Source organism: Diabrotica undecimpunctata, chromosome 7 (assembly GCF_040954645.1).
Source record: "Diabrotica undecimpunctata isolate CICGRU chromosome 7, icDiaUnde3, whole genome shotgun sequence".
In the NCBI taxonomy this organism is placed as follows: Eukaryota; Metazoa; Arthropoda; class Insecta; order Coleoptera; family Chrysomelidae; genus Diabrotica; species Diabrotica undecimpunctata.
In genome coordinates this window covers 110235729-110349210 of record NC_092809.1, presented here as the reverse complement: position 1 = coordinate 110349210, position 113482 = coordinate 110235729, and the positions used below count along the sequence as shown (strand labels likewise).

Genomic DNA, 113482 nt, shown 5'->3' with positions numbered 1-113482 from the left:
AAGCCTGATCCTATTCAATGTTTTTCAACCCCTTAATTGCACTTAGGACCTTCGTAAGTCGCTTAGAAAATCGGTATAATATAATAAAACAGTTCACAAATTTCATTAAAATCGATTTAATAGACTTCGCATACTAATTTTGAAATCTAACTAAAAAAATTAAATTAATAAAAATCTTGTACAACAAAAACTGACGCCGCGTAGCAAGCAATTTAATCAAACCCAGCCTGGGAGACATGTTCACCCCTAAGAATTACGTCCGGGTGTAACATTTCGTTGGAGCGAGGTGTATTAACTCGAGTAAAAACAGGAGTCACTCCACCGCGCTCCAATGCTCCAGACCATCCCTTTCCCCCTATAGCACTCTGATGCGCGATAGGGGCACAACTACCAGCCAAATGCTCTTCATGTGGGAGTCCTGGGTAATAGAACTCCAACATGGTTTTCTAACCGAAATCAAACTCAGAATAGCGCATTGTCGCTATGTTCCTGCTATCTTACTGTAGCTTATCCGCGAACTAAAAATTGCTTACTTGGGCCTCAAGTCTCCACTCTGAGCTTGGCTTAGTTCGGCGACTTGGTGCTCAAGGGGTTGGGCCATACGTGCCCGGGTTTTTGGGTTTTTTTGTTAGTTTTTTTTTTTGGCTTATGCCGGCTTTTATTAGTGTTTTTTAATTTTTTTGGTGGCCAAGGCCGTTTTTTGTATATTAGTATTATTACGAACTATCTTCTTTGTGCGTTGTAGTTGTTGTTTTTTGTAGTGTTTTCTCTGTGGTCTCTGATGTGTTTGTTGGTTTTCTCTCTAGTCGTTTGATTTTATTCTACTATTCGTTATTTGGGTATTTTTGGGTACGACGCTTCCATCTGTGGAAAGCGTCGTACCTCATGATCTCTCGCAATATGTGACTTGGACGGTTCTCGATCTCCGCGAACTTTGTCCTTGTTTTTTCCTTCATTATATCGGTCACTCTAATTTGTTGTAATTCTCTGAAGATGAATCTTTCTGCGACGTATCTCGGTACGTTGACTGCTTCTCTTAGGCTGCTGTTATGTGCCGCTTGCATTTTCTTTTTTTGTTGTGTTACATATGTGTCCCCATGCGAGAGATGCATATGTTAGTATAGGAAAAATTATACTATTTATTAATCTTATTTTAGTTTTCATTCTAAGTTTGCTTATCCTATCCGAACTCTGAAATTACGATTACTCAAGTACGACGAGATTAGTCTTGTCATTGCCCTGCTGTAGCCGTATCTTCTAATTTTGTAGATCAGTCCTTTTAAAGCTTTGCTTACATCTAAGAAGGCCGCTTCTGTGTATTGTTTATCATTAATTCCAGCTGCTATATACTCGGTTAATCTGAATACTTGTAGCTCACTGGAGTGTTCTAATATGAAACCGAATTGGGCTTCGGGTATTGTATCTAATCTGTCTGTTTCAGTTTGGAGTCTGCTAAGTATTACTCTCTCTACAATCTTGCTGATTGCAGGTAGCAAGCTTATTGGCCTGTAGTTTTGCGGGAATGTGCTATCTTTTTCGGGCTTTGGTAACATTATGACGACATGGTCATCTTTACATCTGTTTAGGAATTTCTTGAATCTTAGCATCGCATTAATTATATTTGTTAAATATACTATGGCTCCCGCTGGTAAGTATTTTAGAGCCCTGTGCGTTATTTGATCTGGACCAGGTGCCTTTTTCGGCGAGCTGTTTTTAATTAGCTCATTTAACTCCTCCGGTGATGTGGGAGGGATGATTTCGTTTGGATTTTCGTGTCTTTCTCTTTGTCTTTCGACTTCTTCTATGAAGTTGATGTCCTCGTCTGGGTGGTAATTTAATGTACACTCTCTCGAGAGAGTACTCCTCATTACCTCTGCTTTGTCCACAGTAGTGTAAACTATTCCGTTTTCTCCATGTAATGGATAGATTGGTTTTTAGTCATTTCTCAGTATTCTCTGAAGAATCCAAATATTTTGCATATTTGGTCCTTGTTCCTCCATGTCTCTTATGTGGTTTTCCCAGCTTTCACTACGGTGTTGTTGTAGTGCTGTTTTGACCTCTCTGTTTAACCTATTTGCTCTCTTTTTGTCTGCCTGGTTCCTTGTCCTTCTTGCTGTCAGCTTTGCTCTCTAACGCCGCGTTGTACTTCTTCTTCACGTGCCATCTCCGCGACGAAGGTTGGCAATCATCATGGCTATTCTGATCTTAGATGCTGCTGCTCTGAATAGTTCAATTGATGTGCATCCGTACCATTCCCTCAAGTTACGCAACCATGAGATTCTTCTTCTTCCTACACTTCTCTTGCCCTGGATTTTCCCTTGTATAATCAATTGAAGTAGGTTGTATCTCTCATTACGCATAACATGCCCCAGGTATTGCAGCTTTCGTGTCTTGATGGTTTCCAATACTTCCATTCTTTTGTTGATTTTTCTCATGACTTCGTTGTTTGTTACATGCTACATGCTGCGTTGGACTACGGAGGCCGTATTTATATTTTCTACTCGCCTTTCCTCCACTGGTTTCGGCGTAAGGGGGCGTAGTCGTTTGTAGCTTTTCGTTTTTCGTAATTTGCGGAATGGGTGTTTGTGGATTTTAATATTGATATCCATCTTTCACGGCCATCATCTAACTTGTTAAACTGTTTGTTCGGGCTGTTAGGCCGTTGTCTTCTGAGATTAGGTTTAAAAATCGGATTATTGTTAGAAGATAATTGTGTAGAAAAACATGTCATATTTTGTAGTTCAGCTCAGAACAAAAAATAAATACTTACTACGTCTTTATCACTATGATATTCAAGTTTTTATAGTTAAGTTAATTACGTGCAAGTACGAACGAGAAAAATCAAGGATATTTAAAAATGGATCCATTTTCATTCTATCACAGTAAATATTGTTGATTTAATCTGCCAAGAAAACTGGAATTTCATACAGAGTACAAGAATTAGACTTCACAGATATTTTAAATCTAAAAGGTCTAGAAGCAAATATATCGGAATCACAGTTCGGATTCCGAAGCGCATTGGGCACAAGAGAGGCGATCTTCAGTCTGCAAGTTTTAATTCCAAGATGCAGAGATATGCACAAGGACGTCCACTTGTGCTTCATCGACTTCTCCAAGGCGTTTGACAAGGTCAAACATGATAAACTCATGGAAATGCTCAGGAAGATGCATATTGATGGCAAGGATCTGCGCGTAATAACCAGTCTCTATTGGAACCAAAGTGCTGAGATAAAGATGGGCAACTTACACAGTGGGAAGATAGATATTAAAAAGGGTGTACGACAGGGATGCGTCCTCTGGCCGCTCCTGTTCAATATATACTCTGAACAAATCTTCAGAGAAGCACTGGGAGAAGTTTCGGAGGGTATCAAAGTAAACGGAGAGGTAATAAATAATATTAGATATGCTGACGACACAGTTATTATCGCAAATGACTGCAACGACCTTTAAAGACTTATGCAAAGCATACACACAGCAAGTCAAGAATATGTTTTAGAACTCAATACAACCAAAACTAAATGCATGCTCATCGGCAGAACACAACAACCTCCGATGCAATTGACATTAAACAACCGAAAAATAGAACAAGTGGAGACATACACACACCTTGGAACCACAGTCAACACAAAATGGGACCAATCAACAGAAATAAGATCACGAATTGAAAAAGCGCGAAACGCGTTCAACAATATGAAAAAGTGGTTCACAAGCAAAATCTCAATGGAACTAAAATTTAGACTGGTCAAGTGTTATGTCTTCCCGGTCTTTTTCTATGGAGCAGAGGCATGGACCACAACGGAAGCAACCCTGAAGAAACTAGAATCCTTTGAGCTGTGGATATATCGCCGTATCTTCGGATATCCTGGATAGACCACATCACTAACGTGGAAGTAATGCAGAGAATAGGCAAAAGCAAAGAAATAATCTTCACCGTAAAGAAACGGAAGCTTGAGTACTTCGGACATGTCATGAGGCATACTAAGTACCGGCTGCCACAGTTAATAGTCCAAGGAAGAATCGACAGTAGGAGGGGACCGGGAAGAAGACGACACTCATGGATGCATAACCTGCGACAATGGTTCGGACTAACATCGACCGAACTGTTCAGAGGTGCCGTAAACAAAGTCAAAATAGCCTTGTTAATAGCTAACGTCCGAAACGGATAGGGCAAAGGAAGAAAAAGGTCTAGTAACACAATTTGGTAAAAGCTTTACAGTAAATACTGGTGGTGATCGTGTTATATGGAATTATATACAAAAAAATTATATGCTAGCTACTTTTCCATACCGAAATAACTATAGTAACTCCTATGCTAAGGAAGCGACGACGACGATAATCACCCTGAGCTTAAAGAACAGTGAGACCAATTAATTTTTTTTTGTGAAATATTTTTGTTTTCCCCTGATTTTCTTAAGTATATTTTTTTATTTGCTTTTTCATTTAAAATTTTCATGTACTTGAAAATAAACGTTCATTTCAAATTTATTGCCATTTATTTCTTTCATTGACAAAACATGTACAAATATACCATTAGATCTTTTATGTCTGATTAGGCTTGTGGTCCTATAGTCTTCACAAACTTTTTCTCCTGGCTTTTTGGGCAATGGTATGAACTCTACTGGATTTGAGCCACTCTACTGGTATTTTTCCTGCCTTGTATATTTCATTAAATAATTCAGTTAATATTTTTATTTGTTCTACATCTAATAGCTTTAGCAGTTCTACAGGAATTTCATCAGGTCCCGGTGCCTTTTCATCCTTCATTTGTCTGACCTCTGCCGTTATTTCTTCTAGTAGAATTTCGGTCCCTGAATTTTCTTCAATGGTGGGTTTTTGTATTGTTCTAAGGTCGTGGAAAAGTTTCTCCAAGTATTCTTCCCATACTTTCTTTTTATCTTCTTTGGTTATGGCAAAATTGCCTTCATAATCTGTTATTTTTCTGCTGTTGCGTTTTCGAAACTTTCCAGCTAGTTCCTTCACCTTTCTCTATTTTTTGACATTATTCTATCTTTTGTTTCTCTAGAGTTTTCTAACACTTACTCCTAATTAATTACTGGAACGTTTCACAAAACTATTATCAAAAAAATAATAGGATTTTAAATTTTGTAATAATTGCTCATGAAACTCTAACAGTTCTTCAATATACAGGTGTATTAACATTAAAAATCGGAGAAAATTATTTTGACTGAATTTTCATTTCAAATACTCTTCAATATTTAGCCTGCATTTTCCAACATTAACATAATTTGGAATGTTCCAATAATAAATACGGGCGACGATATACTTGCAAAATTTACTACTGAAATATCTAGTGATGAGAATTAATTACCATAATGCCTTCGACGTTAGGTCGAAAATGATGGAAAATATTGTTCGTAACAGTGTAGCTGAACTTAAAAGTTTCAAAGGAAAAATAGAGTTTTACCATTAAAGCAAGCATCGGTCTCCAAAATAGGTTATTAGATAAGCAAATTATTATTGATTTAGAACCAATTTTCCAAAGAATGACTGGTGCCATGCATGATAAGCAAGGTGGCCTTGAAGACTTCTTAACATATAAACTTACATCATAATATCCTCTTTCAATGTATGAATATGATCTGTTTGGAAAATCGGACAATTCAAAAGTGTACGACAATTTTTAAACATTAACACAGATTCCTTCTACTGTCAACTGCGTGCATGTCGTTGATGGAGGATTCCCCTTTATAAAGTAGTTTGACCACAGAAACAAACTTTTGATATAATCTTCTTTCTTATTTTTTTTCTCTCCCCTGACTTTTACCCTATCAGGGTGTTGGATTTGGGCTAGCTATTTTAATTTTCATTTACCCATATCTTCCATTTTTTTTATTTCCTGCCATTATTTTTAATATATATGTTACACTTGAAATTTCCGCGGAAGTTATATGTGCTTTCTGTGGTTTCTTATTTCTGTGGTGAATAACTTTGGTTTTGACAAAAACCATGATTTTGACGACGTTTCGGCAAGGTCGCACTTGCCATTGTCAAGACAGGTAGTAGCGCTTCTTGCTGTGCTTAAAGTTAACTGAGTCTCCTGGTCGATGCGTTTACTTCGTAAGTAGGCAAGGTCTTACTATAACCCCTTCCATGTCGTTAGAAGCCTTTGAGCATCATCTCGTTGGTTTAGTCTGTTGGGATTTTTTTTCTTTTTCTATTGATTCTCTGATTTCGCGTTTTATTGACTGGCCAGTTGGTTGTTAAAATCGATGCCAATAAAACACAAACACACACACACACACACACATTTCGCGTTTTCTTTTAATTTCAATGTTAGCTAGCATCGTAGTTTTGTTCAGGTTTACTGTATGTCCTGTGTTTGATACCTTGGGCAAGGAACGACGTTATTTCCCTCCTTTCGATGGCATTTCGATGTTTTTCTCGTCTAACATTGATTCTTCGGTTGGTCTGTCCAATGTACGATTTGTCACAGTCTCCACAATCTCGTATAGTCTTTGATTTTCTAACGATATTCTTGTTTTGGCGGATGGTAAAATGATTGAGATTTTTCTGTCGGTATTAAATATCGCTTCTTTTGCTGTGGCTTTTGCAATCGGTTTTTCTTCTTCTTTTGGATCCTTTATTCTTTGTTAAGCATTATGAGCATTTTCAATGGTATATGTTGGAAAGCCGTTTTTTCTTAGCGCTGTTTTCACAGTATGCATTTCTTTATTTTTACGTTCTTCGTCTGTCAATCTTTCGGATCGTGTCATCACGGTTTTAATAACTGAATGTAATTGTGCATGATGGTGATATGAATCGACATGTAGGTATCTATCTGTATAAATGGGTTTTCGGTATACTGTGTGTCCTACGTGCCCGTTTTCCTTCTTTATTATTAACACATCTAAAAATGGTAGTTGTTTGTTTTCTCCCAGTTCCATAGTAAAATGGATTTTATGGTGTATATTATTGATGTTTTAAATATATATATATATATATATATATATATATATATATAATGTATATATATATATAATGTTGTATAATAAATAAAAAGTAAATAAAAAGGTGTGTTTATTTATTTTTATTCTATATCATAAGAGATTTTTTTCACTTTTTAATGAACAGGCGGCGTTGCAACAGTCATCCTGGAATAAAACAAAGATAATTTTAGTATCCAATAGAACACATAATTAAAATTAATGTTATTAATGTTATTTCAGAACAATTCGATGCTACCAGAATTAATGTTTCTACAAAAATTATTCTACTTCAGCAGTTTCTTTCAAGGTTATGAACTTCTGTTGGTAAAACTTCCATGTCTTAGACCAACCTTAGATTTCAGTATCTACAAAATCAATCAAGCAAGGTTTTTCGACTTTTATATTATGGTTGGTATGGCACAAAAAATGCATGGTTAAAGACGTAACAGCCCTAAATCGCTTCTCAACTGGTAGCGACCATAGACTAGTCCGAGCCAAGCTGATCATTGATAGTAGATTTGAAACAAGAAAGAAAATGGAAAATAATCAGAAATTAGACATGGAAAACTAAAACAAGGAAAACAGACGTACGAAGAGAGAATAAAGGAAATATTTTTGACCAAGGAAGATATAAAACACAAACATATCGATGAAATAAACATGATATTAACTGAAACTCTAATGAAAGTGGGTAAAGAAATAGCACAGACAACAACAAAAAAAAAAGTTTCATATCCCAGGAAACAAAGATTCTTATGAACACAAGAAGAACATTACTAGAACAAGGGGACAGAAATAAAATGGAATACAAAGAAATAAACAGAACTATTAGAAAAAATATCACGGAGTGTAAACGGAGAGTACAAGAAGAAAAGATAGAGAAAACAATTTAAAAAAATAGAAACATGAAGTGCTTAAAGCAGAACCTGGAAAACATACAAATTAATAGCATAAAGAACAAAGAAGAAGTGGAGACCAACAATATAAAAGAAATTTTACAGATAACGCACAAATATTATACAAATCTCTATAAAACAGAATAAAAACCAACCCAAGAAATCCGTAATTAGTTACAACTGAAAATAAAGAAAGGTAACTCTGACCTACAACCAGAAATTAGTAAAAATGATATAAAAAGGCACTCAAAGAAATAAAGAATAACAAATATTCTGGGAAAGATGGAATGACTGTGGAAATGCTAAATAATGAGGGGAAAACTACAGTGGAAGTCCTTTATGTACTAATGAATAAAATATTGAACACAAAACAAATACCCACCACATGGAATGAGGCAATAACACTATTACTATTTAAGAAAGGCGATAGAAAAGATCTGAAAAACTATAGGCCCATAACGCTACTGAATGTAATGTACAAACTGTTAACTAAACTACTAACAAACAGACTAACAACTAAGTTAGATAATTACTAGTCAAGAGAGCAAGCCGGTTTTAGAAAAGGATTCAGTACAAGCGACCATCTGCTTACGATAAAAATATTAATTGAACATGCCAACGAATCCCAATGTATATGGCATTTGTATGTAGACGTTGAAAAGGCATTCGATAAGATGGAACATTGGGCAGTAAAGAAGTCTTTACAAAATGGGAGAATAGACTATAGATATACGGACTTTATTTCCAATATATATGATCAAGCAACAACATCCATCAAAATAGTTGAACAAACGGAGCACATTAAGATACGGCAAGGTGTCAGACAGGGTGACACTATATCAGCCAAACTATTCAATCAAGCTTTGGAAGACGTTATGAGGAATTTACAATGGGAAAAACGGGGTATTAACATAAATGGCCAATACTTGAATTACTTAAGATATGCAGACGACATTGTATTAATAACAGATAAAAGGAGAGAATTACAAACTTTGATGGATGAATTAAATAGCGAATCAACAAAAACAGGTCTACAAATGAAATATAATAAAACGAAAATTATGACCAACCAACCAAAAAAATTAATAATTACAATTGCACAAACAATATTTAAAAACAAGTGTCTTCAACCAATGTATACTTCCTGTTCTCACCTACGCTTTTCAAACTTGGACGTTTACAAAGGAAAACATGGACAAAAAAAGACTGAAAGGCAAATGCTGGACATCCGGCTATCAGACAAGAAAGGAAATACTTCAATCCGAAACAAAACAAAAGTGACCGATGTATTAACGCAGATAGCAAAACTTAAGTGGAAGTTGAAGCCCTTGATGTCCAAAATTGGACATCAAGGGCTGTATAGATAGATAGACTAGACCTAATGGTAAAGTCCTTTTTTATTTTAATTTTTAAATCACATTCCTATCTAATTGTTGTATTGAAATACTTTTTCTTACCTAATATTACCTTGCACTTCAATTTGTTTTTCGAGTTTATTTTTTAAGATTTGCAACAATTTCTGGTCCGTTTTGGTCCAAATAACTTCACAGATGAAATAGTAGGGAGTCCAGCAGAAGCCGTCGTACCATTTTAATTGTTTATTTTCTACGCGCACAAGAATACACTGTTCTTCTTTTACAACGTTGTTTGGTTCATCTTTTTGCCAGTTGAAATATTGAAGTGATTTTCCGCTGGTTAAAGAAATCCAAAGTTTGTTGTCAGGTATTCTTGTGAAAGAAGTTAAGAAAAACTCATTAGGAGGACCTAAAATAAAAAAATAGATATTTAAATATATATATATATATATATATATATATATATATATATAGACTGCAATGCAGCCTATGACTGTCTAAATACACGAGAAATGTTCAAAGCAATAAAAGAGCAAAGAGTGCCAAATACTAAAATATTGATTTTTTCCTACTTTTCTTGCTTATAACTTTAAAATATTCATTTTGGAGCAAAGTCGTAATGAAATTAAATAGCGTCAATTAAATTGTCTATAAGATAGGGCTAGCTAATAATGTTTTAATTAATTACCTTTGCTGCAAAATAGAAATCTATTATTCAACGGTTTTCAACATGACTCATTGCACTAACGACCTTCATAATTCGTCTGGAAAATTTTGATAACGTAAAAATGGTGGGCTGTTTTATTATAGAATAATAAAACAGCCCACCAAATTTTATTAAAATTTCGCATTTCGGATTCAATAGATTTCGCGTAATGATTTTGCAATCTAATTTTTTTTTCAAAAATTGAATTAGTTTAAAATCGGACCAAATAGAAGTTTGCCAATTTTTTTACTTTTAAAAACGCACTTATCTAATTATTGAATTAAAATCTGATTATTTGGACAGCCTCAGGAACGTTTTAAAATTATAAACAATTGTTTGGCTTATAAACAAATAAAATATTCCTGTGACTATTAGTTTAAATTAAATTCAGAAAACTACGTTAAAGTAAGACGTTTCTTATAAAAGAAAAAAGTTGAATTAGGAGCAGTGGTTCCGGAGATACAACCGGTCAAACTTGACTTTCTCGCGAAAATTTTTCTTAGCTTCAAGATATTTATAACATATTTTATTAATAAAAACCATCGCTATTGAGCATGAAAAATGCCAAAAAAATTAGGTTGAAGGAAATTGAATTTCAAATGTCAAAATGGGTATACGAAAAAAAAAATATTTTCTCGGCTTTCAATAAAGCAATTTTTTTCATTTTTTTTTATTCTGATATAAATCAAATAGAGCCGTATAAAAAACGCATTAACAAATGACAGACAAGCTCCAGTTTTCTTAAAAATAAATTTATTTATTTATACTCCAGTCGTCAGAGACGAAAATGCCACTGAACCTCTAACAATCATAGGAACAAGCTGAATTCTTCTGAGAATGTTAATGTCGGAAGCAGCTGAAAAGTGTATAGAAAGAGAGCATATAAAAAGACGACAAGACTGGTTCAATGAAAAATGTTGGAATGCGTTGGCAAGAAGAACAGAGCAAAACTACAAAGAGATAAAGAAAATACCCAAAATGCGATCGAAAACTATGTGGCAAGAAGAAGGAAAGTGAAAAGAATTTGCAGAAAAAAGAAAAGAGAACAGCTAGAAAAGCAATTAAAAACATAGAAAAAGCCTAAATAAACAAAGAGGTAAGGAATTTCTACCGAGATGTTAAGAAATCCAGAGAAACTACAAAATATAATCCACAGTATTACAGAACAAAGAAGGCTTACTTCTAGGAAAACGACAAAAAAATTAAACAGATGGGCGGAATATTTCGAAGATATATTAAATACAGGCCAACAAGAGGAACTTAAGGGAAATGGGAATTGGCAAGATGAAGATGGGACGTGCGAGGAACCAACTTTAAATTAACTCAAAGAAATAATAAGAGACCTAAAAAATAACAAAAAAGCAGGAGAAAGTGGTATCAACGTTGAGATTTTTAAGGGGTCGAAAGATTTAAGGAAAGGATATTTCACTTGACACTAATATTTTGCCAAAAGAACGAAATGAAAAAACAAGGAGACAAAACGGAGTGCGAAAACTATAGAGGTATAGCACTATTAGAAGTAGTCTATAAAATACTTGCAAAAATTATTAGGAAAAAATTAATAAAATATGACAACAAAGTGGAGAATACCAGGGAGGTTTTAGACCAGGAAGAACAACTAATGATCAAATAAGTATGTTAAAATTAATACAAAATAATAGCTATGAACAAAACTTAAGATTACATATGCTATTTATCGATTTTAAACAAGTATATGACTCCCTTAATCGAATGATGCTATATGAGGCCATGAGAACATTTGAAATACCAGAAAAGATTATAAGGCTAGTGATAATGACGCTTAGGAACACGATAAATAGGGTAACAATGAAAGGAAACTTAAGGCAGTTTACAGTAAAAAGGGGTTTAAAACAACGGGATTCGCTATCAACGAATTTATTCAACCTAGTGTTAAAACAAATCGTAAGAAGATCAAATATGAGCACAAACAGGACTATTTTCAATAGCAGTAAACAGTACATAGCGTACGTAGATGATGTGGTGATACTAGCGAGAACTAAAAAACATTTACAAAAAGTTTTCCAGAAATTTGAAGAAGAAGCGAAAAGACACGGATTAATAATAAACCAAACAGAAACGCAATATATGAAAACTAGAGGGGACATAAAAAATAATAAGAAATATATCAAAATGAAAAGAGCAGAGACTGTCTATAGTTTTGAAAAAGTGTCAGAATTTGAATACTTAGGAGTAACCATAACGAACACGGGAAAAGAAGAAAAAGAGATTAATGAAGGGAAGCAGAGCAAAATGGTCACTAAATTCATTACAGAAAGCAAAAAATGTGTCAAGAACAGCTAAACTGCGAGTCTGCGATACAGTAATCAGACCCACAATGATGTATGTCAGTGAAACGTGGATTATGAACCAGCAGGAACAAAATAAAGTAGAGATCTGGGAAAGAAAGGTGCTCAGAGCAAAATCTTTGAAGGAATAAAGATGGCTGAGAATATTTGGAGAAGACGAACAAATAAAGAAATAATAAGGATGTATGAAAAACCAGCAATTACGGCAAAAATACGAGCCTTCAGAGCTAGAAGGCTTGATCACATTATACCAATGCCAGATAATCGAAATGTTAAGAAAATACTGAAGGAGGGAGAAATTGGGGAATGAAAGAATAGGACGTCCAAAGAAGAAATGGGTGGAAGCAGGAAAGCAAAACTTTTCAGAAATACCGAGCGAAGACCGAAAAAATGGAGGGAAATAACCAAGTTTTTAGAAGCCAGGGACCTAGTGCGTGCTATATATATATATATATATATATATATATATATATATATATATATATATATATATATATATATATATATATATATATATATATATATATATAAATATGAAAAAAAGTTCCCACCGCTTCGCCTCAATAATTAAGTACTTTTTGTGTTGTTCAAACTTCATAATTAATAGTAAATACAGGTTTCACTAAAAGATTTTAGATAAAACTAAATACCTGCTTCAAGTAGTTTTTCTTCCAAAAAGTTGTTCTCTTCTTGTGTTTCTATATTCAACAAATTCATGTCGTGGTATCTACAGAATTGTTCGGCATGCAATACGTTGCCCTGTAATGTAAAATGCTTTTATAAAATAAATTTTTATGAACAAACTTCAAATAAGTTCTACATGGTAGTCCAGTCGGGTTAGGCGAAAAAATGGCCCAACCTTGCATGGCGAACTGCCCCAAATTTATTTGTTTATTTTTAAATGAAAAAGCAGAATCATTTTTGTTTAAGATCAGTTCAAAGCTCCAGTACCAGGTTTTAAACAACAGTTCTACTTTGACATTTTTTGGCAAAGTAAACTTTATGAGGTTTAGCTCAATTACATAAGCTTTTATAACGTGAATTAACCTGTTTAATATTTAGCAGTTAATAATATATTATATTCATACTAATTATAATATTCATTACATTAGTTAACTGAGTCAAATAACAACACTAAGAGCTTTTAGAGGGCGCATGAAATTAACAGTTTCCAAGAATGGAAATATTACATATTACAAGTTGACAAACTTGTTACGGTTAGGAAACGACCGGCCATAGCAAAAACCTGCACGTCAAATTAGGAGTATCCATATATTCCGGTATGACTACAACAACAATGGCTAGTAATTGGTAATTATAAAAAATAATCTTCTCCCAGAAACTAAAAGCAATAATATCACGAACGAAGTCAAAGTATTGATAACCAAGACAACCGATTCTGGTAGATCAATTATACGAAATGAACCAACTACGAGTTACAGTATGATCAAATTACAGAATTCACATGTAGAGTAAGAAATTAAGGCATCCTGCCAGTCTATTTGCTTTTTGTACTTGATCTCTCACTTCTGTGTCCAGGTCTCCATAGCTGAACAGTGTAATTCCCAGGTATTTTATTTTCATTACTTGTTCAATACTGATGCCATCAATTTCTATTTTACATCTGGTTGGCTCTTTGCTGACTACTATTGTTTTAGTTTTCTGAGATGAGATTATCATATTAAATTCTTTTACTCTTATGTTAAATCTGTGGACCAGTCTTTGCAGACTATCTTCATCTTGGGCTATCAATATTGCGTCGTCGGCATAACAGAGTATTTTTATTTCTTTGTTTACCATTCTGTATTCTCTTTCTTTGTTAACGCTTTTGATGATTTCATCCATAATTCAATTAAAGAGCATGGGGCTCAATGAGTCCCATTGTCTTATTCCGCTGCCTAGTTCTATAGGTTCTGTAAGTTGTCCATCTATTCTGACTTCCATTTTAGCGTTTTGGTAGATTTTTTCGATAGTTTTTATAATATTTAGGGGAACTTCTCTATTGTACAGAAGATAAATTACATCTTTAAGTCTTACTCTGTCAAATGCAAGCAGAATTGCTTATAAAGAGAAAGAAAAAGAAGATTAAGATTATGCAAAAAGTACTACACGCAAAGTCCAGATATAGCAAACAATTTATGGGAGATATTCCAGCATACCATGTCACCTAGGGATAGACAATACGAACAATGTCCACACAGAGCTCAATGCTCATTTAATACCATAGATATCTGGAATAAGTGAGTTTTCTTAATAGATTATGGTAATAAAAATGTATGCAGTCGTATTTTAATTACCTTAATATAAAATGTATTTATGTTACTAGTTTTTTCGATGGTATTATAATTTGAATTTTATAATTGAAACATATGATACTTACTTTAAAAATATTACCGATGTAATAGCTTTTGTTTCCTCTGTGATATAAATTTAATGTTGGTATTAATCCAAATAATTCTAAAAACAAAGGTAGATTACGATGAGTGCTAAAATTAAATCTGCTGAATTCAAGAAATATTCTAATTATTTCCTAGGTTAACCTTTATTTTACTTTTATTTTAATCTAAATAAATCATAAAGAACGTCTATATTTTATCGAATGATACGACAATTAATTTGAAGCTATCAGGCTACCAGCAGTTTTAGTTACAGCTGAATCAGACAGCAAACACTACACGATAATTTATTCGAAACGATATTTTAATCGAATCGAGACATTCAGTCACACGGTACATGCATTTTCAAACTAAACATCAGCCCAGAGTACTAGCTGGTTTGTTACAACGATAAATAATAGATGTCAATACGCTTGTTACGATGTGTTGGTAAAGACAAACAAGAAGGTATTAGGAACATCATATTGTAAGGCGCAAAGATATAATTTGAAAGCTTTCCAGAAACTTATGCGTCAGCTAAAAACGAATAAACTAAAATTACTTTGGGACATCAATTCCAACGTTTGATGAACTGTTAGAAGTTTCATTTTTTAGTTTGAGAAGAACCATTGTCTATATTAGCTGTTTACCCAATTATTTTTTCCTCCTTAGAAGTTAAATTTGAGCCAGCTGTTATTTAACCAGTTTTCTTTGTATTAGTAATGGGTTTCTACATTAACACAAGAGCCAGTTATGATGATGTAGTAGTTTCAAGTTTGAAGCAATACGCCAACATAAAGATGAAACTATCGGCCAAAATAAATTGAAAGTAATTTCTACTCCACTAATGTGTATCAGTTGATGTTAGAAAATTGATAGAAAAAAATTATGATTTAAACTGGAAAAGTAATAAAGAATGCTATTTTAAACACGTTTTAGAACGAGACAACTTTGGAAAACATCCACCTGCAGACAAGTTCATAAATAATTAGTTTACTTTTAACAGCAATACTAATGAAATAAACAGGTTCACCTGTTTTCCTGTTTATCGACACGATATGAATAAATACAGGGTGTCTCAGAGTAGATTTTAGTATTTAAACTTACCTTACACCGACCCTGTTCGAAATTCCATGGAAACGATGCATCAGCCCTGTAGCCGACACGTGCAGATTTCAGTTACCATGGAACAGTGGACGGAGATGCAGCGTGCTTACATGGATAAAGAAATTTAGAGAAGAAGGAGACAAATGTGAAACATCCAGGCAAACCAAAAACTATTCGAACTCCTGTCAATATTGAAAGAGTTCGACGTGCTGTGAATGGTAATCCTCGGCGTTCACTTCGCAAACATGCACAAGCGCTAAATTTGTCTCGTGCTAGTATCCAGCGTATTTTAAAGCAGGATTTAAGTTTTCACAGTTATTTTTTTGAAGATGCTAGGGGACGCACGCTAACTGTTATTAGTGCAAGATACACTACCATGTTGCGGAATTGGCTACGTCCAGAATTGAATAATTTTCCAGGGTATAATCCAGGCAATACATGGTTCCAGCAAGACGGTGCTACACCACACACAGAGAACATTTCAATAAACGCTCTAACAGAAATGTTTCCAGGCACACTGATTTCACAAAATGGTGATATTCGTTTTCCCCCAAGATCTACTGACCTTACCCCTTTAGATTTTTTTCTGTGGGGGTATTTAAAGAACATCGTCTACGCTAACCCACCAGCCACCATCGAAGAGCTGAAGCAAAATATTCGCAACGCTATTAACAACATTCCAGTGGATATGTGTGAGCGCACCTTTCTCAATTTGCGCTCCAGATTGCAAGAGTGCTACGAACGAGATGGTCAACATCCAACCGACGTGTTATTTAAGAAATAAAATCCGCATGTTCTGTGTGTCTATTTTCCTAATAAATGTTTTTCTAACAGGTTCTGAAACCGAGTTTTATTGATTTAAAAACTAAAATCTACTCTGAGACACCCTGTATAAATAGTCACAAAAATGAATTGACATATGAATCAGTTTTATTTAAATAAACAATTAAAGACCTGAAATGCTAATCGATCTAAGTGCCATATTTACCAATTTCATTTTATTCCTGCAAAATGATCTATGTCTTGACGCCAATGCACTGCTGAAAGCATCTAAGTGCCTAACCCCCTCCAAACGGTTTAAATAAATTCCAATGGAATGCGCTGTGCGCGAGTCCCAGAGCAATGGAAGTGCTAGTTGATCTATGTGCCAGATGTCAACCAACCATTTTGTTGATGTACATCAGTGCGTTTCTCCACGGTTAGTAATAGTTTAAAAGATGTATATTTCTACAAATATTAATACTAGTAGAACCTTTTGTAATGAAACTGAAATTAGTAGGAACTTCAGGAAGAAACAGAAAACCGCCAGATTAAGTGGTAAATCCTATCTTACTCCAAACAAAAAGAAATAAATCCCAGCAAAGCCACTGCCGTGTGAAGAGGTTAGTATAATATTTATTGACAAAATTTTGTAATTTAGGTCATTCTGCTATTTATGTACATCTGTGATTGTTGATGACAAGTTTATTTATCTTAACAGTTTCCTATTAGAATTTAATGAATAGGTTTTGGTTACCGGTATCGCCATTCGATCCACATTTTTCACATTACCATACAAAACATAAACCCTAACTCATTTCTTTTTTTTTTTTTCAGGAACTTTGCAAATGTAAAAACAGATGCAATGAAGTTTCATTTGAAATGAAGAGGAAACTGTTTAAGTCCTACCAGCAACTTGGATTGAATGACCAAGGTTTGATAGACATTCTTCATATTACCAAACGGCGACACGGTTCTTACGATGAGCCAGAGAGCAGCCGAAGGCAAAACATTCTAAGTTAAAAGGGTACGTGATATGGAAGGGAAGTTCCTTAAGGTATGTAAAAAAACTTTTTTAAATATTTTTGGAGTTTCACCTCAAAAAATCTCACTTATTGTGAAGAAGAAAAAAAGTGGTGACGTGGTTTTGAAAGATAATCGTGGTGGCCCCACTACATTTAAATTAACGGACCATGACAGGAAACAGATTAAAAACCACATTAATTCTTTGCCCCGAGAAGAGGGTCACTACGGCCGTTTAAAGTCGCAAAAGGAGTACTTAAGCTCCGAATTGAACATGACTAAGCTTTTCGCTGCTTTTAAATAGAAATATCCAGATAGTGTTGTAAGTGCCAAATTCTATCGAAAAGTATTTTTAAAAGACTTCCCAAATTTATCGTTCTCAAGACCAAGGGTGGACACTTATAAAAAGTGCGACTATCTTCATATTCAGACCAAAACAGAGATGTCGCTGTAGAAAATAAGACCGAGCACAATGCCTAATAGTGGAGTGTGTTGTGTGGTGATTAACCTTCAAAAGGTATTTCCTCTTCCGAAACTTACACATAGCGATATGGATTATTTAAGGCAATTATGTGGCTACAATTTTAATATTCATATTACCGATACCAATGATGGTATTATGAGTGTATGGCATGGGGGCCAATCAGGGAGAGAAGGGAGTTAGATGGCTTCCTGTATATTGCAAGCCTTAAATACAGGTATGCTGCCGGCTTACAAAAAAAAAACTTGTTGTATGGAGTGACACCTGCGGTGTTCAAGTCAAAAACCGTATGTTGGTTTTCTTGTACATTTACATAGTATTTTTGGGCCTACTTGAGTCTGTAGAGCATAAGTTCTTGGTACCTGGTCACAGCTTTTCTGCAGCAGACCGGGACTTCACAGTTATAGAAAAAAGATCTAAGGTAGCAAAAATGCAAACTGTTAAACATGTGAAAAACGTAATTAGATCAGTCAGACCATCAAGATAATTCCGAGTGCTAAGCATGGATAGATTTTTTAATTTTGACGAAGCATCTGCAATGTGTATCAACACTAAATATTTAATGATAATCAAAGTGTCGTATTTCAAGATTGATAAAAATGAACCTAGCTACGTACTTACCAAAAAAAACTTCAGCGAACTGTATGGGTTTGACAAAAAATGCTACGTCCTCAAGAAAAATATTTCTATTGAATAGATAGCCTCCATGGACTACTCTACCAACAAAATTTCTAGCAGAAAACATATAAAAAGACTTAGGAAGCATGTTAGGTTTCATTGATGAAGATAACAGATTTCTACTATGAAATGCTCTGTGATGGCACTTAGATCTTTAGAAAGTAAAATATAGCAATGGACTTAGATCTCTTAGAAGTGAAACCTATCAATGGATCTGTTTGAAAAAGTATATGGTTAACATGCGTTTTCTCTGTTTCGTTTTTGTAAACCTGTACAAAAATTACAAAACCATCTATTTACATTAACTTGTTCGATTAAAACCACTTTTTGTAAATAAGATTGTATTCTTTTGAAAACTGTACAGTTTTTTTACTTTTCCCAATAATTTTACTTTTAACACTTAGATCTATTAGCTTTTCAGCTCTTCCATTGTACTTAGAGTTTTCGAGTAGACCACATAAGGTTTATAATAAACAATTTTACCATTATAAAATGAATCAAATAAGAAAACTTGAGGATCTTAGTAGTAAAGCACTTGAATCCGTAAAAACAAACCAAGATTGGATAAAAACTTTTGACATTGTTAATCCTAATGATATTTTAGAATTTCTGTTTCTTAAAAAAATAGCATAAAGAAGTTTATTTTTAGAGACAATAAAATTTTAAAAATTAGAAATACCTATGAAGAAATTTCAAGATCTAATATCTCACTTTACAAGTAAAGTCGTCCCAGGAATGCAACTCAACAATATTGGCAATATCATTTTAAAGTCGTCTACTTTAAAATATATAATGTATGTCTGAATTGTTAGTATAGATGAGTCAGATAAAATTAAATTATTAGAAGAATTTTTCACCAAGTAATAAAAAAACAAAATTTGATTAATTTACTAATGTTTGTATTTTGAGAACGATTTCCGAAGTGGAAATTAAAACGTCAATAAACATACTTTAACCTTTAATTGTGGCTTATTCCCATTTAAAGAGTAATTACTTTAACATGCCACAAGAAAATAGCTTTAGAATAATAATATCTCAAGTCAGAAACATCTTTAAAGTCACTTAGTAAACAGAATAATGATACTAATATATTAAAAACATACCTTGAACTTCTTTGGCATAATCCTCACCGTATGTTGGTTGAAAAACCAAATACAAGGACAATACCATTAGAATTATATTTTTTGCAAACATCTTGATTGGGTTTTAACACATTAATTTATAAATAAAGAAATCTTTAACTGAGCTGATATCTTGCTTCTTTTATATCATATAAAAAGGAAGTGGAAAAGCCTGTGGTAAAAAACTGTCGAGATTTTGGTAATTTTTATGATTTTTATGATTAAAAAATATTAAAAACATATTTATTTTAATTTGTAATTTTTTTTTATTTAAATTAATGTGTCTCGGCTGCAATGACCATTGACACAAACAATATTGTGTACAATAATTACAATAAGCACATGTAACTAATTGCTACAGTTAATCTATAAGCTTAGAACCTATGACTAAATAATATAATATAAGTAAAGAACATGGAAAACTTCTGTTGAAAAATATTCTGTTGAACAACTGAATGTCTTTCAGGAAATCAATTAGGTTAGACTTGATCGGGTGAGTTTAAAACGTCTTTGATATTAGACTTAAGTTTATGTTGCACTCTGTGTTTTGCGTACCGGGGACACTCGATCAGGATGTGTTTCACAGTTAATACACTTGAGCAGATTTGGCAATTGGGCTTCGGCTCGGACTTCATTAAGCATTCATGTGTGAATCGGGTATGTCCTATTCTTAATCTTCGGATGACAGCTTTTTCATTTCTAGAGATAGTTGGAAGCTCAAATTTTTCAACAGTCTGCCGGATTTTATGTAATGCACTCTTGATTGTGTTCCAGTGGGTTTGCCAGGTATGATACTGTTGTTGCTTGAAAATTTGCTTTAGGTCATTATGAATTTAAATATGTTGGGCTTTTGAGTATTAACTGGTTACACAAGAAGCTTGCGTAGCTGTTTGGTCTGCTTTTTCATTACCGGGGATGCCGATATGGGATGGTAGCCAGATGATCGTGACCTTTACACCTTGAAAAGCGAGTGCACTGTAAGTCCTATGGATTTCTTGAACTAAGGGATGCTGAGAGTATAGACTTTTTATCGATTGTAGTAACGACAGGGAGTCTGTGCATATTGCTTGGTTTTTATCATCTGTTTTTAGTTTTTTAAAAGCTTCTAGTATCGCATAAAGTTCTCCAATATATACTCTGCATAAATTCGGTAAAAAAGATGATTTTATTATTTCATAATATGTGGTAACGGCATATCCAACGCCTGCTTCGCTTTTGGAGGCATCTGTATACAGAATTTTTTGGAATTGGTTCTTGCTTATGATTTCTTTGAAGTGTAATGAGAAGGCTTGAGGTTTCATGTTTACTGTATTCTAATAAAGAAGTGATTGAATGTGGAATTGGTCTATTCCAAGGCGGAGTATCCGGGATTGAAAAGGGATGTGTTTTAGTAAGGTCGATGGTTTTTCTTAGAGTTAATTTCTGGATGTCTATTATTAATTCGATTCTTTGTGGGGACTCCGGAGGTGATGTTGAAGTAATTAAATGGTAGACTGGATTGGATGGGTTTACGGATACGGAAGCAAAGTAAGATTGAATAAGATACTCTCGTTGAATCCAGAGAGGTGGTTCATTAGCCTCGCAGTAAAGGCTATCTATGGGACTAGATTTGAAAGCGCCTAAGCAAAGACGAATAGAAGTGTTATGCACAGAGTTCAGTAGCTTTAAGTCAGATTTTGATGCAGACATGTATATGAAGCTGCCGTAGTCCAACTTTGAGCGAATTAATGCTTTATATATATTAAGTAAGATGGTTTCGTCCGCACCTCATGTGTACTTTGATGGTGCCTTGATAATATTAAGTCTCTTCATTGTGATGTGTACCATGAGAGTGAATAGGCAGAGTTGGGATCGCATATGCTCAGATCGATAGAAGAGTAAGTTCCTGAGGCGATGTTAAAATATGTACTGGCTCCACTATTCATCAGACAAGTATTATTGCAACTCAATACGGTCTCTACGGTTTTTCCTCTACCAAATGTTTAACTAGTAAAAAAGGACTGGGAAGTTGGCGATTTAAGTCATCTAACTCGGTTTCTGTTAAGTTGTAATTAGGTGGAATATATGTACTGCATATGGTTATTTAGTCGGGACACCAGGCAGTTATTGCTATGGCCTCCAACTTGGTAGTTAGGATATATTGTATAGAAAATAAATCATTAGACACGAAAATAAATGTTCCTCCACTTGCTCTCGTAAACGTAGTCCAAATGGTAACCTTCAAAATTGTTAAGTTCACGTCTATGTGTTTCCTTGAAATTGGTTTCTTGAAGGCAGATGATATCTGCTTTTGTATTATTGATTAATTGTTGTAAGCGTTCTAAGCGAGGGTAGAACCCATCGCAATTCCACCGCACTAACGTGAAAGTAAAAAATTTTTAACATTGAGAACGTTGTGAGGTCAGAGAAGAGTCGATTAGATAATCTTCATCATTATTTGTAGATTGCGATGTTGTGCTTCCAATTTTTAAATTGTCTATATTAAGTTGCTGTTTAATTTTCTTAGAAACTCTTGTAAATCTATTCTTGATTGTTCTACTTCCAGTGAAGGGTATATTCTATACATGTCGTCGAGTAGTGATCGAACATTTTGAGTGAACTGCTGTGCTTCTTGTAGAGGGTTATTACTGCAGAAAGGCAAGAAAATTTTCAGCCGGTAAGGAGAATGAGTTTGGATGTTCTTGATAAAGATTATTAATTGAGAGAACGGAGGAGGCGGTTAATTTAGACTGATCGGGTGCGACTTTCTTGGATTTTTTAGTTTTATGCTTTTTAGGCACATTTGCATCGGGTGAAGTCATGTTTATGTCTTTGATGGGTAAGTTAGTAGATGTATTTGTTTCTTGGGAGGTAAAAACGAGTTCGTTTCTGACCAGTGGAAGGAGGAAGAAATTCATTGTTTGCGGCAATAGATGTGGTGGGTCTATCGACAGTTTTTATCTGTTGACTGGGAACCGAATTTTGTGTTGTGTTTGGTGGTGCCATATTGTTTGATATTGGGGTAGCAGGGATGGGTTCAACTGTCGACGTTTCTTCATTTTGGAGGGGATTGCTAGGGGGATTTTGAGAGTTATTTGCTGTATGTCCATGTTTTTTGCATAGAAAACATATCATTTTGTTAATAGAGAGAAATATTATGTACGAATTATTGTCGAATTCAGTTATTAATGAAGTTTGAATTTTGGGGCTATCTGTAGTTGGAGTAACGTATACCTGTCTTCTGAAGCTCATAATATGCGTAAATTAATCACCGGGATTCCAGCTTTAATATGTGACACTGGTGAAGCTAGTTGAAGATCTAGATCTTGAAGGTGTTTTTCTATAATTTTATTAGGTATTGATGGACAGACGTTGGAGATTATTAGTCTTTTGACTGGGGTTACCAGTCTTCTTACGGGTAGTTCTACAAAGTTGATTGTAATCGTAGGAGATTCTCTTAAAATATGTTCGACGAGTTCAGAATTTGTTAAGTAGATGGATATCCGATTATTGGAAATTCTTGAGGCGAAGCATATGTTTTTGGGGCTAACAATATTACCTATGGCTTTGACGTAGTCGAGTAGTAATAAGTTTGGTTCAGCATGTATTAATATGGCTTGATCTTTTTTGGGATATTTCGGTTTGGGTTTTGACATAGTAGCAGTTGCATATGAATTTGGATTATTACTGATAATGTTGTTTCCAGACATGGTGTTGCTAACTGTAGGAGAACATTGATTTAAGTTGTTACTCAAGTAGTCAAAAGTAACTATTTTTTGTTTTATTGTATTCAAGTTTCGACTGATAGGCAGAAATTGGAACACATATCTGTATTACTGGTTGCCTGTCTAACACTTTGCCACACTTTGTCCTTGATAGGACTGACTTATGTCAAATATGGCAAAAAATGACAACACAGCTGAATGTTTTGTTTAGAATGTTATTAATAAACAATTTCTTACTGAATAATATTGCAGCTCTTGACGTTGAAAACTCTACACAACAATTACTAATTACTTTTTGATGGTAAAATACTTTTAAAAACTGGTATTTACTGTGATATACAGCGAATTTTCACACTGATTCACAGAGCGGTATGTACTGGTTCAAATCAATTAGACAGTCGATATTTAAATTGAATTTGTAATTTAAATTTTGGTTTATTCGCAATAAATACACTTGTTAACATATTGTTAAACACAATATTACACAATATTACTTGTTTACAATAATTCAATGACAGCTATAAACTTTAAAACTCAAAATACTTCTGTTCTAAACTGTCAAAAACATCATGAATCAGTTGTTATTTATGAAACATAGTAAGTCATAAAACTTAAATTTTATAGGAGAAACAAAAAATCGTTTCCCGGAGATTAGATGTTATTCTTCTTCTTTAGGTACCGTCTCCTCTAAGGAGGCTGGTAATCATCACAGCTATTTTCACTTTAGAGATTGCAGCTCTGAACAAGTCGACGGAACTGCAATTATACCACTTTCTCAGATTGTTGAGCCAGGAGATGCGTCTTCTTCCAATACTTCGTTTTTCCTGTATTTTTCTCTGTATTATGGTTTGTAGCAACACATATTTATCCCCTCCCATAACGTGGCCGAGATATTGTAACTTTCTTATATTAATCGTATTCATGATTTCCATTTCCTTTGTCATCTTTCTGAGGACCTCAACATTTGTTATTCGGTCTACCCAACTTCACATGCTTCAAATCGATAGCTCACCTCTTTCTTTAAGGTCCAGGTCTCCACCCCATACAGCAGCACCGAAAACACATATGAACGTAATATTCTTATTTTGAGTTGCAAACTAAGGTCTCTACTGCATAATACTTTTCTCATCTTATTAAATGTTGCTCTAGCTAGTCCAATTCTCATTTTTATTTCTTCTGTATACTCGTTATTTTCATTAATAATTGTACCAAGATATCTGTATTTTTTTACTTTTTCTATTGGAACCCCTCTTATGTTTAAAATGTCTTGTTGTTGTGTTTTGGAAATTGTCATAAATATTGTTTTATTAGCATTAAGCGTTAGTCCGCTTTCCTCACTAGCATTTACTACATTATCTAAAAGTGTCTGTAGATCTTGTATATTATCTGCAATTAGATGTTATAAATTATTTTAAACATATAAAATACTGACAAAAGGGTTTAAATGAAACATGAGAAGGGTAAAATTACAAAATTTTGAATCGTAGTTTAAAAATACTCTTTTAATTCAATGCTATGACTTAGTATGATTCATAAATAAACCTAGTTGTTGATACATATTTTTTATCTAAAACATAAAAATAAGCTATTAAACGTAAAAACATAACAAGAATCTATTGCCAAAACATTTATGTGCTTTTATAAACTTAAATTACATGTGATGATGTAAGAAACTATATCCCATTGACGAGTTGGCCAGTCTTGTAACGTATTATAAAAATAATTGATGAATTCGACCGTTACTTGATGGAAATTCATTTTATGTAACAATAAAACACTGAAAACTTTGTTTTCAAAACTTCCACAAAATTTATTTTAAATTCTTATTACTACAGCTGTTTCGGCTAATTGCCTTTCTCAAGTGATCTGTTTTTGGCATGGGTTTACACTTTATAGTCTCTAATGAAATAGGTTGAGGAGGGGAGAACTGTTTGTCTTAAGCTGGTCATTCAGAATTATATCTGTGTTTTTTAATTTGTTGATTTCCATGGATTCTAACAAAGATAGCTTAAGGCCTTTATTTTGAATGTGTAGAATTTTAAATTCTTCATTAAAAGCATGATTATGATCTAGAAGGTGAAGTGCGTATGTAGAATCTGTTTTTCTATTATTGAAAGCCCTTTTATGTTCTGCTATTCGTTTATTAAAATTTCTACCTGTTTGACCAATGTAGGTCAAGTCGCCACATTTAAGTTTGTACACACCACTGTGTAAGTGTTTTTTATGTTGGCTCTTGTTGTTTTTAATATATTTGCCTAGGTTGTTATTTGTTCTGAAAGCTGGTGTTATTCCTTTCTTTTTTATGTGTTTGGCTATTTTTGTTGATATTTTGCCTGTATATGTAATCGAGCAGAAGGTACTGGGTTTTTTCTCTGGTGGTGGAAATACTAAGTTCAGGGCTTTCTTGTGTAGTTTTTGATTTAACATTTTATTAATTGTTTGTTCGTTGTATCCATTGTTTACTGCTATTTGCTTAATGATATTTAATTCTGTCTCAAAATTGTATTTTGACATAGGAATTGCTGTTAATCTATGTTTATCTATGTATGTTTTATTGTTACATATTATAAAAATCTTTGTGCTCTTCTGGTAAGTACTGAAGTGTCTTCTTTAAATCGACTATCTTCTCTTTTTTTAAAATGGGACACTTTGATTGATAAGTTTGCGTAGTAGGTAGTTGAACATCATACTGCCCTGGCCTTTTAAAGTAAACGTACTTCTTGTAGCACCACCAATAAAATTACTAGCAGTACCAATACCTTCTCTTTTTGAGTCAAATACAAATCTGTTGTATTCTGAAATTTTAAAAGGTATTTTCCTCTGTGCTTTGTTAGCAAAACATTCAATAGAATTGGTAACTTTATTGTAGAGAGTCTGCCACCATTTTTGAAAATCAAGAGTGTCTGTAGTATCAACTAGCTTTACTAAAAACTTATGTTTCTTTCTAGGACGTAGTATTAGTTCCATTACTTCTTTGACAGTGTAATAGCAATCTGTTTGATGTAATACACGCTTAATCAGACCAAAGTCTCTATTTTTCGGGAGAAATGAATGACCTCTTAAAGGAAATCTATAGAAATTTTTTTGAATCGGCCTATATCTGTCAATGCCAAGAGAAAACCTACATCGGATGATTTTTGTTTTGTCCTGCACAGTTGTCACTGTACAGGTACAAATTTTCAACGCTAGGCAAAGCATAAATATTCAAGTAATCCAATACAAAGGAGCAAACTTCGTTTGGTCCTTTCTTAGCAAGGCCTTCATGTTATAGGTAAAACATAGCAGTTTCATCACGAACATTATTAATTGAGAATAGAAGCACTGATACTTGCCTAAAATAGTACATTTCCTGGATAGGAATGCATGTAAGTGAAATATTCTGCATATAGTCGAATGTTGAACAAAATGATGTGCCCTTACTCGCTTTACTTAGTTCTGTTATATCCCTTATAGATTTGTAAAATTTGTTACTCCGTTTTTTGTGGAAGCAATTCGACAGTAGCAACACGTTTTGCAGTATCGTTAAGTGTTGTGTTTTTCAGTCTTAACGTTAGTCTTTCACATTCACGCACGTGTCCACTTGTGGCCGTCCAAAGCGGTAGTTAAACCTCTCTTTAAAAATTTGTAATAGAATGGATATCCATGGATACTTTTGTGTCAGGGTACCTAATTTTAAAAAGATCGTACATAATTTAAGTGGAAAACATTGAATGTGATCCATTATTTGAGCAACAGGGTTGGTTGGAATGGTATTCCTGCTATTCTGCTGCCATCTCTTATCTTCAGGAATTTTTCCCAAAGGTAGTAAATTTTGTAAACGATTAATTTTGATTGATATTATGTCATGGAAGCTTTCAAACGCTTTCTTGCAGATCAATATTTTACGTACTCCCAAATGAACGTTATAAACAAATGAACTGGTTCTCTCTTTAAATGATCTTCTTTTCTCGTTCTCTAATTTTCTTGGTCTTCGATGTTATATAGGTATGGCCCGGATTAGGCTCTGTAGTTAAATATTTTGTTCGTTTTTGGTCTTGAAGAAATAAATTTTCTTCAAAATGTCCTGACGCTGTTCTTCCGTAGTTTTATCCCAGCATTTCATCTTGCAGCTAAAATATAACCCAATTTAACATAACTTGCCTGTGTATATTTGTTACAACTATTTATCTGCACGGATTTCCGGTTTTTCTTGCACGTACTATATTGCCTTTGTAATTACCATACTCTGCTCCAGAAAGTATTGCATTTTTAATTCTATTGACTTTATACTCATTAGTGTATAGTACATCTTTTCTCTTCTTTTGTTTAACACTTTCACTATCACTCATTTTTGTTACTAAAATACGAATGTAAAGCAACAATAATGCTTAAACAATGACAGAGGCCAAACATACAAACAAACAGAAGTTAGGTTAAAGGTTGTATGTATTCGTATTCTGTCAAATTGGTAGATGCAACTACACCTAAAACCGTCTTCTTAAATACATATTAAGTCGGCGACTTAATATCTTTCATAAATAAACTGAATGAAATACGGTATGTTGGTGAGCGACCTGTAATAGTACTTAATACGTTTCATCAGCAAATAATGCTCCTATGTGTAAACATTGGTTTTCTGTCAAAATATCAATTTCTGGAAATGGGTGACTTAATGTTTCATAAAAAACTGATTATCTGTTTATGTATTACTCCAGTCGTCAGAGACGAAAATGCCACTGAACCCTTAAAAATCATACAAACAAGCTGAATTTTGCTGAGTATATTAATGTTGGGACACCAAAAGATATGCAAAAAAGTTTACCACTTTTACCCGCGGGCTTCCCCCTAAAACACCCCTCGCAGGGGGATAAAAACGCAAAAAAATCGATTTACCAAGAATCTGTACACTGTAGAAAAAAATATTTCAAATGAGAAATATAACTGAGATAATTTTAAACAAAATTGTTATAATTGGAAGAACCCAAAATGAAGCAGTGGAGGCTTTCACACGTATCAAAAATGCCGCAGAAAACATTGGACTTCTGATTAACATCCAGAAAACTAAATATATGCCGGCCATATCAAGAATTCAAGAAAATAACTTAGAGGTGCAACACAAAACGATAGAAATGGTAGAAGAATTCTGCTACTTAGGATCACTGGTAGACTACAAAAATAACACATCCAACGAGATAAAAAAAGAATATGCGTGGCTAACCGCTGTTATTTTGGCCTGGGCCCTCAACTAAGAGCGAGAAGTATGTCAATAGCAGCAAAGTGCAAACTTTATAAAACAATAATACGCCGAGTATACGGATCGGAAACATGGGCAATGACGACCCGAGATGAAGAGTTACTGCGAGTCTTTGAAAGAAAAGTATTGAGGACCATATATGGCGGAGTACGGCAGATTGTAAAAAAATCCAGAGAATTCACAACATATTTGTGCTTCATAGTTTATAGTAAAGCTTTCGATTTGGTCAACTGGAGTAAAATGTGGCAGGTTTTGTCTGAAATAGGAGTCCCCAATCATCTGATACTGCTAATTAAAAGCCTGTACAATAACAATTATGATAGAGTTAGAATAAATGGGGAACTAACCGATAGTTTCAGGGTCACAAAGGGCGTGAGACAAGGCTGCATACTAAGCCCAATTCTATTTAACATCTATGGTGAATGGATAATGCGGAAAGCTACTGAGGACTGGAACGGTGGCATCACCATTGGCGGGAAGAAGATTTGCAACTTGAGATATGCAGATGATACTACTATCCTCGCTAGTTCTGAAGCTGAATTGATTCACCTGCTACAACGGATAGAAGACGTTAGCTTAACGATGGGCCTTAAAATAAACAGAGATAAAACGAGAATCATGATAATTGACAGAGCTAACAACAATCAAAATCATCTGGTCATGATAAACAATATCGCTGTTGTAGATAAATTTGTGTATCTGGGCTCATTAATAACCAACAAAGGAGGCTGTACTGAAGAAATAAAGCGGCGGTCAGCAATCGCAAAAAGCGCTATGGCAAAATTAACAAAAATTTGGAAAAGCCATGAAATAACTACCGATACAAAAATGAGACTAGTAAGAAGTCTAGTTTTTCCAGTTTTTACTTATGCATCGGAATGCTGGACCCTTACTGAGAAAGACAAAAAGAACATAGATGTATTTGAGATGTACTGCTGGAGACGAATGCTGAGAATACCATGGGTGGCCCGAAGAACAAATGAATCCATACTGGACCAGCTAAACATAAAGAAAAGACTAAGAACACAAATATCAGAACAAATAATAAGCTATTTTGGACATGTGCTTCGAAGAAATGGTCTTGAAAAACTTACCATCCAGGGAAAAGTAGAAGGCAAAAGAAATAGAGGTAGATCTCCCACACGATACACGGACCATATTGTTGCTACCATTGGCGCTCCATTGTCAGAATGTGCTAGAATGGCAGAAGATAGAAAAACGTGGAGGAACATTGGGAAATTTAGCTAATAGCTTTATGATATCACGATACCTGCATCAGGTTAACGACTAAGAAGAAGAAGAAGATATGGCGGAGTAAACGAACAGGGTCTGTGGAGAAGGCGATATAACTTTGAACTCTATAGACTTTTTGGTGATGCAGATATTGTGAAGACCATCAAAATAAACTGCCTAAGGTGGGTGGGCCACGTTATGCGGATGGATGAGAGTGATCCCACTAAAATAACTATGCTAAACAGGCCGGTCGGAAGAAGAAGAAGGGGGCGACCTAAACTCAGATATCTGGACGATGTACAGGAAGATCTGAGGGAGATTGGAGTGAGGGGCTGGAGAAGACAGACACTCGATAGGGAAGGATGGAAGAATGTTTTGAAGCAGGCCAAGGCTCACGAAGAGCTGTAGCGCCAACTGATGGCGACATTTTTTGTGTAGAATGAACCGTTCTCTTAGAAACAACGCTTGAAGCGACCGTCGATTTTGCATATCAGTTACGCGCACGAAATCAGTGTTCAATAAAATTTTGTATCAGCTCCACGGTAAATATTTCATATGTTTTGATGAGATTGTCCTACTGACAAAAATTAAGATGCATTTTAAAGGTGAAGAGTCCAGAATGTTTATCAAATTTTTGTATCCGCAATGAGTTCAGTTTTGGCAACAAATATGAGGCATTTGAAATATGCTTTAAAAACGCTGGATTGAAACTTGCACACAACAAACGATCTAAAAAATTAAAAACTTTTTTTTCAATTACACTAGTACGTTTTTCAAAAAGACAAAACTTCTGCAATAAACTACACCCAAAACCGTCTTCTTAAATGCATTTGTCGTGACGTGTGATTTTTTGTAATGTAAAACATTAAATTCTGCATTTTCTATTCATATTTTAAATGCCTCATATTTGTTACCACAACTCAAAATTGAAATTTCATGTCATAGTAATGTCATAGTAACTTTCGTAACACTGCTCCCTTCTAATTTTTCTATTTCGAACTCTCGCAATTCACATAATTTCAGAACACAAATGCAAAATTTTACTAGAAAAAGCCTTTTGCCGAAAAATTAAAGTATACCGCTAAATTTATTTTTTGATCCTCTTTTCAAAGGCAGAATCTATTTTAAAAAAATCTAATGTAAAGGGCGTTGTTTTTCGCTCGAAATATTTTTCCAAATTATATAATCCGGACCTGGATTTCTTATGATTATAAATAAATTTTTTGTTATTTTGGCTTTGGCTTAAAACCTTTAGCCACGTAATTAAATATAAATATTAGTATTCATTCATACAGAATTGTACAAGGAGGACACTTTTCACGCTCAGGGATTCATCAGAGCGGCATTATCGTAACAAACAAGACATAAAGCACGGTTAGGTAGGTGGGCAACATATACGGTAAACATACAAAGGAAATGTTTACGCATAGAATCAATTTTACACTCATAACTTTAATTTAATTTTTACAAGAAATATCATAATTATTTTAAAGATTTTTATATTGTCTTCACTTAATAGAAGATTTACGTTTAATGGTGTACTTAAACCCTCTTTTATCAATTCTTTTAGCAGCCACGTGCTTGTATTACGATGTAGTGGGCAGTTGAAGAATATGTGATTTAAATCAGCTATACTAGTTCCACACTCACATCGGTCTGTTGGGAGAACTCCTATTTTGTGTAGATGTTTCGGAAAACATCCATGATCTACTTTTAATCTTAAGACAGTTGACACTGTGTTTCTGTTTAGTGTGACATCTTTGTAAAATTGTTTTACATCTACTGTTGGTTGTAATTTGTATAAATTAGTGCCCCTGCTTTCACCAAACTAAATCCATTGTCTGTCCCATTTAAATTTAATATGTTGTTTGATATAGGCAAGTAGGTCACATGTGTTAAATTCTTCTATCACCATATGTGAGTGCTGTAATGGATTTTTAGCTATAGAATCAGCAATAGTATTGCCAACAATATCTGAGTGTCCCTTAATCCATAGAAATTTAGTATCATATGGATCTGATAGTTTTAGTAACTGTTGAAAAATTTGTAATATGAATGTATTGCTATTTATTGTGAATTTATATTTATTTATAGATAAATTAATCGATTGGATACCTTAAAGTACATTCGCTTACCAAATAGAAAGATAATATACAGTGTGGTTAAAAAGTTGTGAATTAAATAAGAAGTTGGCAAAATAGATAAAAAACCCAGTATCTTTGTTGTTGATGAAGTAAGACCCATTAAGTAGGGGGTTTTTGAGATCGTTTAAGTGTCTCCTTTTTACAGTTAACGTATGTTACTCTCCCAACGAAACACCCTGTATCATTGCTATTAAAACAAACTACTTATATATACTCTTTTATTCTATAAATTAAAATAATACATTCTTCTTTCACCTGGAGCAATATATTTTGGGTTTACAAAATAGCAGGATTTCCTAAGACCTTTCTAAAACAAAACAAAGATAAATTATATATATATATATATATATATATATATATATATATATATATATATATATATATATAAAATAAAGTTTTATTTTGAGGTTGCAGTCATTAATAGGGCAGGAAAGTGAAACTCTTTGTTCGTATATCAAGCTTTCGCAAAATTTATTTGCTTCTTCAGGATATACTAAAATATGATATCAGTAAATACAATGAAATTAGAATTAAATAACATTGTATAAAACTAGTATAAGAACTTACAACATGAGGTTAATCCATTAAATTTTTAAATTGACAAAGCATTAAAACTTAACTTATTAAAATTATATATTTATGTAAGTACAATATTTTAATTTTATTTAATTTTGTATAAATTTTTTGAAATTATAGTATTTATAGTCAGAAAATCTAATATTAGAAAATTATAGTATTAATTTTCGTAAGACAGAATGTAATTATAGATATTGCTTAGTTTATCAATATCAGTTTTTTCATTAACGCATTGATATTTATTTATGCATACCATTTCTAAGAATTCTCTTTTATTTAATTGGTTTTCACGTCTTAATATATTAGCTTATTGAAATTAAATGAATATTTTTTATTAATTGCATGATTTATATTCTAATTTCATTGTATTTACTGATACCATATTTTAGCATATCCTGAAGAAGCAAATAAATTTTGCGAAAGCTTGATTAAGAACAAAGAGTTTCACTTTCCTGTCCTATTAATGACTGCAACCTCAAAATAAAACTTTATTTTACATAACGTGTCAGTCAATAACACCTAACTACTTTAATAAACCGTAAAAAGTGGTAAAAAACCAAATCAATTATATAATGATCAAAGAGAGATATCGTAACACCATCAAATCAGTTCAAACACATCCAGGAGCAGATGTTACATCATACAATAACCCACTAATCGCCAATGTTACACTTAAACTTAAACGTATTAGAAAACCCCAAAGAACTCCAAAATTAGATGTAGAAAACTGAAAGAAGCTGATATAAAAAACAAACTCCAACAGAAAATATACGAAAACTTTGATAAATTAGATTATAACACCTACGAGATAAACGAACAATGGGAAACATTAAAAAACTGCTTCCTCGTTCCATGCAAACAGATATTAAAAGAACCGATAATAAAGAGAGACAACTGGATGACCGACGAAATACTCGGCAGGATGGACCAAAGAAGACAAACAGGAACAAAGACAGTCACAATTACAAAATAATTAACAATAAAATCAGAAAAATGATAAGAGAGGCAAAACAAACTTACTATGAGGAAAAATGTAAAGAGATAGAAGATCTTCAGAACAAATACGACCTATTCAACCTACATAAAAAGGTTAAAGAAATGGCAGGGCTGCAAAAAAAAAACACAACACATTTTTTTTAAATAAAAATGGATATACTATAATAACGACTGACGAAAAGCTAAAACGATGAAAAGAATATATGGAAGAGCTCTTCGACGACGAAAGAGGAAACTTACAAGACATATCTTTCGAGGGCAGAGAAACAAGTATAGAAATTACAAAGGAAGAAATATTGTATACACCAAAGAACACCACCACCGGGGCCAGATCAACTGCCTATTGATATCCTAAAAATAATAGAAAATTAGTACATGAATGTCCTCTTAAAACTCTTTAATGAAATTTATCAGTCGGTGGCATACCAAATGAATGGTTGACCTCAACATTTATTTGTCTCCCAAAAAAGAAAAATACTAGAGAATGCACCGACCACCGCACCATAAGCCTGATGTCTCACACACTTCAAATGTTTTTAAAGATCGTCCATAAACGCATTTACCAAATACTTGATATGGATATTGAAGAAACCCAATTTGGATTACGTAGAGGCGTAGGTACCACTGAAGCTCTCTTTGCATTAAACGTACTAATCCAGAGATGCTTGGATGTGAACCAAAATATGTACGTCTGTTTCATAGATTACAACAAGGCTTTCGATAAAGTCCGCCACAAAGAGCTAATGGACGTCCTCAAAGCAAAACAATTACAATACAATGACCTTTGAATTATAACAGATATATATTATAAATAGCAGGCACACATACGCATTAATGAACACACATCAGAAGAGTTCGAAATTAAAAGGGGAGTGCGACAGGGGTGTGTATTCTCACCACTACTACCCAATGCATACTCTAAAGAAATTATGAAAAGGGCTCTTGAGGGAGAAACAGCAGGAATAAAGATCAATGGAACACAAATTAACAATATTAGATATGCTGACGATACTATCATAGTAGCAGACAACCTCAAGACCTCCAAAAGCTAATGAACAAGATATTTGAGTATGGAGGAGAATATGGGTTATCAATAAACATAAAGAAAACTAAATTTATGAGAATATCAAATACACAAAATAATGATGAAAGCCTGGCAATTAACGGTAAAACTTTAGAACAAGTTGAAAACTACAATTATCTTGGCACAATAATTAATCACACAAACGATGACTCCAAAGAAATCAAAGTTCGAATAGAGAAATCACGAACAAACTTCAATAAAATGAGAAAGGTACTTTGTGCAAGAGAACTAAAATTAGACTTGAGAGTTAGGCTGGCAAGGTGTTATATCTTCTCGACTCTGCTTTACGGGATAGAAGCATGGACAGTTAACGCGTCGACTAGTAAAAAGTTGGACGCATTTGAACTGTGGGTGTATAGAAGAATCTTGAAGATATCATGGACCGAGCATGTAACAAACAATAAAGTCATGAGAAGAGTCAACAAAAGAATGGAAATATTGGAAACCATCAAGACACGAAAGCTGGAATACCTGGGGCATGTTATGTGTAATAAAAGATACAACGTACTTTAAATAATTATACAAGGAAAAATCCAAGGCAAGAGAAGTGTAGGAAGGATAAGAATCTCATGGTTGCGTAACTTGAGGGAATGGTACGGATGCACATCAATCGAACTATTCAGAGCGGCAGCATCTAAGATCAGAATAGACATGATGATTGCCAACCTCCGTCGAGGAGATAGGACGTAAAGAAGAAGAGGAATAAAAATAGATAAACGGTTGTTGATAGGTAGCAAAGCAGTAGGATCATTAAACGCACTGTTAAAGACAAAAAACATGTCCAGACAGCCAATATTCGAACTTATGAAACAATAGTGAGAGCAACGGTGTTATATGGATGTGAAACTAGGACAATGAATCAAAAAGAAGAAAAAAAGTTAGAGATTTGGGAGAGGTTTGGAAAATCCTATGAAAAGTTTTTAATGGTATAAAAGGGGCTAACCGAGAATGGCGTAAAGGGAAAGAACAAACCAGGAGCTAACGGAGATGTATAGGAGCACCAAAATAACACAGAAAATTAGTGCATATAGATATAGATGGTTGGGAAATGTTTTACAAATGCCAAACAGAAATAAATGTCATCAGAGTACTGCAAGCAGGAAATTAAGGTGAGAAAAGAAGATGGAAACCACGAAGGAAGTGGTTTGATGCCATCCGGACTGCATAGAAGAAATGGAAACAAGGAACTGCAGGGAACAAGTAAACGAGTGGAAACAGTGAAAGAAACTAGTCAAGTCTATAGAAACCAAAGACCTCCAAGGTCACATATATATCAAATGCCACGACGCTCGGACAAGAGCCTACGAATACGAAGAACATCTGAAAATTTAATAAAAAACTAGAAGTCTTTGAGAACAATTATTGTTGCCCATTTCTCTTAACTCCGTTCATATATTGGCTATGTATAAATATTTTCATTCGTTTGTCTTTACTTTAAATAAAATAAAGCTTTTACGTCTAAGACAAAAGTACTTTTCCCCTTAATGTAAATAAATATTTTTAACCACATTTGAACTACCTATAATATTTTAATAAAGTAATAAATTAAACTGCATAAAAAAGTGTTCTCTGTTCTCTTACACCAGATACTTTTCCTTACCTAATATTATCCTCGATATCAATTTGTTTTTGGAGAGTAGTATTTAAAACCTGCAACAATTCCTCTTCTCTATTTGTCCAAACAACTTCACAAATGAAATAATATTTGTTCCAGCACGGCACATCATGCCATTGTAATTCAGAATTTTTTAGGTATACAGCAATACATTCTTCCTGTCCGCCATTTGGTTGGCCTTGGTACCAATTTAAGTAGGTAAGTGTTTTGCCACTTGTAAGAGAAACATACTTACCGTCAGGTATTCTTGTGAAAGAAGTTAACATATACTCGGGGGAACTATCTAAAAATAAGAAAGGTTATTTTATTGATTTTCTTCTATATTTTATTATCTTCTTCTTGTTCTATATTTTTTTATTTCTAATTGTTCTGATATAAACATTATTTTAACCTTTCAGTAGACGCAGCTAGTCTAGGAGACCGGTGGGAGTCATGGTACAATGAATACAATGAATACAATGTGTTCATTGTACCATGGGTGGGAGTCAATGACGGTTAATTCTAAAGGCAATCGGAAGCTTTTGACTTTCTCCGGCTCTGCAGTATATCATTGCACAAGCGTCTATTCATACCTTGTTACAATTCGTCTTCGATGCTCGCGCATCCATGTAATGTCAAATATTTTATTAGGTTATACTTACCAGTTTTGATTTGTTAATATTTTGAAATTACAGGCTACTTAATGATTTCATTCGTTTAAATCAGAGTTAGAACGATAATGATAGAAAATATGCGATTAAAAATATTGCCTAGATTTTACTAGAAAAGTTCAATTGCGATTTCCGCAATTTTTGATATTACATTTTTACGTTGTTTTTTTATGAAATGTTTCCTATGGTTTTGTGTTCGATTTTTTGTCGCCGACTTGGGAACTCATGAAAATAAAATCGCAATTGTTCTAACATGAACTCGGCTTATTGTGCCCTCTGTACGGTGCAAATATTTAAAATTTAAATTAAGACTGACTACTACTATATTCTATCCCTTTGGTTAAAATTTTAAACTGAAATTCTAAACTAAATTCTTAACTTTACTTTAACAATAAAGTTTATTAAAATTAAACTTTAACAATAAATTTTAATTACAATAATTACAAAACACAAAAACGAATTAAATCATATATCAGAACCTTATCTAGGAATAAATCCTATGAACAACAAACCTCTGACAGGCATAACCTAATAAAATATTTGGCATTACATATGGATGCGCGAGCATCGAAGACGAATTGTAATAAGGTATGAATAGACGCTTGTTATCATTGCAGTGTTGATGCTCGAACTGTAAGTTCGTAATTTGTAAGCGTACCGTGTGCGTCGAGACTGGACAAACATGACTGTAGACGAATTATTCCATGTTGCAAAAGACAGAGAAACTTTTAAAAATGTGGTCGCCAACCTCCATTAATGGGGATGGCATAGGAAGAAGAAGACCGTGTGCGTCTAGAGAAGTAATAGAATTTTGTGACTTGTAAATAATTGTTTTATTATAAAACTTTATTTTTCAGATATTATGGATTATGAAAAGGATTGTTAGCACTTTTTGAAGAAGTTTTGACGGGTGATGAATATGACAAAGAGGAATTGGGAGAGGAATATCATGTATTCGAAAACTTGGAGGGAAGCGATACGGGACAGGAAAATGAAGAATAGGATGATGAGACAGATTTTGCTATTGATCGATATTTTTTTGGGCAAAGATAATAAAACAAAATGGGCTAAGTATATTGCCACTGAGAACGTCGGAAATCGAAGGGAAAATATTGTTCTGCAGCTTCTGGGTCCAAAATAATGTGTTAGACAGAAAACCGATAATTTAGATATCTGAAACAATCTATTTGATACTGATATGTTGCAAATAATTGTTGATAGGACAAATACAAAAATAGAAGCAGAAAGCAGAAGTTCAGTCGCGATTAAAATAAATACCCAAAAACATTGATGAAATTCGTGCCCTTTTAGGTCTATTATATATTGCAGGTGTAATAAAGTCGAGTCACCTAAATACAACAGACTTGTGGAAAATGGACGGCACTGGTATAGAGGTATAGACGGCATTGTCAGTATGACAATAATGATCACGAGATTCAGAAATTTACCAAGGTACATACGAATTGATGATCTCAATACAAGGCATGAGAGTTAGTTTGGATAAATTAGCGACAATAAGACAAATGTTTCTCTCATTCGCAATACGTAACCGTAGACGAAAATTTGGTTAGAGGTAAGGCTTTTAGAGAACGGTGCTCGTTCCGCCAGTACATAACAAGTAAACCCAATAGATATCACCATATGGGATGTAAGGGCTTGTCAAAATATGGCCACTTATACACTCCCACGGTGCCTTACAGAGGGCCTTCGACCAGTCTATTCGAAGAACCCTCTGCGTATCTTCCATCTTAGGTATTTCTTACACAGGAAATAAATGAAACTCGGTTTAGGAGGTGGGCAAGGCCCAGCCACAGAGTCTAAAGTGTTCGTAGAACTGGAGCAGCGCCCCGACATCGGACTCCCAGGGTGCAGAGACCCTATTTGGGAGCCGAGACTAGACTGATCCGAGAGCTGAAAAATGTCGCAAATTTATAATTATATTAATATTTATATGGCATTTTCAGATCTCTCGGCCAATAGAAAAATATAATGATGTTCAATGGCGGGGCGATGCGCATCAGGGTGCGTATTAGTCCACGACTAAGGCACCAGGATGACATAGATACGGTATACAATATATCCGAAAAAGCTCTAAGGCTGCAAGACGAAAAGAGAATCGATTCTAAATGTTAAGTCCTTGGAGGATTGAGGGATTTGTTCTATGCTCTATCTATCCGAGGCATCGAATTATGACCGAGGCATCCTCCTCCAGCATCATATCTTGAAGCCTTCAATTATTTTTCTATCATTTAATTTCATTTACCATATTTCGGACTAGTAACAGTCTATTAAAGAGCGTACCAATCTCATTTTGGTATTTTTCGACAAAAGTGATCTTTTCATGGTTTTAATAATCGACTCGATTTTGAGACCACATCTATTATTACTTTAGTTTTCTACTAGCGTTTGAGATATTTTTGCCTGCGATAGAGATACAGCTATTCCATTTAAAAAGTCATATATATATATATATATATATATATATATATATATATATATATATATATATATATATATATATATATATATATATATATATATATATATATTTCCCATAGAAATTAAAGAGAAGACTCGAAAAATTTCCATCAACTAAGCGAGTTTGATAGAGGGTAGATATTTATCCTAAGAGAAGCGAGATTTTCTTTTCGGGAAATGCCGAATAGAGTTTACAGAATTTTGGATACGGTGTTAGATGTTATCTGACATGACGTTAAGAAGGCGGAGCAGAAAGATCAAGGGGCACAGGGCGGCGTCGAAGAACAACAGAGCCTCAAGATCGTCGCCTATAAGTGATCGGTTCTTCTACTACCAAATCTATTGCAAATCAGTGGTTTACAGAACAAAGAACACCAATTAAGATGCAAACAAGTAATCATCGAATTCGCAGTTTTTGGTTTTTTTTTTTCATTTTGGCCACACTGGGGGATAACTCTTACCCCTGATCTTCGACGTAATCGTCTTGAATGGCGCAGAAAACGATTGGTTTAGGACCAGAAATGAAAAAAAGTTGTCTTTAGTGATAAATCTCTATTCTGTTTAGGGATGCATAATGGCCGAGCCAGAATCAGAAGACGACGTGATTAAAGACGAAATCCACCATGCACTGAACTGTTGGGATTATGGTGTAGCATGCCATCGCTTAGGGTTTAAGGTCAGCTCTAATTCTTGTCAGAAGAAACATGACTGCTCACCGATAGGTTAAAGGAATTCTGGTACCTCAACTCTTACTCTACCTTAAGGCTCTCCAAATTTTTGAGCCGGATAACGCAATTGCGAGAGTCACCATGGACTTCTTTGAACAGACTGGAACCAATATCTTACTCTTGTCCCCGAGATCCACATGTTTATCCCCAATTTAACACGTTTGTGTAGTGATGGGTCGGAGAATTCTTAATTTAGAGCATCCTCGTCAAACTTTAAGAACACTTCGGGAAATATTGGCCAATCAATCGGAAGTGAACCCAATCGCATCTAAGAGTGCGTTGCTCACTAAGGTGCATCAACACGTTATTAATTGATTTAACCTGTAAGTCTTTGTATTTTCTTACCCTATATAATGGCACAAAATATTTTCAAATTATACTAATGTATAAAGAGTGTTCAGATTTTTATGTCACTTAGTATAGTATTTTCGCTAAAAGATATCTTTGTCAATATACATAAATACCTGTTTCAATGATTTTTTTTTGCAAATAGTTGTGCTCTTCCTTTGATTCTATATTCACCAAATTCATACCGTGGTATCTGCAGAACTGTTCGGCATGCAGTAGGTTGCCCTGCAAATCAATAAATAAATTTTGGATGTGAAGAGTCCACGGGAAAAACGTGTTCAGTCACATTTTGTAACTTTTACAGGAGAGCTAAAATAGTTATAATCTTGTATAGAAAATTCCTACAAAATTCTAAAATGATAGTCAATATATTATTAAATACCTAATGAATTTTGAAACAATTCAATAAAAATTCAATTATATCGTCATATGGCACTTAAAAAGTAAAAACTATAAAAACTAAACAAAGAACATTTTGGACTTACTAATAACGTGTTTAGTCCATTATGATAACTCCACGTAAGTGATTAGTCCAACCATTATACCTTGAAATAAAGATTGAATTTTCAGAATAAAAGATAGGTCAGTAATAGTGTCAAATACTTGTAAATTATCATACTTCGGCTTTGATATCGGTAGGCGATCTGAAAATAAACGCAAACATCACCTATTTTGTTTGAAACTTTGATGGCCCTAAGAAAAAGACCACTAGTATTTAGACGTACCTTGATAAGCCTGTGCAGGGTAGAAGAATTCTCCATCCTGCAGAAGAGGTTGTCGATCAGTTTTACGTCTAACGTCAGATGATATCCAAGGCGCATCGTAAGTGTCTCTATGAAACAATTTGGTTACTTCTTTTGTTATTTTAGCCTCACGAATTGGTCTTGTAGGAAATGGGCATTTGTCCTTATATTTTGCTTTTAAAAAAGAGGTCCAATCTCGTATCATATCCTGCTGAACTGGAATTATATTGAATGGGGTGGGGTTTGATCGTGCTGCTCCAAAAACGTCATTCCATTCAATCCATTTCATAGCATTTAGATATCGATAAATCTTCACGTAGGTAAATTTTTTCAGTATCGTTGAGGCCGTAATGGCTTCTTATACCTCTAAATGAGTTTATATGGTCATAGACTGCCTGTTTTTTCTCATTACCTAATCTTTGGGGCCGATTTAAATGGCGACCTCTTTGGTCTCTAGGAGACAAGCCTTTTTCTTTTAAAGAATTTTGTATTGTATCTAGCTTGAAATCGTCTTCCACTTGAAATTCCACGTCTTGAAATACCATGTAAGGATATGAAAACCTTCTTGCAAACAGGAACTTCCTGCATACTATTGCCTCGTTTCACTCTTACTAAATATCTAAAATTACAGTCTCTACTTTTTGGATCGTCCTGTCTAGGTCTTCTACGAACAACCAATGTTGCTGCAATAAGTGAGGTTAGACATGATAACTGTTCATTCCAATTTCCTTATAGATTAAAATCTTTTATAATCCTACTCCTATCCTCGAGCGGAATAATTTTAAAACAACCAAACATTGAGCAGTTACAATCAGGATCTGTTTCATGACTACTAGCTAACATTCTTTTGTTTACATCAGTTAGTCTACCAAAACTATGTTTTTTCTTAGAAGTTTTACCTGACGATGGCTTCTCTCTCTCATGACCACTAGTCTCTACACTGTCAATTTCCATTGTTCATATATAATTAATTACTACTTAACATTGACTGATGCTCACTCAATGACAACCAATAGCGAACTGATGCAATGGCTCCAAGGAAGGACCGAACACGTTCTTTGTGTTTAGGCAAGCGACCAAGCACACTCTTTTCGTGTGCCTCCAAATTAGAAACGGAAATAACTCACGGACTGAACACGTTGTTTGCGTGTGATGTAGACAGATTTGTAGTACTCGCATTGAACTACCAGAATGCGTTATAAAACAAAATTCCAAAAAATAGACTGAACACGTTTTTCCCGTGGACCCTTCATGTAATAGTAAAATGTAGTAGCCTGAGAAGCTTCTGGTGTAATACGGATTTTTTTAAAAAGGAAAAAAAAATAACTAATTAATTTTGTATAAACGAAGATTTAAATTAGTTATGGTAGTTTTGATCATGATACGCGAGCTGGGCATAAACTACGCAACATTTTAGGTAAGGGTTTCATAAGGAATTAATCAGTTTAATATTTTTGTTGGGTATAAGCTTAAATTTAAGTTTAAAATAAGTTTTTTTTTGCTGTTTTGATTTCCACTTTGGAAATCGTTTTCGATTTTAGTAAAAAATATGCAAAAGATAAGTTTTGTTTTATAGGTCAAGAAGAAACTTACAAAATTTTATTATGTTCAATTAATTGTCAAATTTTACCAAACAAGTTTTAATATAATAAAGATCGATGAGTATTATAAGACCCTCTACATTTCCTAGAATCTAAATTTTCGTCATACATAATAAGAAACATAACATAATAAGAAATCAAATAGACTTTATTCTTATCAACGGTAGATTCACCACAACTGTCAAGCTCGCACATGTCCTGGAGCAGATGTCCCTTCTGACTACGTACTATTAGTGGCCGTCATAAAGATCGCTCTTTCATGCAAGAACAAGCCTGAAACTCAACAACAGATAGCACTGGACAAACTGAAAGACCCAATGATAAAAGCAGAAATAAGCAATGAAATAAACGCACAAATTCAAATATTGACGACAAACATTGCCGAAGATCTAACACCAACATGGAATACGATTACAAGTGCTATAACAGACATCATGAAAAACAACTTAGGGTACAAACGAAATAACAAGAGGCAAAAATGGATGACAGAAGAAATACTATTACTAATGGAAGAACGAAGAAGACACAAGAATAACCAAGATGGCAGCAATATGTATGAAAACATTAACAGGCAAATAAAAGCAAAAATATGAATAGCAAAAAATGAATGGCTTAAGCAACAATGTATCGATCTAGAACATTTACAACGACAGCACGATGACCGTAATTTACATAAAAAGTTTAAAGAGACTGCTGGAATATACAGAAAACGAAGACCAACGACCATAGTTAATCAGGATAACCAGATAGTGCTGGGTGAAAAGGAGAAAATTGATATATGGGAAAATTATATCCAGGAGCTCTTCCATGACGAAAGACCCATAAGTGAAGTTTATACAGACGACCAGCTAACTGGCCCTTTAATCACCAAAGAGGAGATAGAAAAGGCAATATTAAATTCAAAAAACAATAAGGCACCTGGACCAGATGAAATCCCGTCAGAAATACTCAAATTACTGGATGAAAGGGGAATTTCAGCACTACACAAAATATTTACCTTAATTTATGAAACTGGCTACTATCCTTAACAGTGGTTACGCTCTACCTTTATTCCCCTGCCCAAGAAAGTCAATGCAAAAAGATGTGAGGATCACAGACTCATTAGTCTGATGAGTCACACTTTAAAGATATTCTTAAAAATACTACATCAAAGATTATACAAAAAATGTGAATGGGACATCAGTGACTCCCAGTTCGGGTTTAGGCAAGGTTTAGGAACACGAGAAGCAATAGTAGCAACACAGGTACTGGTCCAAAATTGATACGATCAGAAGAAGGATGTGTTCCTATGCTTTTTAGATTACCAAAAAGCGTTTGATCGTGTCCAACACCACAAGTTAATGCAGATCCTCAAGAAAGTTGATATAGACCAAAAAGACATAAGATGCATTGAAAACTTGTACTGGCATCAAACGGCACAGTTAAAAATAGACAATTCTATATCCAAACCCATACATATAAGAAGGGGCGTTCGACAGGGATGTGTGCTTTCCCCTCTTTTATTTAACATTTATTCGGAAGCCATATTTCAAGAGTCTTTGGAGGATGCAAAGATGGGAATCAAAGTGAATGGAGTATTGATCAACAACATACGATATGCTGATGATGGTGTCTTAATTTGTGACAACATAGTCGATCTTCAACAACTTGTCACTATAATCGGAGAATACAGTAAGCGAATGGGAATAGAGATTAATACCAAAAAAACCAAATTTATGATCATCTTCAGAAACTTGGATGCACTTGAAAACTCCACCATAATACTGAATACTAAGTCCATTGAAAGAGTGAGTAAATTTAAATACCGGGGATCGTGGCTTTTTGAAGACTGGGCATCGGACAGGGAAGTAAAATGTCGTATTGAGCAAGCTCGACAAGCTTTCGTAAAATTCAAGAAGGTACTGACTTGTTCAGAGTTCGATCTTCAACTGAGACTAAGGTTTACTAAGTGCTACGTGTGGTCAGTGCTGCTATATGGCGTAGAGGGCTGGACACTCAAAATGAGGAATATAAACAGATTAGAAGCTTTCGAGATGTGGCTCTATCGCCGTATCCTAAAAATACCAAGGACAGCGAAAATCACAAATATAGATGTCCTTAAAAGAATAAACCAAGAACGCCAACTTTTCGAAACCATCACGAAAAGGAAAACAACGTATCTAGGTCACATCATGCGAAATGAAAAATATCAGTTCCTTCAACTTATAATCGAGGGTAAAATTGAAGGCAGGAGAGGAATGAGACGCAAGAAAATGTCCTGGCTCCGAAACATAAGGCAATGAACAGGGATTAACGACATACAATCTCTGATACATATTGCAAGAAATAGAGAATTAATGGAAAATGTGATCGCTAACATCCATTAGTGGATTTGCATCTGAAGAAGAAGAAGAAGAAATTTTCGTCCCTTTCTAAAAACTTACAATTTAAGCAAAAATGAGCGTTCACGTATTTAAAACCTCAGATTAAAGTTAAAACTACCCTAACTTTAATTCTCGACCACCCGAAGGCTTCCTTAAATGCTTAAAATTTAGGTTTTTTTCTATTTTAATAATTTGTTTGAGTTTTAATACTGCATAACAATTAAACATATAAGAGATCTATTTATTTATTTATCGTATGACAATTACAACACATTTAGAACAAAATTACAGACACTAGTAATATAGGTATATGACAAACTTTAAATAGTTACAGACAAACATCAAGAGTATTAATATAATCAATTGCAAACAGGAAGTCTTCAAGGCTACCATTGTAGGATCTTGAGGGACACTCTTCAATAATGTGGTCGATGGTTTGGTTCTCCCCACAGTCACATTGAGGAGATGGGTTCTTTCCCCATTTATGTATGCTTCTACAATTTTTTCCAGATATGGTTAAATTTTGACAATTAATTGAAAATCATAAAATTTTGTAAGTTTTCTTTTGGTTCTTCTTGGCCCAGAAAATGAAACTTATCTTTTGCGGTTTGGTAGATTATTTACTCAAACAGTTAACATTATAACCACAAAAATGAGATACTGTGAGTTAAAATCGGTCCACTGGGCTCAGAGATATAGTTCTTCAAATATTGGGCAAAAATAGCTATTTTGGACCCTGTACAGGGGCATGTTTCAGGCCTAGTGGCACCTAGAGGGCTAAAAATAGCTATAGGCTACGTTTTTAAGGTAAAATGTTATACTAAAATTTGGTAAATATCCGCGGACACTCTCCCCTCACTCCCCCTACAAAAGTAGTCGAAAAGTAAAAATATTGCTCATATATTATAATGTTCATATTATGTTTATGCATATATGCATATATGCATGAACAAATAGGTATATATAAGTTACTTACTTTAAAAAGATTACCAATGTAGTAGCTTTTCTTTCCTCGATGATGTAAGTTTAATGTTGGAATTGTATCTTTTAATCCAAATAATTCTAACAACAAAAATAGATTGTCATGCATTGTAAAAAAAAATGTATTAAGCCAGGTTTACACGAATCCGGTAGCTGGAGCCAGTCTCACTGGCCAGTAAAAGTTTCTACTTGGTGAAATCAGTTGTTTGTTGTTTTGTCAGTGTCGTGTTACTTTACGCCAGCGACTAGAACTATGTGTTTACACGTATCTACAAACTCTGGAACGGGGATAGAGGGAACGCGAACGAGGGCCACTGGCGTGAAAAATAGACCAGCCCTCTATTCGAGACAGCGTTGGCAGACAGCGTTCGACTGACGTAAAAAAGTGTTTACATGATACTACTACCATGCCAGTGCGACTGCCGCCAGTTACTGGATACGTGTAAACCTGCCTTTAAAATAAATTAGTCAAAGCACTGCATGATTCTACTGTATCATTGCTCAACTGTTTCTGGAAGATTTAGAAGAATCTGTCATGAGTCATTTATAAAAAGAATTCATAAAATATATTTCATGTTTTGATAAAAATTCTTGAATTTCAGCTTTGTTTGAATTAGTGTTTGGAATTTCACTCTTTAGTCTATAATGGTACGGAGCATTATCCAAAACAATAACGCTATTTCCTTTTAATTTAAGTAGTAATTGCTGCTCAAACGACTTTTCAAACAAAGTACTGTCTATACCTTGATGATAATCTAAGCGACAATCACTTACACTCTTAGCAGAGAGTAATATCAGATACTCTTAGCATCTTTTACCCATCCTGATTCTCCCCAACAATGTAAAATACAAATTCTCTTCCCTCTAGAGGGAGGCACATTGGTAACGCAATTTTTACTACCATCGGTCCAACATTTTTTAACTATATCGTGGGTGTCGAACCAAGTTTCATCCAAATAATACAAGTTCTTACTTTCACTCCTCAAAGACCTTAGATTCTCCAAATAATCGAACCTCCACTTTATTAAACGGCTTAATTCCATAATTGCCTGCCATTTATTCACTGTTTTAAAAATAAAAACATTAGATTTTTAAAACCTTCAAAAAGTAGTTTTATGACACTCGGGGATTATTTCTTTGTTTCTTAATTCACTCAAAAATTGATTTAAAGTTGGTAAGTTATTCACTGAATACATATGATTAGACTTCGGCAAATATGCATATTGCATATTTTGCATATTGTGCATATTTTATGCAAATATTTCATATTTTGGCATATTTATATAAAAGTTTGCATAAAGTGCATAAAAGTTCAGATTTTTATACTGTATTTGAAAATTTTTAAACATACCAATTTATTTCAATTCTTGTATAAAATTTTGTAGTCATTTTAATCAAGAAATGATCTAAGTACGTAATCTCTACAGGTACAAAACATTTACAATTTCAAAGAAGATCAATTTAAGTAGCCCTTAACATTCTTAGAAAGTCTCGGTCACTGAGGCATTCAGTTATTGGATAAACGCTAAGGGTTCGCTCATTTGCATTTTATGATCTAATCCCCAAATCTATCTACAATTTATTGTATCTTAACAGCAGGTAAACGGCTAATAGTTTTGTTCCTAATTTAGGGATTTTCCAAAATCTCCCAGTTTATTGAATTAGGTACCTAAACATTTCTAATTTGATGCTCAGATTTGTAAATCATTTTTGTTTTGATATTCAAAGCGTAAACACTCGTTGTGCGTAAAAAAAAGGAAGATTGTGATTTTATAATGCCTAAAACAACCAGTGCTTCAACTTGGATTAAACCTTATAAAGAGCTGTCTATGGATATGGGAAAAATCTACTGTTCAGTCTGTGGCAAAATTGTAAGTATCTAATATTTTCTATTAAATATCTAATATTTCATACATACAGGGTGTTTCCAAATGACACTTACAACGTTTGACTGTAGATACTTCTCGAAAAATTGAACAAAACGATATAGTTAATGAAGGGTCAAACTTATTTACTTTTCGAGATACAGGGTGTTAAAATTAAAAAAAATTAAATTCTTTTAGTTAATAACAACAATAACTTTAAAACCAATAAACGTATTTACTTGAAATTTAGTACTCGTAGGTTGTTTTTAAATGAAAAATAGCTTCCTTTAGTGAGAAAAAATTGTCCATGGTACAATACAATGGTGTGTATTTAGAAAAATTTTTCACCTTTACTTTTTTTATGAAGTCAGCTATTCTAAAACACAATTATTTTTATTGTAATTGAATTAACAAAAAAAAAACTTTTGTTGAATTTTAAAATAAGTTATATGATGTACTAATGGTTAGTAACAAAAACTAATTTGTGGATTAATACTGCATTTAAAACACTTAGCGAGTGTTTTTTTTTAAACCAGTTATTTGATTAACCAAAAACACCTTGTATATTTTTATATTTTAAAGGTTGGGTTAAAATAAAGGTTTTTATTTTGATTTATAGATAGCATGTGAGAAGAAATTTCAGATAGACCAACATGTGAGAACTGCTTCACACATTGCAAAAAAAGGAAAAATAGGAGGAAAACATCAAACTTCAATGGCTAAATGTTTCCAATCTACTTCAAAAAAATTAGATGAGTAAGAAACTTTTAATGAAGACTTGTGTCGCGCATTAGTGTCTGCAAACATACCGCTTTCAAAATTAGCAAATGTAAATTTTAGTTCGTTTCTAAAAAAATATTGCAAACTTAATGTTCCAAGTGATCGGTCTCTAAGAAGAAATAATGTGAACGGGCTATACTCGTCGGTGTTAATTAATATTAAGGAAGAAATTGCAGATAATTATTTTTACATATCTGTAGACGAAACCACTGATTCCTCAGGAAAGTATATTGCTCATTTATTGATTGGTGTTCTTAAAGAAGATACCTTACCAAAATCTCATCTTATTTCATGCCAGCAACTTGAGAAAACAAATGCTTTAACAATTTCGCGTTTTATACAAGAAACATTAACAACTTTTTTTCTTCCGACAACTATTCCTTCTAATAAATTACTGCTTATTTTATCGGATGCTGCTCCTTATATGGTGAAAGCAGGACAAAATTTAAAAATATTTTTCCCAGATTTAATACATGTTACTTGTGTAGCGCAGGGATTAAACAGAGTTGCAGAGGAAATACGAAAAAAGTTTCCTCTTGTAAATACCATGATATCCAGTGTCAAAAAAGTATTTCTTAAATCTCCTATAAGAATTCAACTTTATAAAGAAATGCTACCTAACATTCCTCTTCCACCACAACCTATTTTAACGCGATGGGGAACATGGTTAGAAGCAGCTAATTTTTATGCAGATCATTTTGTTAAAATAAAGAACATAATTGATACGTTAACAGATGAAAGTTCCCAATCTCTTCTGGATTCTAAACAAACTATAAAATCAAATTTTAGTTTTGTTCAAAAAACAATTACTCAGTTAGAATCACCAAAACTGTCATTGTTCGAAAGTACAGCATTAATAAAAGAATTTGCATCATGTTGTCGGAACGTTAGAGGTAATATTGGAAAAGATATTTTAAAAAAATTTGAAGTTACTATGGAAAAAAATAAAGGTTACCTTATTCTTTCTGAAGTAGTCAGTGTTCTAGCTGGAAATATTTCGGAAACAATTAATTCAGAACCAAATGTTTTGGTTAGTTTGAAAAATGCTCCCGTTACATCAGTTGATGTTGAACGAAGTTTTTCCATATATAAATATATGTACTCAGACAGAAGCCACAAGTTTTTGTTAGAAAATTTTGAACACCACTTGGTCATTTATTGTTACCATAATTCTAAATAAGTTTATTCATACTTAAAAATGATGTAGTTACTTAAAATAAATGTAAATCTTAATGAATAGTAGGAAATATTTAGTTATGTACACTTTTTTTTTAAATAAAATTGTTACTATTTTACGATTTTTTTATTTATTTGTATGCATATTTTGTAACTAATTTACATATTTTTGGGTAAACAATTTTTGGAAATTTTGGAAATTTTGAAAAATTCGGCAATACTTTTTAAGGAATTTTGCTCGGAATTGTGTTTTTGATGAAATATGATTAACCTTCCTAATACCAGTTAGAAAGAAAACCGGACTGATCAAACGACGACGACTGCTCGAGAAAAGGGTACATGATTTAAGAATCGCGACATGGAACATCCGATCCCTATACAGATCGGGAAAGCTCTCCAAAATCTGCTCGGTGAACTGAATAGATATGCCATAGATATAACAGCTCTGCAGGAAATGAGAAGGACTGGGAGTGGTACCATTTACAAAAGACATTACATTATATTCTATAGTTGCGACGCTAAAAACCACGCACTAGGTACTGACTTACATTTTAAATAAAAAGGTTGAACATTTCGTAAGAGACTTTCGCGCTATGAACTCTAGAATGTGCATCCTGAGACTAAGGGGAACATTTTTAATTATAGCATCTTAAATGTGCATGCCACTACAGAGAAAAAGGAAGACGATGCTAAAGAAAAATTCATTGAAAAACTAGAAGCTGCATACCATTCATGCCCAAAGAAGGACATCAAAATTATTTATGGTGATCTCAACGCAAAAATAGGAAAAGAGCAACAATATCTCCCAACTATAGGTAAGCACAGCCTTCATGAGGTATCCAATGACAATGGCATCAGACTCATAAATCTAGCAACTTCCTTTAACATGGTCATTGTCAGCATATGCTTCCAGCGAAAAAATATTCATAAGGGAACGTGGAGATCTCCAGATGGGGTTACGGTAAACATGATCGATCATGTTATTATTGTTTTTAGACATCACTCAGACGTAACAAACGTATGCAGCAGACGAGGGGCAAATGCAGACTTGGATCACTACCTAGTAGAAAGTAGAATAAGAGCCAGAATCTCAAACATTAAAAAAGAAATGGTCCAAAATTGAAAAATAGGAAATAAAAAACTTAGCAGACAACAGCAAAAAGGCAAAATACAAAGAATATATAAAAACAAGGCTAGAAAACAGACAAAAGCACGAGAATATAAACAGAGAATGGGAAGCGTGTAAAAACATCATACAAGACGCGGCCAAAGAGACCCTGGGTCTACAAAAAAGCTCAAATCAACTGAAGGACAGTGGTTCGATGAAGAGTGTTGTAACATAACAGATGAAAAATAATGCATATCAACGACTACAACAACGACAAAGAGCACGAAATGCAGAGGAGGAATATATAATGCTAAAGAGGGAAGAGAAGAAAATACATTGCAGAAAGAAAAGAGAACAGAACTCCAAGAAATGGAAGAAATGCAAAAAGCAGTTACCAGACTGAAAAACAACAAGTCACCTGGATTAGACAACATTAGCGCAGAATTAATAAAGGAAGGCGGAGACTCCCTATTGAATGCGATACACGAACTAATAGTGAACATATGGAATAATAAACAACTGCCACAAGACTGAAATACCGGAGTAATTATCCCACTACACAAAAAGGGAGATCAGCTTCAATGTAAAAACTACCGGCAATAACGCTACTAACTGTGGCATATAAAATACTGTCAAATATTGTATATGACCGATTGATGTACCATATGCGGAACAAATAATTGGGGGATATCAATGTAGTCTCTGCAGGCAGAAGTCCACAATAGATCAGATCTTCGTCTTGAGGCAAATCTTGTGAATTTAATATAGACACACATCATCTTTTCATTGACTGTGAGAGTGTCTATGATAGCACCTATCGAGAATTTCTGATCCATGCACCGAAAGAGTTTAATTTTCCAACTCAACTTATTGATATAGTAAAAGAAACACTTAAAGTACAAAGCAAAATTCGAATTCAAAACGGACTAACAGGTACAATCTATGTGAAAACATAGATTGTATTCTATTCAACATCACATTAGAGAAAATAATTAGAGAGTCAAAAGTCAACTCCAGAGGAACAATAGTAACAAAAAGTGTACAAATATTGGCATTTGTAGATGATGTTGATATCATAGCTAGAAGCAAAATAGAGATGATAGAAGCATTTAATGCGATAGAAAGAGCGGCACAAAACAGGGGCCTAAACATTAACGAAATAAAAACCAAATACATGAAGGCCAGCAAATCGACAGGCCAAAGAAACCTCAGAATCTGACAATAGGAGACTATAACATCAAAAGCGTGAAAAATTTTACATATCTAGGTTCACTAGTTACCGCAGATAACAATGTCAGTGAAAAAGTTCAGAGAAGAATACATATCGCTAATAAAACATATAATGGTCTAATTAAACATCTAAGATCTAACAACATCACAAGAAAATCCAAATGCAAAATATACAAGACCCTGATAAAACCGGTCCTTGTATATAAATCAGACACATGGACACTGTCGAAAAGCGATGAGAACCTATTAGGTACGTTTGAACGAAAAATCCTTAGAGACATATATAAGGGGGTGAAAGAAAATGACATATGGTGCAAATGGTATAATGTTGAACTATACACAGCATACAATAAACCCGAGGTCATAACATCCATAAAGATCGGACGTCTGCGCTGGATGGGCCATGTTGAACGGATGTTGGAGATTGAAACACCAAAACATATAATGAGGTAAACACCAGTAGAGAGAAGGTCAAAGGAAAGACCCAAACTTAGATACAAGAAGCAAGTGGAACAAGATCTGAAAACAATTAAGATTACCAACTAGAAAAACAAAGCAAGGAATAGAACAGAATGGCGGAAAATCCTAGAACCAGCCAGGACCCAGAAAGGGTTGTCGAGCTACTGATGATGATGATGATGAAACATTATCCTTTTACCTGAATAAAATTCCAAGAAATTTTCCAATCTCTTATTAACACTGGCTTTGCGTACTTAGAAATTTGTGATTCTGAATTCCAAATACAAATGCAATTAACTGATTAAATTTAAATAGGTACACAAAATTATGCTTAAAATTTTATTTACCAACTCAAAATTTAAATACGTACCTGGCTACATTTACTTTATATCATTTAGTAAAGTACCTTTTCCGTCGACCATCCATTTATGATCAATTTTAACACCCTCAAAATCATTGATTAATGACCCCTATTAATGAATGATTTCCTATTAATGAACGATTTTATTATAGGCAACACAACATACATTGCTTGCATAAATTAATTTAACCACATTTTACGCTCTGTGATTGGCAGTTACCTGTGGTGTAGGCAACCAAACATACCTATTTATATTCCCACTAACAAATTATTTAAAATGAAGTAGCCGCTGTAAGTACTGTCTGTCATTGTATGTCATTATTTATCGGTAAGTAAATAAAAATTTAAACTAAGATATTTTTATTTCTGAAAAGTATGGTCGACGGAAAAGTTTTGTAACGAACTCGTGAATTAAAATGGCGATTAACAATCTCGAACATTAACTCACTCGCTTCGCTCGCGCGTTAATATATCTCAATTGTTAATCGCCCTTATTAATACACTTGTTGGTTAAATAACTATTAAACTTTGGATATAATTTAAAATTGAACCTAATGTAACGAAAGACTAAGGGTGACTATTCGTTACAGCTTTAAGGGAGTACAGTCATTTTGTGCTTGATATCGGCCCAGTCTCTTAATCTGGGGAATTCCATCCGAATTATCTTGCAGCGGATAGTAACTAAATTTAGATAATAAAATTGTTGATTGACATTTGAGCATTGATTCGTGAATGTCATAAAATGTATGACTTATATTAAAATATGTTTTAAACCAAGTGCAATAAACAAATATCTAATAATTTCTGGAATTTCTTGACTTGAAGTTGTAGAATTATGTAGTGAGTTTAATTTTGTGTTATTGTTATGTTGGGCAATACCTAAAAAATATTGGTCGTTTTGCAAAACTCTGAAAAACCAAAATTTATATAAATCGAAGATTTATATAGATCTTCTCCGTTTTAGAGATAATTCAGGCGTTCGATACTTAATCTGTATGATGCACCATTGGCCCAAAACTAATCTGTTTATAATGGAGTTAAAAACAGACCTTGTTAAAAAATAAATGCAAAAAATGATAAATTATGACAGACTGAATAAAGTCAAAAAACATTTTAAGAACATAGTTTAAAGTTTAAGGAATATCTCTTTTGCAATATTATATAAAATTTATTTAGTACATTAAAAACATACCTTGAACACATTTGGTATTATCTTCACCGTACGAAGATTGTAAAATTAAATACATAGACAATACTATTAGATTTAGGCTTTTTAAAATCATTTTAATTAATATTTAGCACGTTTAAATGATAAATAATTAAATCTGCAAATTTATTGTATGTTGTTACTTTTATATCGTGTGAAATGTAAGTAGTTGAGATAATGATAAGAACTATTTTGATTTTGGTAATTCCATATTGAAATTTGCAAATTTTTATGGGTCATTGAGTCCCACTATAAATATGATAAAACTTGTATGTATAACAACTTAATAAACATTGTAATTTTTTTAATGAAAATTACGCGGTACATCGTATTAAAACAAATTATGTATCTGTAAATATAAAACACATAAATAATCGTTAGAAAACTAAAATGTTACTCATAATATGTCAAAATAAGCATAATATGTATACAATACAGTACCAAACCAGATCAAATCAGATTTTAAAACAAAACGGAAACTACCCCAGGTGAGTAGACACTCTCACACTGATTTATCAGTCTGTCCCAAGGATTCTGGGGGGGACACAAATTTGACAAGAGTATGCTTTAAAAAACAAACAGTTTTCAAAATTGCAACCATGAATACTAGAACTCTACTTTCTGATGAAAGCTTTAAAGAAATGGAAAAAGAATTAGAAAAGATCAAATGGGACATCGTCGGAGTTAGTGAAGTGAGAAGGCGAGGTGAAGGTCTCGAGACCCTAAAATCCGGTCACTTGTTTTACTATCACGGAGAACAACATAAGTCAGTAGGAGGCGTCGGATTCTTTATAAACAAACAGCTAGCAGGGAATCTAAAAACTGTCCAATCAGTATCCACTAGAGTTACATATGCCACGTTCAAAATAAATACTAGGTATTATCTAAAAGTTATCCAAGCCTATGCTCCAACAACAGAATATACAGACGAGGAGATCGAAGTCTTTTATGATGATTTAAGCACAGCCATCACAAACGACCGTACACATTTCACAGTTATATGTGGAGACTTTAACGCCAAAATAGGAACAAAACTGGATCCAGCAGAAACTGCTCTTGGAAATTTTGGAAGTCAGGGACGGAACGACCGTGGCGACACTCTTTTAAACTTCTTACTAGAGAAAAACCTATTCCTAATGAACAGTTACTACTACAAGAAACCTCACCGCAGATGGACGTGGAAAAGCCCAGATGGGAAGACGACAAACGAGATTGATTACTTTATCACTGATAAAAGATACATATTTACAGATGTGACAGTGCTAAATAAATTTGCGAAATCAAGCGACCATCGTATGGTGAGAGCCACCATTGTGTTAAATACCAACTATGAACGACACAATATGATAAAAAAGAAGCAAATAAACATATGGACACATCCAAACAACGAACAAAATTTTGAAGATCATATCGGTAAATTCCTTCAAGAAAAATCATTAACAAATGATATTAACATCCTAAATGACATAATAGTAGAAGCAATAACAGAAGCTCAAAAGAAATGCTGCCCAAAAAGCGTGAAGGAAGAAAAAATTAGTCTGGACACACAGAAAAAATGGAACAAAGAAGAATACTGAAAAGCGACGAAAACTCTAGTAACGACGAAATAAATAAAATAAACAAGGAAGTATCAAGAGAAATAAGAAAAGACCTAAGAAAATACAAAGATGAGAAAATCATCAAAACTATTGAGGAAAATAAGAGTATGAAAATAATGAGACGCAAACTCACAAATGGAAATAAACAAATAGTCAAACTCAAGGATAGAAATGGCAACATCACATCAAACAGAGAACATTTGTTACAAATTGTGGAATCATTCTATGAGACATTATATAGCAACCAATCGACTCTAGATATAGTTGAATATCAGCAGAGGAAGGTTCAAAATCAGGGTTCCGAAGATATCCCAGAACTCTCCTTGGACGAAATTTACAAGGCTCTAAAAAAGATGAAGAATAACAAAGCTCCGGGGGAGGACGGTGTCGTCACGGAAGCGATAAAGATAGGAGGCTCAGTACTGATAACCAAAATTCAAAAGCTCTTTAATCTATGTCTATGGAATCAAAATATCCCAACAAAGTGGAATAATTCAATAACTGTACTCTTACACAAGAAGGGAGATATAGCAGACCTGGAAAGATACAGACCAATCAGTCTCCTTAACCATCTTTATAAATTATACACCCGAATAATAACGAACAGATTAGAGACAAAGCTGGATTTTTACCAACCTCGGGAACAAGCCGGTTTCCGCCCTAATTACGGCACAAATGATCACCTGCAGTGCCTAAAAACCCTGATAGAAAAAACTAACGAATATAACCGTCCCTTGGCATTGATATTTGTAGACTTTAAAAAGGCGTTTGATACAGTGGAATTACCGTCCATCTTAAGAGCACTACAAGATTGCAGGGTCGACCACAGATATTGTAATATAGTTAAAAATATATATGAAAATGCCACAACAACCATAAGTCTACATTCAGCAACTAATAAGATAAAGATAAAAAGGGGAGTCAGGCAAGGTGATACCATGTCACCAAAGCTGTTCATTACCGTTCTTGAGTATGCATTTAAAAGACTAACATGGCAACAGAAAGGAATATCCATCGATGGAGAAAGATTAAACCATCTACGTTTTGCGGACGATATCGTGCTTCTGTCAGATAATCTGGGAGAGATCAAAGACATGCTCCAAGAACTGAATTACATACTACAAGAAACTGGGCTGGAGATAAATTTCGAGAAAACCAAAATGATGACTAATATGGTTCCCAGCGAAGAGATACAGATCAATAACAACAAGGTAGAATTAATCGATAAATACACATACTTGGGTCATGAAATCAGAATAACCAGAGACAACCAAACCTGCGAGCTAAATAGACGAATCACGTTGGGATGGGCGGCATATGGAAGGATGAGAGACATTTTTAAAACAAATACTCCAATTCACCTGAAAAGGAAGGCATTTAACCAATGCATCCTACCAGTCTTGACCTACGGAGCAGAGACCCTAACTTTAACGAAAGCTACTGCCGAAAAACTGAGGGTAACACAAAGGCGAATGGAGAGATCAATGCTGGGTCTGACCTTGAAAGATCGCGTGAGAAATGAGGAGATACGCCGACGAACTGGCGTTGACGATATTATACTGCGAATCAATAAACAAAAGTGGAGGTGGGCTGGACATGTTGCTAGAATGGAAGACGGAAGATGGACGAAGAGATTATTGGAGTGGAGACCAAGAGCCGACAAGCGAAGTCGAGGCAGACCACCCACCCGATGGACCGACGACCTAAGGAGAATAGAAACAAACTGGATTGCAGCAGCTAGAGATAGAGAGAACTGGAGACGTTTGGAGGAGGCCTATATCCAACAATGGATGTGAAAACGGGGCTGGATGATGATGATGATGACAGTACCAAAATTGTAGAAAGTGACTAATATTTTCAATGTAGACCTTTGCGGGTTTGAGGGAAAAGGAAATCGACGAGTCAAAGGCGTGCGGTTTTTATTAAAAAAATAATCAGGATTTTAGAACGAATTGATTGTCAGTAGTAATATCCCTAGGACATTGATAACAGACGAGATAATTTCATGACAATCGAAAGCTCGTTCCTTGGTAACAGCACGAAACCGAAGGCTGAGTGCTGTTACCAAGCAACGAGCTTGAGAAATTTGTCATGAAATTATGAGGCATTCATCAATGTCCGAGGGATATTCGGCGGATAATTTTTCGAAAAAAAAATCATAACTCAACATAACGAAACATTTATTTATTAAAAGTACAGTTAGTGAAAGTATACAATTATTAAAATTTAAGTTAACATTCTCATTGCCGAAACGTGACATTTTGAAATTTATTTGGATGAAGTTGTCAAACTCGATCGTGTGGTCATAGGGATTGAAAATTGCACTGAATGCAATTATCAGTCTAATGTTGACATGATTGGGTGAAATTGTTCCACATGACACAAAATGACGAAATTTGAATGGTTGTTAGAACAGTCGAAAAATTATTATAAAAATTATTTTCCTTAGGTGAAGATGGGAATAAGCACAATTAAAGGTTAAATTACGTTTATTGACGTTTCAATTTCCACTTCGGAAATCGTTCTCAAAATGCAAACATTAGTAAATTAAACAAATTTTTGTTTTTCTAAATTAAATATATTTTTTGGGAAAAGCCCTTCATTCGTTTAAATTAATAAACGGAAAAAGGGTCTAGTAACTTTTAGTACAGGTAAAACTGAACCTTAAGTACTTAAACAATTCTTGTTATGAAACAGTACTAGTAATAAATGGGTCACCTTAACTGAATATTAATTTTCATAAAATATAAAAAATATGTTCAAATTAAAACTAACATTATCCATAATCTAATCTGAGCCATCTATGTCATCTTTAGATAGATTCATCAGTAGTATCTTCGCCAGTAGTTTTACATCAAATGAAAACGAGCACAGAAATAACAAAAACGATAAAAATTCTAAAGTTACAATATTTCGGTCATGTAATCAGACATCCAGAGAGGTATAACCTTCTACACCTCATAATACAGGGTAAGATCGCTGGAAGAAGAGGCCCAGGTCGAAGAAGAAAATCCTGGCTCCGAAATCTTCGAGAATGGTATGAAGAGACCACCGATAATTTATTTAGAGCCGCCGTAAACAAAGTTATTATTGCCAATATGATAGCCAACGTTCGATAATCAGACAGGGTACTGAAAGAAGAAGAAGATCGCCTAGACCCACAACTAATGGTTTCATGGTAATTTCAATGAAGTTATCAAAGTTCCACTTATTTCACTAGATGCTCGATACATTTTATTACCAACTGTAAGATCACATTGCTGAAGGCACTATTAGCAGATTTTTTGCATAATTGAATTTGAAAGTAACATTGTTCTTTGCCACTTCATTATTATTTGAGCCAACATACGTTCTATCGGGCTTAACTCACAATGGTATGGCGGTAATCGAACTAAAATTACGCCTCGTTCTCGTGCCATTTTATCTACTACATATTTAATATATTTACTTAATGATTTTTTAGTAAACCAATCCGCAATCTCAGCTTTTCCATTTAGTGGTTGATAACTGTTCTACACGCCGGAAGTGATATGGAGCGTTATCCATTAGCGTTAAAAGCTCCTTCACTAATAATAATACTACAAATAATTCTGTTCTTTGCTTTATGAAACCCCTGTCATCGCGCTTATGAAACCGACTTACAGATTAAAATTGCAACCTGAATAATGTCGTTGTTTTCAGTAACATCGCCGTAATTTGCGATGATGTTATGATCGCAGACATTATGTACCGTTAGAGAAGGATATTAACTCCCACATTGCAGATAACGTCAAGTTGAATTATACACGCTGACAACGTTACATTTTTCTTAGAACCCAAACCTTTGCCAAAACATTTGAATAGTTTAAAAATAGAGCAGTCACATTATTGAAATTGATTTCATATAAAATGAGATGTCTACCTCAACGCATATTCTTTGAACAGTCAGAAGAAGAAGATTTTTATTAATTTTTAAGAGATTAAATAGATTCTGCAATGATCCTCTAATTTGTCTATAAAATGATAATTAAATTTTCTCCTTTTGTCGGAACAAAAATATTTTTTTCTGTAGAGTAAACGTTCAATTTTACTAGCTTAATAATTAAAACATGAGTCACTTTCTACAATTGTGATATTTGATTGTAGATATATATTTCTCTTTGGCATTACTATTGATTTATTTAACTATTCTTATGTGTTATTATTATTTTTATTGTTCGCATATATTGAGTCTGTTTTGTAAGATTATTTTAAATATTACTTACTTAAAAATGTGTAACATACGTGCAGAGGATCCTATAAGTTCCCTATGATTATATTAAAATTATCTATGATTGTCATTCCTATTTTAAAGAATACTTTTTTTACAGATTTTTGTGGTCCTTATTAATTCGTTTTTCTTATTCTTCTTTACTTGGCTTCTTCGGTTCGAAAATTTCTATAATCATAGTTATTTCAATTTTGGATACAACTACACAAAATAATTGATTGAAGCTGATATACAGAGGTATAATATGTTTCACTTTCCCATACCTTTTTCCAGCAAGAATTCCTTGGATGATATTCTACAGAAGTGGATATGTATGATCCCTTATAATTTGTCCAAGTAATGGTTTTGCTGCCCTTCTAACTGTTTTAAATAATAAATTATATATTAGATACTAGCTGACCCGCCGAACTTCGTATCGCCTTAAAATTAAATAATTGATTATAATAAGTTCAATAAGCTCAAGCTTCCCTTTTGAGTCTGTTAAGGTAATATTAAATAAAGTGTCAATAGCGACTTTACCATTTCCAATTTCTAACAACTGCTTCGTAAACACAATTGCACTTTGATCTTGTTGCAAAAATACTCGCATGTTATTTGTCAATTGGAGCGTCTTTACATAAATCCACAAATTGAATGGTGTTAATAATTATTAAATAAGGAACGGTCTAAAAATAAAATCATGACTCTACCAAAAATGTTTTTTATTGTCACGAATATCTTTCAAAGTTCTGTCCAGTCCCTGTAATGACCTCTTGTATGTCAATGTACATTCATCGTAAACGATTAATTTGCATACCGGTAAAATCTTTGCCTTTGCTCTATTTCTGGTGACGTTGCAAACTTGTGGTTCATTAATTTGTATGTTTAATGGTAATTTCAAGGCAAAATTTGCAATTCGTTTACCTTTCAATAAAGCTGTAGATATTTCAGATAAAACCAACTCTAGGGTTACAGCCATCTCATCATTGCCAATAACAATAAAATCAGTAATGTTTTTTCTGTCCATCCCCAGCATCAAGAAAATAAATTCCCCCAGATCCAATGTTCACAGCTTTTATCAAAGTATCATACGCAGTCGTTTGTTGTTGATTGCCAATATGGTGGTATTATGCCAATTCTGTAAATACTGCTGGAAAAGTTTTTCAGGGTGTCCATGTGCCACTTATCGATAATTACGCCTATTGGGAGGATTTCAGGTCCAGACGATTTTTCATGTTTCATGTCTCGCATTTAAAGCATATTAAAAATCTACTTTTGTTATAATGTAACCTAGGCAACTCATGATATTAGATAGATTCAGTGAGGTAAGCCACCTCATTGACCTATTCCACTGCTACCTTTTTAGATCTATTGTAGTCCTCTAATCTTAGATTACATTCTCTAGCCTGACCCTTTTAAAAAGATCAAATAGATTTCAGACTGAACCTTCCATGTAACTCTTTGTCGGTGGTCTTTCTTCTCCTAATGTAAAGAACCGCACACAATGCTGCTGTTTCTTCCTCTAGGTAACAGAATCTGTATAGATCTGTCAATCCCATCACCTTCAACTGATTATTCAGCTTACAGTGCCCTGTAAGCAGACTTGCTTTGACTGTTTTCCTGTCTTCGCTTATTAGCTCTGCTTTAAATTTCGGTGAATGTTTTATAATGAACTATTTCCTCTGTCTGTCCTGGTGAATTCCTCCACCATTCCAGAGATTTGTGAGCTACCCACTTTCTTGTAGCCGTTCTTGTTACTGCCTTTACAACGGCGCACAAGAGTTCCGGTCCAATGAATGACATTATTGCGCCTTTTTTGGCCATTTTATCTGCTTTTTGTTGCCCTTATGACCATCGCGTCCTGATACCGACGCCATATTACCAGGTATTTTATTTTTGTATTTTTCCATATGTTTCCAATTTCGCGTTGAATCTTTTTGGTTTTTGGGATAACCATCTCCTTGACGACTTTTCGACAAGGTTTTACTGGCCGTTAAATCAGATTTGTTCCGGTTTTTACAGATGAGCGAAGAGGGTATTTTTAAAAACCAAATATATATACACCCGCTCACATAACAGCTTTCACTTTGGGTGTGCATGTGCATGTGAAGAAACGTGAAGTCAAAAGACTTCTCATTGAGTCTCCCATACCATGAAATACGTATACAGGAATGGTGAGATATATAAATATATAAAAAATATATACATATATAAATATATATATATATATATATATACATATATAAATGTTAGTAAAATAATAAAAACATTTCTTTTTTTATTTTTATTCTATCACACATTAGTTGCATTATTTCTTATACATAGTAAGGGTTTTAATGAGCAGTTGGAGTTACTAAGGTCTTGCTAGAACAAAAGAAAAATAAATTGTTAATAATAATATTAAATAATACTAAATTAATAAAATCTTGATATGTACTCTATTTTGTTATTTATTAGTGAAATTATATATATATATATATATATATATATATATATATATATATATATATATATATATATATATATATGTATATATATTTTATTCGACAATTTGAAACAGATGGAAAAAGGGATAATAGAAAGCAATATAATAGATGATGGCACCCAGTTGCCTTCGACATGGAGATCTCTCCTAAAGAAAGCATCGTCTGCTCCACCTTCCAATCCAAATCCTGCCGTAAAGAATCTTTGCGCCAACCCCGATCTAAACGCCATGAACGCCGTGAACCATATCATCATCGACGTTATAAATAAACCGGCCGATGTGAGTAGTGAGGAGTATAGTGAGACTCTTTAAGGCTTTTTATTGCTTCTTCACTTGTTGTTAGGTATCTTGTTTTCTTAAAATTTATTTCTTGACCATTCTTAGCGCACTTTTCTTCCAATTTTCTGAACTTCCGACTTAAGTCTTTCTTATCTTATGCCATGACCATTTATTGTCTGTAAAATTTAATGTGTATAAATGTTTATCTCTTACTGGGAGCTCGGACTTCTTCACATTTCCTCTTCCAAGGCTTAAGGATATGTTCTAAAAATATTTTAAAAAAAGCGTTCCCGATATGGAACATACATGCAGCAACCCCTTTGTTTACTTAAAGCTGTTGGAAAATTTTGTTCTTATTTTTGATCTTACCATATTTCTTTTATACAGGTTTTTCACTGCCGTTATCAACTGTTATGGTATATCTAGACCTATCCTAACGTTTAACAACTTAGCTCTTAATACTGAATCATATTCTTTCTTTGAATCTATAAAATCACAGTGTATTTTCCTTTTTAATTTTCTTTTCGATTACTTGTTGTATATACTTAGTCAATAGAGGCCTGTCCTGCAGTAAACCCTTCTTGGTCTTCACTAATTTTTCCACTGATGTCTCCTTCTAGTTTGTTTTTAGCAACTTTTCCATACAATCGACCCATTGATGAGATTGTGCTAATTTCCCTACAATTTTCAGGTATTTTTCAATCTCCTTTAACCTTTTCGAGTCTAACGGAACGTACGTATCCCAGTCATGAAATGTCAAGTCTGTTGAACTAAATCTGAACCGTTTTACATGAATTTTTATCGTAACCGATTTTTAAGAACTTAATAACAATTTCAAAAGAATAATTTGTGTAAGCGGCAACATTGCAAACCGTTTTCGTGCTCTATTTTCCCGTGATTGTTGATCTGTGGAATATTTTTATGTATTTTTGTGGATGATTACAACAGGGACAGTTGTGCGCTATTACTGTTGTTGCGAATTTGTTTTTGTGAGTGGAGCTACCTACAAAAAAGGTAAATATATTCAATAAAACTAGTATTTTGTTGTATGGATGAAATATGTGCCAGCAGACATTTTGGTGGGTTAAATGTGTCCCAGCAGTCTTGTTTTGTTCTAAATAAGCAAAAAGATATTGACGCAGAAAGACCGCGAGAAGGAAGCGGTAGCCATTTTTGTCAGCAAAACAGAATCAGAAGTCGATTCTTTTGAGACTATTGGCTCCGATGATGAAGACTACAATCCATCAGGATACGAAGAAGAAGTAGAACGAAAGCGTCACGAAGTAGATTCGGATTCTGAGGGCAATAAGATGGATGAAGGGAATCAGATGATGTGACGAAAGTGAAGGAGAAAGCAGTAATGACGAAAATGATGAAGAAAGCGAAGGTACGTACCAACCAGGTATTTGGTTTCATAACGATGGAACTTTGTTACCACGTTTTTTAATTCCATCAGAAAAAAAGGTCGATTGTACTCTTCCTCATACCATGACTGAAATAGAAATATCTCTAAAAGTCTTTCCCAAAAGCCTCATTCGACATATTGCACAATATACGAACTTATGTTTAGAGAAATTTGGAAACGATACCGAGAAAAAAAGAATTCCTACCAATGGTCATGAAATTATGATTGTATTGGGTGTCATACTAATCATGGCATACAATCAAGTTCCATCTTTCAATGATTATTCGTTACAAAATGGTTCTTTAGGAAATTTAGCAATAAAAAGATTTCTCGAGACCGCTATAAACTGATCCTTCCTCAGGATGTCGCTATTTGTCCAAAACTAACATTTCCAAAATATCAAACAAAGGCGGCTTTGTATACAATTTTAATATATACGAGGAAAAATAATTGGGAGAAAGAGTAGTGACCAAATTAGTTAGTACTATAAGGGGAACTGATGTATTATTGTATTTTGATTGTTCTCATGTATTAGCCTACTTGATACTCTATCTTATCCAGCGATAGGAACAATAATTGCAACAAGGGTGAATGGACCTAAATTTGTTGGGAAATTGAATCATGGTGACTCAGAATTTATAGTAAATAACCACGTCACCATAGTTTGAAGATGGCAAGATACTAAAGACTTTTTAGCAGTAAGTAATTGCTTTGGAGATAAGCATTTAGAAGTCAAACGAAAAATAAAGGATGGCTCTAAAATGAATGTGCGATGTCCTGAACTTCTCGACATGTACAATAAGAAAATAAGCGACGTGGATCTACTAGATCATATTTTGGGCTTGTATGACTTTGATAGGAAGTCTACCAAATGGTGGAAGAATTTTTTCGCTTTCTGATGACGGCTTTTAAATATTCTCATGTACTACACAATGATCTAAACAGGAAAGAAAAAAAAACATTTTTGTCTTTTCTAATTAGTGTAGCTGAGGGACTTATTTCTTTGGGAAGAAGCCATGCTGCTGTTAAAAGAAAAGCCTCGACTTTACTTGGATGTCTTCCAGCAAAGAAACAAAAAAAACGTGGGAGATCATTTACCTATCAAAGGAAAGACCGGAAATGATGTCAACGATGTTCTCAAAAACAAGAAAAACGAACCACCACACTATGTCAGAGCTGCAATGTACCCTTGTGCAAAACATGTGTCACACCTTTTCATTTACATTAAATATAGATCTTAGTTTTAGTCCTTTTGTTTTTAAAATATGAGATTTAATTTGTATTTGTAATTTTTCTTTGCTAAAATAAAGTAATAATTTGGTGTCTGATGAGTTAATATAGTACCACATATATGTACCAAAAAAGTCTGCCTGGGACATAAATGTCCCGGACAAAATGGCGGATCTCAAGGATAAAATTATTCTCAATCACTTTTATTTCTGCATAATTATACGTTTAAAAAAAAAGTTCTAAATTCCATACCGATCCTCAAAAAACATCCGACTCGAAAGGGTTAATAAATATTGATATAAACAAAGCACTTGTCATTTCTTCAGGAAGTTTTTTACAGTTAATAGTTGATAGTTGATTGCAAATTCATATTTAATCAGTTTAGGTGCAATGTTAAATTTTTACTTTACAGTAAAATTATGTTAGATTTTGACTCTAAAGTAAAATTTTTAACACTCTGTGTTAACATTTTACTCATTTTATCAAATGTTAAAAAAATTCAAATCTAATAAGCATTTTTGTGTTAAGTGTGATAGTCTTAAGTGTACTAAATGTTTTATTTACTAATTCTGGTTACTAATAAACAAAATCAACTTCTACTAACGAGCTCTTTATGGAATGCGCAGCAATATTTTTAAATGCCATCTTCTTCTAAATGTGCCTATCTTCTAGAGATGTTGGCAACCACATTGACCCATCTTATTCTATTTACAGCAGCTCGAAATAGATCAGTTGACGTTAGACCAGTCCATTTCCTAAGATTGGTCAGCCAGGATATACGTCTACGTCCAGGGCCTCTCTTACCCTCAATCTTGCCCTGTAGAATCATTTGTAGAAGTCATAATTTATCATTACGTATGATGTGGCCAAAGTAAACCAGTTTTCTTCTGTTTTTTATGGTGTTAATAATTTCTTTGTCCTTTCTTAGCCTCTGGAGAATAGTTATGTTACTTGTGTGGTGTATATAGGAGACCCTCAACATACGTCGGTAGCACCACATTTCAAATGCCTCCAATCGTTTTATGGCATATTCTTTAAGGCTCCAGCTTTCTACTCCATAGAAGAGGACACTAAAGACGTAACATCTAAGAATTCTTATGCGTATATTAATACTTAATCCGTGTGGATGTTGTCTGTCGCCCATCGGACGCGTCCCCAGGTGGTGGATAGGGGAACGCCCTAACCAGTCCTAGGACTGGCGGGTAGAGTCCCAACAGAGTCCCTGGCCCTCCAGGTTGGGGGTTAGGTTAGAGGCTAACAACCTCTTCCTGTAAAAATCATATGTTACGGAACCTCAAGGACTATTAGCCGGACGGAACTTACGACGACGACACTGCAAACGAAAAATGGAATTAAGATTAGGAACATGGAACACCCGAACCTTGTACCGAGCTGGAGCACTCGCATCTCTACTAGATATAGTGAACATGTACAGAGTAGATGTTTTGGCACTGCAGGAAATGCGATGGACGGGAACAGGCATTCTTGATAAGAGAACCCACTCCATATATTACAGCTGCAAGGAAAACCAACACATAGATGGAGTGGGATTTATAGTAAACCAAAGAACAAAAGGCCTAGTTATTGATTTTAAAGCCTACAGTCAAAGAATGTGCTATTTACGCTTAAAAGGTAAATTCTTTAATTACAGTTTAATTAATGCACATGCCCCGACCGACGATAAACTAGAAGACATTAAAGAACAGTTTTTCGAAGACCTAGAACAAGCCTACAGAAGATGCCCCAGAAATGACAATAAAATAGTGCTAGGTGACATGAATGCAAGAATAGGACGAGAGCAAGTTTTTATGCCGACTATAGAAAGGCATAGCCTACACAACATCAGTAGCGATAATGGATTACGACTGATAAACTTAGCAGCAGCACTGAACATGACCGTTGCTAGCACCTATTTTGAACACAAGAATATACACAAGGTAACCTGGACCTCCCCTTATGGAAGAACAACTAGTCAGATTGATCACATCTTAATAGATTCAAGACACGGAACGGACATAATAAACTGGAGAAGTTATAGAGGCGCAAACATAGACTGGATGTCAACAAAATGCCTAGAAATCGAACAACTTCAGGAAAAATACGACACCTTTAATATCCATAAAAAAGTAAAAGAAATGACAGGTAGACACAAAAAGGGACAAGAAACAATATTAAAAAACGATAATAACGAAATAATTATGGGTACAGAAGACAAACTAGAGAGATGGAAAGAATACATACAAACTCTTTTTGACGACGATAGACCTTGTTCTCCACCATCCACAGACAATCGAATAAATGAAAAAGGCCCAGAAATAACCAAAGAAGAAGTGATTCATGCAGTAAAATCTCAGAAAGATGGAAAAGCCACCGGTCCAGATAATATCAATGTCGAAATACTTAAACTAATTGCAGATAACGAAAGTAAAAGCCTAGATTTAATAACAGCACTATTCAATAAGATATATGACACAGGTAAAATACCAACAGACTGGCTAAAATTAACATTCGTAGCATTACCAAAAAAATCGAATTCCTCACAATGCGATGATTATCGAATATTAAGCTTGATGTCTCATATCCTTAAAACTTTTCTCAGAATTATTCATACACGAATTTACAAGAAGTGTGTTTCGGATTTCGAAACGGATTGGGAACACGAGAGGCTCTTTTTGCTTTAAATGTGTTAACGCAACGATGCAGAGACATGAATGTAGATGTATATGCATGTTTTATTGACTATCGAAAAGCATTTGACTGTGTTAACCATCAAGATGATCGAAATTCTGAGAACAACTGGAGTTGACGAACAAGACTTGCGAATTATCTCAGAACTATACTGGCACCAAACGGCAACAATTGAAATAGAGCACACAACATCCGAAGACATACAAATCCGACGAGGAGTGAGACAGGGTTGCGTCTTATCACCGCTACTCTTTAATTTGTATTCGGAGTCTATATTCAGAGAAGCATTAGACGAGGTCCAAGGCGGAATTAAGATTAACGGAATCAGCATAGACAACATCAGATATGCTGATGATACCGTCTTAATAGCAAGCAACGCACAAGAACTACAAAATATAATAAATGCGGTAGTTCACCACAGCGAAACGTTCGGTTTACATCTAAACGTTTCCAAAACTAAAACTTTAGTATTTTCAAAGACACCAATAAACGTACAGGTGTATGCCAAGGGTCAAATAATAGAACAGGTAAATTCCATAAAATATTTGGGAACAAATATCAATAGTCAGTGTAATCCAAAAAAGAAATCCTATCAAGAATCGAACAAGCAAGGAAAACATTCATAAGCATTAAAACATTTTTTACAAGATCAGACCTTAGTCTACAGCTTAGAATCCGAATGATCAGATGTTACGTTTTTTCTATCTTACTGTATGGCTGTGAAAGTTGGACAATGGACTCTGAAATAGAAAAAAGAATACATGCCTTTGAGTTGTATATATACAGACGAATGTTGAGGATTCCATGGGTACAAAGAGTTACTAATGTTGAGGTACTTCGTCGCATGTGTAAACAAAAATGAATTACCAAGAATAATCAAAGAGAGGAAAATTCAATACTTGGGTCATGTGCTGAGAGGCGAAAGATATGAATTACTTCAAGTTATACTGGAAGGAAAAGTACAGGGCAAAAGATCAGTAGGAAGACGCCAGAACTCGTGGCTGAAAGACCTGAGGAGATGGTTCGACCGCTCATCCGCAGAGATCTTTCGCGCAGCAGTTTCCAAAACTACAATTGCCATTTGGATCGCCAACCTTCGAAAGGAGACGGCGCAATGAGAAGAAGAAACATAGACTCAGACCATTGTTTAGTGATCTCAACACTAAGGGCTAGAATTTCAAACTCCAACAAAGAAAAAGAAATAAATAGAAAGAAATGGAATGTACAGAAGCTGAGAGATGCAACTGTTGCAAAACAGTACTGGGAAAATATTACCAATAGGTTAAGGAATCAAAGTCTAGGCGAAGAAGACCAGAGAGATATAGACTCATTCTGGAACAGGATAAGGGAAGATATTGAGTCAGCAGCACGAGATGAAATAGGAACAGAAACTTGTACCCGAAAAAATCACTGGTTTGACGATGAATGCAAAGACGCAACACAGAAAAAAAATGAAGCCTATGCAAAAATGCTTACCCGCCGAACTAGAACAAGCATAGAGAATTACCAGACAAAGAGAAGAGAAGAAAATAAAATACACAGAATGAAGAAACGAAACCACTTAAAAAAGGAACTTCAATATATAGAAAACTTCAACAGAGAGAAAGAATTCAGAACATTCTATCAGAAAGTTAACATCAACAGAAAAGAATTTAAGGCAAACACAAATCAATGTAGAAGTTTAAATGGCGATCTCTTAACAACAAGAACAGACGTACTAAACCGATGGACGGAATACTTTAACCAGATTCTTAATATAGAGGAAGAAGAAGAAAACCCGGAAGTCGAAAGCTGCAAGGTAAGCGGAGCAGACGAGAGGGAGGAGGATCTACCAACGATCCTGGAAGTTAAAGACGCTGTAAACAAACTAGCCAGAAACAAATCACCCGGAATAGATAATCTCCCAGCGGAATTATATAAAGAAGGTGGCCACGATATCATAATAGCGCTACAGCAGCTTATAAAAGAAATATGGATACAGAAGTCCCTTCCCAATGATTGGAATATTGGAATACTTTGCACCATACACAAAAAGGGAGATATCTTTGAATGCTCTAACCATCGAGGAATTACGCTCCTAAATGCAGCGTATAAAATATTCTTCAATATACTATGCCATCGTATGGCACCATATGCAGAGCGAATAATACCAGGCTGGTTTCAGAGGTGGTAAATCAACAATTCATCGGATTTCAACCCTGAGACAAATTCTAGAGAAAACACTGGAATACGGTGTAGACACGCACCACATATTTATAGACTACAAGGCAGCCTACGACTCTGTGAATAGAAGAGAATTGTTTAAAGCAATGATAGACCTAGGAGTACCAAATCAGTTGGTAAGTTTAACCAAACTAACCCTTGAAAAAGTTGAATGCAAAGTACGAATCCAGGGGAAACTCTCTGAACCTTTTAAAACAAATAACGGGCTACGTGAGGGAGACCCACTCTCCTGTATACTATTCAATCTAGCTCTGGAAAAAGTATTACGTACGTCACAAATCACAACTACCGGTTCAATATAATAACAAATCTGTGCAAATCTTAGCATATGCTGATGATATCAATATTGTTGGGAGGACGAAAAACGTAGCACGAGAGGCGTACGTAGCATTAAAGGAAGCGGCTACAAAAATGGGTTTAATAATAAACACCAATAAAACAAAATACATGAAAATAGGTACGCAACCACAAACACTACGGCCACTTATTATAGAAAATGACGTCATCGAAGCAGTTAACGAATTTGTATACCTGGGAACGCTCGTCAATTCTGAAAATGACACTACCGCAGAGATAAACCGCAGAATTTGCACGGCTAATAGATGCTATTTTGGGCTTAATCTCCTTTTTAAATCTACAGTTATATCAAGAAATACAAAAGTAAAACTCTACAAAACAATAATACGCCCAGTCCTAACATATGGTTCAGAAACCTGGACTTTAACAAAAAGCAATGAAAACATGTTAGGATGTTTCGAAAGAAAAATACTAAGGCGCATCTATGGAGCGGTAAATGAAAATGGTGTCTGGAGAAGACGATACAACTTCGAACTCTATAGGATATACCAGGAACCAGATATCGTAAAACACATAAAGATAGGATGTCTGAGGTGGGTAGGCCATCTAATGCGGATGGAGCAAACCGACCCAGCTAGAAAAACGCTCCTTGATAGACCTATTGGTCAAAGAAGAAGAGGAAGGTCCAGAATAAGATTCCTAGATAACATCGATGAAGACATGAGAAATATGGAAATACGTGCTTGGCGGAGGAAGACGATTGATAGGGACGACTGGAGAAAAATTCTTGGGGAGGCTAGGACCCACACAGGGTTGTAAAGCCAAAATGATGATGATGATATTAATACTTAAAGATAAGTTGCAGATAATCTTCCTGCGGCTGTTGAAAGAGCTTCTGGCTTTTTTAATACCAGTTTTTATTTCGTAGCTGTGATCCCAAGTATCCTTAATATTGCAGCCCAAATAGCATATTTTTTCCACTCTTTATAACGGTGTATCGTTAATTGTAATTTGGGCGTTTATGCCGGTGTTCTTACTAATGATCATTATTTTTGTCTTCTTGGAATTTAGTTTTAGGTCGTATTTGTTACATGCTTCTACAACGTTATCCATCATCCTTTGGAAGCCCTGTGCACTATCTGCCAGCAACACTATATCGTCTGCATATCTAATATTATTTATTATAAGTTGGCCATTTACAGCAATCCCATCTTCTGATTCGTCCAAGGCCTCTCTAAAGATGTTTTCAGAGTATATGTTAAATAAGGCCGGTGAAAATACACAACCCTATCTAACTCCTTTTCGACTGTGAAGATCTCGAACAGTTCATTTTCTAATCGTACTGCTGCTTTTTGTTAGAGATATAAGTTTGAGATCAGTCTTATATCCTTACCATCGAGTCCTGATGTTTTTAGGATATCGATTAGTTTTCCATGTGGGACTTTATCAAATGCCTTCTCGAAATCAATGAAATATGCATACACATCACAGTTGACATCCCTGGCTCTCTGTATTAGAACTTGCAAACTAAAAAGTGCTTCCCTCGTTCCGAGTCCTGCTCCGAATCCAAATTGAACTTCACTCAGGTGTTCTTCTAATTTGGTGTATATGCGCGAGTAATGATAGTAAGGAGTACTTTAAGTACATGGCTCATCAAACTAATTAATTTATGTTTTTCACATTTTCTAGCGTTGGTTTTTTTAGGAAGTGGAATGAATATTGATAATAGACAGTCTTTTGGTAAGTAACCAGTCTCGTAGATATTGTTGAATAGCTTCGTAAGAGCTGTGATTTGGTGTGCTTCTAATAGCTTTAAAATTTCACCATGCACCTTATCAGGTCCTGGTAATTTCCCATCTTTAATCAGCTTAATGGCCATAGTTACTACTTCGTTTGTTATTTCTGGACCGTAGGGATTGTTTATTTCAGTCGGACTTCGTGCTGCATCTTCGAATAATTCTTGCATATGCCATAGACACAGAAGATTATTGAGACATTTTATAACAAGTGCAGTTTCTGTAAGACCTTTTGGGTTAGGACAGGGGATTGCAAACTTTTGGTTCGGGAGAGTCAAAAATTATAATTTACAGAATTTCAAGATTTTAAAGATTCACAAAAATTTTAATTATCAACAATAAATAGTACTTCCATAAATAAATTTTTTGATAAAAAAAACTAACATATTTATTCATAAGAAAAAATGTTAATTTTTTCATATATCTCAACGCTGAGAAGCATTTTAGCAACCAATCGTGGAGTATTGGTGAAATTGTGTTCCTGGTTTTCGATAGTCCTGTAAACACGTTTTGCTTATCGTTAAACTCAAATTCTACCTAAAAATATGTGTGAACCAATTCTCTCTTTAAGAAAGTGGAAATTGACGAATTATTTTAAATTAGTTGGTATGTTTAAATGAAATTTAAACAATCTAATAAACTAACAAATTAACCCTTTTGATGACTGTCGGTATGCTGAGATGACCACCTTTACAAACATTTCTTTTAAACTTCCCAGCGGTTTCACAGTCATAGCAGTGTGTAACATTGGTTGCCTATATTATATTCTAAGTGTCTAACCAGTTTAGAACTGACTTGATTGAATCATATTGACTGGATAACATAATTAGTCAAGCATACATTATTTGAAGCGGCATTGAAACAGCGACATATTTTAATTGTTTTCTTGTTTATTCAATTATAGGGCACCTCCTATATAAATTCTGCCAATATGCAAAATCCAAAGTGGAGCTTCTGGCATTTGGAAAATATGTCCCAAAACGTGGTTGATGCCTTATTGGATAAAATTATATGTGACCAGGAGTCAATGGTCTCTGATATTGAAAGCGTCTTGAAAGATGAATTGTATGTTGATGAATTTCAGCGACCAAATAATTACAGAGATTATTGGCCGTCACGTTATGAATAATGAGATCCTTTCATCAGTTCGACTATATCACGTAACAGATTCGCTTGGTTACTAGACAATTTACATCTGGTTGATAATACAGTGCAGCCAAAAAAACTGATCCCGGATTTGACAAACTTTACAAAGTCCGACCTCTACTGGCCAAACTCACGGAAACGTTTCTTGCAGCACTGAATCCACATGAGTTTTAAGCGATTGATTAGTCTATGATACGATTCAAAGGTCGAAGCAGTATTCGATAGTACGTGCCCAATAAACCTATAAAACGTGGCTACAAAGTATGGGTTACAGCAGGTTCAAGCGGATTCATGTGCGAGTTCCAGATATATACCGGTAAAGTGGGAAATTCCACCGAAAAAAACTTAGGACAATGAGTCGTACAGGATCTAACAAGGGTCTTAGTGTATAAACACCAGCGAGTATTCTTTGACAACTATTTTAACTGTATTAATTTTCAGAGATCTTTATTGTCGGATGGAATTTATGCAAGTGGAACCGTTCAAACAAAAGAAAGGATCTACCAGAGTTCAAAACTGAAAAACAAATGAATTGAAGAGATTCAGATTACCGTATTTTAACAGATGGGCTATCTTCGTTATAGTGGATGGATCGTAGAAGTGTTATTCTTTTAGAAAATCATCAAAATCCAGCAACAAACGAAGTTGTAAAGACGAGACAAAAAGACGCTACTCTGAATGAGGTTTCATGTCCACAAATGGGATATGGGATATGTTGACAATTTTGACATGCTGAAAAATCTTTATGAGGTGAATCGTAAATCACACAAGTGGTGGCATAAAATTTTTTTTTTATTTTGTAGATGCTTGTGTAGAAGCGGTCCAGGGAGGAGAAGACACTCGTGGCTCCAAAACTTGCGGCAATGGTTCGGATTGTCATCTGCTGAACTATTCAGATCTGCCGTAAACAAAGTCAGAATAGCCATGTTGATTGCCAACGTTCGGAACGGACAAGGCACATGAAGAAGAAGAAGATGCTTGTGTCGTAAACGCATTCATTCTATTTCAACTTAGAAGCCAATCCAAAAGTATGTCTCTGAATTATTTACGGTTTTTTGTGATTAAAGGCCTTATTGGAGCTCCATAATAATTAAAAAGAGAAAGATCGTCAGCAGAAAAACCAGTGAGTAAATTCAAAAGGCATATTCCCTTGAAACTGCGCCATTCAAAGTCGTCTTATATACTCCAAAGAACTACTTCTTCGAGATGTGCCAACTGCAGAATATACTTGTTTTGACTGAATTTGTTTTAAGAATATACTAAAATAAACAAATTTCAAAAAAACCCTTTTTTTTTAATTATAAAAATCAGGCTTCAAAGGGTTAAACTACAAATAAAAAAAATATCTTAAATTACATACCTTTCCTTACCTAAGATTACTATCCTGTGTTTCGATTTGTTTTTGGAGTTTATCGTGTAAAATTTGCAACAATTTTTGATCTCTTTTAGTCCAAATAACTTCACATATAAAATAGTTAGCAACCCAGCATGTCATGTCGTACCATTTTAATTGTTTATTGTTTAAACGTACCACAATACATTGTTCTTCTTTTACATTATTATTTGGCTCACCCTCGCGCCAGTTAAAATATTTAACTGACTTGCCACTTGCTAGAGATATCCAAATTTTGTTGTCCGGTATTCTTGTTAAAGAAGTAAAAAAGAACTCATCTTGGGGACCTAAAATTTAAAAAAGTGCTGCAATATTTTTTATTAATAACGATTTTTATTATAAAAATTTACAATGACCCTAGTAACACACGAAGTCCTATGGACGTCCAATATACGTCCAGTTTTGGTTCGGACGTCCCTGTACGTAAATTATTACGTTAATAAAATAATTTAAAGCGAAAAGGTTATATTATGATTAATTAAAAATTGTATAGTTTAATATATCCAAAACATGTTTTTGTTTTTAGGTAAAGTGTAATAGTTTATTACATAACGAGAGTTGTAAGAAGCTTATTACATGCGAGTAAAAAAGTTACGCGCAAGCCGCGTAGCGGCGAGCGCAGTAATTTTACAAGCATGTGTAATAAGCTTACAACTTACAAAGTTGTCTACTATACGTTTTCTACGATTATTTTCATTTATAAAAATAAAAAGTATATCAAGTAACTATTATTTATTTACCAAAATTCGGGAACAATTTAAATTAAACATTTATGTATTTATAATAATTAATTGTAAAATTTTGGCAATTATTTATAACTATACCCTTATCCGAGTTTGGCGGTTGTTCAATAATACGTAGTGAATGGTGAGATGACGTAAACTATACGGTGTGTTCTTTTTGAACATTGGTATTTTCAGTGTATGTAAAGGTCTGTAAATTACTTTCAATTGAATTTATAATTCTATTGGCTGTTGACGTCCTATTATTTATTGACTCATCGACACGTCCTTCAGCCGTTGTTGAAGATTTTCATCCGCCATGTCGTTGAGCCATTAAATCACCACGCGGCATCTACCAAAATAGTGGCAGAAGTTCGTCTTAAACAGTGACCTGTGTACATTTTGGGATCTGGTAACTTTAAATATTCGGCTATTTGTTTAGGAACACCGCCTATTTTGTTTAATCCTACCACCTGTTTCGTATATTTATCTCTTTGATAATTAAGAAAAAATTGATTTATTTGCGGATCGCTAATCTGTAGCCGAATTTCTATATACTGTTTGCAGATTTTATAGAAATTTCCAGAAATAACGAAAGATCTACATATTTTGGTTTTCGTATCAGGAATTTTAACCAATAACATGGTACTTAACTCATCAATATCACAAATTTTAAGATTTTTTAACTCCTGTTTCCTACAAGTTCCACATCTTCCAATAATTGCAATAACCGTAAAATAAAAGTATTATAAGTAGGCACATTTATGTTATACTTTTAAATAACATACCTTTATTAACATGTACTGTACATCAGGAGCTCCATTTAAAAAAGTTTTATTTCATCAGGATGTAAAATTTTAGATTTTTTGTTTTTAAAACCTTCTGATTGCCTTTTTAGATAAGCTCGCAATTTCGGGTAATTTTCAATATTAACATTATTTTTCAAAGTTATAACACTTCTTAGCATAGAATATATTGCCCATAATGAGGATGGTTTAAATTTCTTAGCGATTTCTCCAAAATAAGCCAAGAGTACGTTTTCAGAAAATGAATTTACATTATTTGTTGTACGCCAATCCATAAATTGCTAATATACCTTTTCATATCTTCCTCTACATTTTTCTGGTAATAGGTTCTCGGTAGTGTTCGCAGCTAACTGCATAATATTGGGTGGTGTGCTACTAAATTCATCTTCACTATTCGATGAACTCATTTTATTTTATCTGTATTTAAATTACCACTATATTTACACTGACAGATTAATAATTTTTAGTCTGTCAAAATAACGTCTGTTAATTCGTTTCCATGATAACTCGACCAACTGACTTACAAGGCGTATGTGATATTACACATTTTTACAGAACTCAAGCGTAATTTTTTTATTACGTGCTAGTCATTACGTGTCAGTATCTGTTTTGATGTATTTACTTAGCATCCAAATAGTAGGTAATATACAATTTACTAGTAAGGGAGAAGAAAAATATCTTTTTCTACTCGCAGCTACGCGGCTCGCGCGCAACTTTTTTACTCGCATGTAATAAGCTTCTTACAACTCTCGTTATGTAATATACTATTTATTTCTAGCTAATTCGTTACAATTGTTTTATTATTCTAGTTACCACGATGATATATGTTTGCTAATTCTAATAAGTAAAAATATGATTTTTATCAACAAGATGAATCTTGAAGTCATCTTTTCAAAGATGAACAAGTGGTGGTATATACTCTGGCTGGGCAAAATGATGGTGATGATATTAATTGTCATTGTCATGTCATACGTATTTAAACAAATGGCACAGTTTAATTATAATATTATTATTACTTAAAAGAAATAAAAGGATTCTATTTTAGCAATATACAGTGCAAATGGTAAATGGAGTGAATTAGCAACTTTTTTTTATGCTTGCTTAATTATAGTATATTGATAAAGATTTGGTACCATTTGCTAGGTTACTTCCGAGTCTGTTTTTTTATTTTATTACAAAAAGGTAAGTGTAATTATATCTAAAATTTGTTGTTTAAAAGAAAACTATTTGTTTCTAAGCGTCATCAACAGAAGATGGTTACGAAAAACGTAGAGAATATTGTTGAAAATATTAATAACAACGATATTCCATCTTCTTCAAACCTTTCTTCGGAATCCCCAACTGATCATTTTGATGAGAGTTTAAGTTCAAATAGTTCAGATTACAATACTTTCGATTTAAATTTTTTATCAACATCTTGTTAAGTACCCAAAACAATCCAAATGGACCACGTGGACGACCATTCTGGTTTAGATCCTTTACAAAGCTCTTCTTTCAATGAAACTAAAGAAGGGTCTAAACATGGTTGTAAGGAGAATTCTGGAGAACCTTACCGAGATGTTTTTAATTTTTGTAATAAATTATGCAACTGGACGTTGTCCTTTAAAATACCATGTGATTTATTAAAAATTCATAAAGAGGTTCCTGATCTTTCTCATTTGCCATCAGCCTAGAAACCTTGCTTCACCCAGAGAACTTAAATTTAAAGACGTTTTCCTTGGAAAATATTTCCACTTTGGTCTTAAAAAAATACTCTGTTCCATATGATTCAAATTTCAAATGTGTTTTTATCTTCCCGCAAAAAACAATGTTATAGAAATTTTTGTAAATTTTGACGAAATCCCGCAGAAAAAGAGTTCTAGTAGTCAGTTTTATCCGATTTTGTGTAATTTGTTTATATATTCAAAAATTATAGGTTTAATAGGCATTTACCATGGTTATGTGAAACCAAAAGATGCAAATGAATGTTTGATTGATTTTGTAGCAGAGGCTGTTTTTTATTAGATAGTTTAAGCTAAAATAATTAAGCATGGATGATCAAGTTTGTGGGATAGTTAGATTACTGGTACATGTTGATTTATATTTTAGAATAATGAGCTTTCCAAAATTGGTAAGGAGACAATAAACGAATTTGTTAGCAGAAGCCTGAAGAACCTGATCAGGAATAAAATTCAAGGAAAATATAGTTGGCTAGGGAAAAAGCAATATAAAGCTTTTGAAGACACACATATAGCTATGATTTTAAAAGGTTTGTAACTTGTAAACATAAATCAATGTATATTTAAGAATTTACACTATCACTTAAATGGCCACATACAGCTGATGAAGCATTTCGTTAACTGTGTCTTATATGTAATTTAGATGGCAAAATTTACCAACTCTACAAATGTTCAGATCTGGCTATGAGATGGCTTTAAGAACTACAAATAGAGATATGAGATGAAGGTTTGTTGTTGGCCGTATATTTTATTTATACACTGTTATTTTTGTTTTTTAAGTGTAATTACTGCTCATTTGGTCATTAGACATAAATGCCAATAGTTGGATTGGTATTCTTCTAGTTTAGGCGAGATTCATTAAAACTACAGCACTTGAAATTCATGTGTTTAATTTTATGCTTTTTAATGATGATTTATTCACAATAAGCATAGCATAATGAACTAAATCTGAAATTAGTTTGTTCAATTTATGAATGTACATTAATTTTGTTTTCAGATGCTGCTCGGAAAAACTACAAAACCAGCGCTGCCATGGGGAAGGAAATTGAAACTTGATAATGAAATATATGAAGGGATCTAAAGAGAGGGCTGCTGAAATAAAAATATAAATAAAATTTAATTTGCATATTGGATTAGCAAATATGATTAATTTTGTAATGGTTAAATTGTGTGGTTGGTGGACAGAAAGAGACAGTCAATTTTTGAGACAATTTTATTTATTAAAAATACATACCTAAAAACTTATCTTCTGCTGAAATAAAACAGACAAACTTTCATATTACGTATTGATCTTTTTCATACTTATGATTTCAAATTTAAAACTTAAAAATTGATTTGTCTGATTTTAATTTCTGACCACACAATTTTAAGGGAAATCAGAATGGGAAGGGATAAGGAAAGTTAAATGATTGTGTTTTTAGTGAGCCACAGTCATTTTCAACGATTTTGCCAATTTCTTTAGCAATATCCACAGTCCTTCTTTTTCCTGTCTAGACAAGTGTATTCAAAGACCCTATATCAGTCACAGCTATATTCACTCTTTAACTATTAAAATTTATGACATTCTAGCATGCTTACACTGTCTTAATACCAATAAAGGTCTTGGTCCAGACGAAATATCCTAACTTGTCTTTAAGGAATTGTGCATTCTTTTTATGTAGGCCTCTACGGCTTATTTTTAATAAATCTCTGACTGAGGGTCACTTTCCATCACAATTTGTTGATTGATTTCATCCCTAAATCATTGATTTTTAATTATCGTTCAATTATAATTCTTTCTGCTATTCCTAAAATTTTTCGAGGCTTTGCTGACTGATTTTTTGACCGTAAATCTGAAGAATTAGCTTCATACTGGTCAGCATGGTTTCCTGTCTGGTCGTTCAACTTCTACTAATTTACACTGATTATGTTATAATTGCATTAAAAAACATTTTTTATGTCGATTAGATTTATACTGATTTGTCTAAAAGCATCTACTTTTCTTGTAAATTGTGTAACCATATTCTTATTCTGGTATAATTAATTTCTTGAATCTGGATTCTCTTATCAGAAGAGTTACCATTCAATCCTTATTTTTAAGCTTGTCCATAAAATAACCAATCTCCTGATTTGCTTCAGCTAGTTTGTTTTCATATTCCTCCCCATTCACTGCGTCTGAATTCACATTTCCATGTTCCTTGCCGCAGTACTAATTACGGTTCAAATGTAGGTATGGTCTGAAACTTCTGTATCAATAGCTTTAGGTACTATTTGAAGCACTAAAATGCAAAATGATACTATAAATATGTACTTATTTATTTTATTCATGTATATTTTATTTTTATCCGTAATTTTGTTTTTATCTGTAATTTTGTGTATATTTCTATAATGTTGCATTTTTGTATAATTTTGACAGTGAATTTGTTCCATTTGTTATTAATAAATAAATATAAATATATGTAATAACAAATGTAGGTTCCTTTAAACATTTACGTTGTACTTCCCAAAATACATTCTTTATGCACAGCATGACGCCACTTTTAATACTTTATACAATGGCGTTGACGTCTAATTTACATCATCAGCGCTAAAATAGACGTCCGAGAGACATCACAAAAGTCCGTCAAGTAAGTCCACCGGACGTATTATGGACGTTTGATTAAGGTCCATTTAACGGCTCTGTACGTCCATTTAACGTCCGCTCGGGACGTCATTATTTTTTTACAAAAGAACAGTATTCTTCTATTTTTTAAATAGAATAAAGAAATATTTAAAATAATAAAAGAAAAAAAGACACTAAATTAAGACTGGAGAGCCATTGAAGGAGAAAAAAAGATCAGTTACAAATCTGTTAATAATATTACCTATTCTGATTGTAGAGAAAATTGTAAAATTGAAAATTTTGAATACTTCCATTTTAACGTCTGTCTTTTCTCTATGTAAAGAAAGAAAAATATAGTGCTTTCAAAGGTAAACTGTAGATGCATGTCGGAATAAAAGGTAATTATTAGTATCGATCAATAGCCTCTAGTAAGAGGCTTTGAATTTGCGGTTCACCCAATTCGCTATCGAAGCGAGGTCTCCCGACGTCCTGTTGCTTTATATATATTTTGTAATAGTCATAGAAATAAGAATATTAACTGAATACAATAAAAATTATCTGAAAATATATAAATACCTGCTTCAAGTAGTACTTGTTCCAAAAAGTTATTCTCTTCCTGTGATTCTATGTTTACCAAATTCATGTCGTGATATCTGCAGAACTGTTCAACATGCACTATGTTACAACACTCCAAGTTGTCCAATCTCGTCAGATCCGTAAAATACCAAATCCCCAATGAAGACCATGTCTACGAGATACCTTGTTCCAGTTGCCCACGTACATACATAGGACAGGCAAACCGACGTATCCATAACCGTATTTACGAACATTCTATATCAGTCAAACACTCCGATACTACTTCAGCCGAAGCTATCGAAATTTAAAAACGGCCTAACAGCTTAAATACGCGCGATGACACTAAACAACTACCGGCAACATGGCGACCCCTGCTTCAGCAACTTCCCGCCCACACCGCTCAGGCCACGTCAGTTCAGACCACGTCAGCGCATACCGTTCCCGCGCATACTGAGAGTATAAAAGCAGCCACAGAGGGTAAGACCGGCCGTCACTCGACACTGAGGAGTAGGCAAATTGAGACCTCAGTGGCGTTTATACAGAACAAGACTGATACGTCACGAGTGAGGGGACTAGGCAGATTGAGACCCCGAACTCGAACGGAACCGAGTAGACTTATTTATAATGGATTTGGTCGTTTTTTCTAGATAGGAGATGGGATCGTTTGGGACGCGTTTGTATTCTGTGGAATTGAGAAGTTCGAACATTTTCTTGAAATAATTAGAAGAGTTGAGAATGACGGTAGCATTACCTTTGTCGGCCGTAAGGATGAGAATGTCAGGGTTGTTATAACGTTCTTTAAGGGCACGTCTTTCTGAAAGACTGATATTTGACGGTGGGGGATTGGAAGTACGGAGAATTCTGGCGACATCTTGTCTGGCAATTTGGGCTTGATTGGAAGGAAAATAAGAAATAGCTTTTTCAGTTTAATAAATAATTTTCTCTATGTTGGAATGAAAAGAAATGTTCTTGATTCGAAATGGGCTGTGAATTTTGCTAAGAGATTAGTTGGTCCAGTTTGCGTTTCTGGGTTTGAGTTGTGTTGTCAGAAATGTGTTGGGCTTTTTGGTGAGAAAGACGATCGAAAGTGTCCCATAATAATGGATTGATATCGAAAGGGTGAATGTCATTGTAGGTTTTGAAAAGTTGGGAATTTGTTGAATCTAAGTTGCGTCAAGTGGAATGAATTGAATTTCTAAGAAGCGAAAAACCAGTTGCTCTAAGAATTTTGGAATTTATGAAGATTTAGTGTGATCTTTAATTTGAAGAGATTTCGGAATGACTTGATGTTCACGAAATGATTTGAGAAAATCAAGATCACAGAGAAGACGGTATTTGCGTGGTAGAAGATTGGAAAAAGATTTAGTGAGAATGAAAACTTCTTCCCCGTAGAGGCGAATAAAATGTTCGGATAGAATTCCGCTGTCCGATAAATAAAAATCACTAAGTTCTCGGGAAGAAACACGTTGAGAATTTAATGCTCGACGTTTCGGTACCCATTTTGGAGCCAGCCATTTTCAAGATGGATACGGTTCCATTCGAGTTCGGGGTCTCAATCTGCCTACTCCCCTCACTCGTGACGTAGCAGTATTGTGTTCTGTATAAATACAAGACCCGTCAAACGGCACTCAGGTCTCAATCTGCCTACTCCTCAGTATCGACTTAAACCGCACTTAGACACAAAATTTTTCTTTCAATCTTCACGTTGCCGCTGGTTGTAATGTAGCAAAATTATTCTACTCCAATAAAAGGAGTAGTAACTTCTTTTTTATAAAGATTATTAGCATTCTCGTTACGATCAATTCCAGTTTGTAAGTGTAAGTATACATTAATATTCTATCTACCTATATATAATACCTATATATAAAGTGTGTTCCTGCTTTTAGTTAAAATAATTTTTTATTTAAATATTATGAATTAATCATATTAAACTTACTTTAAAAACATTACCAATGTAATAGCTTTTGTTTCCTCGATGATATAAATTTAATGATGGTATGGTATTTCTCAATCCAAATAATTCTAAAACAAAAGCTATATTATCATGTATTCTAGTCAAATCAAACGAAGAAAATTAATTGAATAAGTACTTATGCAGTGCTGTTCGAATAAGAAATCTGAGACATATTGTTGAAATCGTCTGAAATAAATTAGTCATACCACCAATACATTAACTTTTGAAGTAGCTTCAAAAACAAAATTAAGAACTAAACTTTAGAGTTTTGCAGTAACGAAAGAAGTTGCACATTAAATATTGCTGATTCTCCAGTCTTCAGAGACGACAATGCAACTGAACCTCTAAAAATCATACGAACAAGCTGAATTTTGCTGAAAATGTAAATTTTGAGACCTTAAAAAAAGCATCCTACCCCCGGGCTTCCCCCTAAAATTGGCTCTTGTGGGGGAAAATCGGAAACATTGATTCACCAAGAAGCTGTAAGCCGTAGAAAAAAATTATTTTAACAAGAAATGTAGCTGAGATAATTTTGAATAAAAATGTTTAGTAGCACCTTTTCTGTAGAATGAACCATTTTCTCAGAAACAACGCTTGAAGCGATCGGCGATTTTGAATGTCAGTTACGCGCGTAAAATCAATTTGTATCAACTCGACGGTACAAATTCGATATCATTTGATCAGAGTGTCTTATCGGCAAAAGTCAAAATACGTTTTAAAGCAGCTTTCTTGCAAGTCTGGACAGTGACTGTAAAATATGTGTAGTGTGTCCATTATTTGGTCTTTTGAGAGTGCAATTTACAGCAAAATTAGAAAACAACAACTCCATACCATTTCTATATATGATGTTACACCGTGATTCAAACAACAATCTAAAAAGATTTAAAAGATCACACCATTCAAAAGATGTCATAGAATTAACAAAGTTTTACTATCCTTTACCAAAATTTTAGAATATATTTTGTCCATTATTTTATGTTTGTGTTATTAATGTTGAGGATCAAAGCTTATTATAAATAATCTCAGCGACTACGTCTTGAAAAAGGAATAAAACAATTCCGAAAGCTAGACAAAAAGTCCAAAGAGTGTTTCTTTAACATCCCGGCCAACCTTCTGACTGCAGCCCTAATAAACTGGTTGTTGGTTTATATCGACAGTCACTAATATCCAGTATTTCTTTATATATATATATAAATATATATATAAATATATATATATATATACATTGTTTTTTTGACCATAGGAATTAAGATTTATTGCAATCCCATCTGTAGAGTATATTTATTATAATGCTCTAAAACTAATTTTTTGGTTCTTTTTTTAGGCTTAATAGCAATACAAACACAAAGTAAGTAAATAAGTAATATGCTTTATTGTCACTGAAAATTGTACAAATTTTATGGACAAAGCTTATAACAATATGACAAGAAAGAAGAAAAACAATCAGAATAAGAATCATTTGTACTTTTAAACAATAAAATTCTTCCAAACTTCTCCAAACAACAAAAAATACTACCTAATTAAGAACCTACAAACTTCGTAAAATGTACCTAACAAAAATAAAAACTAGGAAAGCAGATTACCGAATTAAGGACTCAAATATTTTTTAAAAAGTGTACATTTTCAATCTGTTTATCTAACATAAATTTACAAAACTCCATCCGCGTAAAGTTATCTACCGGAAACAGTTCTTGTATTGGTTGTATCTTAAAACAGTGATACCCATTCCTTTTGAGAACTCGCTGGACAGTTCGAGCTTTCACGTTAACTTCCCTAGCAATTTGTACACTATTGCAGGGTTCACTAGCTTCCACAAAAGCACAAATATCAATATCCCTGTTTTGACGCTCCTCATCGACAGGTCTAACACGTGGTTCATTACCTTCATGACACTTTTTACAACTGTTTACACATCCCGAAGTTTGAAAATGTTTAATGGTATCTTTAACTGTTGTGACACTTGGGAGTCACATAACAACACATAAATCAATTACTTCGCGTATCGACTGGTCCTGAAAGTACCATGTTACAAGTTACACTTTTTCTTGGACGGTATACAACGTAATAGGCATTTTATTAATAATCTGTTTATTCTTTCAGAACTTCGTTTAAAATTTTTAATGTCAATGTTACAATTACAATTCGTACCTACTGTGAAATGAATATACAGGTGGAAACGTGTAACATGTCGCTGCGATTGCCATTGTGTTGTATGGTCAATAAAACAATGTCGTGATCTGTATATATATATATATATATATATATATATATATATATATATATATATATATATATATCTATATATATATATACCATTTCGTCACATCTGTCTATATTAAGATCACCTTACAAAATTCGTGCAGTTAAGATCTTTAACTTCAAAGAAGGTAGATGAAGTAGCTACATATTTGGTAGAAATTTTCTGCATTTTTTGAGCACCTTCAATACTCCAATAGGATAATGGCTGTGAGTTTATTAACACAGTCATAAATGAACTGAAAAATATGTGGTCGGATTTAAAAATTGTTCATGGAAAGCCTCGGCATAGTCAGTCACAAGAGAGCATCGAAAGTGCTCTGACATTCAGAATATGCTAATATTGTGGATGCAAACAAATAATACATCTAAATGGTCGGAAGGCCTTAAATGTATTTAATTCATGAAAAACAGGGCCTTTCAAGCAGGAATAAAATAGTCTCCCAAAACAGGTCGAAAATAAAAGTTGGTCTATCGGATTCTATCTTTCCAAAGGACTGTTTTAATGAAATAGATACTTACAGAAGAAAATTTTTAACATTTATTAGATGAAGTAAATATTGTAGAAGATAATAGCAAAGTTGCTGGAACAAATTCATCAGACTCTCATAACAATGATAAGAGAAAAACTACAGATATATTGTAAAGCTATAGGTAGTAAATAATTATTGTTATTAAATATTCGTTTTTTTTTATTACTTACAGGTACAACTTATAACCAGTTCAAACATACCAACTGAAAATGACAAATTTACCTCTTCTGTAAACATTATTCCTCGAAAAATCGGTAAGATAGTTTCGAAACAAATTCAGATTTCTGCTTTAATCTGGAGCCTTCTAAAAATTGCAAGGCATGGCCAAACGATGATAAAGATGTTAATAGAGACATGGGGAATCTAAAATTTGCATTCCACGACATGTCTATTCATCTAAGCAGAAATCCTAACGAATTTGTTTCTCGTACTCATACAGAGTAGATCCGAAGAAAATGAAAAAGACAGAAAATATTTTATTTCACGTTCAAAGCGTCTATGTACCTATTGATACGTATTTCGCTTTAATAAAGCTCATCAGAATAGTTATTCATAGCCGTTCTTAACGTGAAAAATAAAATTCTCTGTCTTATTAGAAGTAACAATAACATGACTTCGTTATGGACGCAATAGCGACATCTGATAGAAAAATCGGTAAGATAGTTTCGAAACAAATTCAGATTTCTGCTTTAATCTGGAGCCTTCTAAAAATTGCAAGGCATGGCCAAACGATGATAAAGATGTTAATAGAGACATGGGGAATCTAAAATTTGCATTCCACGACATGTCTATTCATCTAAGCAGAAATCCTAACGAATTTGTTTCTCGTACTCATACAGAGTAGATCCGAAGAAAATGAAAAAGACAGAAAATATTTTATTTCACGTTCAAAGCGTCTATGTACCTATTGATACGTATTTCGCTTTAATAAAGCTCATCAGAATAGTTATTCATAGCCGTTCTTAACGTGAAAAATAAAATTCTCTGTCTTATTAGAAGTAACAATAACATGACTTCGTTATGGACGCAATAGCGACATCTGATAGAAAAATCGGTAAGATAGTTTCGAAACAAATTCAGATTTCTGCTTTAATCTGGAGCCTTCTAAAAATTGCAAGGCATGGCCAAACGATGATAAAGATGTTAATAGAGACATGGGGAATCTAAAATTTGCATTCCACGACATGTCTATTCATCTAAGCAGAAATCCTAACGAATTTGTTTCTCGTACTCATACAGAGTAGATCCGAAGAAAATGAAAAAGACAGAAAATATTTTATTTCACGTTCAAAGCGTCTATGTACCTATTGATACGTATTTCGCTTTAATAAAGCTCATCAGAATAGTTATTCATAGCCGTTCTTAACGTGAAAAATAAAATTCTCTGTCTTATTAGAAGTAACAATAACATGACTTCGTTATGGACGCAATAGCGACATCTGATAGAAAAATCGGTAAGATAGTTTCGAAACAAATTCAGATTTCTGCTTTAATCTGGAGCCTTCTAAAAATTGCAAGGCATGGCCAAACGATGATAAAGATGTTAATAGAGACATGGGGAATCTAAAATTTGCATTCCACGACATGTCTATTCATCTAAGCAGAAATCCTAACGAATTTGTTTCTCGTACTCATACAGAGTAGATCCGAAGAAAATGAAAAAGACAGAAAATATTTTATTTCACGTTCAAAGCGTCTATGTACCTATTGATACGTATTTCGCTTTAATAAAGCTCATCAGAATAGTTATTCATAGCCGTTCTTAACGTGAAAAATAAAATTCTCTGTCTTATTAGAAGTAACAATAACATGACTTCGTTATGGACGCAATAGCGACATCTGATAGAAAAATCGGTAAGATAGTTTCGAAACAAATTCAGATTTCTGCTTTAATCTGGAGCCTTCTAAAAATTGCAAGGCATGGCCAAACGATGATAAAGATGTTAATAGAGACATGGGGAATCTAAAATTTGCATTCCACGACATGTCTATTCATCTAAGCAGAAATCCTAACGAATTTGTTTCTCGTACTCATACAGAGTAGATCCGAAGAAAATGAAAAAGACAGAAAATATTTTATTTCACGTTCAAAGCGTCTATGTACCTATTGATACGTATTTCGCTTTAATAAAGCTCATCAGAATAGTTATTCATAGCCGTTCTTAACGTGAAAAATAAAATTCTCTGTCTTATTAGAAGTAACAATAACATGACTTCGTTATGGACGCAATAGCGACATCTGATAGAAAAATCGGTAAGATAGTTTCGAAACAAATTCAGATTTCTGCTTTAATCTGGAGCCTTCTAAAAATTGCAAGGCATGGCCAAACGATGATAAAGATGTTAATAGAGACATGGGGAATCTAAAATTTGCATTCCACGACATGTCTATTCATCTAAGCAGAAATCCTAACGAATTTGTTTCTCGTACTCATACAGAGTAGATCCGAAGAAAATGAAAAAGACAGAAAATATTTTATTTCACGTTCAAAGCGTCTATGTACCTATTGATACGTATTTCGCTTTAATAAAGCTCATCAGAATAGTTATTCATAGCCGTTCTTAACGTGAAAAATAAAATTCTCTGTCTTATTAGAAGTAACAATAACATGACTTCGTTATGGACGCAATAGCGACATCTGATAGAAAAATCGGTAAGATAGTTTCGAAACAAATTCAGATTTCTGCTTTAATCTGGAGCCTTCTAAAAATTGCAAGGCATGGCCAAACGATGATAAAGATGTTAATAGAGACATGGGGAATCTAAAATTTGCATTCCACGACATGTCTATTCATCTAAGCAGAAATCCTAACGAATTTGTTTCTCGTACTCATACAGAGTAGATCCGAAGAAAATGAAAAAGACAGAAAATATTTTATTTCACGTTCAAAGCGTCTATGTACCTATTGATACGTATTTCGCTTTAATAAAGCTCATCAGAATAGTTATTCATAGCCGTTCTTAACGTGAAAAATAAAATTCTCTGTCTTATTAGAAGTAACAATAACATGACTTCGTTATGGACGCAATAGCGACATCTGATAGAAAAATCGGTAAGATAGTTTCGAAACAAATTCAGATTTCTGCTTTAATCTGGAGCCTTCTAAAAATTGCAAGGCATGGCCAAACGATGATAAAGATGTTAATAGAGACATGGGGAATCTAAAATTTGCATTCCACGACATGTCTATTCATCTAAGCAGAAATCCTAACGAATTTGTTTCTCGTACTCATACAGAGTAGATCCGAAGAAAATGAAAAAGACAGAAAATATTTTATTTCACGTTCAAAGCGTCTATGTACCTATTGATACGTATTTCGCTTTAATAAAGCTCATCAGAATAGTTATTCATAGCCGTTCTTAACGTGAAAAATAAAATTCTCTGTCTTATTAGAAGTAACAATAACATGACTTCGTTATGGACGCAATAGCGACATCTGATAGAAAAATCGGTAAGATAGTTTCGAAACAAATTCAGATTTCTGCTTTAATCTGGAGCCTTCTAAAAATTGCAAGGCATGGCCAAACGATGATAAAGATGTTAATAGAGACATGGGGAATCTAAAATTTGCATTCCACGACATGTCTATTCATCTAAGCAGAAATCCTAACGAATTTGTTTCTCGTACTCATACAGAGTAGATCCGAAGAAAATGAAAAAGACAGAAAATATTTTATTTCACGTTCAAAGCGTCTATGTACCTATTGATACGTATTTGAACGTGAAATAAAATATTTTCTGTCTTTTTCATTTTCTTCGGATCTACTCTGTATGAGTACGAGAAACAAATTCGTTAGGATTTCTGCTTAGATGAATAGACATGTCGTGGAATGCAAATTTTAGATTCCCCATGTCTCTATTAACATCTTTATCATCGTTTGGCCATGCCTTGCAATTTTTAGAAGGCTCCAGATTAAAGCAGAAATCTGAATTTGTTTCGAAACTATCTTACCGATTTTTCTATCAGATGTCGCTATTGCGTCCATAACGAAGTCATGTTATTGTTACTTCTAATAAGACAGAGAATTTTATTTTTCACGTTAAGAACGGCTATGAATAACTATTCTGATGAGCTTTATTAAAGCGAAATACGTATCAATAGGTACATAGACGCTTTGAACGTGAAATAAAATATTTTCTGTCTTTTTCATTTTCTTCGGATCTACTCTGTATGAGTACGAGAAACAAATTCGTTAGGATTTCTGCTTAGATGAATAGACATGTCGTGGAATGCAAATTTTAGATTCCCCATGTCTCTATTAACATCTTTATCATCGTTTGGCCATGCCTTGCAATTTTTAGAAGGCTCCAGATTAAAGCAGAAATCTGAATTTGTTTCGAAACTATCTTACCGATTTTTCTATCAGATGTCGCTATTGCGTCCATAACGAAGTCATGTTATTGTTACTTCTAATAAGACAGAGAATTTTATTTTTCACGTTAAGAACGGCTATGAATAACTATTCTGATGAGCTTTATTAAAGCGAAATACGTATCAATAGGTACATAGACGCTTTGAACGTGAAATAAAATATTTTCTGTCTTTTTCATTTTCTTCGGATCTACTCTGTATGAGTACGAGAAACAAATTCGTTAGGATTTCTGCTTAGATGAATAGACATGTCGTGGAATGCAAATTTTAGATTCCCCATGTCTCTATTAACATCTTTATCATCGTTTGGCCATGCCTTGCAATTTTTAGAAGGCTCCAGATTAAAGCAGAAATCTGAATTTGTTTCGAAACTATCTTACCGATTTTTCTATCAGATGTCGCTATTGCGTCCATAACGAAGTCATGTTATTGTTACTTCTAATAAGACAGAGAATTTTATTTTTCACGTTAAGAACGGCTATGAATAACTATTCTGATGAGCTTTATTAAAGCGAAATACGTATCAATAGGTACATAGACGCTTTGAACGTGAAATAAAATATTTTCTGTCTTTTTCATTTTCTTCGGATCTACTCTGTATGAGTACGAGAAACAAATTCGTTAGGATTTCTGCTTAGATGAATAGACATGTCGTGGAATGCAAATTTTAGATTCCCCATGTCTCTATTAACATCTTTATCATCGTTTGGCCATGCCTTGCAATTTTTAGAAGGCTCCAGATTAAAGCAGAAATCTGAATTTGTTTCGAAACTATCTTACCGATTTTTCTATCAGATGTCGCTATTGCGTCCATAACGAAGTCATGTTATTGTTACTTCTAATAAGACAGAGAATTTTATTTTTCACGTTAAGAACGGCTATGAATAACTATTCTGATGAGCTTTATTAAAGCGAAATACGTATCAATAGGTACATAGACGCTTTGAACGTGAAATAAAATATTTTCTGTCTTTTTCATTTTCTTCGGATCTACTCTGTATGAGTACGAGAAACAAATTCGTTAGGATTTCTGCTTAGATGAATAGACATGTCGTGGAATGCAAATTTTAGATTCCCCATGTCTCTATTAACATCTTTATCATCGTTTGGCCATGCCTTGCAATTTTTAGAAGGCTCCAGATTAAAGCAGAAATCTGAATTTGTTTCGAAACTATCTTACCGATTTTTCTATCAGATGTCGCTATTGCGTCCATAACGAAGTCATGTTATTGTTACTTCTAATAAGACAGAGAATTTTATTTTTCACGTTAAGAACGGCTATGAATAACTATTCTGATGAGCTTTATTAAAGCGAAATACGTATCAATAGGTACATAGACGCTTTGAACGTGAAATAAAATATTTTCTGTCTTTTTCATTTTCTTCGGATCTACTCTGTATGAGTACGAGAAACAAATTCGTTAGGATTTCTGCTTAGATGAATAGACATGTCGTGGAATGCAAATTTTAGATTCCCCATGTCTCTATTAACATCTTTATCATCGTTTGGCCATGCCTTGCAATTTTTAGAAGGCTCCAGATTAAAGCAGAAATCTGAATTTGTTTCGAAACTATCTTACCGATTTTTCTATCAGATGTCGCTATTGCGTCCATAACGAAGTCATGTTATTGTTACTTCTAATAAGACAGAGAATTTTATTTTTCACGTTAAGAACGGCTATGAATAACTATTCTGATGAGCTTTATTAAAGCGAAATACGTATCAATAGGTACATAGACGCTTTGAACGTGAAATAAAATATTTTCTGTCTTTTTCATTTTCTTCGGATCTACTCTGTATGAGTACGAGAAACAAATTCGTTAGGATTTCTGCTTAGATGAATAGACATGTCGTGGAATGCAAATTTTAGATTCCCCATGTCTCTATTAACATCTTTATCATCGTTTGGCCATGCCTTGCAATTTTTAGAAGGCTCCAGATTAAAGCAGAAATCTGAATTTGTTTCGAAACTATCTTACCGATTTTTCTATCAGATGTCGCTATTGCGTCCATAACGAAGTCATGTTATTGTTACTTCTAATAAGACAGAGAATTTTATTTTTCACGTTAAGAACGGCTATGAATAACTATTCTGATGAGCTTTATTAAAGCGAAATACGTATCAATAGGTACATAGACGCTTTGAACGTGAAATAAAATATTTTCTGTCTTTTTCATTTTCTTCGGATCTACTCTGTATGAGTACGAGAAACAAATTCGTTAGGATTTCTGCTTAGATGAATAGACATGTCGTGGAATGCAAATTTTAGATTCCCCATGTCTCTATTAACATCTTTATCATCGTTTGGCCATGCCTTGCAATTTTTAGAAGGCTCCAGATTAAAGCAGAAATCTGAATTTGTTTCGAAACTATCTTACCGATTTTTCTATCAGATGTCGCTATTGCGTCCATAACGAAGTCATGTTATTGTTACTTCTAATAAGACAGAGAATTTTATTTTTCACGTTAAGAACGGCTATGAATAACTATTCTGATGAGCTTTATTAAAGCGAAATACGTATCAATAGGTACATAGACGCTTTGAACGTGAAATAAAATATTTTCTGTCTTTTTCATTTTCTTCGGATCTACTCTGTATGAGTACGAGAAACAAATTCGTTAGGATTTCTGCTTAGATGAATAGACATGTCGTGGAATGCAAATTTTAGATTCCCCATGTCTCTATTAACATCTTTATCATCGTTTGGCCATGCCTTGCAATTTTTAGAAGGCTCCAGATTAAAGCAGAAATCTGAATTTGTTTCGAAACTATCTTACCGATTTTTCTATCAGATGTCGCTATTGCGTCCATAACGAAGTCATGTTATTGTTACTTCTAATAAGACAGAGAATTTTATTTTTCACGTTAAGAACGGCTATGAATAACTATTCTGATGAGCTTTATTAAAGCGAAATACGTATCAATAGGTACATAGACGCTTTGAACGTGAAATAAAATATTTTCTGTCTTTTTCATTTTCTTCGGATCTACTCTGTATGAGTACGAGAAACAAATTCGTTAGGATTTCTGCTTAGATGAATAGACATGTCGTGGAATGCAAATTTTAGATTCCCCATGTCTCTATTAACATCTTTATCATCGTTTGGCCATGCCTTGCAATTTTTAGAAGGCTCCAGATTAAAGCAGAAATCTGAATTTGTTTCGAAACTATCTTACCGATTTTTCTATCAGATGTCGCTATTGCGTCCATAACGAAGTCATGTTATTGTTACTTCTAATAAGACAGAGAATTTTATTTTTCACGTTAAGAACGGCTATGAATAACTATTCTGATGAGCTTTATTAAAGCGAAATACGTATCAATAGGTACATAGACGCTTTGAACGTGAAATAAAATATTTTCTGTCTTTTTCATTTTCTTCGGATCTACTCTGTATGAGTACGAGAAACAAATTCGTTAGGATTTCTGCTTAGATGAATAGACATGTCGTGGAATGCAAATTTTAGATTCCCCATGTCTCTATTAACATCTTTATCATCGTTTGGCCATGCCTTGCAATTTTTAGAAGGCTCCAGATTAAAGCAGAAATCTGAATTTGTTTCGAAACTATCTTACCGATTTTTCTATCAGATGTCGCTATTGCGTCCATAACGAAGTCATGTTATTGTTACTTCTAATAAGACAGAGAATTTTATTTTTCACGTTAAGAACGGCTATGAATAACTATTCTGATGAGCTTTATTAAAGCGAAATACGTATCAATAGGTACATAGACGCTTTGAACGTGAAATAAAATATTTTCTGTCTTTTTCATTTTCTTCGGATCTACTCTGTATGAGTACGAGAAACAAATTCGTTAGGATTTCTGCTTAGATGAATAGACATGTCGTGGAATGCAAATTTTAGATTCCCCATGTCTCTATTAACATCTTTATCATCGTTTGGCCATGCCTTGCAATTTTTAGAAGGCTCCAGATTAAAGCAGAAATCTGAATTTGTTTCGAAACTATCTTACCGATTTTTCTATCAGATGTCGCTATTGCGTCCATAACGAAGTCATGTTATTGTTACTTCTAATAAGACAGAGAATTTTATTTTTCACGTTAAGAACGGCTATGAATAACTATTCTGATGAGCTTTATTAAAGCGAAATACGTATCAATAGGTACATAGACGCTTTGAACGTGAAATAAAATATTTTCTGTCTTTTTCATATTATTCCTCGAGTTATCACAGTCATGAAACCATCATTCCAAGACACCTGTAAATATTATTCCCCCAGTTACGAAAGAAATCGATGAAACAAACGAAGTACAAAACAAAAACAACAATTCCTGGTATTTTGTAAATCTGCTTCCTCCAGTTAAATTTATCATGTTTGAATAAATAGCAGATATTTTTTATACAATTGGCAACGTTGTATTATTTTTTAACACAATATTCAACATTAACCAAGAAGAATAGTTAAACTCGAGATTAACCTGTTATTGTCAATATATCTGAATTTCGTACGACATTAACATTACATTTCGGTTAATGTCAAGATTAACCGGTTAAAGTCGAGATTAATCATTTTCGAAGTTTAACCTTAACATATACAGTGTGTCCGTAAAGTATGGAATAAATTCGATATTTCCTAAATGAAAAGCCTTTTTAAAAAAATTTAAAACAGGTCGATTTTTAAATTTAATGTTCTACATTTTACAACAAAATTTTATTATACAAGGTGACACACATTACAGTGATGACGTGATCGGCTCTTTTTTTAAATATAACACCCTGTATTTTAGGACATTTTTAGCTCGATAATAATGAGATGATTTCAAAAAAGTATAATACCCGGGTCTAATGGATATAATTTGAAAGATATGCGCTTAGAAAAGATATTATTTATTATTAATTGCAAAAAAGTAGCCAACTTCTAAATTTTGGTACACTGTAATTAGTTTTAGTAACGTTCAATAACAATTAAGTAGTACAATAATTGTATTAATTCGTGAATGTTCTGTATTATTGCTTAGAAATAATTTTAAGTAGAAATGAATTTGAGTGTAAAGCAAAGAATTGAAATACGCATGATGATTGGGTATGGAGACAAATCGCGAACTCAGACGGAAGTGTGTAATTTATTTAATGATAAATATCCAGAAATACCCACCACTAGTCAACAATAAGCAAGATTGAAAAGAAATTTCGTAAAACTGGTACGGTTAAAAATGCACGCAAATCAGGTCGTCCCTCTGTAAATTATGTTACAACTACATTAGATGTTCTACTTGCTTTTGAAGAAGATGCGCACACTTCTGTTCGTAAGGTTAGTAGTGATCTTGGTGTTTGCAAAACAACGGTACACAAGTAAAGTAAGTAAAATGCACAGTTGTACAGGAATTAAACGGGGATGATCCAGATAAAAAAATACAATTTTTGTAAATGCGAAATATTGATGGATAACAGCCACCGAAACCCTCTCTTGGTTCAAAATATTATTTTTTCTGATGAGGCTATATTCAAATTAAATGGCGAGGTCAACCGTCAGAATTGTAGATACTGGACAAAAGAAATCTCCAACTGGATGCAGGAACATCATACACAATACCCGCAAAAGGTAAACGTATTGGCTGGCATTGTAAGAAATAAAATCATTGGACCCTACTATTTCGAAGGTAATTTAAACGGGCCAGCATACCTTCAGTTTTTAAGTGGGTATCTCGTACCTACTTTAGTTAATTTATTCCCCAGTACAATTAATCTTGGAGGATTTGATAAAAGTTTATGGTTTCAACAAGATGGTGCGCCTCCGAATTATGCTTTAGATGTTCGAAGGTACCTAACCGAAATTTTTCCGAACAGGTGGATTGGAAGACGTGGACATATTGAATGGCCAGCGAGGTCGCCAGACCTCAATCCTTTGGATTATTTTATGTGGGGTCATTTAAAGAATGTTGTTTATAAAACGAAACCTGCAAATATTGGAGACTTAAAAACAAGAATTTGTAAAGAAATAAACAATATTTCTCAAGAAAGCATTAACAAGATTCTACAAGAATTTGTACAACGTTTGAGTTACTGTCAAATACAACAAGGACTACAATTCGAATATTTAAAATTAAGTCATGTATTAATTACTGGATTACTTTCAAGTTATTTATTATAATTTATTTATAATTTATTAATATTATATATCAATAAAAATTAATGTTCTAAGCGCATATCTTTCAAATTATATCCGTTAGACCCCCAGTATTATACTTTTTTGGAATCAGCTCATTTTTATAGATCTAAAAATGTCCTAAAATACAGGGTGTTACCTTGTATAATGAAATTTTATTGTAAAATGTAGAACATTAAATTTAAAAATCGACGTGTTTTAGATTTTTTTCACAAGGCTTTTCATTTAGGAAATATCGAATTTATTCCAAACCTTACGGACACACTGTATATAATAAAATTACAGAATATGGTATGATCTCACATTGATTTAAATTTTTAACATAAATTACTTTTATACTGAAAACATACCTTGCACTTCTTTGGCATAATCCTCTCCGCATGTTGGTTGTAAACATTGATACCAGGCCAATACCAGTAAAATTAGATTTTTTGAGAACATTTTAAATTAAATTTATTACTTTTAGATTGGGAATAAAACGAACTGTAAATGTCCTGATATGTTTTTGCTTTTATATCATATAAAAAGGAAGTAGGAGCGACTGTGATTGCTGTGATAAACACTGGGATTCTGGTATTTCTATATTACATTTTTTTATCTATTTAGCGTTTTTGCTCATGATAATAAATTGTAATAAATTTATAAAATTGTTTTTTAATTGTATATGATATCTTATATAAATCGTATTAAAATTACTGAAGAGTACGTCTGCCTCTTAGTTTTAGACTTATTCGACAAAACTCAAGTTTACATTTTACAGTACCGTTGCACCAATTTATCTATAATTAATAATGTGTATAACTATTTATTTCTGTTCTAAAATAAAAAAAAATACATTTTGTTAAGTAAAAATCAGCATGTACCAACACGGTACATACGGTCTATTTATAATTATTTTTGTAATTTGTTTTAATGTGGACCATGTGTGCCATATTGGCTCACACCAGGAAAATAATCAAATACCTTCTCCCTAAGATATTTTAAGTTTAAAAATACACAAACAATTTATTTTTTCAAATAACATGTATAAATATTCACAAAACACTTAATACACATATATGCGGTAATAACGGCACATGCCGGGCAAAAAGTGTACACCCTTTTGGCATTCTTCAGCGCTGGTGTTCTTTCTTCACGGTTCGAAAAGTTCTTATAACATAGTGAACACCTTCCCCTTTTCCCTTTCTCGTCCAACGTATGCAGAGTTGTTAAAGTGTTTTCAGAAGTTGTTTGTGGCATTAAAGACTTTGAACAATCTGTTCACGGAACTCAGTAATTGTGAAATGTTTGCCGGTAACAGATCTGTAGAGAACTAAGGAGTTCACAATTGCGGTATGTGTTAGTAATTCCACAGTAAATTTACAATACCACTTTATACTTCGTCGAACAGGGGAATTATATGCAGCCTTTTGATCCGACACATCGATAAAAGATTTTGCAGATTTATAATCAAGAATGGTCGATGGTTTGGGAACAGGTCCACGTTTTGTTTGAACATCTATCATCAAAAGAATATCCTTGGTCGTTAAAAACAAAACGTCGCGTTTATCTTTCCATTTTCCGATAACAACTTTTGTATTACTCTGTAGATATTTCATGTCTCCTCTGTTTAATTTTGCATCGACTACCGCTTTTGGATTATGTTTCCTATTGGCACGTAATGTTCCGACTAAATGGATTTTCCTATTATTTAAATCATCGGACAAGTCAACGCTCGTATAAAAATTATCAGTATCTAAAATTCTGCCTGTATCTAGAAGCGGTTGCATAAGTTCCATCACCACTCTGGATGCTAACGACTTTTCAGATGGTTGCATCTATTTTCCACCTTACACTTTTACGGCGTACGTATATCCATCTGCAACGCAAAGTTTAAACAATTTGACTCCAGATTTGTGTCTTTTTCCAGGAATGTATTGCAAAAAACTAAGTCTACCACGAAATGGCACCATAGTTTCGTCAATACATAACGATTCTCTAGGAGTATACATTTTCTGAAACTTTTCATTTAGTATTTGTACAAGAGGAGAAATTTTGTAGAGTCTGCTTCCAGGTGGGCAACTCTCGTTATCTGAAATATGAAAGAAGTGTAATATTATTTTAAATCGACTTCTACTTATTACACACATTTTAGAAACTTCATTTTCTTTCTAACCCCATCCAAATAATTAGAGCCAAAAATCAAAGCAATTCTTCGCTGTCAATTGTCTCCAGTTACTCATAAGCAAATGTTTCGTTATTGATTCATTTACAATACCAGCGATTATTGTTTGTTCGGCTTATTTATTAGTTTCAGTAACCAACAAATCTTGCACTTGACGGTCAATAAACAGTAGGTAGAAATCTATTGGTTTGTGGTCTGTAAGTTTTGCAATTTCTTCCTGATTTATTTCTGAAGTAAAGGATAGTTCGAACTTATTGAGATCATCTGGATTTGGCACATCGCATGCTATTTTATTTCTTGATACAACATCGTCAATAACAGCTTCCAGGCTAACGTTTGCAGATTCAGCTTTTTCTACAAAGCAAAAAAAAGTAAACTACAAACAGAAATTGTGCACTCCTAAATAACTTACATATCCTTCTTGTATCAGGCTTCTTTTGGTTAGAACTAGGACCTGCAGTAAATTCTTTGCAATTTTGTGTTTGTTTGCAAATTTTAGCTTTTTTTCTACGAGACTCATATTCACTACTGCATGAGTCTGAAGAACCATCAGTAACATTTTCATTGTACATTGGATCGGCATCGGAATCATAAAACATACTTTCAGGCATACTAATATCACTAAAGTCACTCTCCTCAGCAATTCTGCGAAGTTCGTCTTCCGATAGTCCTTTACGGAACATTATCTTCGTTTTTAGTTCCACTTTTTACCAACCACGGATCCACTTTTTACCACGGATTAACCTCTGATTTTGTTTACCACAGACCGTTTACACAAATATATATATATATATATATATATATATATATATATATATATATATATATATATATATATATATATATATATATATATATATATATATATATATTAAATGGCGCCTTTGTAAGCTAACTACTGTTGTAGTGAAGTTTTGGGAGACATTCGTTGGACTTTCCGAGTTTGAATTTGTATCAGCCCAAGTGTCTGATGAGGCTGGGATAGGCCGAAATGATCATAACACTTTATTGATACCGATTCGAGCACGGGAAGTTAAACGAATTTATCCTCCTAGGCCATATATTTGGCCATTTAATTTAATAAAGTGATAGCGGCTTTCGCTAAAAGATTTTATCTTTTATATATATATATATATATATATATATATATATATATATATATATATATATATATATATATATATATATATATTGATTTATAAATCGGTCTGTAGGAAATAAAACTCTATTTGTTCTGTCTTAATATTTCGTGACGATTTTGTGACTTCTTCAGAAGAAAACTGTAAATTTATTAGAATAATTAATTATTATATTCAATACTTACAATTATAAGAATAAAAATTTAAATTTTTTTAGCATATCTAAATAAATGACATTTTTGTTTGATTTTTATTTAGGATTTATGGTAACCGCAATATTTTATAGAGTGAATTCCCATTGTACAATTTTTAGTGAGTAAGTTAAAATAAACAATTATTATGACAGTAGTATCCATATTATAAAGTGGAAAGATGGAATTAATAGTACAGAATTGAGAAAGAACATGGTAAATTGATCTATAAAATGTAATTGATGGTATGTAGTCAGTTCGAATATTTATCTCGAACTCATATTTAGGAATGGAATAAAATTATAGGTACAGTTACTAGAGAATTACTAAGTTTGTTTTTAAAGGTTAAGCTCTATCATATTATAATTATATTGTTTAGTATGTTACAGTAGATATTACTTAAATGATTGGTGTCTGTCTTATAATTGATAGATTCAGGAGTTTTATTAATGTGTACCATTTCAAGGAAAAGCCGATTTTTATAATTATCAACTTGTTCCAAGATTTTTACATTATTAAAGTCAAAGTTATGTCCTGTCTTCAAGTGGTAGTCCACTAAGGCACAAGAGTTTTTTTGTATGTTACAGTCACTTTTGTGTTGAGTGACACGTTGTTTAAGCCACTGTTGACTTTGACCAATATAACAATATAATATCTACTGTAACATACTAAACAATATATAATATGATAGATCTTAACCTTTAAAAACCAACTTAGTAATTCTCTAGTAACTGTACCTATAATTTTATTCCATTCCTAAATATCAGTATTACAATAACTGACTACATACCATCAATTACATTTTATAGATCAATTTACCATGTTCCTGATTCTTTCACAATTCTGTACTATTAATTTCATCTTTCCACTTGATAATATGGATAATACTGTCATAATAATTGTTTATTTTAACTTACTGACTAAAAATTGTACAATGGGAATTCACTCTATAAAATATTGCGGTTACAATAACTCCTAAATAAAAATCAAACAAAAATGTCATTTATTTAGATATGTTAAAAAAATTTAAATTTTTATTCTTATAATTGTAAGTATTGAAATATTCACTTTGTTTACATATAATAATTAATTATTCTAATAAATTTACAGTTTTCTTCTGAAGAAGTCACAAAATCGTGACGAAATATTGAGACAGAACAAATAGAGTTTTATTTCCTACAGACCGATTGCTGATACTATAAATCAATATTTAAAACAGTACGGTCGAAAAATAATTTGAAATATATATATATATATATATATATATATATATATATATATATATATATATATATATATATATATGCGATCCTAGACGAGCCACAGCTTTAGGAACACGACACTTCGCTGTGGCCTGATAGGTACACACGGTCCCAGATAAAACTAGAGTGTGTGCTAATGTGGTACACATGGGGCTTAACTGTGAAAGAGTTCGCGTATGTCGGAATTGGAACATATTGACAAAAAATATTAAACAGAGAGAGAGGTTGTATTATTATTATTATTTCTCTAACAGTATTACCATAGTTTCTAAGAAAATATCTTTTAAATCCTTAATTAACGGAGAAATATTTGAATGTTTTTAAAACAAATTAAATATATTAAATTGCCTGTTAAATTGCTAGCAATCATTTAGTAATTCTCAAAATGAAATTTCTATGCATAATTCTAATTCGTCATAAATAGGTAATGTTTTAAAAAATGCAAACGGTAATTCCTTCATCCAATCACCCTATGATATTTTAATAATAAGTAAGATCATTTAAAATTAATTGTCGCATGTATTGATTCAAAACTTTTTCGCTGTAAATATAATGAATAATTTAAAAATATTATTTTACACCGCTGATAGAATAAAGAAGAATTAGAATAAGCTAGAAACATCGAAGGAGGAAGGCAGTAAATTCAAGAAGTGACATAAAAGTATGTAAAGTTAACAATCCTGTTAGTTTGTGTTTAGTTAAGTCATATATAGCTACTTGAAGTTTAATTGTACAATGTTTTTATTTTGTGTTTAAATTTAAATTTAGTTTAAACAACATCAAAATAGAAGAGTTTTTATTTAGTTTCTTTTAATTTTTAAATTTTTTTTACTTCTGTGCCAAGAGATGAAACTTTACTTTTAGTATGGGAGAATGGGGCTCCTTCAGACAGGGGGCAGCTTCAGACATTGATATTGTGGGTAAATTTAAAGACTCGGGTTGACAACACTGCCATCAAAACATTCCATTACTACTTACTCTATTGTAGTTCAGTCTGTAAAACAGTGCAATAAAGGGTTCGTGTCATACAGTGAAAAGTTAGTTTTTGGTGGTTAAAAGTCAAATTTTTGGATTGAAGGTAAGATGAGTTTTTTATTAGAAGATAAGACTTAGGATAATTAACATTGCTACCAGTTTTAAGTCCATTTATTGCTATATAACCTGTACTATTCACATTTGTTGCTGATGGCACTCTTAGGTTATATTTTTACATTTAGTCTGGACACATCGAGTGGGGCACCTTCAGACAAAAGGGTATGGGGCACTATCAGACAAACGCAATGGAAAATAAAGACACCTTTTTGAAATAACGTACTTAAAGGTAATATATATTTAGTTATTTAATTATATATATATTTTTATTGGTTATTTAAAAAGGGTTTCTCTTTGCTGCAGATTGTCTGATGATGGTAAGAAATAGGAAGAAAGAAAAAACAAAAGGAAATTTCGATGCCGAATCTATACAAGAATGTGTAGCGGACATCCTAGATGGTGAATCGATAAGAAATGCTTCTAAAAGATTTGGATTAAAATATCAAACTGTTGGTATGTATGTTAAGAGATTTCGGGATAACCCAGATGGCGAACACGATATGAAATTAAGAAACGATACTAGAAAGGTTTTTACTGAAAAACAGGAAGACGACCTTAAGACATATTTAATTAAGTGTTCAAAAATGTTTTATAGTCTTAACAATCTAGAAACTCGAAAACTAGCACATAAGATGGCCAAGATGAACAATATTGACTGTCCTAAAAACTGGGAATCTCCAAGAATGACAAGGAAGGATTGGCTATACGGTTTTATGAAACACCACTCAAGATTATCTCTCCGTGCTGCTGAAGTATGCAGTATTGCACATGCAATTTTCTTTAACAAACATAATGTGAATGCTTTTTTTAATAATTATGGAAAATGAATCAACAGATACTTAGAACTCTGGGACTCATCCAGAATTTGGAATATAAATAAAATAAAAACTGAAACTAACCAAGAACCTTCTCGTGTGATTTCACAAAAATGCCAAAAACAAGTAGCAGCTGCTGTAAGTGGTGAGAGAGGAACTCTGTTTACTACAGTTTTGTTTATAACTGCAACTGGAAATACAATACCTCCTGCTCTAGTATTACCAATAGTGCACTTCAAGAGCCACATGATAAATGGAGCACCAAACGGGACCTTGGGTTCGGCTCATCAGTCAAGTTGGACGACCACTTCCAATTTCGTTCATGTGATGCAGCACTTTATAAAATGTTCAGGTTCCTCTGAAAAGAGAAGAATGCTTCTAATTTACGACAATCATGAGAGCCACTTGTTGATTGAGGCAATAGAACTAGCCAGAGCTAATGGTGTGCACATTCTAACAGTTCCACCCCATTTTACCCACATGATGCAACCACTGGTTGTGGGATTGATGAAACCTTTTAAAACATATTATAATGCTACAATTGATTCATGGCTGAAGTCTAATCCAGGCCAACGTTTTGGAATACATCACATGGCAGCATGTGTTGGAATAACTCTTTCAAAAAAACAGGAATATTTCCAGCTGACAGGCATATTTTCACCGACGATATGTTTGCTCCCAATTTGGTCAGTGAGAGACCTAATCTTCCAGACGAAACTCTTCCTGATGAATCTCTAACATGCCAACTAGCAGCAAGTCTACCAACTTAAGAATCTGAAAAACCACCCTCATCTTCCCAAATTTCAAGCGAAAACTTTCAGCAACTAATAGACACTACATCAACATCAAGCTGCCAAAACTCTACGCCTATGCCGTCTTAACAGCCTGGCTTTTATTTAAGTCCTGAGGAGATACAAGGATATCCAAAATCGAAACTCAATATTAGCTCCAAGAAACCAAGAAAAAAGGGGAAAAGCAGAATAATAACTGACACCCCAGAAAAGCTTCTTCTGGCAGAAAAGCAGATTAATATAAAAACAAATAAAACCACCAACTCTAAAGCTGAACGTACTAAATCTACGAAAAGAAAACTACTTTTTGAAAATGAGAAGAATGAGAAGACAACTGATGATGAAAATGGCAAAACCTCTGATGATAAAGTTTTAGAAGAACCACAGCAAAATTTTGACAGGAGTGAATTGAAAAATGAAAATCTTGTGCTGGTTAAATTTGGGACTGTAAAACAAAAAGATGTGTACTATGTTGGGAAAATCAAGTGGGGCACCTTCAGACGTTTTTGAAAAAGTGGTTTTGATTTTTTTTTACAACAAGTATAGGGTTTAGTATTAAAAGCATATATACAGTGAAAGCTGGGTGAACAATGTATTTTATGAATATTTTCTTTCTTTATTTGGTGAGGTATTTAGAGTGATATGACAGTTCAATTTTTTATGTCTGAAGGAACCCCACTCTCCCCTACACAAACTTTTAAACAATTGCAACATATCAGCAAACGACAAAGATGCCATCTTAATTGTGCTTAAATTTTGTCTTGATTAGGACTTCTTCCAATTTAATCAAAAAATATATAAACAACCAACAGGTTTAGCGATGGGTTCTCCATAATCACCTTTTTTAGCTGATATTTTCTTAGACAGCTTAGAACAGAACAGAAACCTATTTTAAAAAACTTTATTGCAGCTTCACCTCGTAGGTATCCCAGCTCGACTGTTTAGACTTCCTGCACTGAGTATACATATTAAGAGTTCATTGATTTCATATTTTGATTAATATCACTATTTAATTGTTCAATAACTTGCAAAACAATCTTGTTCAGGATCAATTGATCTATAATTGGCATTGATTACACTCTCCATATCTCTTCTTAATTTAGATATACCATCTCCACAGTTGTATATTTCAATATCTTCCACTGTTGGTCAGTTGGTCTTGAGTAATGCTTACGTTTGTATGTGTTTTCGGTGCTGCTGTATGGGGTGCAGGCCTGGACCTTAAAGAAAGAGGTAAGCGATCGACTTGAAGCATTCGAGATGTGGACCTATCGAAGAATATTAAAAATTAGTTGGGTAGACCGAATAACAAATGTTGAGGTCCTCAGAAAGATGACAAAGGAAATGGAAATTATGAATACGATTAAGATAATAAAGTTACAATATCTCGACCACGTTATAAGAGGGGATAAATATGTGTTGCTACAAATCATAATGCAGGGAAAAATACAGGGAAAACGAAGTATTGGAAGAAGACGCATCTCCTGGCACAACAATCTGAAAAAGTGGTATAATTGCAGTTCCGTCGACTTGTTCACAACTGCAATCTCAAAAGTGAAAATAGCTGTGATGATTACCAACCTCCTTAGAGGAGACGGTACCTAAAGAAGAAGAAGAATGCTTGGACATTTTCATTTTATGGTTCTTCCATTGACTGTTGGTTTAACTGAACTATTGGTATTATACCCTATTTGTACACTTTGTTTTCAATTTTGATTTTTAATTCAAGTATTTTAACGTTTCAAATTTAAAGTTTTCAATAAAGTATTTCAATTTCATAGTTCAATTTCCTCTGTGCTTGGTAGACCTTTTTATTGTAGTCAATCATCCACTATCTAATAGATTGTTTAGTCTATTTCTTACTTTCACAGTCTATGTCCACTTCAGTTCCTCCAAACTAACACCAAAATTATTACTGACAATTTTAAGTGTGAGATTTGGATTATGCAATCTACAAAAACTAATCTATATAATTTCATATTTCATCAGTTGACTTCTTATAGTAGTGTCGGTTGTACCTTTGGTCAATGTTCAGTTTTATAGAATTCTGAAATGTGCAGATCACATCACCATGATTGTGACTGCCCATCCAAGTTCTCATATGTAAGATGTCACTTTAACATTACCGTTAAGACCAGGAGCCATTCTCTCTCCTACTGTCACCCAATATGTAGCTCTTCAAAGGTATAATAATTTTTAAACTGTTTGTCCTTAGTCTCGTGTTGTGTAAATGTATTAGTTAATGTTTATGATATTAACCAAATTATTGGATAACCTAATTTTGACGAAGTAAGTCTAAAACATATCACATTTTTTTTATCAACCATCAACTTAGTGTTTTTTGGAAGTTAATTAATTTTCCTTCACATGAAAAAACATTTCTTGTCTTATTTGAGATGCCTCTGAAGATGCTCTAAGAGCGAAAGTACTTGTGCAAGATTTAATAAAAAACTGTGCTCGATGTCTGCCTTTTATTTGATTAAAGTTCATTTACTCAAACATTCAACCATATATCACTTTTCTTCTTCTTCTTCGTTTGTTTTTGGGTTTCGATTATATGATCATTTACCCAGTACATGTAAGGTTATGCTCGTCTTGCTCTAGGCAATGCACAACCAGGGATAAATTTCTACTTCTGTTTACTTTACTGCTAATTGACAACTGGGTGATATTGAAAGATCAGCTTTTCCATTTGTTTATCTTCTTTATTTAAGGTTACTGTTTACTGCTAATTGACAACTGGGTGATACTGAAAGATCAGCTTTTCCATTTGTTTATTTTCTTCATTTAAGGTTACTGTTTACTGCTAATTGACAACTGGGTGATACTGAAAGATCAGCTTTTCCATTTGTTTATCTTCTTCATTTAAGGTTACTGTTTACTGCTAATTGACAGCTGGGTGATACTGAAAGATCAGCTTTTCCATTTGTTTATCTTCTTCATTTAAGGTTAGATTAGACTTTTCTCGTTTGGGGGTAGCTTTCAAACATTGTCACATTAGGTTTATGGGTAATGCTACCTTCGGTTAGGATTAAGGATTTTAAGGACTTACATTTTTGTATGTTAGGATATTTCCAGAATTTTCTAGATTTATTTAGTTATTTTGACAAGTATAAAAATTTTTTTTTTTAAGATCGATTTGAAAAAATTTGATGAATTTAATAATTATTTTTATAACTTTGTCAGAGGGTTTATATAGAATACTATTTAAAGATATTGGACTCTCTATTCCTGCTTTTATTAGTTCTAAATACAGATCCATATTTTTGTGTTTGTTTATGGGACATTCAAAGAAGATATGGATCACTGTTCCAATGGTTCCGCATTCCCATATCGGTGTTTTTGTTTTACCTATTTTGTAGAGATAGCAAGGAGTTTTGCAATGTCCACTACGTAAACGATTAATATTTGTTATGGTATTTCTGCCCATATACCCACATTTGGCATACCATGGTTTTATGGGGAAATCACACTGCAATCTGCAATAGTTTGGATCTTTATCTTTAATTTGGAAATGCCATTCATTGTAGAATTGTGTTAAAATGTCTTTTTTTGTAACGCAAAAGATATCTGTACTAACATTTTTTATATCATATGGTACTCTTAATTCTCTCCCAATATTCGACAGCCTATCAGCTACCTCATTACCTTTAATCTCCTGATGTCCAGGTACCCATTCTATTCCTATCGAGAATCCCATATTATTAGCTTCTACCAATAGTTTTTTGGTCATTATGGTTACGTAATCCATTTGATCCCATTTGAGACTGGAAATTTTGGATAAAGCACTTTTTGAATCCGCAAAGATAACTGCTTTCATGATCCCCTTCTCAATGCACACAGAGATAGCTTTATATATAGCTATCATTTCAGTTGTACAGATTTGTGGGTAATTATGGAGCCTTGATGAAAATTTGTAATTAATCTGTGGTATATAAATTCCAAATCCAGATTGGTTTGTTTGTGGGTCGATAGATCCATCTGTATATACATAGGTATGATTACTATATATTCCACCATATTTTGCTAAAAACATTTCATTAGATTCAATTTCATATTTTTCATATTCTAGGCTATTAATTGTAATAGGATATAAAAGAATTTTTCTTTCTACTTCATATATGGGATTAATTTTGTATCGGATTATATTTTTTGATTTTTTGAGTATGTCTGTATATGCTAATGAGTAGTCTGGTATTGCTTTATTCTTCCAAAATTGGTTATTTGCATTTATAGCTTCATTTAACTTGTTTAAACCTCTTATTACTATGTTATTTTTTTCAGACATTTGTTTCAATATATACTTATGAGCCAATATTTCCCTTTTAACTTTTAGTGTGGATACTGAACATTCCGCTTGTAATATTAAAATTGGTGTAGAACGTAGACAACCTGTTATAATCCTTAAGGCTACATTTTGTACTTTATCATCAGACTTTTACTGCAAGTATTTAAAAGATTGGCTGCATAATTTAAATAAGATCTTACTATCCCTTTGTATAAGCTTAAAAGAATGTTTGGGTCAGCTCCCCATTTTGTACCACAAATTGCTGTCATAACATTAATTCCTTTGTTTGCTTTAGCTATCATATCATTTATTTGAATTGTCATATTCAAGTTACACTGTAGATGGAACCCCAGATACTTTATTTCATTTTTCCATGGGATTTCCATGTTTTGGTACATAAGGTGGGGGAAGTTATAAGCTTGAGCTCTTTTTCTAAATATTATTGCTTTTGATTTGATGTTCACTTTAAATTGATTGATGACTTTTAAATTTTGACGTTCTAGAATCGTTACGAATCGAATTCTAGTATCGACCTTTTATTTTTCGGTTTGTTTTATTTTACATCTTTTATTGGCAAATATTCTTTTAATTTTTTGCTTTTAATTTAATGTATGTATTTTGTTAGTTATTTTCCATGCAGTTTTTAATTTAAACCTGCTTAGAATAAATATATGATGACTAGAAAAGAGTAGTGAATCAATGTGAAGATCGCTAACACAACTCCTGTATAAAAGAGTCGATTCAAAATATGCTGTTTATAGTCAGAAAATAAAATATTTACTATTTTAATTTTATTCTTGTTCCCATTTCTAACTAATAATCTTGTATTACAAATTTCCTGAACCACCCTCGTAATATCATTCGCCTAAGAAAAATATATTTAAATACGTCCATTAAAATTAATCTGCAGATACCCCATATTGAGAGTTATAAGTTGTGATTTCAGCATTCGTAAATGTTCAATATGCATACATTCGAATGTCTATTAATCACACACCCATATCTTGTTGCTGTGTATTCATGAAGGTACATATTGCCGATTTCGAAATAGCAGTCGCCATTTTGGACTGATTTAAATCGATACGCCATTATATAAATTCACATAAATATTAAATGAGTACTTAGTAATCTCGATCCATTACAGGGTAAGTCGGCAAAAAGTCTATACACTAAGAAGAATTGTTTGTTTGTAAATCATTTGTTTTATTTTAATATATTTTAAAAAGGGTGACTTGTATAAAATAACTACTTAGTATTAAACATTTTATGTATGTTCATAATATTACTGACTGGAACAATTTTAACCAAAAACTTGAAGGAGAAATCAATCCCTTTGTTTTACTGCACAATAAAGCGCGGTTATAGGAAACAGTCATATATTTACAAAGAATGTTCAGGAAGCTACCTGTGACAAGTACGTTAATTATAAAGTAGAAAATAAGAGAATGTAATGATCCACACTTTACCGCCTGTATGATAAACCTGATATTATTAGGTCCATCAAAATAAACCGGCTGCGGTGGTTAGGTCACATAGAGAGAATGAATAAGATGGAGCCGCCAAAACATATTTATAACCAAAGAATAGATGGAGTGAGAAGGAGAGGCAGACCCAGAGCACGATTTAAGGATCAGGTGGAGGAAGACTTGAGAATGTTAAGAGTACAAAACTGGAAAGCCAAGACGAAGAATAGGAGAGAATGGAGACTTATCCTTGAGCAGGACAAGACTCACCACGGGTTGTGGGGCCAATGATGATGACGAAGGATCCACACACGCACAATTTGTACAAACCCCAGCTCTGAGTGACATGTGTGTTCCAATGGATCAGTGGGACCCACATACCCGAAGATCAAACCGGTGTTAGAAGTAGTTTGAAACGTAAGTTAACCCCTGCAGTGTATGCAACATATATGATGTGTATGTCATATGTCAGTAATAAAGTAATCGCAGACAAGTGTTCAACTGAACGTGTGTACTCTCATTTCTGCCTCTTCCAAGACCTATTTCCACAGTAAATATGACAGGTTATGGCCCAGAAAAAGTTTAATAACGCTGAGAAGTAATTATTACGCCAGTGTGTTTAGTTTTTACTACGACAGAATAGGTTTTGTAACAGAAAGCAGTACGAATTTTGCAGTGGTTTAGTTACAAGATGGGCGTCAATTATTTGTGGTCGATTTCAAAATTACGTGGCCGTAAGAATTATGAGGAGGTCGTATGCCATGGAAAATTTCCTCGTATTAGAAGGTCTAAGTAAGTGTGTAAGGGTGAAGAAGCCGACACAGTGTTAATTTCAAAAACCAAAGCAAAGATTGCGTTATATATAGATCCTGCCTTGTATGTGCACATTAAAGAAGCAACTACAGCTAAAGAAGTTTGGGATAAGTTAAAAAATATCTATGAAAATAATGGGTTTACGAAAAAAATTTGACTACTTCGTGTTTTAATTTCTTTAAATATGTAAATCAGATTATGAAAACTTCTCAGAAGCTTGGGAAACAGATATGAAGTTAGATACATCGTTTGTCGGAAATCTGATGTTAGTAGGGTAGCCAGACCATTTTAGTTCCATGGTGATGGCCATAGAACACAGCGGGATTGAGGTAGCAGCCGATTCGATTAAAACGAAGCTAATGGACTTGATTCCAGATAACAGCGCTAACAGAACTTCGACGGTTGGTGCATTTGTTGTCAATAATATCAACTCGAATAAACGTCAAAACACTCAACAGCAAAATGTAAGCAACAGGGGCAGATATCATGATAATAAACATTTGTCCACAAATATGAAAAAAAGTGAGATTATTTCTTTTAGATACAAGCAAGCCGGTCATTTCATGTCGAAGTGTCCACAGACACATAAAAATCCTGGAGAAAACAGTTAGGAAAATAAGATAGGTGCATTCAATGTTATCTCTTTTAGTACACAGTTCAATAAGTCAGATTGGATCCTGGATAGTTAAGCAAGTGTGCATCTAATATGCAAACAAGATTGGTTATTAAATTAAAGAGAACCTATTTTGAAAGATATTGTAATTGCAAACAGTACAAGACTCTCTGTACATAGTTGTGGCGAAGTTGGTAAAGGTTTCCTGAATAATGTCGTGTACAAAATTGATATCTCAGAAAGTGAAATGTTTGTTGCTCAGGCAGTGTCTGGTGATATATGGCACAGAAAGCTTGGATACATTAATTCTAGCTATCTGAACAAAATGAGAAATGGTTTAGTTGATGGTGTAAATTATAGCAAACAAACAAACATTGAGAAGCAAAATTGTGAAGTTTGCTGTGAAGGTAAACAGTCTAGAAATCTATTTATACATGTAGGTACTAGAGCTACTGGACTGTTAGATGTTATTAATAGCGATGTGTCAGGTCAGATGGAAACAACATCGACAGGTGGTATTTTGTGACTATGCAAGATGACTTTAGTCGCATGTCCTTTGATTATTGTCTTAAAACAAAAGATAAAGTATTTCATAAATTTAAAGAATTTCAGTGTTTGGGTAAAAAGCAACTGGGTAGGAACATAAAGGTATTAAGTACAGATAATGGTGGAGAAGTGAATTCTATGTCAGTGTAGAATTTCAACGTTTCCTCAGAACACAAGGCATTGTTCACCAGACTAAAAATGCCTATATTTCTCAGCAGAACGGGCTTTCAGAAAGACTAAACAGAACATTAGTTATATGATGTAGGCCTAGAGAAGCAGTTTTTGGCAGAAGCAGTGAGTACAGCTAGTTATTTACGAAAGATCTATAGTATGTAATTTGCCAAAAACCCCTTATGAAATGTTTTATAAAAAAAACCTGATTTAAGTCATATTAATATTATAAGTCAAAGACGTCTTTCAGCTACTCTATAAAACAAAATACGGGCAAAGATACATGGAAAACTAACACAGTGTATACCAGTACAAAGCGGAGTCAGACAGGGTGACTCGTTAAGCCCACTTCTCTTTAATTTAATAATGGACGAAATAATACATGCAGTACGTAAAGGTTATGGTTACAGAATGGGGAACAAAGAAATTCAAATATTATGTTATGCAGACGACGCCGCATTAATCGCCGAGGCAGAAGACGAGCTCCAAAGATTACCACATATCTTCAATACAACAGCCAAGAAATACAATATGTAATATCAGCAGAAGTGTGCCACATAAAGAATACAATGAAGAACATGTTTAACATAACCGAAATGGATTTCTAGCGACGTTCATCTGGAAATTCAAGGCGAGAAACGAACTTTAACATGGAAGGTGACAGAGGGGAAGAACTAGACGAAGTGGGCGAGAGGGTATCGACAAAAAGATGCAGGAAGGGGATCTGAAAGAAGACTCATTATTACTGGAGATTTTTATTTACTGTTTATTAAATATTTATTTTCTTACGCATTTTACATAATTTTTACTTAATTCAAAATATCTTTCAAAAACTGTTGATAGAATCGTAAGTTTTAGAAAACAGATTCACCGTGTATATTTTACTGCAGTTTTAACTATTTTTTACTTTTATGTAAATCACATTTTATTGAGCTTTTATTCCGGTTCCGTAAATTTAATCAGATTTTTATCAATGCGGCTCTTAAATATTGATGGCTTTTTGAAGTGACCGCGGAATGAATGCCATTATCATTTATTGACACTTATATAACGTTTCTAAATTATGAAATGAAACGGAGTTATTGTTTTCCAATTTTTTAGCCATTACAGTCTGTCTAGATCAAGTGATATCCATCTGCTGTCAATAACGGATATCGAATAGAAATTGAAGTTGAAAGGAAAGTTGTATTTTTCGATGCATAAATTAATATCTATTACATATAAAAGCGATAAAAAAATTGTATCGTTAATTTGTTACTTTATAAAAAATCTA

General features: G+C 33.6%; 3 protein-coding genes across 6 annotated transcripts; all 3 read right to left on the bottom strand.

Moving 5' to 3' along the window:
• Positions 1 to 7021: 7021 nt before the first annotated feature.
• LOC140446921 (C-type lectin 37Db-like) lies at positions 7022 to 19908 on the bottom strand. The gene is made up of 5 exons (XM_072539512.1): positions 19758 to 19908; positions 14612 to 14688; positions 12882 to 12990; positions 9301 to 9607; positions 7022 to 7112 (listed from the first exon to the last, which is right to left on the bottom strand). Exons 1-5 carry the CDS (start codon positions 19846 to 19848, stop codon positions 7082 to 7084), a joined length of 615 nt encoding a protein of 204 aa, XP_072395613.1. The 5' UTR covers positions 19849 to 19908; the 3' UTR covers positions 7022 to 7081.
• Positions 19909 to 32295: 12387 nt separating this feature from the next.
• Positions 32296 to 54606, bottom strand: LOC140446920 (C-type lectin 37Db-like). 2 transcript variants are annotated; one of them, XM_072539510.1, is made up of 5 exons: positions 54424 to 54606; positions 46248 to 46333; positions 40681 to 40789; positions 36346 to 36643; positions 32296 to 32396 (listed from the first exon to the last, which is right to left on the bottom strand). In XM_072539510.1, exons 1-5 carry the CDS (start codon positions 54512 to 54514, stop codon positions 32366 to 32368), a joined length of 615 nt encoding a protein of 204 aa, XP_072395611.1. In that variant the 5' UTR covers positions 54515 to 54606; the 3' UTR covers positions 32296 to 32365. The 2 variants fall into 2 exon arrangements, with proteins under 2 accessions (XP_072395611.1, XP_072395612.1); XM_072539511.1 differs by having other exon boundaries at positions 32296 to 32392.
• A 7932-nt stretch (positions 54607 to 62538) lies between these two features.
• Positions 62539 to 97370, bottom strand: LOC140446918 (perlucin-like). 3 transcript variants are annotated; one of them, XM_072539509.1, is made up of 5 exons: positions 97212 to 97370; positions 83545 to 83631; positions 81610 to 81717; positions 75174 to 75493; positions 62539 to 62628 (listed from the first exon to the last, which is right to left on the bottom strand). In XM_072539509.1, the coding sequence occupies exons 1-4, from the start codon at positions 97300 to 97302 to the stop codon at positions 75180 to 75182; spliced, it is 600 nt and encodes a 199-aa protein (XP_072395610.1). In that variant the 5' UTR covers positions 97303 to 97370; the 3' UTR covers positions 62539 to 62628; positions 75174 to 75179. The 3 variants fall into 3 exon arrangements, with proteins under 3 accessions (XP_072395610.1, XP_072395608.1, XP_072395609.1); XM_072539507.1 differs by having other exon boundaries at positions 62545 to 62628; positions 75184 to 75493; XM_072539508.1 differs by having other exon boundaries at positions 62577 to 62624; positions 75184 to 75493.
• Between the last annotated feature and the right edge of the window lie 16112 nt (positions 97371 to 113482).

Excerpts from the sequence above, each read along its gene's own strand:
- LOC140446918 (XM_072539507.1), bottom strand. The coding sequence starts at position 97,302 with ATGTTCTCAAAAAATCTAATTTTACTGGTATTGGCCTGGTATCAATGT. Across the intron at positions 75,494-81,609 it reads ACAAGTACTACTTGAAGCAG|GTCCCCAAGATGAGTTCTTT; the intron begins GTATTTATATAT and ends TTTAAATTTTAG. Across the intron at positions 62,629-75,183 it reads ACACAGGATAGTAATCTTAG|CAAGACCTTAGTAACTCCAA; the intron begins GTAAGGAAAGGT and ends CTTTTGTTCTAG.
- LOC140446921 (XM_072539512.1), bottom strand. The coding sequence starts at position 19,848 with ATGTTTGCAAAAAATATAATTCTAATGGTATTGTCCTTGTATTTGGTT. Across the intron at positions 9,608-12,881 it reads AGAAAAACTACTTGAAGCAG|GTCCTCCTAATGAGTTTTTC; the intron begins GTATTTAGTTTT and ends TTTTTATTTTAG. Across the intron at positions 7,113-9,300 it reads GAAGTGCAAGGTAATATTAG|GATGACTGTTGCAACGCCGC; the intron begins GTAAGAAAAAGT and ends GTTTTATTCCAG.
- LOC140446920 (XM_072539510.1), bottom strand. The coding sequence starts at position 54,514 with ATGATTTTAAAAAGCCTAAATCTAATAGTATTGTCTATGTATTTAATT. Across the intron at positions 46,334-54,423 it reads TAATACCAAATGTGTTCAAG|AATTATTTGGATTAAAAGAT; the intron begins GTATGTTTTTAA and ends TTTTGTTGTTAG. Across the intron at positions 36,644-40,680 it reads AAAAAAAATCATTGAAACAG|ATAGTTCCCCCGAGTATATG; the intron begins GTATTTATGTAT and ends TCTTATTTTTAG.